The sequence below is a fragment of the Mytilus californianus genome, unplaced genomic scaffold (assembly GCF_021869535.1).
Source record: "Mytilus californianus isolate M0D057914Y unplaced genomic scaffold, xbMytCali1.0.p SCAF_12, whole genome shotgun sequence".
NCBI classification, from domain to species: domain Eukaryota; kingdom Metazoa; phylum Mollusca; class Bivalvia; order Mytilida; family Mytilidae; genus Mytilus; species Mytilus californianus.
This window is the reverse complement of record NW_026262604.1, coordinates 28,966,997-29,099,557: the sequence shown is the minus strand read 5'-3', so window position 1 is coordinate 29,099,557 and position 132,561 is coordinate 28,966,997. Positions and strand designations below refer to the sequence as shown.

The window sequence follows — 132,561 nt, the reverse complement described above, 5'->3', positions numbered from 1 at the left end:
ATGCAACTGGACAGTGTAGTTGGCAGAGTTGCTAAAAGCAAAGTGAATACCGTAAATGAGTTCAATCTTTATGAGTGTATGAATTCAGATACGAATTATATCATTAAATATTTTAGATAGGAAATTTAATAAATGCATTCCGTAATTCTCAAACTAAAAGTATTGTATATATGTTAAGATTTATCCAATAATTTCCTACTGTTTTAAAATAACTATTCTTTCTCAAATTGTGTTACACATGTTCACATATAAAGCACAGGGTTTAAGTTAAGTCACAATGTTAATAGCGAAAGTACGAATATATGTGTAAGAGTCAAAACTATGTCCAGCTTCAAATCTGTGTCTTTCCTTCAGAAATGTGTCCCATGACGCTCAAATCTGTGGGCTTATGTGCGGCCTCTAATCTGTGTCCTTTCCGCAGATAAGTGTCCTCTGTATAAAATAGACATTCAGTAATGTGACGTGAATTTGGCCAGGCACATATGGAATGCGGCGGGTTAAATCGCTCCCCTAATATGGAACCGTTGTGTAACAACAAACTGCAAAAAATCAGTTGAAAAAGACTTGACTCATCAGATCTGCACAAAGCGGAAAACTCAACGAACAAAAGGACATAAAGACGAAGACACAAAGTATATAAAATAACTCGAATCCATTGTCTTCAAAGGTTCATTTATGACTAGTGTGTCTATATTAAGAGATTAACAAGTTTTTTTATTCTGATATTTTAAAAAGTATAAATTAGTTTTTTTCACAATTGTTTTATTGTGAGAAACATAGCCCCTATGTTCATTGTGCAACATACATAACTTTTCAATGGACTAATATCGATTTATGTCGCATAAAAAAAGTCGTATTGATGTCTTTGACAATCCTCGATGAAGTCTTGGTAAATTTGACGTCAACGCATATGCCATTGTTGAAAGAGACATAGATTTGAGGATTTGTAACGTCTTTGAATATGACTCAAATTTATGAAAATCACACAGCTTTGAGGCTGGACATAGATTTGAGGCATGCATACAGAAAAGCATCATTTTCAATTGCTTTTAAAAATGTTTAATCATCATGGAAACACTTCTCATCGTTCGCCATTTTGTGAAGTAATCATGTGCTGTTGTCATAGCTGTTACATGACGTCAGTTTCAAACGGAATTACTGGTAAACCAATGCGCAAAAATTGTGCTTTTCAGTATTCTATGATATTGATAGCCGATATTCGAAAGAAATTAAACATGCATAAGTATAGGATTTTTTTATGACTATGACTTAATTTTTTTTACGTGAGACTAGTATTTATTGATATGGAAACATGAACTGAATTTTCAGCTAATTGGATTTGTTCCCCTTAAAAATACAAAAAGGATGTTTTAATGTATTTGTTTGTGCGCATTGTTGATTGAATGACAGCAAACGATTTATGTTGCAAAATCAGCAATTTACAGTCGTATCCAACGCCTACAAAATGAGCACCAATATAAGTTCATCCATAAGAGTAATTTGAAACATTCAGTGATATTAATAGCCGATATTCGAAAGAAATTAAACATGCATAAGTATAGAAATTTGTGTATGACTAGGACTCATTCATGAAACTAGTATTAAGTGATATGGAAACATGAACTGCATTTTAGCTATCCACTTTTGATCCCTTTCAATATACATGAAAGATGGTTTTAAGTATTTGTTTTTATGCATTGTTGATTAAATGACTGCAAACGCTTTATGTTACATAATCAGTAATGCTATTAATCTCTCAGAATTTTTTATAACCGCCAATTATACTTGTACTTTAATAAGTGATAGAATGACAATAGATTGAATTGTTTGCAAACACCTGTTGTAGCTATTATGCCTGCAGCAAATACATGTAACAACTAAATGCTTAATCATTATGATATAATATAATATTTAAAATTAATGTTTCTTTTTTTCATCACGTTATACCAATGCGATGAGACATGTCGACGTATTTATTTTACTACCAGTTCAAAATGAGATTTGAAAATATTATTACCGTCAAACACATATTCCTTGAAAAGGCAAAATGTGTCTACCAGCGTATTATAAATATATCATATGTGAAATTTAATAATCTCACGGATGCTGTCACAATGTTTGGAACAACGATATGAAATTAATCATGTTAATATTATTCGTTCAATTTCTACAGAAGACCTTAATCCTCGGTAATGTTGGTCCCTTAGCAAGTCCGTTTTAGAGTTATTCCCCCTTGAAAGAAAACAAAAATTTTATATTTGATGATCTTGAAAAGGCAGAACTCCTTAATTGTTATTTTACTGCTTAGATGGATTTAGGTCAACATGATAACGACCTGCCCGCTTTATATCACTTATTTTTTTTTACTGTAGACCGACTTCCGGAGAAAACGCCGTTGAATTAGATGTTCTTCAATATTTACGCCAATAAGACCCACGTTAATAATGTGACCCAGATTGTATATCTAACTATATTCTAAAGCACTGTGATCAATCTCTGTATCAGCCACTCACCAAACCAATTTCTCACTTCGTTCTGAAGTAAACTTTCTCTATTGAAGGTATCTAATGTGTATCCAGTGTACAAAAATAAAGGCCATAAAATATGATGTCTAATGATCGACATATTGCTCTACTATCATCTGTGTCAAAGATCCTTGAGAAAATAATCTATAAGGTTGTATAAAGGCATTAGTAGTATACTGCTGTTCAATAGCCATAAATCGATTTAACTGAACCAAATACGGGTCACAAACCAAAACCGAGGAAACACATCACATACAAGAGGAAAACATCTGAACAACATACACACTGAACTGCTACAAAAACAAACGCAATCATACATAGAAACGGACTATTTGAAAATAACTGACATATTCCTGACTTGGTATATGAGTTTTGCGAATTTTATGATTTACTGATCACTTAGAATCCTGGTTTTAAGATCAACGATTTCACAGTGAACCAACTAATTACTATTACTCATGAAATATACAAGTCATTATATAACGGTAAAGATGTCTATGTTATCTTGTTAGAAGTGTCTAAGGCCTTTGATAAAGTTTGGAACAAAGGCATTGTTTTCAAACTTTAAAAGTTACAAAAGAGAACAATTTGGCAAAGGGGGTTCTCTTTTGTAATGTTTTGAAAATTACCTTTCGGGTCGTACTCATAGAGTCTTTACTAATTGCAAGATATCATCGAGTCAAAACAGTTATGCTGACATCCTTTTTATTATTTATGTTAATGATATTAAAGAAGGCATTTTCAACAATACATTAATTTCTGATGATACTTCCCTCATCAAACAAATTGATGACATTTCAGATTGTTTTTAAAATCTGAACAGTGATCTCGACACGTTGAACACATGGTCCAAGTTATGGTGATTAAGGTAGATAGGGTGTCTTCCTCCATCTTGGATTTTGAAATACCAGAAAATAATCGGTCTAGACCTTTAATAAAATGTGCAAATTTTGAGAGTAGTGGGTAATTCATGTGTAAGAGTTTTCATTCTAATATAGAAAATGACATGTTTTATTATATTTATGGTTGTATTTTACAAAAAACAAAATACTTTTGTTTGATTCAATTTTTTCCAACTTTGCCACATAAGTGGAGGTAACTCAAATGTAAGGGCAGATAATTCAGATAAAGTTACTTTTACAATTGAATGTGTTAGGAATTTATCTATTTTATTATGTAGCAAGAAAACGGGCCCGGTGACCCCATTTGTTCTTTTTCTTATCTGAAAGTATAATATTAGAGCTATCTACTCATATTTTATCTCAAATATCTATGGTGTAGTTTTCGTTTTATGGCAGAAAATTGCGTTTTCCATGCATAATCTTTACAAAATCTGTCAATTTTGCACAACCTGTAGCGTGAAAATAAGCCCCGTGACCCATTCTTTTAATTATTTTTTTCAAATAAGCATGATATAAACTACATTTTGGCAAATTATTAAAAAATTCTATGGATTATAATTTAGACACCCCATCTACCTTAACTGTAACTTTCATTGCACAAAAACTGTGTATCTTATAATTTCTTAAAAGAAGAGAATATCCTCCGTTGATCCTAAATAATGTTAATATAAAGACATAAATATTAAGGTCTGATTTTGAATGATATTTCTTTGAACGATCGTATTGCTGATATTTGTAAGAAATGTCACAGTAAACTACTATCCTGAGGATGGGACATTTATTACCTAGATTATCCATTGACAAAAATATATATGAAACATTTGAATGTTCAATACTAGACCATGCAGATGTTATCTAGCTTTCATCCTGGAAACATTGAACATGTACAGAGACGTGCCTTCATTATATCTACTGGGGAAATCAGGGTAACAAAATATGACACTTTATTGAAAGAGGTTGGACTTGAGCTTCTTAAAACACGCCGTAAAGTTCACACATCTGTACCAAATTAAACTCATCTTGTTTTAGATTATCTCTGTAATGTTCATTCATTATTCCATCATAACACTGAACAAAATCACTTAAGACGCCATGCCAACTTGATATCCATCAGGTCAGGAACGGGGTGGATTCTACAATCATTTTCCTCTAGCTACGATTAGAGACTGATATAGCTTGTCTGCTGAACTAATTTCAGCAATATCTTTGGCGTGTTTTAAAAGGTTGTTAAAGAGGTATCTGAATTTGTGTATTAACAAAATATATGTTCACACGGACATGGTTATGAGAAAAAGATTCGTACTAGATTCGCTTAGGGCGTAGTGTCCTTAATGACCATTTTACGAAAAAAGTAAAATAACAAAAATACCGAAGTTCAAGGAAAATATACGCGGGAAAGTCCATTATCAAATGGCAAAATCAAAAGCTCAAACACATAAAATGAATGGAAAACAGCTCTCATATTCCTGACTTGGTACAGGCACTTCTTTATGTAGAAAATTGTGGGTTAAACCTGGTTGTATAGCTAGCTTAACCTCTCCCGTGTATGACAGTCGCATACCATTCCATTATATTGACAACAATGTGTGAGCAAAACAAACAGATATATAGGTAAAAATGTAAAAATAATTGGGGTATTGCAGTCAACATTGTTATATTATCTTAGTAACTATAAAACAAATAACTATTTCAACAAAGAAAAAAACAAAATGGCGTATAGACACTCTATAGACAAAGTATATAGAAAAATTGAAAGACAAGAATACAAAATTGACCATAGCACAATAACACAATGGCGGGATGTATAAGTAACTAGCCATGCCTAAAAAAAAAACAAAAAAAAAAAAACGGACTAAACAGTAAAGGTTTAAAATATACAAAGAAAAATAAAAAGAACACTATAACACGTAATTAAGATGATAAACAACTTCAGTAGGTAGAATCTATACTGCAAGACCATCATTAATTATTTGTTAAATTGATACGGATAATCTTTATATGTTTATGTTGATGAGACCCACACGAACCTCTGGCTATTGGAAATCCTCTTTAGATAAATAAAGAATTAAATAAAATAAATTTATGTTTGGACATCAAGATTAATTCTGCGTATAATAAACCAGTCAAATGCACCCTCCCCCCATAAAAAAACCTTGACTCTTCAATTCCTGGTGGTCCGGTGTAATGTACTTTAATAAATCACTATGTAAGTCATATTTATTTCACCAGAAACGATATTGTACATCTGGTATAGTTTTGAACAATACAGTTGTAGAACATATACATTAAAATTCAAATGATTGTCTGATACCAAATGCACTTTTAAAAGTTATTTTACTCTAGAAATATTTTTCAAATGTCATACGATACTTATAAATCACAAATTTGTCAATCATTACAGTGTATGGCGTTCCCAACTTATAATGGATGTTAAGGTTTGTTGTATATCACATACGATCACTATCAACGATCAATTTCCATGCATTTGAAGCGTTAGAAAGCAGATTTAATATCCTACAATTTCGTCTATCCATCTGTCATGTCGTCAGTCTGTCTACACAACTACAAAGGGTGTACCTATTTTTGTCATGCCATAATATTTCGTCAACATAATTCAAATTTTTCTCACAAAGTGCACACATATCGCCGACATGTAATTCATATTTCATACAGATTTGTATCATTTTTATGTCTTCCAAGAGTAAAACTTAGTCATTTCTGTCATGCAATACTATATAGGGAACTGTTTCCTGTCTTGATTAATTTTACATCACACTTCATTCATGTCAAATGTATTTGATACTGACGGCTGTTTTTCAAAACGTAAAGGCTCGACTTAGGTTCAGACACGGTATTTGTCTGGAATTATCAGTTTCATAGCGCACGGACACTTGCTACTGGATGTGACATTGAACTAATATATCAACTGATGCTAAAAGGAGATCCTGATCTCACTTCAATATGGGTGCATACGGTTGAGTTTGTTTTAATTTATATTTTTTTCTGTTTTCCCTTTATACGTCATTTTAAGATACATTTGTATATTAGTTGACCTTTTTTTTGACTGCTTATGACGTCTTTATACTAAATCCATTGGACGTGTAATGCTTGTTTTAATCATGGAAAACATGGTCTATTTGGAGTTGGTTTTGAACTTGATTTCAAAACTGCTAGTTAGATCAGTACCATATGCTGGTTTGTTTTCAATGGATAATCATTTAATTCTATTGCTGCCTAGCAAATTTAATGAGGTCAGAATATTTATTTCTAACTTAAAAAGCGGCCTAATTATTTATTTTCTCAGACCAGGGCCAGAAGGTTTTTGCACGTCCCAAAAGTGGCACAAAAACCATCTCCTTGAAAATTAAATGGTCGTCCTATAAAGTAATTCAACATTTTTTATACCGATCACCGTTTTGGAAGTACACACAGTCAATGTGAAAGAAATTAATCGTCAAAATAATGTTATTTTCTTTCAATATCAAAATAGGAGCGTATCAATGTTCCACGGAAAGTCAACGTAATTGTCCAAAATAGTAAAAAATGATGACGAGCCTAGAGATGGAAACACTTTTTCAGTGTCAAGCAAAAATATTGATTTTTTTCCGATCAGATGTTAGAGGTCTACGCCCCTTGAATCTACAAAGGACAATACTTCTGTAACTATAGTTAGTATCCCAAGTACCTTTCTATAATTGGTGATCGAACCCAGCAAAACAATTGATTTTTAACATTTTGAAGACTTTAGGGGCCAGGATAATTATTAATATGTGTGTTTAAGCAAGACTATTTTTTCCAACTGATGGGGACAAGGATAATGATTGCCAAAATCTGCCAGCTCTCCCCTTTCAAATAAAAAGATCATGCACTTAAAATGAGTTGGTACTTGTTGTTGATCTGATAAGTCAAACTTCTCCAATCTATTTTGATAGTTCATTCTTATGTTGTGCTGCTACATAACTGTTCCAGAATAGTGTGAGGGTTTAGTGCTCACAAAACAAAATGATGAGATGTGGTATGATTGTTAGGTGGACAGTACATTAATGGAGAACTAGCAAGCATATGTATAACATTTAGAGACAGAAAATGGACGGAATTATTGTAAAAGTACATTGGAAATTGAATGCTCAACATTTGAAATTTATGTCCTTTCATGTTGATTAAAATATACTAATGTCAGTTGTTGTCATTTACATTCTCATAATGATATACCGCCTGATAACACAACAATACTGAGGAGGTTGAAAAGTCTCAGTTACAACGTTATAAATGTTTTGATGGAAAACGTTTATATTAGTTTGACTAAATCCTTTCCGCTGATGATTTTTTCAGTTGGATATTTACCTGCATTAATATATTTTGACAATATACTTTCCGCTGAGGATTTTTTCAGAGGACTTTTCCGCATAAACATTAATAAACACTTTCTATAAGATAAGGGCGATGTGGAAATCAACAATGAATAAAGCCATACGGTGTTGTAAGCTAAGAAAATCCTCTGCCTGAAAAATTTCAAACAAAACTAAACAATTAACGAAAAATAAATATACCAGACAGCAATCAACATTATTGCAACATATATACGGGTGGCATTGCCTGTTTGAATCAAATTGTATGAATTGAACAATATTTGCCCAAACCTTCAACCAATTCGGCAATGAGGTCAGGAAAATTGTTAGTAAACTTTCTGTTGTTATATAAAAAATAATAATAATAATCTAAGAAAATGAGACAGCAATCCAAAGAAACAATCAGATATAAATGATATATAGAAGTCAACAAGCACTAATCCAGCTTCTATATAATATGTCAAATATCAACTGAAATGATCGATCCAGAAATTTGGTATTGATAATTCACTTGAAAACCAACGATATACTCCTGTTCATTATTTATTTTGATATTCGCCATTTTCATTCCGACATTGCAAATATTCGTTCAGTTATTCACCATATCCAAACCGAAAATACAAATAATTAAGAAAATAAGCATGGTTATGTCGAAAAATTTCAATTTCTGCAACCAAATGACATATGTGAAAATGAATACAAAAGAGGAAATAAATATCAAAATTGCATTTCTCAATAAGGATACAATTTGCGAATTTTCTTAACATGCTTAAGGCGAAGTGTACGTAATTTTCTACTCCATAGATGTTTTTTTATTTCTCATATGGATTCTTCTTGTAAAAATAAACCTAAAAATAAATAGAAAAGAGGATGACCGTTTTCGTTTTCGAGGTACGAGCTGTTGAAATTACAAACATGACATGTCAAAATTACATAGACTATATATTTATAAATATAGAGAAAATCATGACATTTGGCAAGAATTTTTACATGATAAAAATATTCTTTTTTATAAGTCCACGGAATTTTTTCCAAAATTAATATATGATTTAAAAATGATCGACAAATCGATTGATGTAAAGAAAGTCTTTAGCAACAGCTAGTTTTCAAGATATATCCTGTGGAAGATTAATCATGAGCGGACGTTTTTGATGTCTGCATTGACGTCGCTATGCAGACCGTCTACGCTATAACATTGAGAATGGAAATAGGGAATGTGTCGGAGAGACAACAACTCGACCAAAAAGCAGAAAACAACCGAAGGCCACCAATGGGTCTTCAACACAGCGAGAAAATCCCGCACCCAGAGGCGGGATTCAGCTGGTCCCTAAACAAAAATGTGTACTAGTTCAATAAAAATGGACGACACACTAAACTCCAAAACATATAAATGAACTAAAATTAAGAAAACATACTAGACTAACAAAGGGCAGAGGCTCCTGACTTGGGACAGGCGCAAAAATGCTGCGGGGTTAAACATGTTTTGTGAGATCTGAATCGTTAATCATAAATAACCGTAAACAATCTGAAAGACGGTTTAATAAACAACCTACTTCGGAAAACCTTAGCGATTTTCGTAATTTTCATGCAAAGGCAGGACGGACATGCAAACAAGCTCGACGTTCTTCATAGCAAAAATTTGTCTCGGAAATAACATCTCGCACTCCGATGACAAAAGTATTGAACATATTCAAAAGATCAAAGGTAAAACTTCAAAATCAACGGTCAAACATTTAAAGGAAGGCAATATTTTATTAACATCAGAAAAGGATATTGCCAACAAGCTATGTGAAACTTTTACGAAATCTTCTTCTTCTGACAATAACAAAGAAGATTCCAAGAAATTTAAAAAAGAAAAAATAAATCAAATTGAACTTTAAATCGAAAATAGGAGAAAGTTACAATAAACTTTTTTTATTGGAAGAACTTAAAACATCTTTATCTAAGGCCCATGACACAGCTTGTGGTCCTGATAATATCCATTATCAACTGTTGAAACACTATCCCGATTCCTCGATAGAAGCTCTTCTAGAGCTCATAAATAACATCTGGGAATCTGTTGATTTACCATCTATCTGGAAGCTTGCAACCGTCGTGCCTATTCCAAAACCTAATAAAAATCATATGGATCCTATAAACTATCAACCAATTGCTCTTACTAGTTGTGTCTGCAAAACGCTCGAACGGATGGTCAACGATCGCCTTGTATGGTTCCTGGAATCTAATGGACTTTTAGCCATTATCCAGTGCGGATTTTAACAGGGCCGTAGTGTTTCTTGATCATCTTGTTCGATTTAAATCATTCATCCGTAATGGTTTTGCAAAAAATGAGCATGTAGTTCCCGTCTTTTTCGACCTTGAAAAGGCCTATGACACTACTTGGAAGTATGGTATTTTGAAACATCTTTTTGATATGGGGTTGAAAGGCAATATGCCAAATTTCATTTCAAATTTTCTCTCTAACAGGCAATTTAATGTTAGAGTTAACTCAATCATGTCTGATCTTTATGATCAGGAGATGGGTGTCCCTCAGGGGAGTATTTGGTCTGTTACATTGTTCAGTTTAAAAATTTCTAGTCTTCTTGAAGTTTTAAAAAGCAATATGGAAGGTTCTTTGTACGTTGATGATTTCTTCATCTGTTACAGAGGCCACAATATGAGTATTGTAGAACGTCAATTACAATTATGTCTTGGTAGAATTAAAAAATGGGCTTCTGAAAATGGTTTTAAGTTTTCTGCTTCAAAAACCGTCGGGATGCATTTCTGAACAAACGGAAATTACATATTTGATCCTGAACTTTACTTATACGGAAACCAGATTATGATGGTTGATGAAACCAAATCTCGTAGTCTTATTTTTGATAGAAAGTTAGAATTTCTTCTCCATATCAAAATGTCAAAATCAAAGTGTCTAAAAGCTTTAGATATTCTAAAAGTTGTGGCTAGCACTGACTGGGGTGCTGATCGAAACATTTCATTAACGTTATATAGATCATTCGTTCGGTCTAAAGAGATTATGGCTCCATTGTCTATGGCTCCGCAAGGAAGTCATACATAGAAATTATCGATGCTATGGATAACCAAGGTCTTCGTCTTTGTCTTGATGCATTTAAAACCTCGCCAGTTGAGAGCTTATATGTAGAGGCCGACGAGCCTTCGCTCTCTTATGCTGTCAAGCTTACGGAATTTCCAGACAACCCTGCCTACAACTGTGTTTTCAATCCCATTTATGAAGATATTTTTGAAAAACATGAACTAGTTTGTGATATCGAAAACCCTGGTGTAATAATGTATATATAAAGTAATTCTTATAAATTGTTATGCCTTGCCGTATTAAAAGCGCCAGTGTGTATCAGTCATTTTGCTATTTATTACTAATGCTTATATAAAAGCGTTAACTGTTCAATTGATTAGAAAATACGCTGACTATTTTCCTGGATAATGTTTCCACCGCACAAAAATGCAAATCAGCATAATAAATGTACTGCGAGTGATGAAAGACAGTTACTGTAAGCTTCCAATAGTCAATTGCAATCATTCTTACACTTTCATCTTTACTAAGTTAAACAGTTGTCCATACCTTTTTTGAAATGCTTGTTTTGTATTGATTTTTTCGAATCAAATATTAAAAGTTACTGATCGAGTTTGATTGTCCCGATGACAGAATAACGAACCCACATATTTTAATCAGTAATAACACATAATTAGATTGAAAAACTAAGACTCATTTTCTGCATCTTTTAATTCTCACCATTTTCAATGCTTTACATTCGAGATATTGATCGCACTCTGGTCTTCATCTAAACAATTTTTGACTGGTTCACACACGTACATGGGACACAACTCGGCCATTTCAATTCACCAAAGTTTCTGTCTCGATCGCTTGCTCTTTTCTTTAACTTCATGGCAAGGCACGATATATTGTGTGCTGGATGAAAGGAGTTGCAGTGTTAAACGAAAATATTTATAGAACCATTATTTGTTCCACATGCACGACTGAAAAACTTAATATTATTTTGAATTTGTATATGTGTAATATGGTCAAATATAGAACCCGCATCTAAAACTTTAACAAAATAGAACCGATTTGACTTTTATTGTTTAACTTCCCGTGGCACATATTTTATTCAAATTCAACAGGAAAACATAGACCTAATGGAATACTTTATGATCGACCGTGGCTTACTTAGTATAAATGCAAGGGGACTATTTATAATAGTTTAATATGCTATACCATTTAACCTAGTACATTGCTATATGAATTGTGCCTATAATGAAAATAGATTGATTAAAATTCTAGTTTAATTTTTACATAGGCGATAGCGAAGAGTATGTTGAATTTTGCAGTAGCATTTTTGTAGAGTTTATGAAAATTGAATAAACATTGGTTTTAAAATTGAGAAAGAATAAGTCTTTAAAAATCTTTAAAAATGCAAATGTCTGAACTCATTTGACCTCTCATTCCACCAAATATTTATTGAATAACTCAAGATTTACCATGAATATAGGCAACAGTAGTATACCGCTGATCGAAACTCATAAATCGATAGAGATAAAAAAAAAAATCCGGGTTACAAACTAAAACTGAGGGAAACGCATCAAATATGAGAGGAGAACAACGACACAACAAAAAACAACATTAAAATGTAACACACACAAAAACGAACTATAATATAACAATGGCCATTTTCCTGACTTGGTACAGAACATTTAAAAAAAAATGGTGGGTTGAAACTGGTTTTGTGGCATGCCAAACCTCCCGCTTTTATGGCAACGTCAAACACAACACCAAAACGACAACATCACATGACAGGACCACAATACAAATAAATGGGAGAACATATAGGACAAAGAAACACACGAATTATAGCTAACAAAATGTACTAGGCTTTATCAGTGCTTCGGTACTGACATGATTTATAACAAACCTTTCTAAAATTGTCTGTTGATAATTTTTTAAATTATCAGCAACTGAGGATTAAACACCCTTATAAATGATTATAAATTTAGATTTTACTTTCACAAGAAATTGCGGACGGAATATAAGACACCTGTTATTTTTTTGTTCTTTTGAATAAAGTATAATGGTCAGGTTGAATGACATAGGTTTTTTTTCAATCTGAAATAAATGTTAGGGTGTTCGTGCTCAATTTTAATTGTCTATGTAGAGGACGGACTCTGATGGTTCTTTTTTGTCGTCTTCGTTCTTCGGCTTGTAAATGTTGCACTACTGTTCGGTAATACCCTTAGTATCTTCTTACTTTTTATAGAGATAAACAATATGTCCTAAAACTTTCAATTGAATTCATATACTTTATACTCAGCCTTGTGTCGATGTAAAAACGAACATACCAACATCCTTCTAGATCAACACATTCACTCACTGAGTATCATAATTATTAAAAACAATTATTGCGGGGTCATTGCTGGTTGGATTTTAACTTTTAATTTGGTACCAATTAAAACAGAATGCCACAGATTTGTGTATTTGGTTATATTTTTGTTGGGAAGCGTTTTCATTTTCTGATGATATAAACAAACGTTTTATTTTCTACCCTCTGTAGTGTGTCTGAAACGGTAACAAAGGTTTAACTAAAATAGATTTCGGATTGGAGTCATTCTGATCATTTCTTTGAAGTCTTCAGATAGCACAGACATCAACACGAAGTCATTTCTCGGTTGTATGCCTACTTTTCCTTTTTTGGAGTAAGGGAGATAACTTGGTAACTAACGAAGCACGTTTTCTTATCCCTAATTCTGCTAGAGGCTTATATTTCGACTTAACAAATAAATATCAGGAAATAAAAATGTTAAATTTAGGAATGAATTAGAACTTCCAATGTAATTTTCAAAATAACGAATGTAAAAATTTATATCGAAAAGTGAAATCATTCCCAAATAGCATTTTTGATATAACAAAATCAACATACATGTGTAGTTAATGTCTGAAGGAGAATTTCCAATGAAATATGGAAATAACGAATATCAAAATGTATATCGAAATCGGAAATAATTATTCTATGCATGTTTTAATAAACAATTGACACTGGTTAATGTCTGAATGAAAATTTACAATGGCAGAATCAAAATGGCAAATGTCAAAATTAATATGAGAGAGAGAAAAGACAATAATTGATTTTCAAAATTGTCCATTGTGTATACATTTTGTGTACGTATTATTACTGACTTGTTAAATTTGATGGACAGAAAGGAAAAAGGAAAGTTGTATCCAGTGATGATCTTGATGATGCGCACATTAACATATTGTATTGTACGCTTATAAATTAATATACATTTCCGATTTTGAATGGGAGGGATGTGTGTAAACTGAACTTATAATAATGCTATATTTGTAAAATCTACCTTTTTACAATCAGCTATCGTGTATGGTAAGTCTTTACTTATTAATGAAATTTAGTACCACATTAAGCTGGTTTGTTCTTTTTAAGATCTAAACGAAAGAGTAAAATGTATTTACAAAAATATTGTATAACGGGATTTCATACCAAATTTCTTATACGCGGACGATGGATAAGTATTCTTAACACTTGCAAAAGGCGTGCGTGTTGCTCATTAACTGTTTGATAATGCAATGATCGATAGAAAAATGAGGAGGTTGAGTATACACGAAAACAATGGCATATTCTTGTACAAGTACATCAACAAGGTCAGCATTTGTTTCTTTTTATATGTTACAATTTATTTGTATACAAGAAATTGTATGTTTAAGGACATTTTTGATAGTCTCACTACTATTTGTTTTTCAACTTGTCTCGTTCCGGTTATGTTGTATATCAAATATATATCCGAACATCGGCATCCTGATTTTTTTCTTTAGGATTCCTAAGTGTTTGACCTTGATTGACGTGCAACCATATTAGCTACACGATGTATATCATAAATTTCTTTTTTTTTAAAGTTTTCATCGACTTGTGGTACTTAATTACCAGTTTTTTTTTCTTTTTGTATGAACTGTCCAAATGTTTTATTTTAAAATCTTTAGGATCAAGATGAATACAATAGACTGTCCACCTTGGACACCAAAGAAAAGTGCAGCATATGGATCAGTAGTATTTTAGACATGATCCAAGTATATTCTTACAGGTAAGGATGAATGATAATATTTTGTCTTAAAAGGAGGAGCATAATTGGTCCAAAAGCTACTAAAAAACAAACATATATTTCTTCAAGCCAAAACCACTATTTCACTTAAAAACAAACTAGTGAATACCATATCGTATACGTTTATTGGAAAATTTAACCGAAATATAGAAAATACATGAGATTGAAATAGTCTCCAAAATCTGCTTAATTTTTCTATAATCATAGAGCAAAAATGACAGCCAATAAGATTAAATGCTGTCAAAAGATATGTTTAAAACATGATTTCGTAATGCTTTACTTGGCAAGTATGTCATGTATGTATATTAAACGAAAATAACCCTTTTATAAAAGTATTGCGTTCGAAGCGCTATCCTGCATTTACCTTCATCAAGAACGGTCAAACATAATAAATGCTAATTTTTATTATATCGTATTCCCGCTTGGAAGCGGAAGTATATTCATGCACATGTAAACAATTAAAACATGTTAAAACCTATAACGTAGAAAGGTATTTAAAACTTTGTTGTATCATGAATTTTTGGTCAAGTTCAATCCTTCTTATACCAAAGTCAAAACGATGAATAATTGATAGGAGTCAACATTTTCCAATGATAGTATGGCAACAAAATGTTCGTCAATAATTCTGATTGTAATTGTGAATACAAAATAACGACAGACATTTTTTTCTCATATTTAGTATCCATGATGGAATATTGAGCCATAACCTATGTGGATTTCAAGTCAAATTCCAAGTAAGTAAGGTCTTATTAGGCGGTTTAACTGGTGAATAAAGGAAAACTGTCACTGTAAGGTAAGTACAATAGGATTTTACACTTTAGTGTCTTTAAAGGTAGTGTAACTTACATGAGTAAATATTTCAATAACTGTTTTAATACGATTTTCGAAGTTTGAGGATTAAAGCTGTAAGATACCAACGTCATGTTGTTTTCTTTTCTGCATTCATCTGATCATTGTATGGTGTACCGTTTCAGTTATCGAATATAAAATATATTAACAATTGATAAATATGTAAATCTGACTATCAATTAGGCCATGATGGCATTTTTGAATTATGTTATAAAAACAATTAACACCATGGAAACATTTCTCATTCGTCGGCAATGTTAAGTAATCATGTCGTCAAAACTGATACATGATGTAATTTTTTCATGGGATTGCAGGTATATCAATGCACACACATATTGTTTTTAAATGTTAGATTGTAATTTATCTGAAGCAGATATTCGGAAGGAAATGTTCATGCGAAAGTACATGGTGTTTATGACTATAATGGTCTAAAAACTAGTGTTATTGATAGAAACAAATACTGAATTTTAGCTTATTGTTTTTTGTTTTTACCCTTTGAAATAAATTGAAGATGTTTCAATATATTTTCTTTGTAACGTCATTGTTGATTGAAGGCAGCAAACGCTGTTGAGAAACTGGCACTTTACAGTCATAGCAAACGATTACAATACAAAGCGCCAAAACATGATTATCCCTAAGGGTAATTTGAAAAATAGAATAATAATCTTGAGATTTTCTTATTTCTGCAAATTAGTTATGTCCTTTAGTCAGAATTTATTAATCTTTTTTTTAACGAGTTTATTCATAACCTCAGACAAATACAGGTGTGCAAGAGAACAATATAATTAAAAACATAAAATAATACAGGGCGTGACAGGACAGACAAAACACAAATACATAGTATGTTATAAAAGACATTTGATGTAATTAATTAAAGCTAATTAGACTAGTAATACTGAATTGATTGAAAACACCTGCTTTAGCTATGATGCCTGCAGCAAATACGTGTAATATATAAAAGCTAAATCATTATATGACATAATAAAATATTAATTAAAGTTTTGTTTATACATTGTATATTACTAATGCAAAGAGAAATTTTATGTCGACAACTTTATTTTACTTCCATGCAGTCCAAAATGAGATTTTAAAAAAATATTTCCGTCCAAAAACATGTTCTCTTTAATAGCTAAAATGTTTTACCAGCGTATACTAAATATATCATATATGAAATTTAACAATCTCTCGGAAGTCATCACAATGTTCGGACCTCAAGATTATTTCCTTGTATAATAAACCTGTTAAGTGCAACCCTCTCCCCAATCAATGCATTGCCTCTTCAATAATAGGCGAAAGGATGTAATACTACAATGATCAACAATGTGTAAATCATATTTATTTCACAAACAATGACATTGTGAATCTGCTATTATAATGAAAAACACAGTTACAATACACATACATGTATATAATAAACCAAATGATTGTTTGATACAAAATGCACTTGAGAAGATATCCTACTCCCTGAAATAACTTTTCGAATGTCATACGATACTTATATACTTATTGCAAATTGGTCGATCATAACAGTGTATGGTGTTCCCAGCTAACTACCGATGTTAACGTGTAATGACAATTGTTTTATTAGTTATACAGTAGGTTTTGAACTTAAATTCAGACACTGCTAGAAGTCTTAGATCAGAACCATATGTTGATTTTAGTGGAAAATCATTTTATTCCCAGAGGGCCCGGCAAATATGTTTATTTTCGTTTGAATGTCCTTTTGGTATCTTTCAACTCTATTTTGAAAAGAGCAGTTTACCTTTTAATTCTCAATTATCCCCGTTCTGCATGGGTAACTGTTCTATATTGTACGTGGACTAATCTGTACTTGTTCATATGAGAATCACGTCTTTTCTAGTGGTTTAATTAAACTTATATTTGAAATAACATAGACGCTTTTGAAAGCAGAAAATCGTGTCCCCTCTAAATATATGTGTTTTCTTCCATTTGTAACGATTTGTTTTGTACTTAATATTGTTATTTTTGTTATTTTTCTTAACATTATTTTATTGTTTGAAATTAGTTCTTGAACTAGTACTATAATGTGTAATATTCATTAATAACAGATTCGCTTTCTCAAAACAAAATTAACAAAACAAAAAAAAAAACAACAAAAAATAACAAAAATACCAAACTCCAAGGAAAATTCAAAACGGAAAATCCCTTAAGAAATGGCAAAATTAAAAACTCACACACATCAAACGGATGGAAAAAAACTGTCATATTCCTGACTTGGTATAGGCATTTCCTTATGTAGAATATGGTGGATTAAACTTGATTTTATAGCTATCTAAACCTCTCTCTTGTACGATAGTCGAATAAAACTGAACTATATTGAATACAATGTGTGAGCAAACCAAACAGACATAATAGATAAAAATGTAAAAAATTGGGGTACAGCAGTCAGCAATGTGTTATAATCTTAATCACTATAAAACAAACAACTATGTCAACAATGAAAAACAAAACAGCATACAAACCATAAGATACGGATGCTTATTTGATCTGAAAACAACACCTTGGTTCCGTTTAAAAAGGTATCGCATGTATCAGTTGACTTCAAATGGATATATTAAGAGTATTGAACATTTAAACGTTTGTGTCAGACATTATGAGTTCTAAAGTTTTTTAGGCCAAAAAAGTTCCAATAAACAGAGTTGTAATGTACATCAAGTTTTGAAAACTTTATATTATTTTTATCCGAATTGTCGAAAAACCTGTAGATCAGATTCGAATAAACCTTTAAAATTTGCTCAGTGCTGTAATAAGTGGCAATTACCAATATCTAGATTACAACCGGTAGATTTAGAAAACAAAAACCACTCACAAAATAATTGTTGTACGTAATATAACCGATTCTAAAATGTCAACAAGATCAATTAAGGACTTTTATTCTAATTACATATCTTTACATGATACATTTACGTAATTGCTCAATTTTGTATCTTATTATAGTTAAGTATGCCAAAATAGCTGAACAAAATAGTATATATATATATAGACAGATGCAAACTTGTTTGGCAATACAAAATTCAATCGGACCAACACATAACAGGTAAATAATTGTTTTCTTATTTCCTTACATTTTTGCCGTTTTGAAGATAGAAATTATTCTGTGAAATACGTTTCTGTTGCATTTCAAATGTAAAGATTGCACTTTTTCGGGTTAGAAATTCTGATGCTGTTTACGACCTCTTTATGGACAGCAACTACATTCGCCTTCAGATTACCTTGATTCCTGATGCATAAACATCTGTAGTATATTGCAATTTGATTTGCTTTTTTCATGTTACACATGTAATTTGTACAAAGTGGAACTTACGATTTTATTCCTTACATATTCCGTTTTCCTTTTTGTCATGAATTATCTTATATTATCTTTGTGAATTTTTATATGTGTCCCAAATTTAATGATATACTGACCATGTTCCTTTATCTTTGTATATGCTTGTTATTTTTGGGGGAGGGGAGTTTTTATGTCGATAAGTTGTGTGGTGTCTGTTAAACTGTTTAATGCATGTGTAATTTCTGTTATCGATTGTATATACATTAATTTTGTGGTATGAGAAGTGTTTATCTTCAATTTTTCGTCCCATCCTATTTTTTGAAGTAGCATTATGATAAACAATACTTCAAGATAGAATATGCAAAATATGTAAATTATAAACTGTTTGAAACATCTGCATGTATGAAGTTTTTGTAAGTGTGTTTTATGTCTACAATATCTGCTTAAAATTATTTAGAAGGCCTTCCAAATATATTTCAACATATACGCTTTTCCACCCTAATTCTAAAATTCTAATTCCATATGAATGATAATTTTTTCCAAGATTTTTAACATAGTTTTCATTCATTATAAATCTACAATTTTGGCATTAAATGAACGCTTAAATATCACATTGTTGTAAGTTTCTTATTAACAATGAATAAAAAGATATAAGAAATTAAAATAGGAGAGCATATGTGAAATATTGTTCAGATCAGCGGTACATGTGTTGGTACAACTAAACTTCCAGAAACCAGTGCGCTCGTATATGATGTTAAAATTATTTTGAGTTTTCAGTGCAAGTCTAGGTAAGGTATAGTTTTTACATGAAATAATTTTCACTTTATTTTAACTGCAGACAAAATAACTATGAATGCTTGACATACCAGGATATAATGTAAAAAGCCATGGGCTATGAATAAGTAGGATAACTAGGTATTCATATACCTAATTTCGTTTTTAGGCTTTGATATACATGTATGTCAATTTTCTACATTCAATTATTAAACCTTTTATTTTTTGCCAGTTCAACGGCCTCGATATTTACAAAATGAGAACCAGGATGATGTGTTCAAGTTTTCTGTTGATCTGTGTATTCGCAATGTCAGAGCAATGTTCATGTCCAATCCCGTACACACAGCGAATAATTTGTTACGACCCGATAGGTAAGAGAGTATTGTAAACAAATCTACAAGACTAATTTTTTCGCGTTTAGTCTTTCTAACCAATTTCGCTGTTAATTTCTTTTCTGGATATTTGTACTTTGTTGATGTAGAAACGATGATTTTGGTTCGTCTCGCAAAATTTGTTGGTTTTACATTATCTTATTTTATGGTATGTATGCTTTCTGTATAGTTTGAAAATGAAACCATGATATTAAATAGCTTGAAAATAAGTCTATAAATATTATTCATGTTCACTGTCTGAAATACACCATTCCTTTGTTTATCATGTCTATGGCCTCTGAAACATCTGAAATCGTCTAGCTTGTCTTTCATGTTCTGTTTATTTTGGTCTTTAAACTTGAAATTTCAAAAGATATATATGTATTATCTTCATCCGGCATTTCAACTATCATTACTTTTGAATTAATTTCAATCATCATGATCAAATCCCGAAATGTGTAACATCTACTTGAATTTTAAAACCCAAGCGTTTATAATAATACACATTAAAAATAAATTTCGCACATACCCATGTGATAACAATATTATTATGCGCTTTACATCCTTGCTGGAAACTTTATGTAATTGTACAGTAAATCAAAATTTTATTTCCAGAATATTGTTTCAGTTTGGTTAAGCAATTCAAAATGTGTCCAATTTACCTTCATTCCAGTAACGACGGATCTTAAGCTTAATATAATTTGCTTTAATTGATCAGAAATACGCCAAAGTACATCACTCACATGAAGCTATCAAACTAAGAACTCAATTGAACATGTTGACGATAAGAAGATCTATTCACAATTTGGATTGAAATAAAGAGTAAATGTAATAGTGCACACAATTTAGAAAGCACGGTCAAATTTTGCTGGCTACTACAAGAAGCTAGCTATCGCAGCTAAGTCAAACAAAAACAATTCGAAATCTTAAAGGAGAAGGTCCGGTAGGGCTAATTTTGGCCTAAAGTTTGAAGTACATCTGATTAAGTATTTTTGACACTTAAATGTCTATTTCAGTCGAATCAATTAGTTTATATGAACCATTTGAACTGATTTGGTTAAAATAAACGAAATTCAAGCTTAAGTATGCAAAATCTAACAAATATGGCATAAAACATCACTTTTCAGGTGTTTTTTTTGTCTAAAATGTAAGTGGCTGCATTCGTGTTTATATATCATATGTATTATTATAAAATACAACATATATTTAAATATCAAGAATGAACACAAGTGTACAATGTAGCCACTTCCATTTTAGACAAAAACCGTCTGAAATTTAGCCCAAATGGTAAAATTGTGACGTTTTCAGTAATTTTGCATCAATTAATGATGCTAGTATATAATGCATGTGCATTGTATTATAAAAAAAACAACCCATATTTATGAAACAAAAGTATTCCAATTCCCAGTAAATAGCTGAGAGTTTACATCTTTATCAAATTTGTAAAAATGCTATATTTTGGGTCTAGCAGGACCTACTCATTTGTGTGCTTTTTAAAATCGTGCTCAATATATTATTAACGTAACGCGTGTTATTTCATTTTACAAGGACTGATTATACTTTATATATGTCCGACTTGAATTTGAAAAAAAGGAAAAAATAATAACAATAAAGATATAACATAAAAGAGTAACATTCGCAATAAAAATGTTATTTAAGTTTCATTTCGTTTCTCTATAGATTAATTATACTAATGTTACTAACACTGTGAAATGTAGTTTTACGTATGGAGCATATGAAAAACACAACTTTTTTAAATCTTCGACGAAATGTTGACAAATGTAACCACATTTAAAATATCAAATATATTTACAAAAAAAAAAAAAGAGATGTAACTTAATTTGTTTATTGTTACTTGTTGAATTAAATGCGTATTCAGTTATATCGAGGTGTAAACACTCATCAAAGATACCAGGTTGAAAGTGTGGTACGTTGGACATGCTCGTAGTCTACAAGAGACTAGAGACTCGAGTCAAATCAATGCGAAGTTGAAGATAAAATTGAGAATGGAAATGGGGAATGTGTCAAAGAGGCAACAACCCGATCATAGAACAGACAACAGCAGAAGGTCACCAACAGGTCTTCAATGCAGCGAGAAATTCCCGCACCCGGAGGCGTCCTTCAGCTGGCCCCTAAACAAATATATATACTAGTTCAGTGATAATGAACGCCATACTAAACTCCAAATTGTACACAAGAAACTAAAATTAAAAATAATACAAGACTAACAAAGGCTAGAGGCTCCTGATTTGGGACAGGCGCAAAAATGCGGCGGGGTTAAACATGACCAGACTTCAATTAAACTGATTGAAAGATTATGTCTTCATCGTATGAATATCAGGCACAATCCTTCCCGTTAGGGGTTTAGTATCATACCATCATAACATATTTGAGAAGAACATAACCCGTGTCATGCCAACAACTGGTTTTTAAATAAATGTGTTTAGTGCCGATGCAAAGACCCTATAAGTGAATCAATATTAACGCCAAAATATGCAATCTTTAATGACCTGACAACAGTATCGTAACTATATCCCTTCTTAATAAGTCTATTTAAAGATTTTGTTAGCTGCAGAGGTGAATACTGACATTTTTGTGCTTTATAAAGAATATTTCCATAAAAAATTGGATGTGAAATACCTGAACGTGTAAGAAGTCTGCATGTTGAGCTATATTTACGAATGATGTCCTTATACCGAAGTTGAAGAGCATTAAAACACGAAATTCCAAACCGTTGTACCAAACACGGCTAAGACAATCTTTAAAAGGTTTACGTTGTTTTTGAGATAAAAGCAGTCATTGATGTTGCGTTTATTGAAAAAAAACAAATGACTTTTTAAATCACCTGATACTGTTGTCTTCCAATCAAAAAGATTGAAAATTTATAATACAGGGGAAATATCTAATTACATGAATAATAATGTTAACATGGAGTGGCAGAGCGGAAGGCACAATTATTATACTTCAGAAGCACAATGTGTTTTAGCAGATATGGAATTCGTTTTAATAGGGGGTTAAAGTAATTACGATTACAACTGAGAAAGTCACTTCGGATATTTACGTCCTTCTGTTTATTTGTCTTCATATTGATCAAACGATCTAAGCAGGTACAATCGCATGAATAAAAGATAACTTTTGCTTCTATTTCAGTTGTTGAGGCTAAAATTGAATCGTTTTCAGACGATGATTATGACACCTACTACCAAATATCCGTGACAAAATTCTATAACGTAAGTATATACTTAAGAAGTTATTTTTATCGTCATATACTTGTAAATGTGGAGGTCAATTGAAAGTATAGTTTTTTTAAAGTATTATTGCGGTTCATTTTTTTATTGGTTTTTGGTTATTGTTTATATTTTGGTGGGGTTGCTACGATATATCCAATTTCAGATTTTTCAGCATTCATTTTGTAGACATGGTCGTGGTAATTATATCCATTTACATTTGAACAGTTCCAATTATATTCCTCACTGGAAACTTGTCTTTCAAATCGCGATTTCTGATATTAAAAATGGCATTATAAAAGTTTCCATGAGAGTGAAAGGTTACACTCACTATTTGTAAGGACCAAGTTTACATTCATCAATTACTGCAGCCGAAAACCTAACAGATTACACCTTAGTACAAATACTGTGTTTAATGAAAACAAATCTGACATGTATTAAAAAACCGCTTTTTCTGTTTGTTGCCGAAAACAAAACAACGAAATTCAGAAGTTTAGTATAAATAGAAACTATTGGCTATCAGCAAATATAATGTATTAGGTATACAATAACATTTTATGAAATATAAATCCAGAATTAAAATATATGAATGACTATTTTACAAATATTACATCCAATAGAAATTATGATTTAAGAAAATATAGAAACTTCAGAGATGACGACGGATATGTTCCAATTGTCGTAACTACAATGCAGTCCTAATTATTTTCGAATAGCATCATTCTATTTGACTTATCATCAAATTTCTACGATTGGTGCATTGTGTGTAACAGAATCACTTCTGGTTTAATTGGGATAACTTCCGCCTCTCTTCTTTTTCTCGAACATATAACCTTTATACTTGATTGATATATATTGTATTGCAACTTCAAAAACTGCAAAAACCTTAAAAAAGGAAAAAACTGATAAAAGACCAAATGGCTTTACTGATAGGAATATTAAAATCAATGTTTAGGGGGAAGTTTGTAAAAACCAAGTAAATGAATTTATAATAAAGACAAACGTTAGTATATTAGAAAAAAAAACCTTCATTAAAAGTTTGATTTAAAAAAAGGTAACATTGATAAGGGGTATTCAAACTAGTATGTCGATGACAAACTGGGAACGGTTTGGTAAATAACTTAAACAAACTAAAACAACTAAAGACAAACACCAGTATACAAAATATAACATAGAAACGGACAATGAGGAGCATAAACCACTTCAAAAATCGTCGGTGATCTTAGGTGCTCCGGAAGGGTAAGAAGATCGATAAGAAAACCTAGTATATAGAATATTTATTAGAATCAAGGCAAAAATAGTACAAACATCAAGCTTCATACTATTTGAAACAAAATTCATCAGAGGGAGTTATGAAAGTCTGGCTGGGGGTCACAGAATAGAGAATAATTAAAATAGAGAGTAGAGAATAACGGGTATAAACAATAAAGTATTAAAACAGTGTGGTGTTTTCGTATAATAAAATAATGCATGATGAGCTAAAACAATAACAACTAGAAAAATGGTAAAATGATTTAAGGTGGTACCAAAGACTGGATATATAGCAGTTTGACAAACACTTCTGTTGATCATTGAGAAGCTTAGTTTTTCCTGAACAATAGGACATGATTAAAACGTTCAGCTGATATTTACAGAGTTATCTCCCTGTAGTGTTATGTACCACCTTACGAATACAGAATTGAAGATTCCACCCAATTGAGGCCTTCGGTAATTACCCTAATAAAAATTTTATTATTCAGCATAAATGTAGAAAATACAGCATATCATTTTAATCTTTTGTGTAAATATACAAACAAGGATACCTACCCTTTGTCTTTCTGAGAAAAGAAATTACATCTTTTAAGAAAATTAACAACTTATTAATAGATTTTTTTTAAATAGGAACATTTCACTTTTATTTCTTTCTACAACTTATTTTACGTTCGAAACTTGACTACTAGTACTTCAATCGGGTTAGTTCAGGTAATTGTATTAAATTTTGAATAAGAGAGACTCTCAAAAATCAACTGAACATTTGTCTATAAAACATGTAAAAAATTTATGATAATCCCTGTTAAACAGGGATAAGGGGTAGTCATAGATGTGAGATTATATAATCTTTAAAATTATTCCATAATTATTTTTATAATTTTTGTTCAACAGGGGAAAGGGGAGTATGATACATTGACCAACAAAACGACACTGAAGACACCAAAACAATCTTCAGCATGTGGACCCGTAATTTTGAAAGTAGGATCAAGCTATATTCTCTCAGGTAAATGTATTCTCTCAGGTATATGTACTGTCAATGTTGAGGCATGATTTGCCATATCACGATGTTGAGCAGGCTATGTAATGTTTTAATAAAGCGTTTACTAAAACTGATTTTCGTTAAAAGCATTCAAAACATTGAAGGTTCAAGCAAATTATAGCGACGTTATTTCGGTTTGTTATTAGAATGAAATCTCCACAATTCTTTAGGTGCAGGAACGGCACATTTGTTGTTGGATATATTTTATACTTTAAAGCCTGGATTCACTTACATATTTTTAGAACATGGTATATAGGTTTGGTAGGTTTTTATACGATTTTTGCAGGTGTTTAGGCTACTCAATTTTGAAATCTTGATTGGTTTTCTTTTTTCTGAACTTTGGGTTCTATTATGTTATAATAATACAAATGCATAGACCTGTTTAAATTGTAACCATCTATTAATTTTCTTAGAGTATTACTTTCGGTACACGGCCTATTGTCACCAGATTAGGATAAAATTTAAACAACGATGACAAGGGTTCTGATTCGCTCGTCCTAACATACTAAGCTATATTGATTGTTTCGCAAAATACTGGATAGCATATTTATCTACAAATTTTACAGTGTCTTTCTATATGTTCTATCTATTTTAATTTAAGTATATCAAGTTCAACTAAAATAATGGAGAAACACGCTAAAATGAGTTTTACATCGTAGTTTTAGGGTTTTACTCCTTCTAATAAGTTTTCTAATTGCTTTTCCTGTACTTTGAAATTGATATTTTCTGCTTTTTTCAAACAAGGAAGATAAGTTCAACGTTGAAAGTTCATTCTGTATAAAAGAAGGAAATGAAGTATGATTGCAAATTAGACAACTATCCACAAAAGACCAAATAAGTGGATGTAAGCAGTTAAAGGTAACTCTACCGCCTTCGACAATGAAAACACACATAACGTATAGTCGGCTATAAACCGCCACGACGTGAAAAATGTTAAACAATTCAATAGGGAAAACAACCCCAAGGGTGACTTGGGAATAGAAGTATGGTCACCATTGGTGTTCCTACGACCGCAGTAAAACCCTCGCCAAAGTGGGGCGTCCGTTTGGCTGTGCGGGATGTAAACATTTGCAGCAACGTCCGTTCAGAATGGGGACATTAAATCCGATGCCTCGTTTAAAGAGAGCGTCACGCTCTTTGCATGTTAAGAACCCTCGCAACAACTCTTTGACGGGTCCGTAGGGGACCTGTTGCAAGGCTAAATTTCTGTCCCTATCCAATATACCCTCTTTTCCCGGACGGCCTCATTACAACACCTACCAATTGTATTTATTGTTGAGTTGATCTCGTCCTGAACATGCATGAAATATTTGCCACTGGACCTTAAGCGACCAACAATCAATCAATCAATCGTATCTGAATATACGGGCATTATAAATACCATCGCCGTAAAAATTAGGATGAGATATTCCGCTTTTAATAAGAACTCTACAGGTATACCTAAATTTTCTAACCAAATCTTTTTATCTATGAACATGATGAAAACAAATAGTTAAGGTTTTAATTAATTTGTGGTAACGAAATCCCTGACTTACTAATTGGTCAGTTAGACATAAATAACGTTTAAGGAAATCTAAACCTCGATTACATACAAGGACATAGTGATCAATTTGTGAAATATGAAGGGGTTAAAGGCACATCACCGTCAAAAAAAGGAAAAATAAAAAATCTGGAACGATAAATCGTCTCTTTTGTCTTAAATTTAGGTATAGCGTTTCCCGTGTGAAACTTAAATACCTTAATCTAGAAAAGGACAAGTATTAATGTATGTCTTAGATTTACTTAAAGAAAGTTCCTTTGGGTAAATTTTAGATTTACTTTAAGAAAGTACCTTTGGGTAAATTTTCGCAGTAGAATTCAAAATGTCTTGATTATTTAAAAAGCAAAAATATTATCAAGGTAACGGTCAGTGTTTTTGGATTTATCAATTAAATGCAATTTGGACGGATCTTTACTTAGTTTGACCATAAACTTTGATTCATAACAATACAGGAACAAGTCTGCTATTAAAGGGGCGCAATTGGTGCATTCATTATTTCAATGTTTTTTTTTGTAATACTAGTTTCCACCTTGACATAAATATTGGTTACTGTTATCCATAATTCATGTACAGTTGTGCTTAAAGGTAGGAACAGTCGTCAGGCGAACATATACATAGTGATTTTTCGTTTTATTAAGGTATTCATTTGGATTACCAGTTAAAGGTTATCATAATCAATTGATTTTTTTCATTTTTTGTACTAATACGATGGCATTGTCTATTTTTACACTTTATAGTCGCTGTATATGCTGTATACGGTAACATAATGCATCATAACTTATGTGAACTCCAAGTTGATGCTGCAAGTGCAACGAGCACCTTGTTAGAAGGCATTGCTGGAAAATATCAAGAGAACTGCGATTGTGAGGTATGCTTCTTTTATTTAAAATTGAGAATGGAAATGGGGAATGTGTCAAAGAGACAACAACCCGACCATAGAACAGACAACAGCCGAAGGCCACCAATGGGTCCTCAATGCAGCGAGAAACACCCGCACCCGGAGGCGTCCTTGTTATTGATAAATCTCTCCAACAACTCTTTGAGGGGTCCGTAGATGGCATGTTGCAAAACTACATTCTATTCCTTATGCAATATAAACTTAAGTCCAAATTCTCCGCCTCTTATTCCGGTCGACCCGTATTAATGTACTTACCTATTGTATGTTTTGTAATTAGTTCTCGTCCGTAACATGCATGCAATATTTGCCACGGGACATAAATCAAATATCAATTATTCAATCAAATCTTACAATACCAGAACATTTGAATGATTATCAATTATTTTAAATTCCCTTTTGTGGCATTTCAACTGAGTCTTGATTTAAATGACGGGTAACTATTTCATAGGAGTAGACGCTTAGGTGCATAGTTCATACAATTCTATTAGTTTTCTTTCTTTTTTATATTAATCTGTACAATAAAACGAGATTTCGGAGTTATGAACATCACTATACTATTGTTGTTGTCTTTTATTTGTTACTTTCAGTTATGTATTTTTAGAAAAAGAATTATATGTTTATTTCCTAATTTTTCAACGGTTTCTTTTGAAATAACTCAATCTGTAAGAACAAATATAGGATAAATTATTACAACTACTAGTCGATACCATTGCTGGTGGACATGTCCATCCCAAATTTACAATAAACATGTATCAGTTTCGTATTTAATAAGCTAGTGCTCACTTGAAATAGCATTGATGTGCTCAAGTGTTGCAACTTTACTGTTCTTAGATATTAAAAGTGTTCACTAAAGTTGTTTGATAGATTTTGCACACAATTTTTGGAATAATGATTATAACAACACTTGTGCATTGTTCTTCAACTTCTTTGTTTATTTTATCTTCCAACTTTTATTGTTAATGAACACAAACAAGTTTTGTGGACATTTATATCACTGGAGTTTCCATTTTGTTTTCGATCTAAGCATCAAACTGAGATAGTTGAAATAAATAGCACATGAGGTCATGTCAATGATATGTGTTTTAGGGAGCGAGAACAGATACTTTATGTGTTAATATCTTCAGAATTCCTATACAACATTTAAAATTTAAAGATATTTGCAACTTTGAACAGCACTGTTTGAAACAAATTAGTAATTTGTGCTTTGTCATAATGATTTTAATCTAATAATCAATATCATGGCATTTCAAATTCAATATAAAACATTAAGAAACGCATGACTTTTATGTTGTATCACAATGTAATAAATTAGAGATGCCGGGATTGTAATTTAACAGTTACGGTCAAATGAAAACACTTGGCAGATCAAATTAGTAACAAAAATGAGGAGCATTGAAAACAAAACGGTTGTGCAACAGTTGGCTATGGCCATCTTTGCTTGGGATAGAATATTAAAGTGGTTTCGAATGCTTTCGACATTAAATGAACGTCATTTAAGCAATAGCTTATTCTAATATGACGTTTTTCAAACGCTTTGAGTATACACCTGTGGTAAAATATGGACATATTGATATGTCAGCTGATCGTCAATGTCATGGACTGTTCCAATCTTACTCCAACGTCGTTTGCTTATTATGAATGGGTTATCCGAGGTCAGAAGGTGTAAATGACGTCGTGGAACGATGACATAAGAATATAAGCATTCTACGGTAAAATGCACGAATTTGAATCTGAAAGTCGTCAAAACACAAAAATATAAATAAACGATGATACGATTTAATTTATTGAAAGCCCATTTTCCTAAATAAAAGTAAGATAATCAATCAACTTTGTCCAAACCTGTCTTTGATGTAATTTTAAATCATTTAAGCATGTCACTTATTTAGTTTCCTTCGTATTTAACGTCAATATTAATAGTGTGTTCAATTATGGGAACAGCAAACATTTTCTTTCACCTAGAGCGCGTCAAAACAAAATAATTGCTTGTCCTATTAGATCAGAAATAATTCATGGGGCTTGAATTTATATTTTACCACGGTTCGGCCCTTTATGCCGATATTTTACCCATAACTATCCCTCGTGGTAAAATATCTAGCATAAAGGGCCAACCCGTGGTAATTCACAATAAATTCAAGCCCTCAAGAATTATTTCTTAAATATAAATTCTTACGTCCTTTAGCACAAAAAGCAACATAAATTTTACAGACATACTAAACATCCATAAAAAATCAGACGTGGTCATACGTTATAACGAACGTTTTACAGAAGAAAAACATACGTTGAGTGTACAAATAACGTATGTTCCACGAACGAAAACATGGTGACCAAAATAAACATAATATTAATATACTGGTAAATAAGGTATCCAATTACTTTTCACTCGGGAAAATCGATATTATAAGTTTACCATGCGTACAACATCCGCGTAGTAACAAATTTTATGCATCCATGGAAATAAACATACGTTTATCGTACTTGAAACAACCCTGTAGGATTGATTGATTTCTGTTTGCTTAATGTGCAGTTGCAAATATATCATGAATGTTCAGGACGAAAAAAAAAATTAAAAAAATACAAGAGGTAGGTTCTTTAATAGATCGACTTGGATGATTGGGGTTCTTGTGTAGAAGGTTTAATTATAATTGTTGTGCGGATTATATGACGGTCAAATCAACAGTTCAGGTGTAATACCACCATTGATTTTCCTCTATTAGTCTTTGTTAAGTTTGCACTTTTCAAAAAAAAGTGCAGGATTTATCTTTGTTTCAAATAAAGTAATACTTAGCATGAGTAAAGTTTTATCCTGTCGAATACTATAGACAAAATTTAACATGACATTTCATTGCATATAAGAAAATAACTATCACTGGAAGTTAACCAATCAAATTTTCACCTCTTTTCTATCTGTGTTCAAGCTTTAGTAACCATGTAGCCTCAAGTTTCCAAAATATTTTATAGAAACACCAAATAAAAATATAATGGTGCTTAGAAACACCCAAGATATATGTTTATCACCCAGAAATTTCTTACTGCAATGAAATGTAGGATTTATTTCCTACAACCGTCAAATTTTTTTTCGACCCTTTTTCGTATGCAACCGGATGCTACGTACTATGATTTGGTGGTATTACACCTAAAGAAGACTTTTTTGTTGAATAAACTGAATGTGACTTTTTTCCTTTGAAATACTGGTTATTTCAAGCAGTTCTGTAAAGTTTTGACATAATCAGTTCAATAGTTTGAGAAAAATCTAGCAAAACGACATCTACAGCGATTCGAGCAAAATTTCTTCTAAAAATCCAAATCAAGCCGCATCATGATAGAATATAGTATGGACCAATACATGATCAAATATTTATCTCATCTGGCTACAAACAGTTGAATATGATACAAAACATGACTTTAGGATGATAAATACCACTAATGGACCTGTTTGTCTTCATTATAAGGTCTCTTTTGGTCCATTTATACCTCTCATTTCCTTAAAATGTCAACTTTTAAGGCCAAGAAATAAAAATTTAGGGGTAACTTTCACTCATTTGTGATAGAAATGTTATAATAAACGAGAAATGGAAGTACTCAAGCTGAATGAACTATCCATATAAAAGTTTACTGACTCCAAGGAGGTTTCAGTAAGTCCTTATGGAAAACTTTAATTTACGCCGCGTTCCAGAGAGGGACATATAAAGCTTCCCTTTTAGTGAATAATTTGTTGTTTCTGCTAACATTTCGTTTACTTATAACTATATATTTATTAAAGTATTAGTTAGGAAAAAGTTTTCTATTATAGCAGAATATAAGAAATAAGGACAAAAAGTCAGAAAAAGCTCCCCAAAACACTGTCTATGACTTGCTTTGTCTACTAATATTCATGGTAGAGTCATATTTCAAGGCAATTTTCTCATAAAATGTGTTTCTGAGACTCAATCCACTCATTTTTGTAATATTTCACTTAAATAGCATTACATTTTAACAAATTGGAGTACTCACAAGGTCAAAGGTGCATGAGCAGCTTTCAATATTAGGTGTAATACCCCCATATGATTTGGTGGTATAACACCTTCAGAGGAAAAGGAATTTACTAAGACAACCAAATGATTTTGATATCTTGATAATGAAATATAAAATTAATGTTCCAGACAACATAACTCAGACATAAAGCAAGCTGTTTTGTTTTTCATTTTTAGATTCCAAATATGTATCAACCTCCACAATCGGGACCACGGACCAAAAACCAATGTGGAGGCTTTCCTCGATCATGTCATTCCTATCATACCATATGTGCCAGAGATGGTAATGGTCAGTGCAATTGGCAAAATTGCTAAAGAAAAGTGACTCAAAAGATCTTCGTTTTTATAATACACTGAATTATTCTACTATGAAATAAACAAACATCACAATAATAGTATTTAAATCTAAGATTGGAAATATATTCATAAATGTATCCTTATTTTTTATGAGCGGTACTGAGGATGATTTTCTGTATTTCATTTCTGAAGTTTTTATTGATAATTCTATCCTCCATTCAGATAATTGCTTTCATAGATAGAGAGAAACTTTAAACAGTAAAACTGATCAACACAGTATGCTCTTCTCATAAGTCAACAATAGACTCCTTATTGTAGTAGCTGTCTTTGAATGGCGAATTGTCAGAAAAATATGAGCCATAAGTTATTTGGGCTAATCGTCAGTTGACTTTTTATAAGCGTTAACCCCCCTTTTTGAGGGGTCTGTTGTTTTCCATGTTGTATTTTGTTTACTGTTGTTTGTCTTTTGGTCATTTCTTTTTTTTTTGCCATGGCGTTGTACGTTTATTTTCGATTAATGAGTTTGAATATGCCTTTGGAATTTTTCGCCTTTTTTTTAATCGAACTTAAATATAAAACAAATAATAAGTATACTTGCCATCGAGACAACTACTTGTTTGAACAGGAAACAACAATTATCAGCCAGACAAAATCTACAAAATTATCAGTCTACTCATCATAGGAGTTACTGTTCTTGATTTTATAACAAAAACAACAGTAGATAGTGAGAGAGAGCTGTAAATAACAAAATGGTCAACAAACTTAATTTTACATACTAGTACAAGTGACAGTGATTGAAGTCGTCAGTTATTCGTCAAAGGCGTCATTGTCCTTACTCTTACTTTTTTGTCATTTTGACCTTATATATTGAAACTGATTAGCAACATAAGATCTATACATGTGTTAATCTGAATAAATGTGTTCTTCATCACTATGTGTACCCATTTGGTGTTTTTCCTTTTGTTTTTCAATATAAATTGGATACACAAAAACTTAGTATAACAACTTTTATCAGCAAAACAAAATTTTGACAAACAATTTCCAGTAGTAACATAATAAAATATTATGCATATCAATCAGCACACATCTAAAATCCTATGATTTAGTGTAAAGACGTCATACACAGTGAGAGAACACAACCTCATGGAATGCCAAAATATAGGTATCGACAGATTGTAGAACCGGTATGTACATATTTGTATAACACTGATATTTATTTTGCTTTAATTTCTCATAAAAAAATCGAAATTCATACCGGTACAAACAATATTCAAAGTTCTCATTGCATTCAATTTGTAAAAGAGGGACGAAAGATACCAGACGGACAGTCAAACTCATAGATCGAAAACAAACTGACAACGCCATGGCCAAAAATAAAAAGACAAACAGACAAATATTAGTACAGATGACACAACATAGAAAACTAAAGACTAAGCAACAAGAACCCACCAAAAACTGGGGGTGATCTCAGGTGCTCTGGAAGGGTAAGCAAATCCTATTCCACATGTGGTATCCGTCGTGTTGCTTATGTTATTACAAATCCAGTAAATAGTCTAATTCGGTAAGCCACATTCGTGAAAAGGGAAGGGTATTGTAGTTACGACATAAGGAACATATCCGATATCATCTGTGAAACGGTTATTCCATAACGGTTAACCAACTCGTGATGGCGTTGTAACCTTTTTAAGAGAAGTTTATTTAAAGGATCGATAAGTTTACAAGAATCGTATATAAATTTACGGGCTCGGTAAACAACATCACCGTAAAAATTAGGATGTGCTACCCCGTTTGTAATAAATCTTTTACAGGTACACTCAAATTTCCAAACCATATAGAACCGGTATGTACATATGTGTATAACAATGATATTTATTTTGCTTTAATTTCTCATAAAAAAATCGAAATTTATACCCATAAAAACAATGTTCAAAGTTCTCATTGCATTGAATTTGTAACGTTTTAGGAGAGGTTTATTTACAGGATCGATAAGTTTACCAGAATCGTATATAAATTTACGGGCTTGATAAACAACATCGCCGTAAAAATTAGGATGTGATATCCCGTTTGTAATAAGTCTTCCAAACCATATTTTTATATCTATGGAATAATTTATTAAAGTTTTAGGTAATGTGTGGTAACGAAACCCTTGACTTAATAATTTACCAGTAATACATACATTACGTTCATTGTAATCCAAAACGTCATTACAGACATGAGTATAGCGAATGAGTTTTGATATATAAACACCATAAAATGGTGCCAAAGGAACATCACCGTTCAAAAAAGGAAAATTAACAATAGGGAACGAAAAATCGTCCTTTAGTCATAAAAATTTGTGTAGAGTTTCCCGTGTACATCTGAAGTATCTAAATTTTGGAAAGGACAGTTATTACCGTTTATATTTGATTTATTCAAAGTAAGTTCTTTTGGGTAAATTTCTGCAGTAAAATTAGGAAATTCCTAGTTGAAGAAAAAAATATAATCAAGATAACGGTAAGTGTTGTTCAATAAATGAATTAAATGACGGGTTTGCATTTGTCTGTCTGATAATGTTTGCTGTATGTTCATAGTGGCTGTCCATCTGTCATATTGTCAAGGTTATAGCAAAAACAAAAAACAAAACAAACAAACAAAAAAAAAGAGTAAAAATAGTCGTTGAATAGTTATCTCAATTGCAATCATACTTCCAATTTTATTACTCAAGGGTATTCCCCGCAGATAAAGCCCCAAAAACAACATCGTGTGTGTGTGTGTGTGTGTGTGTGTATAAATCACATTACATACACTGCTTGATAAGTGAATTAAGTTTTAACTTTTCACTTGAAAACTTAACATATACCCCCATGACACTTGAGGAAATCCTGGATAATCATAGGTCTGTTCTATGTTCCTTTGGAATTTCAACCTAAGATGAAGAACTGGATCTGCCTTCTCTAAAATCGATACATAAATTACATAAGTCTGCCTACACACAGCGTTATAGTGTTGGGTGTTCCAAGTGCTCCACGAAACCTCTATATAAATTATTAACATCAATTGTATCAGTAATCAAAGGCAGAATTTAAAAGTTATTGTGAAACTACCTATGCTAGCAGCGGCGTGAATCAGATGTGGATACTAAAAAAATCCAAAGATCTTTTAAAGTTCATACAATCTAAGACTATTTCATCTTTCAATAGAATTAAAAGATATGACTTTTCTACACTTAACACAAGTATTCCCTATCCCAAACCAAGAGACAAATTGAAAGAGTTGGTCCTGCTTTGTTTAATAAAAAAAAAATGGCCAACGTATTTACAAGTATCAAAGGTACCAGGATTATATTTTTAATACGCCAGACGCGCGTTTCGTCTACATAAGACTCATCAGTGACGCTCAAATCAAAATAGCTATAAAACCAAACAAGTACAAAGTTGAAGAGCATTGAGGACCCAAAATTCCAAAAAGTTGTGCCAAATACGGCTAAGGTAATCTACTCCTGGGATAAGAAAATCCTTAATTTTTCGAAATATTCAAAGTTTTGTAACAGGAAATTTATAAAAATGATCATATAATTGATATTCATGTCAACACCGAAGTGCTGACTACTGAGCTGGTGATACCCTCGGGGACGAAACGTCCACCAGCAGTGGCATCAACCCAGTGGTATAAATAGTTATCAAAGGTACCAGGAATATAATTTAATACGCCAGACGCGCGTTTCGTCTACATAAGACTCATCAGTGACGCTCAGATCAAAATAGTTATAAAGCCAAACAAGTAAGGGAGGGATACTTTCGGTTTTGGTTTGTGACCCTGATTTGTTTTTCGCTTAATCGATTTATGACTATTGAACAGCGGTTTACTACTGTTACCTTTCTTTTTACATCGTTTTTTTGTAAAAATAATAACTCTGATTCGAACAAAAAATTCTGCAAAACTGACATTATCAAGAAGCTTGCTTTCTTGATTGAAAACATATTTATTACTTTTGGAGGACGTGTTTTTTAACAAACTATCGGCATTCCAATGGGAACCAACTTCTCTTCTTTTTTCCAACTTGTTCCTTAATTCATATGATGCTGACGTCATACTGTTACTTCTTAGGAAGAAAGAAAAGAAGTGAGTATTGTGTAAAATAACAAAAATACAGAACTCCAAAGAAAATTCAAAACGTCCCTTATCAAATTACAAAATCAAAAGCTCACACATATCGAAAGAATTGAAAACAATTGTCATATTCCTGAATTGGTACAGACATTTCCTTATGTAGAAAAATGGTGAATAAAACCTGGTTTATAGCTAGCTAAACCTCTCACTTTTATGCTTTATACTATATACTTTAACTTCAGTTTCAGCTATATGAGGATAAGGGATACATCAGATAAGTTAAGTCTGCCTCATATCTTGACGTATATCTAGAAAAATTGACAAGGAGGGTCGGTTGAAAACAAAACTTTACAACAAAAGAGATGATTTCAGCTTCCCAATTTTGAATTTTCTATGTAGCAAAATTCCAGCAGCTCCTGTATTTGAAGTATAGATCTTCGAGTTTAAGCAATATTCCATGGGTTGAATTTCCTATCATGATTTCCTTAAAGGAGTGTTGCTAGTCTCAAAAAAGCTATTAAACCAAGAGTTCGAAGTGGTGAAGTTGAAATTACCCTTTGTTAATTTTCCGGACGCCATCACGAGTTGATTGACCGTTATGAAATACATGTATCTGTTTCCCAGATGACGACGGATACGTTCCAACTGTCTTTATCAGAATCCCGTTTTCTTTTCTCCGAATGCAAACTATCGAATTTGACTTATCACCGAGTATGTACTTACATAAGAAACACGACGGGTGCCACATGTGGAGCAGGTATGCTTACCATTCCAGAGCACATGATATCACCCATATTTATTTAGCGGGGTTCGTGTTGCTCGGTCTTTGGTTTTCTATGTTGTATTTGTGTATTGTTGTTTATCTTTTGTTTGTTGTTTTTTTTGCCATTGAGTTGTCAGTTTATTTTCGACTTATGAGTTTGAATGTGGCTTTGGTATTTTTCGCTTCTCTATAACAATCTCATAAAATATTTAGCTGATGGCTCTTTTTTGTCTGACTTTTTTTTTATTTTTCTTTGTGTGTGATTATAGTTTAGAAGAAATCATATATATATAAGTTGTCAAGATTACCGCTTAAAGGGCAGCTACTCTAATGAATAATTTATTGAAATGGTCATGTAGACTTATTTGTAGAGCTTTTGTTATCTACATTTATAAAAGTATCTATTTGAGAATAATACACAATTTGTAGCACTAACAGCCGTGAATTCAACTGCAGAAATAAAATACAGAAAATTTGTATCATTACCGCTACAAATTATAACCAAAATATTTCTAAAAATAAATATCTCAATGGCAATAAGTTCAAAACGGCTGATCATAATTTTTGTAACAAACGCACAGTAGATAGACATTGACCTGTTCAATATTTTTCTTGGTAAGTTATGCTCTAACTGCTTACACATTTGCGATATAATCTAAAACTGCAATTCTACAACTCAAACAATTTCAACAAACAGCCGCCTTGTTTGTTGATTGATTTAGTCCTCAATCGTTTTCCCCCAAGATTCCACAAAGAAAATTAATTTATGAAAATTTGGTCAAGAAGTTTTAGAAAACATTTTTAATTTCAAGTCCGGTCAAAGTGAACGTAGAGTAATACCTGTTCATATTGTACAGTATATCAACTACAGTAAAAGTTAATGTATGAATCTATATAATACAGTACAGACATATATTACCGTATTAAAACTTATTTTGCTCAACTGATTTTCACAGTTTGTTCTTATGTTGTGCTGTAGGTAAGATATTTTGAGATCTTACAGGGTTTTTAATTTGCTGACTTCTGATTTGACTTTTGACGCCACATCTTTCCTTATTGCTTTTTGGTGTTTCAGATAATTGTTCGAATACCTCAGTGACAATCTCTACCAGGTCAGATTTTTTAGGTACGCTTTTCAATGAATCTTTAATTTCACCAAGTTCCTTTTTCATACAGAAACTATGGTCCGAAAGAACTGGAGAAACCAGAATGAAGGCGTTTGGCTGGATTTGTGATATTTTGTCTATCACGAGTTTGCTCTTTAAATGTTGATTCCTTGGCATCACCTGTTTGTTGTTTTGGCTGATAGTATATCGACTTTAGAAGTATAAATAAAACTGGTTATTTGTTGTTGTTAACACATAATCGACTAGATGAAATAAACTATTTCTCTGATAATAAAAGGTCACTTTATTTGCACATGTGAATATTTACTAATTACTATTCACTCGATTATCAATTGTATAACTCTTGATCACATTTACCAGGCTATAGGAAGGAAAAGATAGTATACCTTTACTATCAATTGTGTTATTACAACCATATGATTAAAGTGCACATCATTTGGTAGCAACATCGATGTAACACAGAAAAGTCAAACATATCTCTTGATGCATAAAACACAAACCTCTTTGCGACAACTTACGTCAATTCTTCATCGGCACCATATTTGGTTAAACGGAATGGCAGAAGGTCATTAATAGAGACATCATAGAATGTAGGTGATGTATAACGACGATGACATGACTGCGTCGATGAGCAGAGATAAAAATATCAATCACATTTTCCAGGCTATAGAAAGGAAAAGATAGTATACCTTTACTATCAATTTTGTTATTACAGCCATATGGTTAAAGTGCACATCATTTGGTAGCAACATCGATGTAACACAGAAAAGTCAAAAAAATATATCTTGATGCATAAAAATACAAACCTCTTTGCGACAACTTACGTCAAACCTTCATCGGCACCATATTTGGTTAAACGGAATGGCAGAAGGTCATTGATAGAGACATCATAGAATGTAGGTGATGTATAACGACGATGACATGACTGCGTCGATGAGCAGAGATAAAAATATCAATCACATTTTCAAGGCTATAGAAAGAAATAGATAGAATACCTTTACTCTCAATTTTGTTATTACAGCCATAGGGTAAAGTGCACATCATTTGGTAGCAACATCGATGTAACACAGAAAAGTCAAAAAAATATATCTTGATGCATAAAAATACAAACCTCTTTGCGACAACTTACGTCAAACCTTCATGGGCACAATATTTGGTTAAACGGAATGGCAGAAGGTCATTAATAGAGACATCATAGAATTTATGTGATGTATACCGACGATGACATGACTGCGTCAATGAGCAGAGATGAAAATATTAATCACATTTATCAGGCTATAGGAAGGAATAGATAGAATACCTTTACTATCAATTGCGTTTTTAAAACCATATGGTGTAGCAGTTTCCAATTCTCTTATCATTCTTTGTCTACGGAGAGATGTTGCAAGATGATGATTGTTAGCACAGTAGTATATATTTTTGGATGATGCAAATGTTTATTCAATGCTTTCCGTACTTCAGGTCTTGAAGGTACTTGATATATGTAATTAATCAGTACGGCTTATTATTTTATCAATTTCTTCGCATCACACTCTCTTTCATTTACATATAATTTATCTATATAAAGATAAGGACATGTGGTATGATTACCAATGAGACAACTATGCAATTAAGTTCAAATGAAATGGATGAAAACAATTATCGGCAACAGTACGGCATTCAACAATAGGACAAACTCATATCGTATAGTCGGATATAAAAGACCCTACTATAAAAAATGTGAAACATTTCAATTGAAAAAAACTAACGCCCTCAATGAAAACAAAACAATATACCAAGAATTTATGATAGACATGAACCGACGAAAACCACTGAACTACAGCCTCCTGAATTGGCACAGGGGTTAAACATGTTTGTGAGCACTGAACCCTCCCCTAACCAGTACAACATAAGAACACACTTTAAAAATCAGTTGCAATTGGCTTAACTCAAAATACAGAAACGAGACAAAAAAGAAAGTTACATTAAAATAATTACAATATAGCCAAAAAAAATGAGTACCCACATTTACTGATAGCTAGTTCAAAGCTAATTACAACTAATAAATAAATCATTATCTTCCAAATTTAGTATTAATCATTTCACATCCAATTTTCTTTGTATCGTCATTGTTTGTTGGAAGGCAGCAAATGCTGTTACAAGATCATCGATGTACATTCGTAGCAAATAATTACAATACTGAGCACCAGAATAGGATTATTCGTAAGAGTAATTTGAAAAATAGAATTAATCTCTCAAATTTTCTTATTACCGCAAGCTATTTATATCCTTTAATAAGACTTAAATAGACTTGTAATATTGATCGGTTTGCAAACACCTGTTTTATGTATGATACCTGCAGCAATTACGTGTGATATATACAGCAGCTATATCATTTAGACATAATAAAATATTTAGTTAATGATTCGTTTATTCATCACGTTATACTTTTGCGAAGAGACAGAGCATGTCGATGTACTTATTTACCTCTAGTTCCAATTGAGATTTGAAAATATTATAAACGTCAATCACATCCCCTTTAATAGATGAAATGTTTTACAAACGTATGATAAATATATCATATATGAAATTTAACAATCTCACGAATGCTGTCAATGTTCGGATATCAAGATTAATTCCTCGTATAATAGACCAATCAAGTGCAACCCTCTCCCCCATGAAAACATTGACTGTTCAATACGCTGCGATCGGGTGTAATATACTACACTAATTAAAAATATGTAAGTCATATTTATTTCACAAGAAACGAAATTGTACATCTGGTATAGTATTGTAAAATACAGTACAGTACATGTACATTTATTTCATTAATCAAAGAATTGTTTGATATAACATGCACTTGCAAAGTAATCCTACCGCCTGACATAATTTTCAAATGTCATACAATTCTTATATACTTATCGCAAATTAGTCGATCATTACAGAGTATGGCGTTCCCAGCATACTGCCGATATTTACGTGTAATGATAATTCTTTTGATAATCGGAAACAGGATCTATTTATTAGTTAGTTGGTTTTGAACTTGAAATTCAGAAACTGCTTGTAGTCTTATATAAGAACCATATGTTTTTTTGGGGGGAACATCATTTACATCTGAGGGGACCTGGCAAATTTCATGAAGTCAGATTATTTATATCCAATTGTAAGGCATTCTGATTATTTGTTTTATCTAAACACAGGACCAGAATATTTATGTTCTGCTAGTACAAAAAGTTACTCAAAAAGTATACCCTCTCAGAATCAAATGGTCGTCCCCTAGTGCAATTAGGATTTTACCGATCTCCTTTTTGGTAGTGCACACAATCAACTTCAAACCGAAAGAGCAGTCAAAATGAAGTCTTTAATTTGATTCTATTGAAATGTAAATATAGAGGCAAATTAATGGTCTGAGGCAGGACTATTTATTTTAAACGAAATGAGCAGCAGAATTTTTAGTTACAAGATCTGCCAAATATATGTTTACCATTTGGAGATTTAGAATAAAAAGATTGATCGTTAAAGGACATGTGACATTATGAAGTACGCAACAACTGAAATTTGCATGAATTATCCTTTCATGAGATGAAAGTTTATTACTGTGACGGATGTCATTAAGATTATCATAACGATATACAGACTAATAACACAAAAGTATGGCGACGGCTGAGAAGCCTGACATAGTCACAACGAAATAAATAATTATAGCAAGAAATGTGTTGATGGAATATTCATATATTAATTTTACAATTATCTTTCCGGTGTTGGTAAAAAAAGAGATGTAGTATAGTTGTCAATCAGACAGCTATCCAACATAGTCAAAATCACGTGCGTTGAAGTAACTATAGCGCACCATACGATCTTAAACATGAACAAAATCCACACCATATTGTCAGTTATAAAAAGCCTCGATATCACACAATTTACAACAAACGGCCTAATTTAAGACAAATCAATAAACGAAAAACAGATATAATAATCAGCAAACATCTTCCTTTCAACAGATATATCGCTGTCATTGCCTATTTGAAACAAATTATAGTTTCTGCACAATATTTGCCAAAATCTGCTACCAAACCTAGCAAGGGGAACAGGCAAACGTTAATTAAAACTTCTTTTGTAATACAAAAAATAAGGAGATTTGGTATAATTGCCCATGAGATTAGACAACTAACCAACAGAGACCAGAGGACGCGGAAGTAATGCTGTAACAAAAATCAAAAACCTATACCGTATATGAAGCTACCTCCCTGGCTAAGTGTTTACTCATTACCTAATATTGTAACTAAACTTTTCTGCAAATTGTGTTAACTAAATGGATGATGTACTGTGCGACTTAAATTGAACTGTAGAATACTAATAATAAATTCAGTCGAGAATAATGCATGGCAATGGTTAATCGTGAAAAAGAAAACGAAGATTCAAAATGACGAATGTGAAAATGAATAAAAAAAAAGGAGGAAATGAATATGAAATGAATGTCGATATGCACAACAAAATCGCTGACTTTCAAAATGGCATTGTCCGTCATGTATATGTTCAATGATTAACACCTAGTAATTTGTAGATTTGAAAAAATACTGTTTGAAAAACTGAGTATCAATAATAATATTGTAACATTGAAAAAATTAAAATGAGGTTATATATTAAATGATGAGCAATACTATGAAATTATTTGATTACAATAATAATGTTGTTTATATAGGTGTAATACCACCATTGATTTTCCCCTATTAGTCTTTGTTAAATTTGCACTTTTCAAAAAATTGTGCAGAATTTATCTTTGTTTCAAATAAAGAAATACTTGGCATGAGTAAAGTTTGATCCTGTCCAGTACTATAGAAAAAATTTCACATAACATTTCATTGCATATAAGAAAATAACCATCACTGGAAGTTAACCAATCAAATTTCCCCCCTTTTTTAACCTGTATACAAGCTTTAGTAACCATGTAACCTCAAGTTTCCAAAATATTCTATAGAAACCCCAAATAAAAAAATAATGGTGCTTTGAAATACCCAAGATATATGTTTATGACCCAGAAATGTTTTACTGCAATGAAATGTAGGATCAATTACCTACAACTGTCAAATTCAAGGGAATATTTTTTTTCGACCTATTTTCGTATGCAACCGGATGTGACGTACTATGATTTGGTGGTATTACACCTAAAGAGGACTTTTTTGTTAAATAAACTGAATGTGACTTTTTTCCTTTGTTATACTGGTTATTTCAAGCATTCCTGTCAAGTTTTGTCATAATCAGTTCAATAGTTTGAGAAAAATCTAGTATAATGTAAGACGACATCTGCAGCGATTCGAGCTAAATTTCTTCGAAAAATCCAAACCAAGCCGCATCATGATAGAATATAGTGTGGACCAATAAATGATCAAATATTTATCTCATCTGCCTACAAACAGTTGAATATGATACAAAAGATGACTTTAGGATGATAAATACTACCAATGGACCTCTTTGTCTTCCTTATAAGGTCTCTTTTGGTCCATTTATACCTCTCATTTCCTCAAAATTTCTACTTTATAGGCCAATAAATAAAAATTTTGGGGTAACTTTCACTCATTTATGATAGAAATGTTATAATAAATGATTAATTGAAGTATTCAAGCTGAATGAACTATCCGTATAAAAGTTTACTGTCTCCAAGGAGGTTTCAATAAGTCCTTACGTAAAACTTAAATTTACGCCGCGTTCCAGAGAGGGACATAAAAAGCTTCTCTTTTGGTGAATAATTTGTTATTACTGCTTTAAAAATAATTTCATTTACTTAAAACTATATATTTATTAAAGTATTTCTTAGGAAAAATTTTCTAGTATAGCAGAATATAAGAAAAAAGGAGAAAAAGCTCTCAAAACTCTAAGTATGGCTTATTCTTTCAACTAATATTCATGGTAAAGTCCTATTTCAAGGAAATTTTCTCATAAAATGTGTTTTGGAGACTCAATCCACTCAGAATATTTCATTATTAGTAATATTTCACTTAAATAGCAAGAAATTTTAACACATGAGAGTACTCACAAGGTCAAAGGTGCATGTACAGCTTCCCATATTAGGTGTAATACCACCATTGATTTTCCCCTATTAGTCTTTGTTAAATTTGCACTTTTCAAAAAATTGTGCAGAATTTATCTTTGTTTCAAATAAAGAAATACTTGGCATGAGTAAAGTTTGATCCTGTCCAGTACTATAGAAAAAATTTCACATAACATTTCATTGCATATAAGAAAATAACCATCACTGGAAGTTAACCAATCAAATTTCCCCCCTTTTTTAACCTGTATACAAGCTTTAGTAACCATGTAACCTCAAGTTTCCAAAATATTCTATAGAAACCCCAAATAAAAAAATAATGGTGCTTTGAAATACCCAAGATATATGTTTATGACCCAGAAATGTTTTACTGCAATGAAATGTAGGATCAATTACCTACAACTGTCAAATTCAAGGGAATATTTTTTTTCGACCTATTTTCGTATGCAACCGGATGTGACGTACTATGATTTGGTGGTATTACACCTAAAGAGGACTTTTTTGTTAAATAAACTGAATGTGACTTTTTTCCTTTGTTATACTGGTTATTTCAAGCATTCCTGTCAAGTTTTGTCATAATCAGTTCAATAGTTTGAGAAAAATCTAGTATAATGTAAGACGACATCTGCAGCGATTCGAGCTAAATTTCTTCGAAAAATCCAAACCAAGCCGCATCATGATAGAATATAGTGTGGACCAATAAATGATCAAATATTTATCTCATCTGCCTACAAACAGTTGAATATGATACAAAAGATGACTTTAGGATGATAAATACTACCAATGGACCTCTTTGTCTTCCTTATAAGGTCTCTTTTGGTCCATTTATACCTCTCATTTCCTCAAAATTTCTACTTTATAGGCCAATAAATAAAAATTTTGGGGTAACTTTCACTCATTTATGATAGAAATGTTATAATAAATGATTAATTGAAGTATTCAAGCTGAATGAACTATCCGTATAAAAGTTTACTGTCTCCAAGGAGGTTTCAATAAGTCCTTACGTAAAACTTAAATTTACGCCGCGTTCCAGAGAGGGACATAAAAAGCTTCTCTTTTGGTGAATAATTTGTTGTTACTGCTTTAAAAATAATTTCATTTACTTAAAACTATATATTTATTAAAGTATTTCTTAGGAAAAATTTTCTAGTATAGCAGAATATAAGAAAAAAGGAGAAAAAGCTCTCAAAACTCTAAGTATGGCTTATTCTTTCAACTAATATTCATGGTAAAGTCCTATTTCAAGGAAATTTTCTCATAAAATGTGTTTTGGAGACTCAATCCACTCAGAATATTTCATTATTAGTAATATTTCACTTAAATAGCAAGAAATTTTAACACATGAGAGTACTCACAAGGTCAAAGGTGCATGTACAGCTTCCCATATTAGGTGTAATACCACCATTGATTTTCCCCTATTAGTCTTTGTTAAATTTGCACTTTTCAAAAAATTGTGCAGAATTTATCTTTGTTTCAAATAAAGAAATACTTGGCATGAGTAAAGTTTGATCCTGTCCAGTACTATAGAAAAAATTTCACATAACATTTCATTGCATATAAGAAAATAACCATCACTGGAAGTTAACCAATCAAATTTTCCCCCTTTTTTAACCTGTATACAAGCTTTAGTAACCATGTAACCTCAAGTTTCCAAAATATTCTATAGAAACCCCAAATAAAAAAATAATGGTGCTTTGAAATACCCAAGATATATGTTTATGACCCAGAAATGTTTTACTGCAATGAAATGTAGGATCAATTACCTACAACTGTCAAATTCAAGGGAATATTTTTTTTCGACCTATTTTCGTATGCAACCGGATGTGACGTACTATGATTTGGTGGTATTACACCTATATGTTCCGGACCATATGAGTATTTGGACCATATGCGTAAATACACATATGGTCCGACCATACGCGTATAGTCAGAGTAATTAAATGGGGATTAACGTTGGAAAGGTGTGCCAAAAATTAAAAGTGTCTAAAAATGGAATTTTGACTAATTCAATCATATGTATGCCATAATATGGTGATCAGTGTTACATGATTAATGAAATGAAGAAAATTTTCTCACACGTAAGAACTATAGTAAAATCGTTGTCACTATTCATTTCGACGCGGGACGTTTGCGCAACGAGTTGTCCTTACGAAACACAACATGTCCACTTTTTAACACAACTTCAAGAAATTCTAAATAAACTGTTAAACAAGTAGGCAATAGCTTAACTCACAAGGATTTTAGTCATTTAACCCTCTTTCTATCTTTTTTAAATCTATTTTGGTGTTTAAATTTGTTTTTATGAAATTATAATTTCCTATGTATTCCTTTTTTTCTTTAGTTATTTAATGTATTCTTGCTTCTGCTCATACGATCTTACAATAACAGTAATTTTGTATAGTTAAGAGCAAGAATACATCAATTAAATGAATATAAGGAAAATAAGAAGAAATTTTGTTTCTGAAATAGTACTTTAAACATTAAGAAAAAAGAAAACAAGTTCCATGTCCCAAACTCCTGTTGTTTCACTTGGGGATGAAAAAGTCTTCAGGATGAAGGCGCTTTAAATTGAGTCTAGCGAAGGCAAAATAAAATATACACCAAGATTCAGACAATATGTATCAAATAAAGGAATTCAGCTAGTAACTTGTTCTAGTTTTTGTTCAGAGAGTGAGCTGTTTGTTTCTGCGAAAGATATTAGAATTTATTCGAAAATTACCTAAATGGTCTAAATACTCATATGGTCCGGCCCGTTGATAACCAAACGAGTATAATACTCATATGGTCCAAATACTCATATGGTCCGGAACATATACAAAGCAAATTATATGTCTGAACAGAAAACAAAATCTTTAGATGTATATTCTGTATTTGAAGCAGAATTCATGCACAACCTGTCGATACCTTTATCTTGGCATTGCACAAGGTCATGTTTTTTTCTGACTGTTTATGACGCCTTTACACTAAATCTATTGAATGTTGGATGTGTACTGATTTATATTTTAGTCTTAAATGCATGATGTTTTTATTAGTTGATATTGGCTTTGAACTAGCTGTCAGTAATTGCGAGTACTCTCAGATCTGTACTTAGTGTCTTTTTGTTGTGGGGACGTATAAGTAACCGTCCACGTCCACTCTGTGTTTTTGTTAGATGTATTTCTATTTTTATCCATCTGATGAGTTCAGCCCTTTTCAACTGATTTTTATAGTTTGTTCTTATGTTGTACTGTTACACCACTGTCCCAAGTTAGGTGAGGGTTAGTGCCTTCAATATAGTTTAACCCCGCTACATTCTATATGTGCCTGTCCCAAGTCAGGAGCCTTTAATTGAGTGGTAGTTGTTGTTTGTTGCTGTTCATCATATTTGTTTTTCGATTATCGTTTTATATAGTGTGTTCTTGTGTTGTGGTGTTGTGCTGTTGCACCACTGACCAGGTTAGGGGGAGTGTTTTGTGCCATCTAACTAGTTTAACCCCCGCCACATTCTGTATGTGCCTGTCCCAAGTCAGGAGCCTGTAATACAGCGGTTGTCGTTTGTTGCTGTGTTACATTTTTATTTTTCGTTCATTATTTTGTACATAAATTTTCTCGTTTGAATTGTTTTACATTTGTCATTTTGGGGCCTTTTATAGCTGACTATGTGGAATGAGCTTTGCTCATTGTTGAAAGCAGTACGCGGTAACCTATAGTTGTTAATTTCTGTGTCATTTGGTCTCTTGAGGAGAGTTGTCTCATTGACAATCATACCACATTTTCTTTGTACAGTTACAAAATACAGACAACTAGTAAACCTAAAATGTATAAAGGTCTACTTGATAAAGCTGCCAATTTATTGTGATATCTTTTATGTTTGAAAAGTATGATCTAGAAAAAGAGAAAAAAATAGAAAAAAAAAATAATAAATTAATCATCCGGAACTGATTTAAAGGCATATTTTTACCTATCACCGAGAAGAGCGAAGATTGATAACGGTACTCTTCATCGTTAAAAAAAGAGGATAGAGGACATACTATTATTATTAAAGAATTTGAATTACTATATTGCATTTCTAATCAATACATACCTGTGAACAACGCATAGTTATATTTTTAATTCAATCAGAGCTGGTATGATTTTTGAAGCAGGAAGAGATTTCAAAGCGATACTAGTAAATTGATAACGGAAAGCTAGAATTATTTCTGGAAACAATTTTTACCAAACATGCTAGATGATACATACCGATAAATGATTATTTTCATATGTATTTGTTTATTTCATGGTTGATAATGATAAAATATGATATAATTTAGATGTAACTTACTAATGTCGAATATAATGATGCATACCAGAGAGTAACGCTGGATTTCTGGTAATAAAAAGCAGGGATCTTTCACTAGATAATGAACTAGTGAAGTAAATTGTTAAAAACAGTAGTGCTTTATGTTGTTGAATAATAAAAAAAGATATCTAGCTTGACATATTTCGTAGACAGCTGTATATTGTGAAAGATCATGTGTTGCTTTAAGCCTCATTTTATTTATCTAGATTCTGGGTGATTTATAGCAGACACTTGTACATTGTAAAAGATCATGTGTTGCTCTAAGCCTCATCTCTCATTGATATATACCAATCATATTTTGTAATTAAAAAGAATACATAATTGATTACATAACATTAATCATGACCTTTCTTAATAATTAAAATTACCGAAGCATCATATGCATACCACAATTGTTCCTATATTGGTGTATTGTGTCCTATTATACATTATCGAAACTGTTTAAAACTTTTATGTTTACATTGATGAAGACATTTAAATATAATTTCTTAGGGGCCATCTCAAAGTGTACAATGCTGATAAATTAATAAGCGAATAACGCAAAAGATGTGTTTTAAATTAACAAAGCATGTAGCGACGCCTGCATACAAAAGCAGCACAAATATTTACAATTTCACAGAATTTACTGTTGGAATGTTTGCAAAGACTTTCCATTACTCTTATAATTCTTCAATTTTCCAATTTATTATTCAAAGTAACTCTGTATTATTTGAAGAAATCATTAATTTTTCGACACCTCCCTTCTCAATTGTCCAGTTTTCGCTGTATTAGTTGTCGTTTATAGGGTACCATCATAGGATATCTATAAGGACAAATGTTATCAGCCAGTAAAATTATCCCTTCAGGAAAGTCAAGCTCAGTATTTCTACCAGTTGACCTTTTCATTGCAAACTGTTGTAGTTCAATATGATGTCCCATTAACTCTGAATCAATATAAAACTTTTGCCAAAATTATCGATAACGACCTGAGTATGGATGCAATGAAAAAGGCTATGTCCCGAAAAATAAAGCTTCTGGGGTTCAACTAGTGACCTGTAAATTTCTGTTGAGGTATCGTCAATAGCGTCCACTGCCATTAGGATTTGTTTTCCCAATTTTGCTCTCCATTCATTTAGAGATGGCCACCGTACAAGATTATGAAAATGCTGGTAAAACACGTATGCAACATTTAATTTCATCATGTATTGTGGTAACGCTTACCTAAAAAATTACGGTAATCATATGAAATCACGGATATGATCTTAGCTAAAGCATAAACAACGTTACTTTATGTCTAGGATAAATTTGTGTGGCCTGCCAGTGTAACGCTAGAAAACATCATTTCCAATTTGTTTAAATATGTCTAAAAGGGTTTCGGCTGTTTCTCCAGTTGTTTGATGAAAGTAGTATCTATGGCTGGAAAACATTTGAGAATATCGTTTCCCTCCCAAGTGTCTACGGCGTCGCCTACAATTCTATATCTAAGGTCAAGTATTGGTTCAGTGAGAAAATCACTTGTTGGAACTGTTATCTGGGAATAAAAAAAAAAATACAAACAAAAACGTCCTGCATTGTTTAAAGAGGGCAGGCAACAAAAAACGTCCTACAGTGGAAGAGGAGGGCAGATAACTATCTGACAAGCAGCAGCGCGGACCTATTGCTCCAACAACAAAGAAAGATAATCCAAAAAAAGCATATCAATGATGCAGCTAGTTAAAAAGAAACAGCTGAGCTATGAAAAATTCACGGCTAAGAAAATTCCTAAAAGATTGAAAGCCTTGAGAGTCATTTCTTCTTCAGAATCAGACGATTAAAACAGATTAAATACTGTTAATAAATTGCTGATTTCATTTAAAATTAAAATATCTTCTCTCATTGTTTTCGCTTATAAGGCATGTATCCACATCCTTTGAGACATTGTGTATTGTGAGATGACCCACGGGTAAGTTATTGTGAAGTTTAGTTTCCGAAAATAATGTCTATTATTAAGATGTGCAACAGATGTGTCAATTATCTTAAATGAAAATGTAAAGAAGACTTAAATAATTAAACTTTTATATTAACATAACTATGTTGATAATCAAACGTACTAAATCATCCTACTCATACCACAATTGTATATATGTTGATGTATTACCGACTGTTATTAACACGATATATGCAACAGATGTGTCAATTATATTAAATGAAATGTTCAGTAAACTTATATAAGACTATTTTAAAAGTAAAAATAAAATAATAAAAAAATTAAATTTGAATGCCGAAAAAGAAAACAGGTTGTGTCCGATGATAATTTTCATAATGCACGAATATATTGACTTATTATATTGTACGCTTATAGATTAATAAACATTTCGGTCCATAGGCGAACGAGGTGTATGTAAACTTAACTTATAATACTGCTGTATTTGTGCAATTATCGTGTTTACAATAACTACTAACCAGCCAACTTCGCTTGTTTGGTACGTCTTCCCTCGTACATAAACTTTAAGTGTGACATTAAAATTGTTTTTCTTTTAACGATATACTATAATAAACAGTGAATATTAAAGTGAATATTATTTGAATAATATTAATTTCATTTAAATTGTACAAACACTATAAGAATTTTATACCTTCCAGATTTTATGTAGAAAATGAAGGACCAGTTATAGTAAGTTATTTTTCAGACGTACACAAAGCGTGTGCTATTCTCAGTATCATTTGACAATGCTATGATCGACAGAAAAAAGAATAATGTTGATTTTACATATGACTATTTCATCCCGCAACATTGAACTGTGTCTTTCCATGTACAGGAACATGAACCATGTCAGAATTTGTCTGGTTATATGTTATATATTTTTTTGGAGACATTGTATGTAAAAGAAAAAATTTTGATATGCTGACTGCTATTTTTTTACTTGTCCATTCTATGGACTTCTTACTATTTGAAACCTCATAAACATGCTGGCTTGTTATTTGTTATATAAAAATAAGAAGGTGTGGTGTGATTGTCAATGAGACAACTCTTCACCAGAGACCAACTGACATAGAAGTCAACAACTATGGGTCGTCGTACGGCCTTCAATAATGAGCGAATACCATACCACATATTGAGTAATAAGAGGCCCCGAAATGACAAATGTAAAAAAAAACATAACCTCTGTATGTCATCTTTATTTTATCGTTTTCTAGGAATGCTGTCTCATTGGCGTAGGTCTCTTTACACTTGGCACCTCTTCCTATACTTGGAGATTTTTTAGAAAACCTATTTAACGGCCAATGAAAATATCAGTTAAAATCGAATGTGACCTGTGTTTTATGTATCGTAACAATGTGTTAACATCTAAAGAGATGTTATAAAATTATTTTTCAGTAACACCTAAAAAAATAAGAAGTCAACATGTTATGGTAACTAAAAAAATAACTCGTTTACAGTGAAAGTCAAAATAATGAAAATCAAACTTAACTTGTAATTCATGATCTACATATGATACAAAATGATCTATATATTTTAGTTAACGTTAATAACATTTGATCGACAGATACGTCATTTATCATCATCAAATTACAAAAAAATTCAATTTTTAAAGCAAAAAGGGACTTACTCTTGATTGGTAAATATCAAAATCATCAAAAACTAAATAACCTGTAGTAAATGATCCCTGACATTATGTCCAATGCTCATCAAATTTGGTTGAGTGGTACTTTAGTTATCAACCAAATAATACATAAAACAATTCTTAGGGTAAGTAAGGCATACGTATTAAACGGTAAACTCAAAACCATTAATTCACGCTTCACCTGTATTTTATAGTCCGTGACATTGTGATAATGTTTCAACAGATTTGGTCAATCGGTATTAGCATTATCGTCTTGAAACTGACGAAACCCAACTTTCAAGCTAAGTAAGAAGCATACATCTTAAACGATACATGTCAAAACAATCAATATCGAATGTAAGCTGTACTTTATGGTTCATGACACTGTATTAACAATCACCAATAATCTAAACTAGTGACAAACATATGGACGGACGGGCGAGTGCATCACTTTGTTATACTCTTTGAGCCATGTATATAAATACATAATGAGACTAGACAATCGGAAAAAACTTTGCCTATGGTTATGGTTATGGTACCAATACCCTCTTACTCTTTTCCTGTTACAAACTGTTTTTGAGGCGTTCATGTTACAGCATTAAAAACTAAAAAAAACATGAATAAATAGTTACACATTTTAAGGGCCGTCTAAACCCCTGTTAATATTTCCGATTAGACTCTTGCCAGTAGAGTTTGTCTCTTCCTCGTTTCCTCCCTTATTCTCTTCTACAATTTTCCGAATTACACGAATACAAAAAAGAAATGTGTTTTTATTTTTTATTTTAATATGTGAACCGTTTTCAAAGAAATATAAAAATATTATTATCGAAAATGACAAACATTAATGTCAAACTATGCAAAAGATTTTTTTTCAGTTAAATATTTATGATTCGGTTATAAATGTTCTGTATGCTGGTAGAAAAATAATAATAATGTTTTTGCGGAAAAAAGTGACTAATTTTAAGTTTATTTAATTCATTGATAAACGTTGAAGTTGGACAGATGTTGCATGGAAGTAACAAACTAGAAGTTGACATTCTCAGTTCCAAGTTGATATTGCTCAGTTTTAGCTTGATATTTATCAGTCTCATATTGGAACTGAGAAAAGTGAACCCAAAACTGTGAAATGTCAAGTTTGAATTTATAGATATAAAATAAGAATACGTGGTATGATTTCAAATGAAACAACTATCCACTCGAAACAAAATGACGTACATGTAGATGTTAGCAATTACAGATCCCCGTTAGGCATTTGACATGAATGAAAACCCATATCGCATAGTTTGCTATACAACGCCTCCGACATGACAAAATGAAAAACAATTCAAACGGAAAAAACAAACAAGCAAATAGAAAACAAAAGTAATATATAGCAACAAACGACATCCACTGAATGGCAGGCTATGCAAAAGAGGGGCGAAAGATAACAAAAGGACATTCAAACTCATAAGTCGGAAATAAACTGAAAACGCAATGGCTAAAAAAGAGAAGACAAACAGACAAACAATAGTACACAAAACACAACATAAAAAATTAAAGACCGAGCAACACGAACCCCACTAAAAACTGGGGGTGATCTAATGTGCTCCGGAAGGTTAAGCAGATTCTGCTCCACATGTGGCAAATGTCAACATGATAGTAACAAATATCAACTTGGAATACAAATTTGTAATATTGTCATACGATTATCTTTCTTTACGTTTATAAATGTATACATATACGAACATCTCCACTCGGATAGATTGATTTTTTTTATTTAAGAAATGACGGTTTTGCTAAGAGAAGTATACCTATTGATTGTTAAAGTTTGTTTAAGAAATGACTTTTTGCAAATGGTAGTATACCTATTGATTGTTAAAGTTTGTTTAAGAAATGACGTTTTGCAAAGGGTAGTATACCTATTTATTGTTAAAACTGTATTCATTCTAATGGATAATTGTTCTATATCTAATACGGACACATCTTTTCTAGTGGTCCAGTTTACCCTACATTTGAACTAACGTAAACGCTTTTGATAGCAGAAAATCGTGTTACCACAACTTACATTTGTTCCTCTTCCATTTGTTATGATTGGTTTATGTCTTTTTTATGTTGTTATTTTTCTTTACATAACTCAATTGTTTGAAATTATATCTTGAACTAGGACTTGATTTTATAATTTTCATAAGTTACAGATTCGCTTTCTGGATTACAAATCATAAAATACGGATGCTTATTTGATCTTGAAACTAGACCCAAGTTCCGTTAAAACAAAAATGTCAGTTGACTTCTAAACGATATATCAAAAGTATATAACATATACAAGCTTGCGTCAGACGTTGTTCGTCTTCAAAGGCCAACATAGGTTTCAGTCAACAGAGTTTCAATGTGCAACACGATTTTAAAGTTTTAAAATGTTTATTTGAATTGTTAAAAAACCTGTAGATAAGAATCGAATAAACATTAAAAATTTGATAAAAGCTGTAATAAGTGGCAATTACAATTATCAAGATTATAAACGGTAAATTAAGAAAAAAAAAAAAACCCAAGTAATTGTTGTTATGTATCCGATTCTAAAATGTCAGCTAGACTTTTATTTAAATGACATGTATTTACATAATATAGTTACGTAATTGGCCAATTTAGTACCTTATCAGAGTTAATTATATTTAAATAATACACAAAATGGTATATATACACATATGCAAACTTGGTTCGCAATACAAAATTTCAATCGAACCAATACAGACAAGGTAAGTAATTATTTTCGTATTCCTTTACATTTTTCCTGTTTTGAATATAGACTTCAAGACATAAGAAATAATTCTTTGAAATATGTTTCTGTTGCATTTCATATTTGAAGATTGAAATTTTTCTGGTTAGTTATTATAATGCTGTTTGCAACCTCGTTATGGACAGCAACTACATTCCCCTGCAGATTACTATGTTCCTGATGGCGTTAAAAACTGTAGTCTATTGCAATTTGAATTGCTTTTTTAATGTAACAAGTAACTGGCACAAAGAGGAACTTACAGTTTAATTCCATATATATACCATTTTCTTTATGTCATGAATTATCTTATATCATCTTTGAGGATTATTATATGTGTCCCGAATTTACCAAATCAGGCTATATTGGTGATGTTTTTTTTTTCTCTTTGTTATACTTTTTTCGAGGGATGGGGTATGTCGGTAGGTAGTGTGGTGTCTATTAAACTGGTCCAATGCATTTGTAATCGTGTCATCCTATTTTTGAAGAAACAATATGATAAACTATACTTTAAGATAATACATGCAAAATATATCAATTATAAACTGTTTGCAACATCTGCATGTATGGAATGTTTAATACGTGTGTTTTATATCTACACTATCTGCTTAAATTATCCAAAATGTCTTCCACATAATTTTTAACAAATACTCTTTTCCTTCCTAATTCTTCAATTTGTTTGAGCAATCATTATTTCCAAGATCTTTAATTTAGTTTTTTTTATTCATTATAAATCTACCATAATAATATCATGTCTAAAAAAATAATGCATTCTAAATAAATGCATGTAGTTGTATCAATCGACAAAACATACATTCCGCAGAAATAATCTGATAATAAAAAGAAAATTATATTTAGTCTTTTCATATATAATCCTAATAATTTCTGAACATCGCTTGTGGTTATCCCATTTCAATATAAAACTTGTTGACGTGAAGTATTTAATAATACTAGAATAGAGCCACTAATTCAGGCCAAATCTGAAAGAACACACCAGAAAGTAATATATATTTACACAAATTAGTGCCTACGCATAGCTGTAACTGTGTAATGTAATAATTAATTTAGTTGGGTAATTTTGGTTTGAAATGAAGGCTTACGGACTTTGGATCACATTGTTGAAAGTTTCTTATAAATAATAAAAAGATGTATGAAATTAAAATAGGAACAGTTTTGTTCACATCGGAAGTACCTGTTTTGGTACAACCAAACTTCCAGGAACCAGTGTGCCCTTATATGGAATTAAAGGTATGTTGATTTTTTTCAGCACAAGTCAGAGTAAGGTATAGTTTGTACATGAAATGATATTCACTTAATTTTGACTTAAAACAAAATAGCTATGAAAGCTTGAAATTGCAGGATTTATTGTAGAGGGAAATGGGGCTTTGAATAGTTGGTTTAATTCCTACTAGAGGAATTTGAGACTGTTTCCCGAGAGCAACTGGGTATTCATGAACCTAATTTCGTATCTTAGGCTTTCATATAAATTTATATCAATTTGCACCATTCAAGTAACGAAGCTTTTTTTTTGCCAGATCATCCGCCTCGATATTTACAAAATGAGAACTATGAGGATATATTCAATTTTTCTGTTGATCTGTTTATTCGCAATGTCAGAGCAATGTGGATGTCCAGCACCATACACGCAGCAAATTGTTTGTTACGACCCGATAGGTAAGACAGTATTGTTTTCTAACCAACTCCGCTGTTAATTTCTTTTGGGGATATTTTTACTTTGTTGAAGAAGTCATATAAGACAATATGATCGTTTTTTTTTTCGACTCGAGAAATTGGTTGGTTTACAATATTTTATCTTATGGTATTAAAAGCTTTCTGTATGGTTTTAAAATGAAACCGTGGCATAAACTAGCTTGAAAATAAGAAACTAATACGTCTTTAACTACAATTTATGTACGCTATGGAATATATCATTCATTTATCTATGGCCTCAAGAAACGTTTGAAATCGCCTACATTCCTTTCTTGTTCTGTTTGTTTTGGTTGAACTTAACATTTTCATGTATTATTTTCATCCTGCATTTCATCTATTTTTTCTTCTGATTTAATTTTAATCATGATGATCAAACTCCGAAATATTTAAAACCAGTTATTGCACATACCCATACACACAAAATATTAATAAGCGATGGGAACCGTTTATTATGATACAGTAAAGCATAATTCAATTTTCAGAATACTGTTTTATTTTGGTTAAGCACTTTATGTAGTTGCGCTTATAACTGAACATGAGTTCAATTAACCTATATTGCAGTAATGACGGATCTTAAGCCCAATACAGTTTGCTTAAATTGTTCAGAAATACGCCTAATTACATGACCGTACACACATGTTGCTGTCATACTAAAAATTCAATGGAAGAAAGGAAAATCTTTTAAAAATTGGGTTTGAAATACAGAGGAAATTGGCCCTTCCGACTATTTCTGACAGGGATCATTGTCCCATGAGCCAAGACAAGAGCTAAAGTTCCAAAATCAAACTGAACAAACAACAACAATATGAAAATCAGAAGATGTGGTATGAATGCCGATTAGCCAACTCTCCACAAGAGACCAAATGACATAGAACTTAACATACTTTAAAAATAAGAAGATGTGGTATGATTGCCGATTAGACAACTCTCCACAAAAGACCAAATTACATAGAACTTAACAATTATAAGTCACCGTATGGCCTTCAACAATGAGCAAAACCCATACCGCACAGTCAGCTATAAAATTGAATTATTTCAGTATATATACTCAAATAATTGAATCTATTTTTACATGAAATCCAAAACCAAAGTAGAATCAGGTGAGCGACACAGGTTCTTCGGAGCCTCTAGTTAAAATTGTTTTGATGAAACGTAGACAAAGGCAACAACGTTCAAAATATCTTATATGTTTACAAAGAAAAAAGAAAGAAAACTTAACGTTAGACGTGCGTTTAGTCTACATGAGACTTATTAGAGAAACTCGAATCAAAAGAGTTCGAAGGTCATATCAATGCGAAGGCGAAGAGCAAAAAAAAAAAACAGAAATTACAAACCGTTGTACCAAACACGTAGTTTAACGTTGTTATTGAGATCACATGCGGAAATCACCGTTCAAATCACCTGACTGTTTGAAATGATTGAAAATTTATGAAACACGCGAACCATCTTATTACATAAATAATAATTCAAACATAGTGTGGCAGAGTGAAAGGAATAATTATTACATGTTAGAACCACAATAGGTTTCAGTAGATACTCGTTTTATTAGGGGGTTAAAGTATTTGCAAAAGCAACTAAGAAAATCAATTAGATTTTATGTCTATCTGTTAATTTGTCATCATATTGATCGAACGATCTAAGCAGGGACAATCGCAAGAATGAAAGTCAACTTTTGCTTCTATTTCAGTCGTTGAGGCTAAAATTGAATCATTCTCAGAAAGAGGTTATGACAAAAATTACCAAATTACCGTGACAAAATTCTATAAAGTAAGTACTAACTTTATACTAATGAAATTATTATTATCATCATATAGTTTTGTTGATAGTTTTATTGAGGTTGGGGTTGGGGTTGATTTTTTATTGATTATTGGTTATTGTTTGTATACTGTTAAAGTTGTTATGCAAATACTGCTCTTATCCCCTTGTTCTATTTAAAGACGATGCTATTTTAATATTACGTTGCTATGTTCACCTGGAAGTTATATACACTGACATAGAGACAACGTCTGCTACGATATATCCAATTTTCAATTTTCAAATTTCGTTTTGTAGACATGTTCGTGTTAATAATATATATTTGCATTTAAACGAAGATAATTTATTTATACAACTGAATTCCCCACTGAAAACTTTGCCAATCGAATCGCGATTTCTGATATTATTAAAAATGGCAAAAGAGGGACGAAAGATACCAGAGGGACAGTCAAACTCATTGATCGAAAACAAACTGACAACGCCATGGCCAAAAATAAAAAGACAAAGAGACAATTAATAGTACAGATGACACAACATAGAAAACCAAAGACTAGGCAACACGAACCCCACCAAAACTGGGGGTGATCTCAGGTGCTCCGGAAGGGTAAGCAGATTAGATGTTTCCATGAGAGTTAAGAGTTATACTCATTATTTGTAAGGACCAAGTTTCATTCATCAACTATTCCTGCCGAAAGGCTAACAAACTAAACTTAAGTGCAAATAAAGAAAAGAAAAAAAAGAAAGAAAAATGATCGGACAAGGATTTAACAACCTCTTTTTCTATTCGTTGCCTAAAAAAGTTATTGCCTCACACTGGCAATAGTATTCAGAAGTTAAATATAAATATGATTTATATGCTATCACAAGTATGTTTTATTAAGAATACAATAACATTTTATTAAATATAAATCTATATTTATTATTTTTAATGACTATTATATAATTATTACCACCATTAGAAGTTAGGATTTGATAAAATATAGAAACTTCACAGCTGACGATGGATATGTTCTTATTGTGGTAACCACAATGCAGTCCTCTCTTCTTCGAAAACGACATCATACAATTTGATTTATCATCTAATTTCAACTTACATGAGCCTCACGATAAGTGCATAATGTGGAACAGGATCACCCATGGTTTTTTGTGAGCTTCTTCTTGATCAGTCGTTGGTTTCTATGTTGTGTTTTGTAGATTTTCGTTTGTCGTAGGATGTTTTTTTGCCATGACTTTGTCAATTTGTTTTTGATTTATGAGTTTGAATATCAATTTTGTGTCTTTCGTCTCTTTTCTATTTCGCAAACAGATTAACCTTATACTTGAAAGATATAAGCTATAGAATATGAAATATAAAAATTTACAACGATTTATTAATTATGTTTATAATTATCTTTGTTTAGCAGGGGGAAAGGATAGTAATAGATGTTATAGAATATAATCTTTAAACAAACGTTTTTCATAATCTTTGTTTCATAGGGAAAAGGGGAGTATGATACATTGTCCGATAAAACGACACTGAAGACACCAAAAGAAGCTTCAGCATGTGGACCCGTAGTTTTGAAAGTAGGATCAACCTATATTCTTTCAGGTAAATGTACAGTCGATGTTGAAGCACACTTTGGCGTATCAGACTTGAGCAGGCTATGCAATGATTTAAAAAAGCGTATACCTGAAAAATGATTTTCGTTACCAAACATTCTAAACAATGTTAGTTCAAACTAAAGTGCCGTTAATTTCGTTTGTGATTAAACAAAAATATATTACTACAACCCTTTTAAGTTCGGAAACATAACATTTGTTGTTGTAGATAATTGTGCATTAAAACTTGGCTACTCTTCAATTTTTTTTTAGAACATTGCATTTAGGTTTGATAGTTTTTCAATCGATTTTTATAGGTTTTTAGAATATTCAGTTTATATCTCGATTAGGGGTATTTATGTATACTCTTGGTATTGTTATGTGAGTATCATTAACAGGCTAATTGTTATATCATTAAAAACCAGGTTCATATATAGTTGTGCTTATCGGTAGGAACAGTCGTCAGGCAAACATATACATAGTGATCGTTCGTGTTATTAAGGTATTCATATAAATAACCAGACAAAGTTTATCATCATCAAATGATTGTGTCATTTTATGTACTAGTACAATGATTGCATTGTCTATTTATACACTTTATAGTTTCTGTATATGATGGCAAAATGCAACATAACTTATGTGGACTCCAAGTTGATGCTTCAAGTGCAACGAATACCTTGTTAGAAGGTATTGCTGGAAAATATCAAGAGAACTGTGATTGTGGGGTATGTTTTATTCTATAAGTTTTTATCAATAAGTCTCACCTCACATCTCTTGAATTATGGTCACTCTTGGGAGTCCCCTGCCCGGCAGATAAACACTTGACATATTGGGGTGTCCGTTTGACTGTGCGGGATGTATGAATTAGTTCATAGTCACGTTCGGTCAGAATGGGGACGTTAAATCCGATGCCTCGTGTAAAGAGTTCTCTGCACATAATGAACCCTTGCAACGACCCTTGGCGTGTCCGTATGAGGTCAGTTGCAAGGCTAAATTCCATTCCTTATCCAATATAACCTCATTTTCTTGTAGCAGTCCAAATAATCCTCTTTTCTATCCGGTCGACCCCTATTAAAGGACCTACTTATTGTATATCTTGTTCATTTGTTTTTGCCCTGAAGACACATGATTTTTTTTCCATTGAATGAAATCAAGCTTCAATAAATCAATAACATTTTAAAATATTTAGAATTTAAAGATATCTGGAAGTTTGAACTGCACTACTTGGAACAAATTTGAAATTGGTGTTTTTTCGTTAATCTTATAACTAATATCATGGCATTTCAAATTTATTAAACGCCGATGAGTAAAGATTGACTTGATGTTGTATTAACTAATGAAAAATATCAGGATTATAAAGTAAAAGTTGCGCTCAAATCAAAACATTTAAATGGTCAAAATAGTAACAAAGATGAGATCAATTGAAAACCAAAAACGGTTGTGTCATAGCTGGCTAGGAAAACATATAAAAGGTTTCGAATTATTAATATGTTATGTACGTCATTAAAGCAACAACTTAATATAATTCTTCCGTCTATTAGTACACACGAAAAAAAGTAACATGATTTTACAGACGTTCGTATTAAACATCCGTAAAATGACGTATAGTACGTCGCATAGAATACACATGTATCAAATAAGACGTTTTACATACGTTATTGCGAACGTTTTACAGACGTAAAGCATATGTTGATTTCATAAAAAAATGTATTGCGGTTTATATAAGCGACAAACCATAAGTTCAGAGGTAATGAAATTTTACTGATACAACCAAATAATGTTAATACCTAAATAATATGTAAGATAAATATTCCAGACAAAAACGAAAACATAACTCAGACGTTTAACAAACTCTTTTGTTTTTTTTCATTTTTAGATTCCTTCTATGTATGAGCCTCCACAAAGGGGACCACGGACCAACAAACAATGTGGACACTCACCTCTAGCATGTGATAATTACGATACAATATGTGCCAAAGATGGTAATGATCAATGCAATTGGCAAAATTGCTAAAGAGCAGTGACTTAAAAGATCTTCGTTTTTGTAATACATTGTATTATTCTACAATGAAATAAACAAACATCACAATTGTAGTATTTAAATCTAACGATAGGATTGGAAAACATGTGTTCATAAAAGTATCCATGTTTTCTATGAGCGGAACTGATGATGATTTTCTGTATTTCATTTTTGCAGTTGAATTTACAGTTTGTAGTGCTACAGATATTGCTAATAAACTTCCATCCAGATAAATCTATCATAGATAGAGGGAAACTTTAAACAGTAAAACTGACCAACAAAATATACTTTTCTAATAGGTCAACATGACCAAAGTCGATAATAGACTCCTTACTGGAAAAGCTGCCTTCGAATGAAAATGTTTAATCTTTTTATATGATTTCTCCGAAAACTGTAAATGCAGAGAAAAATTGTAAATGAAGAATTGTCATCGAAATATTAGCCATAAGTTAATTGGGCTAATCGTCAGTTTACAACTTATAAGAGTTAACCCCTTTTTTAAGGGGTCTTTAGTTTTCTATGTTATATTTTGTGTACTGTTGTTTGTCTTATGGGCCTTTTCTTTTTTACAATGGCGTTGTCAGTTTATTTTCGACTGTAACTTCGGTAACGTTCGCCTCTTCTTATCGGCCTTGAATATAAAACAAATATTAGGTATAATTGCCATTGACAAAACTATCTAACGACTATTTTTACCCTTTTTAGCGATTATCTAAAAAATATATGATAGAAAGAGAGATACTTTGAACAGGTAGCAAAAATTAAAAGCCAGACAAAATCTAAAATACGTCCATATAGCAAAAATTATCAGTCTACTCATCATAGTTGTTACTGTTCTTGCTTTTATAACAAAAACAGCAGTAGATAGTAAGGGAAGAGATGTAAATAGCAAAATTAACAAAAACAAACTAAATTCTACATACCAGTGAAAGTGGTTGTAGTCGTCAGTCGACTCGTTAAAGGCGTTATTGTCCTTACTCTGACTTTTTTAGGCGTTTTAACCTTATATATTGAAATTATAATAAATATAAAACTGAAACTCATTAGCAACACAGGATCTCTACAACGTTGATGTGAATGAATTTGTTCTTAATCACTATGTTTACCCATTTTGGTGTTTTTATTCTTTATTTTTCAATATATGATGGGTACACACACATAAACTTTGTCCACCAACATTTTATCAGCAATACAAATTTTTTACCAAACAGTTTCCCATAGCAACTAATAAAAAATCATGTGTCTAAGACTAAATAACCAATCAGTACAAATTTAACATCCTCTTGATTAAGTGTAAAGACGTCATATACAGTGAGAGAAAACCAAATCTTTGTATCTATGGAATAAATTAGTAAAAGTTTTAGATAATGTGGGTTTTTTTTGTTACAAAAATTCATTGAAATTCAAAACGTCACTACAGACATGGGCAGAGCGAACGAGTTGTGATATATAAACACCGTAAGATGGTTACAAAGGAACATCATCGTCCAAAAGGACGAAAATTAACAATAGGGAACGACAAATCGTGCCTTTTGTCGTAAAAATATGTGAAGAGTTTCCCGTTCTCTAAATCTAGGAAAAGACAGTTATTACCCGTATGCAGGTTTATGCATTGATTTATGATGATTGCATCGAAATCTAAATCTGACTTCATTTTCTAAACTATGCGACACGTGATTGGCCAGAACGTTTCGATTGAGCTGTCACGAATAGCTGATCGGGTACCTTGTTATGATAGAAGTCATTGTCAACCGTCCAACGAAAACACGTTAAAATGGAAGGATGTTGCTTGCATTTTGAGGTAAGTTTGTTTCAAATCATTTTAGCCTTCTACTGCCTTGGTTCGTCGATATTCATTTCATTGATGATTGAGTAGGACTGTAGATAAAGCTGCATTGTTTACTTTTAAAGGGGCCTTATTTGTTACACGTTTCGCTGTCAAGATGAATAGAGCAGTCTGTTTAGACAAACTTTCTATTAATAATTTATGCAAGTCAACACTACTTTTATCGCTTATAAACAATCCTATTTATTGACCATTGACTAAGTAACTCTATGTCGACATTTTGCAGACTGACCTGCCAAGAGAGATGTGGGTCCAAGATTTGTAAATAGGGGCCCATGATGGTAATCAACAATGCAACGTAAGGAGTAGAATTTGTTAAAAGTCCGAGCACCATGATTAATCGTTTTTTCATTCCACTATGTGTTTATTCCGGTCAACTATTATTTACTAGAGACTATTGTATGTAAATAGTGTGAAAACCGTTGTTACGTTTTATGTTAGACTAGTTTATTGTTTACAAAAATGAATAGGTTAAAATGAAATTAATTTTCAGGGTATCAATCCTGCAGCATTTTTGTTTGTGGATATAAAACACCAGGAGTTGTCATCCTTCGGATATAAATTACACAGGCGAAAAAATACATAAATCACCTATGCAAGTTTTGGTAACATCAAATACCCCAAAAACCAAGCCGCATTTTGTTTTATATCTTCCCTTCAAGAAAACCCTCTTCTAAATCTTATGGCGAGTGCTGGATATTTTACACTAGAAAAAACCTTGAATGCATATCATTATTCGAATTATACGTTGGAGGCAAACACTTGTCCTATTAAGATCTATTAAGTATATTTTGAGCATGAATCTCCAGACTGCTCTGATTGCACATGCAATTGGTGTATATTCCAATGTATAGCATATACTAGTCAACAAAAGTAACGATACACAAGTTTGAACTCCAATTTATCATAAATAGGAAATACTGTTAAATTATCCAATGAAAAACATTCATTTGCAAAGCAAATGCATATGAATAAAAGAATCTGACCAAATTTGAAAGTGAGAAAATACCGTGTTATTAAATACAGGGGTCAAATTTATTTTGCGGAAAATGATGACAAAAGTCGGCACTTAATTTCGAAGATGAGAATTGAGTATTCAAATATCTGCAAAGGCATTCAAAATTTTAAACAGCCAATGTTTAAGTTTAAGGTTTTAAGTTCTAATATCGATTTTTGAATTTTTGGGTGAAAATACGATTTTTGAAATCAATGGTTTTAATAAGAAAATAACACTCTGTAAATATTGAACCAATTGAGCAATTATTTACCTTGGTCCAGTGCATCCAATTTCATTATATATGGAATGTGACCTACCGAATTAGACTATTTACCGACTGTGTAATAACATGAGCAACACGACGGGTGCCACATGTGGAGCAGGATCTGCTTACCCTTCCGGAGCACCTAAAATCACCCCCAGTTTTTGGTGGGGTTCGTGTTGCTGTTGTACCCCTATTTGTGACATTTTTACCTATTGTGTTTGTTTTGTTCCCACATCGTTGGTGGCATTTGATGCAACTGTCATTCAAGTGAGAGGTTTGGCTAGCTTTAAAACCAGGTTTAATCCACCATTTTCTACATAAGAAAATACCTGTACCAAGTCAAGAATATGACAGTTGTTATCCATTCGTTTGATGTCTTTGAGCTTTTGATTTTGCCATTTGATTAAGGACTTTCCTTTTTGAATTTTCCTTGGAGTTCAGTATTTTTGTGATTTTGCTTTTTTCTTATCAGGAGAAACATTTCATTTTAGGACTTTATTACCGTTCGTCATCTTAAAGTTTTTAAAAACTACGGTAAGTAAAGTTAAGTATGTAAACAAGTTAATCTTATTTACAGTCGTCACATATGTGGAGCTGGAAATGAACATGAGGGTACAAAAGCTCTTCACAAGGTATATGTTTGCTAACGCTAGAGTGCCACCCCTCTTTTTTCCTTCATATCATTCGTATTCACTGATTCTTTCAAGATACATGAACCCATTCAAGTATAAAAAAATAAATAAAAAAACATTGTTTTACATCTTTAATGTGTCCATTTCAAGTTAAAAAAAAAAATATCGAAATGTCGTTTATTTCATTCCGGGAATTTCACACCATTAACATGATAAAAAGGAATAATTGAATCTGAATCATTTTAGCGTTTAAATGTCGCTGCGAAAGGACTTGTGTATCATTCATTTATCAAGATTGCATTGGCACACCCCGTGAATATTTATTGATCTATTTAAAACTTGACATATTTATTCTTGGAAAGCTCATGAATACCGAGATTGCTGTTTTTTGTTTTAAAAATTAACACAACACTTCTGAAATTGACAAGGAATTTGGTTTTTGGTGTAGACATGGTTGGATTTTATGTCACTTTTGTTATTTTTTTATTAGAAAAAAGGCATATTTTAAGAAAGAAACAGCTGTTACGGGAAAGATAACATCTTTGTCAACCAAATACAACGTTATTTTCATTCATTAGAGTAATTACATTAGGGGTTTGCCGGGCTCTTGAAGTTGAAGATTCACACACCGTCTTTGAATGTCGCCTGTTACCATGGTAACCAAGTGGGCGGTTCTGAGACACCAGAAATTGAATGTTTTGATGATAGAAATTAGTTCTGGGTATGAAAGTTTCTTGAGAAAAATTCAAAATAATTTCAAATTCAAATGATTTTTTATGAATAAAAAACCAATTTACCGTAGAACAGACCATTTACCTACCTGCGCCTTTTATTTTTGATTTTTTAAAGTAAGTTTTTTTTAGGTAAACTTCGGCAGTACAATTAGGGAATTATTAATTATTTAAGGAAAAAAATATCATCAAGATAGCAATAAGTGTTTTTGAATTAATGAATTAGATGGAAAATAGACGAGCTTTTATTTATCTGGCAGATAATTTTTGCTGCATGTTCATAGTGTCTCTATATCTATCATAGTTTTCAAGATTATATCCCAAAAACAAACCGAAAGAGTAAAAATAGTCGTTGGATAGTTGTCTCAACAGGCAATTATACCTCATATTTTTCTATTTAAGGGTGACATAGGATCAACTGACAATTACACCATTAAACTTATGGCTTTTATTTTGCTGACATCCATCCCTTATCCCTAATAACAAACAAAAAAGACACTAAGTACAGACATGATAGTACTCGCAATTACTGACAGCTAGTTCAAGGCCAATAACAACTGATAAAACAATCATGTATCTAAGACTAAAAGAATGTGTTGGCTTTTAAATGTCTGGTAACTTTTTTGTTTGTTGAGTAATTCTTTCATTGATGTATACAAATCATATTTTTTTTATTAAAAAGAATACACAATTGGTTACATAACATTAGACGTTAACTTTTCATAATAATTAAAATTACTGACGCATCATATGCATGCAACAATTGTATCTATATTGGTGTATTTTGTTCTATTATTTACACAATATGTGCAACAGATGTGTCTATTTTATTAAACGATATGTAAAAAAGATTTAAATAATCAAACTTTTATGTTAATATAACTTTGTTGATTATCAAACGTACTAAATCATCTTACTCATACCACAATTGAATATATGTTGGCGTATTATGGTCTATTATTAACACGAAATGTGCAACAGCTGGATCAATTATATTAAATGAAAATGTTACTTAATATATTGTACAATGTTGTGGGCTGATAGATTACTAATATTTCCGTTCATCGACGGAAGAGGTGTATGTAAACTTTACTTATAATACTGCTGTAGTTGTGCAATTATCGTGTTTGCAATAACTAGTAACCAACCAACTTCGCTTGCTTGGTAAGTCTTTACTCGTAAATTAATATTTAGTCTGATACTTGTTTTGTTTTGTTTTTACTATACTATAATAATGAGTTCTTATAAGTTGAAGAACAATAATTTCATTTAAATGATACGTACAATATTGGGATTCTATACCTTCTTTATTTTAAGCCAAAAAATAGGAGACAATTATAGTAAGTTATCTTTTAGACGTGCACAAAGCGTGCGTTATTCCCCATAACTTTTGACATTGCAATGATCGGCACAAAAAGGATGAAGGTTGAGTAAACATATGACTTTTTTACCCCGAAACATTAAACAGTGTCTTTCCAAGTACAGGAACTTAACTATGTCAGCATTTGTCTGGTTTTATGTTATACAATTTTTTAAGATACTAATTAGCTTTTTATGTGTATTCATTATCACAAATGAAATCCTACTAGAATTATGTGTTCTAGTGATAATAGTTAGACTCGCTTGCAGATATCGTCGTTAACGGCCAATACTAAAACAAAAGTTAAAAACGAAAGGTTTTACATCTGAAAAGATTTCATCAACTATTATTTTCATTAGCACCTGCTAATTTTTTTTAGGTAACTACGGGAATAGTAACATTAACGGTACCAATTGCTATGCACCAGATGCGCATTTTGACATTTAATGTCTCTTCAGTGATGCTCGAGGCCGAAAGTCCAATCACTCTTAAACAGTTAATGTCAAAATAATAAAAATCAAACTTGAATTGTATTTCACGGTCTTTGAAAATTCAGTTAAAACACAAAAAAAATGGAAGACTTCTACCTCAATTTTTAACCGGAAATTACAAAACAAAATAGGTAGTTTATGATCCATGACATTGTGTCCAATGTGCATTTGATTTAGTAGAGTGGTGCTTTGATTATCAACCAGAAACCACACAAAACCAATTCTTAATGTAACTAAGGGCTTTTATTAAATGGTAAATGTCAAAACCATCAAATTCACACTTGACCTGTATTTTTTGGTCGACGACATTGTGGTAACGTTTCAACAGATTTGGTCAATCGGTATTATCATTATCATCTGGAAACTGAAGAAACCCCAACTTTTGTATGATTAAGAAGCATAACTTTTGAACGGTACATACATGACATATCAAACAATTAATATCGAATTTAAACGTATACTTTATGGTTCATGACATTGTGTTAACAAGTCTTAAGTGATGTTTTAATTATCACCCGATAACTAAACTAATGACAAACGTATGGATGGACGGGCGTGTGCATCACTTTGTAACCCCTTCTTCGAGGTAAGTGTATTAAAACATGATGTGGCTAAACAGTCGGAAAAAAGTTAAACCATTGGTTATGATTACGGTACCAATACCATTTTTTTCCTTTCCTGTTACAAACCGTTAATTATTTATTGAAGGGTTCATGGTACATCTTAAAAAAGGATAAAAAGTTACACATTTGAAGGACCGTCTCAACCCCTTTTAATTTTTCTGAATAGACTCCTACTCGTTTTCTTCCTCGTTCTCTTCTACAATTTTCCGAACTACACGAACAAAAATGAAATTGTGTTTTGATTATTGATATTAAAATGTTAACCGTCGTTCAGAGAAGTATAAAAATATTTTTATTGAAAATGACAAATACTAAAGTCAAACTATGTTTACGATTTTCTTTTTTTTTTTTTTATTTATGTTTTTTTCAGTTAAGTATTTTTAATTTCGTTATAAGTGTTCTGTATGCTGGTAAAAAATCTGAACACATAATTTTTATTTTGTTTTCCCAGAAAAGAGTGATAAGAGTTCAAGTTGGACAGATGTTTCATGGATGTTATAAACTAGAAGTTGATTCAAGTTCCAAGTTGATATTGTTCAGTTTCAACTTGATACTTTTCAGTTTTATATTATAACTGAGAAAAGTGAAAGGCAGTCTGATTATTTATTTTCTCTCAGACCAGGACCAGAACATTTATTTTCTGCTAGTCCAAAAAGTAAATTCAAAATTACCCCCCCCCCCCCCTTCCGTATCATATGGTCCTCTTTTCTGGTAGAACACAAGTTCAACTTCAACCGAAAAGAGCTGCCAAAAAGAAGTCTAAACATTGATTCTATTGAAATATAAAAATAGGGGCGAATCAATGGTCTGAGGCAAGACTATTAATTTTCAACGAAATGGGCACCAGAATATTAAGTTACAACTTTACCAGCCACTCCCAACAGAATACTTCGCTTAGGATAAGTGGTCATCCACTTAGAACGAGAAGTCATCTACTAAGGATGAGTGGGTACTAATTGTCGATCTGATAAGTCAAACCTTTCAAAACGTATTTCGATAGTTTGTTCTTATGTTGTGCTGTTACATGACTGTCAGAGGATACTGTGGGGGTAAATTGCGCACAAAATAAAATGAGAAGATGTTGTATGATTGTTAAGCGGAAAAAACATGAATGGAGAACTAGCAAAAAATATGTATACCATTTGAGATATCCAATGAACACATTTATTGTAAAACGACATGTGTTATTATAAAAATCAAAACAATTGAAATTTACAGGAATTTTCTATTCATGTTAATAAAAGTATATCACTGTAACGGATGTCATTAAGATTATCATAGTGATATACAGACTATCAACACAGCATCATAATGCGAAGGCTAGGCAGCCAGACAAAATATCTATGTAATAAATAGTTATGGTCAGACATGTGTTGATGGAACATTTATATATTAATTTTACAATATTCTTTCTGGCGTTGATATAAAATAAAGAGATGTGGTATAGTTGCCAATGAGACAGTTATCCACATAGTCCATTGACGTGCGTTGACGCAAATATAGCTCAACATACAGTCTTAAAGTAGAACAAAATCCACACTATACTGTATATAATTGCTTCGAAAATTTAAAGCAATTCAAGTAAAGACAACCAACGGCTTGATTTATAACAAATCAATAAACAAAAAAAAAAACAGATATTGGTAATCTTGAAAAAGAAGACGAAGATACTCATTCCGAATTAGTTGATGATGCGAGGTATAAACAAAACAGAAGTTGAAATATACGGTTCTATGTAAACTCCTGCTACATATATCGTCAAAGACCCATATCTTGATTATAACCTGTCCTACCTTCTTGACAAATAATATGTTATCTACACAGACAAATTTAACTGCATTAACAAATTCAAAATTGCATTTTTAAATAAGAAAATGAAAATGGTGCCTGTATGAGTGAACATTTCCAATACCAAAATTGAAATGGCGAATGTCCCAATAGGTATCGAAAAGGGAAATCAATCTCAAAAATTCGTTTTTTTTTTTTAAATGAAAATGAAAATGGCGAATGTCTGAGTTAGAATTTCTAACTAAATTTTTGAAATTAAGGTTGTTAAAATGCATATTGAATTAGGAATTAAAATGAAAATGAATATCAAATAGCAAAATAAAATCGCAGAATATGTATATGTTCGATGATTAACACGAGTATTGTTTAAATTTGAAAGCAGAAAAGGAAATAGGAAACAGCTTGTGTCCGGTGATAATTTTGATAATGCACAAATATATTGACTTATTATATTGTAAGCTGATAGAAATTTTGTTTAAGATACTATAAACAGCGAATAATAAGTAAATATCAGTTAATTTCATTTTAAGTGTACAAAAGGGGGGACAGCCTTGACTACCAATGAGGTTCTTGCACGGTCGGCCCTGACCTACGCCTTTGTGGGCATTTTAATAATTTATTTTTATCTGATGGCAATTGATATAATTTTGAGTGACAAAAAAATAACATGAATAACAAGTAAAATTACCAGTAGTTTGCTAAAAAAAAATAATTACATGTAAATAAATAAATTGATGAATAAATATAAAGATACAAATAAATAGAACTTAAAGAAAAAAATAAAAATGAAAAAAAAATTGTTAAGAACAAAACAATAAATAAAATAAACATGTCAGGGCCTTTTATAGCCGACTATACGGTATAGGTCTTCTCATTGTTGAAGGCCGTACGGTTGCCTATAATTGCTTACATTCACTTTATTTGAACTTTGGTGTATAGTTTTCTCGTTTGCAATCATACCTCGTGTCCTAATTTTTTTTTTCTAAATATGTGTTTGTATATTTTAGGAAAGTTTTATGTACATAAAATAGTAAATGAGAAAAAATCAAATGAAATAAAATCAAATGATGTATGTATAATGTTGACTGCTTTGTGCTAGCCTACTGTTATTGTACGTCTTTAAATTGTTAGAACATGTGTTTTTTGTCTACAATACCTGCTTAAATTATTAAAAATACCTTCCAAAAATGTTTTAACAAAAACGCTTTTCCTCCCTAATTTTTAAATTTATCTGATTGATAATTGTTTCCAAGATTTTTAACTTAGTTCTTATAAAAATGAGAAGATGAAGTATGATTGCCTATGAGCAAACTCTCCACACGAGACCAAATGACACAGAAATTATTAGCTATTGGTCACCGTACGGCCTTCAACAACGAGCAAAGCCCATACCGCAAAGTCAGCTATAAAAGGCCCCGAAATGACAAGGTCTCGTAAAACAATTCAAACGAGAAAAACTAACTAATAATGAACGAAAAAAAAAACCAAAACAAATATGTTACACAGCAACAAACGACAACCAATGATTTACAGGCTCCTGACTATTTATTATTAATCTTCCATAATGATATCATGTCTAAAAATAATAATGCATTTTGAATAAACACATGTAGTATCAATGGACAAAACAGTCATCATACATAAGCATAGATAATATAATAATAGAAAGGAAAATACATTTAGTCATTTCATATACTAGTATACTATGAATAATTTCTGACCATCACAGGTGTATATCCTATTTCATTATAAAACTTGTTGACGAGAAGCGTTTTGTAATACAGGAATAGAACCACTATTTCAGGCCCAATTTGAAAGAACATACAAGAAAGTAGTACACAAAACCATTCCTACGCCTAATTGTAACTTTGTCAATAGATAAAAAAATATTTTTGTTATGAAGAGAAAGCTTACGGACTATGGGTCATATGTGAACTGTTGTTTAGATCAGAAGTACCTGTTTTGGTATAACCAAACTTTTAGAAACCAGTGCGCTCTAATATGGAAATCTAATATGACATTCCTCAAACGCTTTGAGTACACACTCGTGGTAAACTATGAATATATTGTTTGGACTGTTCCAATCATACTCCAACGTCATATGTTTTTTATTTTATGAATGAGCTACCCGACGTCATCGAACGATGACATAAGAATAAAAGCATATTACGAGAAACTGCACGATTGTGAAACCGAAAGTCTTCAAAACAAGGAAACATTAACAAACGATGATAAAATGTGTTATAAGCCAATTTTTATTTTTACATATAAGTAAAATTATCATTCAAATTTATCCAAACCTATTCAAATACGTGTTTGTAAATGGTTTAAGCATGACACTGGCTCAGTTTGTTCCGTTCATTTACATCAATATAATAGTGTGTTTATTTACGGGAACGACAAATATTTGCCTTCATCTAGAGCGCTTTGATCCAAAAGAATTGCCGTATTTGTCCTATTAGAATAGAAATAATTCAGGAGGGGGGGGGGGGTCTGAATTTATACTGAATTTACCAAGGGTTAGCCCTTTTTGTCGATATTTTACCCCTAGCTATCGCGCGTCGTAAAATATCTAGCATAAAGGGCCAACTTCTGGTAAAATCAATATAAAATCATGCCCCGAAGGTATGTTGAATTTTTCAGCACAAATCAGGGTCAGGTAAAGTTTTTACATGAAAAGATTTCACTTTATTTGAACTTAAGACAAAATAGGTATGAAAGGTTCAAATTGCAGGAAATAATGTTGAAAGCAAGGGAGCAATGAATTAGTGGTTTAATTCCTACAAGAGGAATTTCAGACTGTCCGCCTAGAACAACTGGGTATTCAGAAACTTAATTTCGTTTTTATGCATTGATAGCAATTCATGTCAATTTAGGCTTTGAACGTTTCTGATGAAGGTAAATCCAGAAAAGCGCTTGGGACGAATTTAATTTATAACCTGTTTGTTTTAATTTTTTAAAACATTCAATTAACGAAGCTTTTAATTTTTGCCAGATCAATTGCCTCAATATTTACAAAATGAGAACCAGGATGATACATTCAAGTTTTCTGTTGATCTGTTTATTCGCAATGTCAGAGCAATGTGCATGTCCAGTCCAAATTACACAGGCAATTGTGTGTTTCGACCCAATAGGTAAGACAGTATTGGTTAAAAAAAAAAATGACCAATTTTTGCGTCTAGCCTTTCTAGTTAACTTCGCTGTTCATTTCTTTTCTGGAAATTTTTACTGTGTTGATAAAGGCATATAGAAACGGAATGTCTATTTATTTTCGTCTCGCGAAATAATTTGGTTTACTATATTTTATCAATAGCTTTCTGTACGGTTTAAAAATGATACCGAGGTATAAACTAGCTTGGAAATAAGAAACTTCTAAGTTTATAACTACAATTTATTTACACTCTGAAATATATCATTCATTTGTCTATGGCCTCAAGAACGTTTGGAACTGGATATCTTTTCTTTCATGTTTTGTTCGGTTTGGTTGTAAAAACTTAAAATTTAACATATATACATTAATTATTTTTGTCCTGCGTTTCAACTATTATTTCTTCTGAATTTATTTCAATCATAATGATCAAAGTCAAAAATGTGTAAAACCAGTTTATCACATACCCATACACAGAAAATTGTATTCAGCGATGGAAACTGTTTGATATGATAGAGTAAAACATAATTTTATTTTTAGAATATTGTTTTAGTTTGGTTAAGCACTTCTCATAGTTTCGCTGATAACTCAAAATGTTTTCAATTTACCTACAAAACAGTATTGACGAATCTTAAGTCCAATACTATTTGGTTAAATACGCCAAAGTACATCAACGTACTCACATGAAGCTGTCAAACTAAGAATTCAATTAAAGAAAGAAAAATCTTTTAACAATTGGGTTTGAAAAACAGAGGAAATTGCCCCTACCATGAATACGACTATTTCTGACAAGAATCGATGTCCTTTTAGACAAGACCTCAAATTCAATATCACTGAACAACAACAGACATTGTTGAATTTAAAAACAAGAAGATGTGGTATAATTGCAAATGAGACATCTCTCCATAAGAGATCAAATGACATAGAAGTTCATAACCATATGTGACCGTAAGGCCTTCAACAAAAACCCATACCGCAGATTCATCTAGACAATTGCATTCTTTCAGTATATATACTCATATTTCAAAAATGATATGGGAAATGGAAGTTCTATCACGTTTTAGGCACACGGACCTTTGGCCTTAATTTCGTTTACAAACGAGAACATGCTAACATGGATTAAAATTATAAAGGAAAGTATAATGTACCCTACTAACCACAAACGTATGACTCGTCCATCAAAAACGGTGTTTAAACACAGACAAACATCAACAAACAATACATGATTCGGATATCCTGACTCGGCAGGGTCACACAATGTGGTTTTTTACAGGTTTTACGTGTACACAAACACTCGCTTTGTTTGTCTATACCAAATGTCGTAAAAATAAAACAAAGCATAGAAACATAGTCTAACTACCCAAAGGATGATCACTAACTTAAAGAAATATAATAAACACTGTGAAATATGCTCCTCTGTATGGAAAAGCAAACTATTTATTTTTTTTATTTTTAGGATGAAATGTTCACAAATGCAACAACATTTAAAATTTTAAATATTTTTGCCAAAAACAAAAGAAAGAAACTAAACGTCAGACGTGCGTTTAGTCTACATGAGACTTATTAGAGAGACTCGAATCAAGAGAGTTGGAAGGTCACATCAATGCGAAAGCGAAGAGCATAAAAGCAGAAAATTCCGAACAGTTGTACCAAACACCAAACACGAATAAGACAATCATTGAATAGTTTAACATTGTTATCGAGATCACATACAGATATGGATGTTGCGTTTATAGGAATACAATTCACACTTTAAATCACATTACTGTTGTCATCCAATCAAAATGATTGAATATTTATGAAACATGGGAAACATTTAAGTACATAAATAATAATAATATTAACATCGTACGAGAGAGCAAAAGGCACAGTTATTACACATCAGAAGAACAATGGGTTTCAGCAGATATTGAACTCGTTTTATTAGGAGGTTAAAGTAATTGCGAAAACAACTAAGACAGTAATTTCGGATATTTATATATAAGAAGATGTGGTATGAGCGCCAATGAGACAACTCTCTGTCTATCTGTTTTTTTTTGTCATCATATTGATCAAACGATCAATGCAGGTACAATCGCATGAATAAAGGATAATTTGTGCTTCGATTTCAGTCGTTGAGGCTAAAATTGAATCAGTCGCAGAAAAGAGTTATTACACCAACTACCAAATATCCGTGACAAAATTCTATAAAGTAAGTATATATCATTTTTAATTTTAGTTTCCTTTGTATAATTTGGAGTTTAGTATGACGTCCATTATCACTGAACTAGTATACATATTTGTTTAGGGGCCAGCATTAGGACGCCTCCGGGTGCGGGAGTTTCTCGCTGCATTGAAGACCCATTGGTGGCCTTCGGCTGTTGTCGGCTCTATGGTCGGGTTGTTGTCTCTTTGACGCATTCCCCATTTCCATTCTCAATTTTACTGAAATTGTCATCATCATCATAAAGTTTTGTTTATAGTATTATTGGCGTTGGGCCTGATTTTTTTTTGGAAAGGGGGGGGGGGGGGGGGGGTGGGGTTATTGTTTTTTTTTGTTAATTCCTATTAAAAATTTTGCCTTTCGAATCATGATTTCTGATATATTTTAAAAAATGGCAGAACATGAGATGTTTTTATGAGAGATAATAGTTATACTCACTTTTTGTAAGGACCAAGTTTTCATTCATCAATTATTTCTGCCGAAAACCTAACAAACCAAACTTTAGTGCAAACACTTTGTTAAAGAAGAACAAATATCGGACAAGGATTTAATAACCGCTTTTTCTGTTTGTTGCCGAAAAAAGTAACTGACTGACACTGGCAACAAAATTTCGGAGGTTAAATGTAAAGATGATATATTATGTTATCACAAGTATGTTTTATTGAGTATACAATACGATATTTTTTTATTTTAATGACTACTATATAAATATTACAACTATTGCAAATAAAGATTTGATAAGATATAGAAACTTTAGTTTCTTTGTTGTATTTGTAGATTTTCGTTAGTCCTGAGATCTGTTTTGCCATGACCTTGTCAATTTGCCGTCAACTTATGAGTTTGAATATCCATTTTTGTCTTTCGCCTCTATTCTATTTCTCAAACAAATTAACTTTATATTTGATAGATATATGTTATAAAATACGAATGTATAATAATGTTTATAATTATCTTTGTTTAACAGAGGAAATGGATAGTAATAGTAATAGATGTGATAGAATAACCTTACAAATAAATGTTTTCAAAATCTTTGTTTAACAGGGAAAAAGGGAGTATGATACATTGTCCAATAAAACGACACTGAAGACACCAAAACATTCTGCAGCATGTGGACCCGTAGTTTTGAAAGTAGGAACAAGCTATATTCTCTCAGGTAAATGTACAGTCGATGTTGAAGCATACTTTGCCGTTTCAGGGTCTTGGGCAGGCTAGGTAATGTTTTAAAAAAGCGTATACTAGTACAATGCTTTTCGTTACCGCATTCTAAACAATGAATGTTCAAGCAAACTATAGTAGCGTTATTTTTGTTTGTGATTAGAAAACAAAGAATTACCACAACTAGGTTTGGAAACGGAACATTTGTTGTTGTAGATAACTTGTTAGTCTAGTTTCACCTACACTTTTTTTAGAACATTGTTTGATTGATTTTTATTCGATCACTAGTTGGTTATTGAATATCTGTTTCACGGATGACGACAAATATGTTGCAATTGTATGACCTACCGAATTGAAATTATCACCGGGTTTGTACTCACGTAAGCAACACGACGGGTGCCACATGTAGATCAGGATCTGCTATAACTTCCGGAGCACCTGAGATCACCCCCAGAGTTTGGTGGGGTTCGTGTTGCTCAGTCTTTAGTTTTCTATGTTGTGTTTTGTGCACTGTTGTTTGTGTGTTTTCCTGTTTAGTCATGGCGTTGTCGGTTTATTTTATCAGTTTGAATGTCCCTTTATTATCTTTTGCCTCTCTTGTACAAGTTTTTAGAATTTTCAGTTTATATCTCGATTGGGGTATTTTTGACTACTCTTGGTATTGTTATGTGAGGAAGTATCATTAATTGGCTAATCCTAATTTTATCAAAAACCAAGAACATAATTCATATACAGTTGTTCTTTCCGGTACGAACAGTCATCAGGCAAACACATACATAGTAATCGTTCGTGTTATTAAGGTATTCCTTTGGATTAGCAGATAAAGGTTATCATAATCAAATGATTGTGTCATTTTATGTACTAATACGATGATGGCAATGTCTTTTTTTTACACTTTATAGTCTCTGCATATGCTGGCATAATGCAACATAACTTATGTGAACTCCAAGTTGAAGCTTCCAGTGCAACGAACACATTGTTAAATGGCATTGCTGGAAAATATCAAGAGAACTGTGATTGTAAGGTATGCCATATTTTTTTATTTTGTATCGAAAAGTCTCACCTCAAATTTCTTAAGTTATGGGTCATCTCCTGACCGGCAGTTTAACTCTTGCCATAGTGGGGCGTCCGTTTGATTGCGCGGGATGTATGATTTCGTTTGCAGCCATGTTCGGTCAGAATGGGGACATTATATCCGATGCCAAGTGTAATGCGCTCATTGCACGTAATGAACCCTTGCAACAAACCTTGAAGGGTCCGTAGGTAATCTGTTTCAAGGTTAAATTCCATTTCCTATCCAATATAACCTCATTTTCCTGTAGCGGTCCAATTTAGCCGACTTTTATTCTATGCAACCCCTAATAAAAGACCTACTTTTCGTATGTTTTGTTAATTTGTTCTCGTCCTGAACATAAATGAATTATTTTCTACTGGACACTAATCGATCAATTCTTTAAATATTTTGAATTTAAAGATATTTGGACCTTTGAACAGTACTGCTTGGAACAAATTAGAAATTGGTGTGTTTTCGTTAATCTGATAATTAATAGCATGTCATTTCAAATTCATTAAACACTAATGAGAAAAAGCATGACTTTATGTTTTATTAACTGATTAAAAATATCAGGGTTATCATTTATTAGTTGTGCTCGAATTAAAACATTTAAATGGTCGAAACATATAGTAACAAAGCTGAAGAGAGTTGAAATCCCAAACGGTTGTCCAATAGCTGTCTAAGGCCATCTATGCATGGGATAGAAAAAATATAAGAGGTTTCGACTTATTTTTGTTTTATGAACCTCATTAAGGCCACAACTAAATATATTTTTTTAAGTCCATTAGAACACCCGAAAAATAGAAACGTTATGTTTACAGGCGTCCTTACTAAAGATCGAAAAAACGAACGTATAGTACCTCGCATGGAATACACATGTATAAAATCAGACGTTTTGCCTTTTATTCCAGGCAACACGTATAAAGGACCTACCTATTGCATGTTTTGTTAATTTGTTCTGGTCCTGAACATACATGAATTATTTTCCACTGGACACTATTCAATCAAATCTTAATATATTTATTACTTTAAGATATTTGGACCTTTGGTAACCAAAACAAACATCATACAAATAGACTCGTAAATAAGGTATCCAATTAATTTTTCATTCTGGAAAAAAGCGATATTATAAGTCAAACGACTTATCATAAGAACGTTTTGCGGATGTTTACCATGCGTAAAACATTCGCGTAGTATCATAAGTTATGCATCCATAGAAAGACACATACGTTTTTTGTATTTAAAACAGACGTTGCTCTTTTCCTTGTCTTGGATTGATTAATTGATTTTTGTTTGCTTAATGTCCTGTTGAAAATGTTTCATGAATGTTCAGGGCTTAAACAAAATAAAGATAATACAATATGCAAGTCTTTTAATTGGGATTCCCTATGATGGTTAGCGAAAAATTTAAAAGGGGAATGAGGGTATAATGCATAGGAATAGTAATTGCGAATTGCAGCACGACACCTGCAGACCGCTTAGAGAGTTGTTGCAAGGGTTCCTAACATAATACTCTTTCTTCACGAGGCATTTGATTTAACGTCTCCGATTAGAATTGACCGCGCACAGACTAAACGACGATCAACTTGTGCATGAGTTTTACAGAAGAACACGGGATTTCCATATCTGTATACCCAAGTCAAACTTGCAGTGCATGTTGTGAAAGTTTCATAATAAATGTACTGTGATTTATATGACGGACAAGCCATAAGGTTAGAGGTAAAGGGGAATTTTAAAGAAACAACCAAATGATTGCACTTGTAACTCGAATTTAACTTGAAAGGACAAAAACGCATTAACGGCATTCAAAAAAGATTAATGAAAATTGAATAAAGATTGACAAAAATTAAAAATTATTTTTAATGCATTTCAATCCATATAAAATCATTTTAATACCAGTCAAATAGTTTCCCTTGCGGTCATTCAAGTTGATTTGAGATGTGGTTAAACTGCGTCAAACTAATTAGCCACGTCCCCGTTAAACGGAATTAAACTGATGTTAAGTCCTTCTAAACTTTAAAGTGTCCGCCTTTTTGTAAGGTAAATCACTCAAGCAGAACAGCATCCTCGTGTATCTATCATTAATCCGCTCCGAGCGTTATCGATTTAAGATATTTTACTGGTGGTTAGTTTTATATATGTTTTCCAATATTGATGTTATACGTAATGTTTTATATGTATATTGGAATGTATAATGTTATACAAGTCGAAGCAAATAATCAATTAATGTGTCGATAAAAAGAACGAATTCTACAATATATAAAATTCTGTCAAAAATCATTTCCTGGGTCAATATTATAAAGTTCATCTGAAAAAGTGATAAAACTGATAATAACATACTAATTCAATTTCATGCAATTAGGTTTTAATGCTAAAAGTTTTAGAAGAAAGAGAGATAAAACAAAAATGCATGCAACCAATTGAATAAAATGGAGAATGGAAATAGAAAATGTGTCCGACAACAATCCGACCAGAGAGCAAAAAGGTATATAAGGCACAAAATTTGCACCATAATTGAGTTACCTTGTTTTGTAATCCCCATTGACATAATGGTTACATTGGTTACAATGGTTACACTCATACAAACTATCATAAATCATATTATTCAGAAATTCTTTTTAGGGATCATTAATGTACGTCCAGTGGCATATAAAAACATGCATGTCGGAACAGGAAAATTGACATAAGGTACTATTAGAACCATGTTCACATTATTATACATTTGACATTTGTCTCTGATTATATCCAACAATTGTGATGATGACGAATTTCTTAAACTGTTCGAAATAATCTAACCGAAAGATAAATCTGTAATTTTCGAGCCTCCGGGCTCATGGTTTCTTTTTCAAGAATCAACGCTTATTCATTGTATCTATACTACAGAATATATACATGTATATACATATTGAATATACGAGAGAAACATTCAAAACCAATCTGATTTAAAAACAGGTCGAAGTATTACTCGCTTTAATTTGGTTCGTCGAAGTTATGAACAAAGTTGTATCTATAAATTAAACTATTGTGTTAATGTCTTTTCAAAATTAAAGCCTTTTCTTAATTATAAGGTATTGTTAGTAAATAACCATGGTAACATGTTAAACGATGCATTACTAAATATAAGATCACAACTAACTGTTTAGAAAAATACAAATATAACACAACACGTCTGCCTTTAAATTATCAGGCATCTGAATATTATCTGTGTTTACAAAATAAGACATATTCGAACTTATTTCTAATTGAGTTGGAAATGGGGAATGTGTCAAAGAGAAAACAACCTGACCAAAGAGCATATATAAAGTATAAGTATGTTACCGAAATTTTTAGCAAGATGCCTAATTCTAGGCACATCACGATTTACTCGCATAGGAATTTGCGAATAAACATTTGTAAAATTATGTAGTAAAACAGATGAAATCTTACTATATTTATAAAACAAAAATGAACAAATTGAATGTAATCATTTTCGTTTCAAATATGTGAAATAGCCAATAATAATCCAAAAAAAAAAACGGCTAAACTCGCTATTATTACAAAAATATCCACAATTACATACAAAATAAGAAAAAAACAGAAAAACTGAAAAATAGGGACAACAAAGAGAATACAGGGATTCGAACCTAAACCGACAAGTCTCTACCTTTAACTTGACTCTTTAATTCATTGATTTTAACCATGCTAACCTCGCGGCTACCAACTTATACTATACGATTGCTAATTATGTATATATAAAGGTACATGCTCTGTGTGTCCGTTATATGTGATGAGTTCATTTATATATATAAAATAGACATTCAAATTGTAACCAATTGGTAGCCGAGAGGTTACGTCGATATGTTGATGTCAGTCACTCATAACAGATTTCAAGGACTGGTTCGATTCCCAGTGGAGGCATATACAAATTACAAAAATTAAAGGTAAGTTTTTAAATTAATTCCATAAGTGAATAGAAATCAGTAAATTAGCTAATTCAAAAATGAAATTAGGCACACAAAGGAAATAATTGAATATAATTTGGTGAATCCATTTCAGCGACAGATTTAGAAAGCGTTGATTCTAGAAAAAGAATCCACGGTAAATGAATAGGCTGACGTCACGACAATGGTTTAACAATTGAGACTATCTATTATTATTATAGTTCCATAACATTCTTTCAAGGCGTATAAACCAATGGTCGCCAAGTGCGTACATTTTGTGAAATCATTTATAATGTGTATGTTTCAAATGTCCATATCTATTGACAACGAGTATATACCCTTGGAAAATATATAAATAGATTTTTATTTTATCAGATCTTTTTTGGGGAATTATTAAGATTTTCATAAATATCATTCTTAACACCAGAAACGTTATTTATAAACAAGCGTATAAGTAATGACTATAGTATATCACTATCGGACACGCAAGACAAAGATGTATATTACACCTGATATTTTCAAAATGGAAAGTTACAAGTTATCGGCCGTGAACACTGATCAATACCCTCAGAGGACAAGTGATGCACCAACTTGCTTTATGTAATTGTGTAATAAGAGTTTTAAAGTCCGACAGGAAATCGCTTGAATACCTGGACGTGTCACCTCACAATACATCTGGGAACAATTTCTTCAGCCATGCTGGTGATCAGATTAGGGAAGATCCGAATTTATTTAAAGAAGTTTACAAAACCGTTTTACATAGAGAAATTATGAACAAACTAGACTTTCGAAAACATTTCTACACGGAACACTTCTTTATGACTTTGAACTTTGACTTTTTAACTAATTTCCATTAATATGACTTTTTTTTCAAAAACTTAATAAAAAATTAGTTTCAGAACGATTCCTTATTTAAAATTTAAAAAAATATGTTATTATTTTAATGTGGCACGCGCTCTTCTTGTGTAATGTCTAATCACCTTGTTTATTGATCCAATAAATCTTTAAGAAATAACTTCAAACTAAAAAAAAAAAAATCTTGTGTTTTCGTAATTAGAAGAGATAAAGAGGTATTGATCTTAAAGTCATGTGAAACCTCAAATAAAACATATGCATATGTTTTTTATAACAAAATGGATAGTTGTCATTATTGAACTTATGTACAAGTGTTATACAAGTGCTCAATATCCATGCTTCTTTGTTGATTGATTTGTTTGACAAACATCATCAGATAATATAATATCGTGTGGAAAAACTACATTTGACAATACGTTTATTATTTATTGATAACACTATCCCATCATGGGCTTGGCCCAGTTAAAGGAGCTTAGTGCACAAAGGCGGCCTAGGTGGTGTTTAGAAGCTCTTGTTAATTCAGTCTCCTGATATAAAGGCTCCAAGGCAGCACATTCGTAGAAATACCGCAAAAGGACCTCCTTCGTACACTAAGAAGAAAAATGTGCACTAAGGGCCTAATGGAATGATAAAACTTTCACAAAGGACATGGCATATAGAAATAGACTTTGTAAAAATGCATTATTTCAAATTTTATGATCATATCTTTTGTGAGGGGGGGGGGGGGGGGGGTCCTGATCCCGAAATCCCGGGCTTAAAAACATGAAATCCCGAAGTCCCGAATTTAAAAAAAAGTTAAATCCCGACATCCCGAAATTCGAAAAACTTTTGACCGTTTAGAATCCACTTTGTATACTGATTAAACATGTAAAATTGAAGATGAGAAATATATTATATTAGACTGTCCTTTATATGCAGATTTACGTGAAAGTTTATTTTATGAAGTTAAAAGAAGTAATGGTGATTTTAATATTACATCTGATGATGATAAGTTTATGCATCTTTTTAAAAGTACTGTTTTTGGTGTGGTTGACAAGACCTGCTGTAATATTCTAAGTAGAAGAAATTGTTTTTTATATGCTTGATTGATAGTGATGTTTTTGCAGACCTGAAATATTTTATAAACATGATAAATGCAGTTATATGGTGCTTTTTGTATTTCTGTCTGTTATATTTTTTACTTCTATGTAATATCGTATTTTCTATTCTTATTTTAGCTCATCTTGCGTCCGTCGTCGTTGGCTTTTACAAAAAAATCCTCTCCTCTGAAATCACTGGGCCAAATTTTAGTTATAGAACGATAATTTTGTTCAACCGAAATACTTTTAATGGGTACACATACTAGATTTACTAAGGATAAGATTATAAGAGTTTTATTTAGGAGCAAGAATATATGGTTTACATTATTTTTTAAATGCATCAGTGTTATATTAATAACCTAATTGAATTTTATAATTATACAAGATACACATATGGCGGAGAATGACAATAAAAAAAAACAATGACATCCGTAATAAAGGTAACTTTGATAGAAGACAATTTAATATGATTATTATCTTTTTGAAAATAATATTAACCTCTTGAAGTCTTTCTATATCACTTCTATAATCGGGTCTTGAAGAATATGTTTTACTCTAAAATGTCTTTCAAGGTATAATGATAGTATGTAAACTATAGAGTTGTAAATGTGGAAATGAAATCTAGTAAATGCCAAATTTGTTGGTAATTCGTATACTAGTAAAATTAGAAGAAACGGGGATGTTGTGTGACTCGTGTCTGTGGATTGGATATTAGGAAATGATAATGAAATGATATCCTCCTGGGCCTATGCCATGTTTAATACACGTGATTTGCGTTATCGTTATATACGAGACAGTCCATGCAAAACGGTACAAAAAGTCTTGTTGAACTTTACAGATTACGATATTTAAGTTCGATATAATATTTTCAAAGAAACAGCTGCGCCATGAGCGCATGATACGCCCGTCGTCTTGTGTGTGAATTGTTATTCAATGATCATAAATAGTTTCTGACATACGGCCTGACATGTGAAAACCCCCTTTTTTTTAACAAAAAACTCAATATCTCTAAAATAAAATTTTGAATCAAAACCAAAAAGTATACAGATCTTTAGATAAATATAACTAAGAAGTGTGTAAAATTATAAGCAATAATCATAAATCGTTTTTGAGATACGGCGCGACATGTGAAAACCCCCCTTTAAAAAAAAAATCAATATCTCAAAAATAAACTTTTGAATCAAAACCAAAAAGTATACAGATCTTTAGATAAATATAACTAAGAAGTGTGTAAAATTTAGTTTCCCCATAATTCTCAAATCTGTTAACCCCATTCACATACTTATAAATGGTGGTCCCATTTATAGCCTCATACATGTAAATGATAATTATAACAACTTGAAACAAAACACACACAAATATTAGTGTATGCATGGGCTTTAAGAGAAATATTAGTCCCCGAATCTGTTAAAATGTAGATCTTAATAAGAATATAATAGCAGTTTATCTATGATTTTGCATTTATTCTTAATAAAATGTCAATTCATTGTTTTCTGGATTTAAGGGGGGGAGGGTGAAGAGAAGGATGGGCGGAGTTTTTTTGTTGTTTTTTTTTTTACAAATTGTTTATTTCCTTTGAATATAAGGGACGAAAAATACTTCATTTCGGTAAAAAAAATTTGGTTTCATTGTATTAAAAATAAATAGATTAATTTGTTGCTGAATAATTTCACAAAAAAAAGACAATTCGAAACAAAATATGATTATGTTTAACCTCGCCGCATTTTTGCACCTGTCACAATTCAGGAGCCTCTGGCCTTTGTTAGTCTTGTATAATTTTAATTTTAGTTTCTTTTATATATTTCGGAGTTGAGTATGACGTCCATTATCCCTATATTCATTCCCAATTTCATGTACAAGAAAATTAAATGTGAGTACTCTACTTTAGTAGAAGACATGTTTCATATATTATTACAGCATCAACATTCTTAAAACTTAAAACTAATGTTTGGGCACTTGCTGATTTTCTTTGATTTTGCCGAAAATCGGTGACCCGTAAGACACGTGTCAAAGAGCATATCTGATAACACTATTATCTTGAAAAAATGAAAAAATAATTATTTTGCATGAGAAAATAACCCATTAGATATGTTTGCCATAAAAATACATTGGAACTTATTATTGTTTTTTTTAATTCAACATCTATAGTTGAAAATCTTAGGTGTTCATCGGTTAATTGAATGATAGAATATAGAAATTGTTTTAGTTTTTTTTTAATAAAATAAAATGTTTCCCCTTTCGAGATTGGTCATTACATAAGTGTGTGCTAAAGTTTGGAGACCGAGGACTAACAGACTACGAACAGCAAAAAGTGGATACAACATTTGATATGCATGAAAGAACGTTGGACACACAATACTGATTTCACTGAAAAATTTCAACTAGCACATGATACCCTATGAATTTATTCACATACTTGAACTCTTTTAAGGAATATAATTATGGACAAAAACGAATTCAGTATATGTTAAATGGACAAACAAAGAACATCACTCATTGATGGATACACTTGCGGCTTAATTCATTTTTAAAGCACAATTTGAATGATTGATTAATGGTTGTTTAACGTCCAGTGGCAAACATTTCATACATGTTCAAGGCGAGAAGTCGTTTCAGAAATATATTAGGAATTATAAGGTATACCAAAATGTTAAAATGTTATCATCGTTTAGCAAAAGGAAATTTTCTTAGCTATTAGAATTGGTACGTCAATATTTTTCTTACAAACTTATACCTTTGCTTTAAAATTAACACATATAAGGTTCTGATCTTATTAAAACAATGTCACTTAAGTCTCGAGAATTATTTGTGTATTTGGGCTTTTGAACTCCGTTGCATTTGTTTGCATCTGCCCTAACCTGCTGTTTAGTGGTTGTTGTTTGATTATGTATTTCAAAAGTCGAATATATAGACCGTTAGTTTTTCCGTTTGAATGGTTCTACACTGGTCATTTTGGGGCACCTTATAGCTTGCTGTTCGGTGTTAGCCAAGAATTTGTGTTGAAAGCAGATGAGTAAAATTGTATAGTTCTACACGTATGAATTTAGTATTACACGTATGAATTTAGTAATGACTAGCAGAGCACTATCAGACTCAAGACAAACAGTGTTCATGTATATATGGTATCCGGTATACGAGTACGGGCGCATTTAAAACTGTTTAAGCTAAACGAAATTTTTATTTTCCAGGCGAATTAGACCATAAAAAAAAAGATATGTTTTAATGTGAATTTTTAAAAGTTAGGGACGGAATTGGTTCAATTAAATTTGCTTTACGTACCGTGGCAAATACTATTGCATATTCTCGACGAAATTACATTTTTGATCAGACGATACCTTCATATAGATTAATGTTTGCGTACAATATCTATTGGCACTCATCAAACATGCTCATTTTGGTCCCTTTATTGGCTATTAAATAACTACCAGCTTTCTCGTTTTATTTCAAGCAAAATATTTTTTTTTGTCACAGTCACTTTTTTTTTTATCTCAAGAGCTGCTGCGTGTTTACAAATAAAAAAAGAACTAATTATACTTTTCGCTGCATTTTAAAAATCTGGCATCATTAACTATAAAAAACTTAGTTTACACATGTATTTGTCATTATTTAATTTTAATGTGAATATTTGTAAGAGGTACATTTTTACTTTTCTGACTAAATCGATAACGCTCGGAACGGTTAAACGATAGATACACGCGGATGCTGTACCGCTTGAGTGATTTTCCGTACAAAAAGGCGGACACTTTAAAGTTTAAAAGGACTTAACATCAGTTTGATTCCTTTTATCGGGGTCGTTGCTAATTAGTTTGACGCAGTTTAACCACATCTCAAATAAACTTGAATGACCGCAAGGGAATCTTTTTGACTGGTATTAAAATGATTTTATATGGATTAAAATGCATTAAAAATAATTTTTAATTTTTGTCAATCTTTATTCAATTTTCATTAATCTTTTTTAAATGCCGTTAATGCGTTTTTGTCCGTTCAAACTAAATTCGAGTTACTAGTGTTGTGATACCTAAATAAAATATAAGATTAATATTCCAGACAAAAACGAAAACATAACTCAGACGTTTAACAAACTCTTTTGGTTTTTTTTCATTTTTAGATTCCTTCTATGTATGAAGTTCCACATATGGGACCACGGACCAACAACCAATGTGGACACTCAACTCAAGGATGTGATGGTGTGGATTCCATATGTGCTAGAGATCGTAATGGTCAATGCAATTGGCAAAATTGCTAAAGAAAAGTGACACAAAAGATCTTTGTTTTTGTAATACACTGTATTATTCTACTATGAAATAAACAAACATCACAATTATAGTATTTAAATCTAAAGATAGGATTGGATATATATATCAACGTATCCATGTTTTCTATGAGCGTTAATGAAGATGATTATCTGTGTTTCATTTATGAGTTCAATTTACAGTTTGTGGAGCGATAGATTGTTTATTAACCTCCATTCAGATAAATGATTTAATAGCTAGGGAGAAACTGTAAACAGTAAAACTGCCCAACACAATATGCTCTCCACATAAGGCAACATAAACAAAGTCAACAATAGACTCCGTATTGTAGTAGCTGCCTTCAAATGACAACTTGTACTCTTTTTATATGTTTTCTCCGAAAACTGTAAAGGCAGAAAGACAGAAATTGTAAAATGAAGAATTGTCATCAAAATTTAGGCCATATGTTATTGGACTAATCGTCGGTTGACTCTTTGTTAGAGGTAACCCCCGCCCCTTTTCAAGATTTACATGTTGTATTTTGTTTACTGTTGTTTGTCTTTTGTCCTTTTTTGTCATGGCGTTGACTTATGAGTTTGAATGTGCCTTTGGTAGTTTTCGCCTCTTTTTATCGACCGTGAATATAAATTGAATATAAACAGCAGTAGATAATAAGGGAAAGCTATAAATAGCAAAATTGTCAAAACACTAAATTCTACATACAAGTGAAAGTGATTGCACTCTTCAGTCGGCTCGTAAAAGGCGTCGTTGCCCTTACTCTGACTTTTTTGGGGGGATTTTAACCTTATATATTGAAAGCTATAATAAATAGACTGATACTGATTAGTAACACAAGATCTATACATACGTTAATATGAAGGATTTTTTTTCAACTCACTATGTTTATCCATTTGGTCTTTTTTTTACCTTATCTTTTAATATATAATGGGTAAACAGAAAAATTGCTCCAGCAACATTTATCAGCAAAACAAAATTTTGACCAAACAATTTTCAAGTACAACTAACAAAAAATCATGTGTCGAAGACTAAAATATCAAGTAGTACACATTCAACATCCTATGAATTTAGTATAAAGACGTCATATGCAGTGAGAGATAAAGAATGATCTTCGGGAATGACAAACTTTAAGTATTGACAGGTTGTAAAACTGTGAATGTACATATGTGTATAACAATGATATTTTTGTTTAATTTATTGATAACAAAATCAATAGTTATACCGATAAAACAATATTCAAAGATCTTATTGCAGTGTTGAATTAGAAACCTTTTAGAATAGGTTTATTCAAAGATCGAGAAGTTTACGCGGATCGTATCTTAGTTTACGGGCTCAGTAAACAACATCACCGTAAAAAACTAGGATGTGCTTGTTATACGTCTTGTACACCTAAACTTCTAAATTAAATCTTTGTATCTTTGGCATAAGTTAGTAAAAGGCTAAGGTAATATTTGGAAACGAAATTTTTGACTCAATGATTTTTGTGTATGGTTTCCCGTCTAAATCTGAAGTGTCTAGGAAAGGACAGTTATTACCGTTTATGTTTGATTTATTTAAAGTAAGTTTTTTTTAAGTAAATTTCGGCAAATCAATTCAAAAATTCTTGATTATTAAAGGAAAAAAATCATCATGATAACCGTAAGTGTTTGTGAATAAATAAATTAAATGGAAATGAGACGGGTTTTTATTTGTCTGACTGATAATGTTTGCTGCATGTACATAGTGTCTTTCTAGCTTTAATATTTTTCAAGATTAAAGCCAACAAAAAAAAAAACAAACGACAAAGAATAAAAATAGTCGTTGGATAGTTGTCTTATTTGCAATCATACCTCATATTATTTTATTCAAGGGTAACAACTCTCAAAGGAATAACTAATTTATTTGTTGGCTCCTATTTTGCTGGCATGTCTTCTTTTCACAATTTCTCTCTTTTTGTTATTATAGGTTAGAAGGAATCATATACAAAGGGTCAAGATCACAATTCAAAGGGCAGCTACTCCAATAAGGACTCTATTGCCAATTGCCATGTTGACTTCTTTGTAGGGCTTATTATGATGGTCTGTTTTACTATTTTACGTTTTTCTCAATCTCTTTAACATTTTCGGTCCCTATACATCCTTGACTTTCATATATTTGGCTTTGAGTGTTCCTGATGAAGGTAAATCCAGAAAAGCGCTTCGGACGCATGAAATTTATAACGTGTTGTTTTCATTTTTTTTTAAACATTTATTTGTATGGAGGATAATACACAATCCGTATCACTTACAGCCGTACAGTCAACTGCAGAAATGAAAAACAGAACTTACCTCATTACCGATCTCAATTATCATGATTATAACCAAAAACTTAAAAAATTTCTGAAAACGAACATTCAGTGGCAAAGAGTCAAAACGGGTGATCGAAATTTTTAACAAGTGCATGACCTGTTTAATGTTTTTCTTGGTAGGTTATGCTTTGACTGCTTACACTTTTACGATATAATCCAAACACTGCAAATTCTACAATTCAAACCAGTTCATCAAACATCCGCCATGTTTGTTGATTGATCAATAGATATAAGAAGATGTGGTATGAGTGCCAATAAGTTAACTCTCCATCCAAGTAACAATTTGTAAAAGTAAACCATTATAGGTCAAAATACGGCCTACAACACGGAGCCATGGCTCACACCGAACAGCAAGCTATATAGGGCCCCACAAATGACTAGTGTAAAAACATCCAAACAGGAAAACCAACGGTCTAATCTATATAAAAACCAGAAAAGAGAAACACTTATGAACCACATCAACAAACGACAACCATTGAACATTAGTTTCCTGATATAATTTGGTCAAGAATTTTTGAGAACATTATGAAAACCACGTGATATCATACGATCGCATGGCCCTCCGACTTGGTTGAGCTTAGACCGATACTTGTTTATATTTTACAGTGGATCAAATATAGCAAAAGTTAACGTTGTATACATACATGTCATTCAGTACGGAATGTATTACCACATAAAAACTTCTTTGCTCAACTGATTTTTACTATTTGTAACATGTGTAATGCTTCAGATAAGATATTTTGAAATCTTAATGGGTTTTTAGTTTACCGACTTCTGACTTGCCTTTTGACGTTATATCTTTCTTCATTGCTTTTTGCGGTTTTCGGCTAATTGTTTATATACCTCTGTAACAATTTCTGTCAGATCCATTTTTATTGGTACGCTAAAGGATTTTATGATCATCAAATTGATTTTCTATACAAATACTATGGTCCGATAAACCAGAGAGACTAAAATGAAGGCGTTTTGCTGGATTTGTGATATTTTGTTTATCATCAGTTTTCTCCGTAAATGTTGATTCCTCGGCATACCTGTTTTATTTTTTATTTTGCTGATAGTTTATCGACTTTATTTGCTGTTATTGCTGAGACATATTTGATTAGGCGAATTAAACTATATCTGTGATATTGAAAGTTCATTTTATATGTACATGAAAACATTTCCTAATTACTATTCACTGGATTATCAATTGTATAGCTCTAAATTTAAACTGCTACATGAATAATTAAAGTTCTATCATTTTGTTGTTGGTAATTATCAATTCACAGCATTGGTAGCAACATCGATGTAACACTGAAACGTCAAAAATATCTCTTTATGCATAACAAAACACTAATTTCAATAACTTCACCTCAAACCTTTATGTGCGCCACCTTTTTGGAAAGAAGAATGACAAAATGTCATTAATAGAGACATCATTTAAAGTACTAGTAGGTAATGTATAACGACGATGACATGACTGCGTAGTGAAACAGAGTTTAAAATATTCATCACATTCGCCAAGCTACAGGAAGGACTAAATACAATACCTAAACCGTCAATTGCTTTATTTCAGCCATATGTGGTAACAGTTCCAAATTCTCTAATCTATCAATATTCCTGCTGAAAACACCTATATATCTTACCCCAGTGATTTTGACATGTTTCAATGTTTAACAAGTGACTGCTTAACAAAGTATGTTGATTTGGAGAGCAGAGCAGAGGACCATCAAATAAAGGTGTAAAAGCTATGGAGTTATTGAATGTTAACAAAGAATTAAATTTTCAAAGAACTTATTGTTTGAAAAGAGGATTTTTGTTCCCTCGAGAATCCGCATCACAAAAGGCTTCTCAGGATGTGCTAAATTACTGCTTTCTCATTCGTCGGCAATGATCTTAAGTAATCATGTGTTGTTGTCATAGCTGTTACATAACGTCAGTTTCAAATGGGATTGATGGTAAATCAATGCACACTAATAGTGCTTTTTAATATAATATTGTACTTTATAGCATACATTCAATAGACAATATTCATATGCGAGTATAAAGTTTTTATGACTATTAGTTGTCTATAAAACTAGTGTTTAGTGAGTTTTAGCTTATTGTTTTTTGTCTGTAACCTTTAGAATAGAAGAACGCCAGAATAGATCATCCTTTTGGATTTTGAAAAATGAAATAAATGTCACAAATTGTTTTTATTACCACGAATTATTTATGTTCCTTAATAAGACTTAACTAATCAAATATTAAATTAATGATTCGTCTATTTATTGTGTAATATGAATGCAAAGCGACAAATCATGCCGACGGTTTTATTTTACTTCCAGTCCAAATGAGATTTAAAAAAGAGATGTCCTTTTCAATAGAGAAAATGATTTTCCAGGGTATAATAAATATATACTAAATGAAATTTAACAATCTCACGGATGGTATCACAATTTTTAGACATCAAGAGTATTTCCTCGTATAATAAACAAGCCAAATGCACCCCCAATCAAAACATTCACTCTTCAATACATGGTGATCTGGTGTAATGTACTACAATAATAAACCATGTAAGTCAAATCTATTTCACAAGAAATGACGTTGTGCATCTGGTATAGTTTTGAACAATACAGTTGCAGTACATATAAATTTAAATCCATATGAAGGTCTGATACAAAATGCACTTTAAAAGCTATGTCACTCCTGAAATGATTTTCAAATGTCTAACGATACTTCTCACAAATTGGACGATCATTACAGTGTATGGCGCCCCATCTTATTAATGGTTTTTAAGGTCTGTTGTTTATATCATATGATCACTATCACCATTCAATTTCACTGTTTTTCAAAAGTAGAAAGCAGATTTGATATCCACTAATTTGTCCGTCCGTCTGTCATTCCACCAGTCCTTCTACCTAAGCACATAGGGTGTACCTATTTTGTGTCATGCCATGTTTTTTTGTCAAAATCACTGTTTGTGTCTTGAGTAAATCTATTGAATGTCCTTCAACACTACACTTCATACATGTCCAATCTCTTTGATCCTAACGGTTGTTCTTCAGAACGTAAATGCTCGACGCAGGTCTAGACACGGTATCTGTCTTTAAAGGCAGTTTGCGTAGACACTTGCTACTGGTAAAAACATTAGAATTTTGAGCTGATGCTTACAGTAGATCCTAAATTCACTCCGATTGAGGTTCAAACGGTGTTATGGTTTTCATTCCTATCTTTGTTTTTTGTAGTACCCTAGTTTTCTGAAAGACATAATGGTACCAATTTTATTTGCACCAGGTGCGCATTTCGACAATGAATGTCTCTCTAGCGAGGCAAAACTATTTAAAAATCCAAAGCTTATTAAAACAATTAAAAACTTTTTTAGAAACCAACAAAAGTATAGACAAAGTCGGATATTTGTATATAAAACATTTTCTCAGACTGTTTATGACGTCTTGATACTAAATTCATTAGACGTGTAACGATTTTTTTTTAATCATAAAAACAGGGTCTATTTATTAGGAATCCTCGGTGGGATTGACTAGGATTGTCAGTTTTCCAATCGAAGGTCGGTGGTTCTCTCCGGGCACTCCGGTTTCCTCCACCAATAAAAACTGACCGCAACGAAATAACACAATAGTTTTGAAAGTGGCTTTAAAAACCAATCAATCAATCTATTTATTTGTTGGAAATTGATCTTGATTTCAGGAACTGCTAGTTATCTTAGATCAGTATACGATGTTTTGTTTGTTTTAGTTAAGGGACAACCATTTAATTCTTAAGACCGTCAGAATATTGTTTCAAACTTGAATGCGGTCTGATTATTTATTTTCTCTTTTAGACCAGGGCCGGAATATTAATTTTCTATTTGTCCAAATCATAAAATGACTCAAAAACTACCCCTCAAAATCAAGCCAAACTGTATTGTTCTAATCTTTTATGATACCGACCACCTTCTTGGTAGAACACAAATTCAACTTCAAACAAAGTAATGAAGTATGTAATGTTATTCCGTTAAAATATAAACACCCCCCTTTTCCCCGAATAAAATGATCGTCTAATAAGAATATTGGGGTATAAAGTGTAGATTGATAAAATCAAATCTTGTTCAACTTATTTTGAATGTTAATTTTTCTTTGTTGTGCTGTTACATCACTTTCCGATGAAATTGTTAGGGTTGAGTTCTTACAACATAAGATAAGAGGATGCGATATTCTTGTTTGGCGGAAAGTACATGAATGGCAAACTAGAAAATATATGTATACCATTTGTAGACATAAAAAGAAAGAGGTTTATTGTAAAAGTACAATGTGTGAAATTATGAAAAAACAAAACAACCGACATTCACATGTATTTTCCTCTCATGTTGAGTAAAGTACTATATAAATGTAAACGTTTATTAACATTATTATAACAATATACAGACTAATACCACAAAATTCATGCAAAGGCTGAAAACATGGAGAAGGCTGACATAGTTGCTACGTAATAAATAATTGTGTCCCGAAATGTTTTGACGGAACATTTATAAATCAAATTGGTAATATCCTTTTCGCTGATGATTTTTCAGACTTTTTCCAGATAAACATTACTTAACATATGATATTTGATAAATGTGATGTAGTATAGTTGCCAATGAGAAAAAATATTACGGTCTTCAACAATGAATAAAACCAATACGTCATTGTCATCTTTAAAATGTATCTACAAGACAAATCTAAAACAATTCAAACGAAACAAACCAACGGCTTGACTAATGACCAAACAATAAATGAGAGAAAAAGAAAAAAAAACAAGCAACCAACATTCTTTCAATAAGTATACCGCTATCATTGCCTGTTTTCATTCAAATTAAATTACTAGACACTATTTGCCAAAACCTCCAACAAACTTGCCAAGAGAGCAGGCAAATTATTTTGTTATAATATAAAAATAGCGGCAAATCGCTTGCAGTCAATTCAGTACTGTTATTTAGCACATACTTACAACTTCTCGTCCAATTAAATTGCTTGAATTTGCCTTCTAATTTTCATAGTACATACTTTTTCCGTGTACTAAGTAACTATGCATGAATGACCACAAGGGTAAGATTTCATTGTATCGTAATCAAGATATTAAAACAAAAAATGCCACTGGCTATTTTGAATTAAATAGTTTGTAATTAGTTTTTACATTGATTTTTAAATATCCTGCTATTAAAATATTTGGATCTAAAAATGTTTTTGACGATTGCAAGTTTTTTTTACTTAAATAAAAAGTAACAGGTATAGTTCTTTATACCTTCTTTAGAGTACAACGCCATATTAAATTGCGTTATAATTTATCATCCATGCAATTACTCGTACACAAAAAAGCGGGTGCTATGAAACCTTGTGAAGGGAAATTAAGGCAACTTGATCTATTTCGTCATGAATTGATTGATAGATTGATTATTGGTTAAATCACATATTCTACATTGATACTAGTGAGTAGATTTACAAAACTTCGTTAATGAGCTATGTTTTAAAAACACCTGTGATACAAGTAGTCAGCCAAAATAAACTATCAATAGACCAATTAAAAGATTACTCGAGTTGTAAATATGTGCTAAATTGGATAGTCTATGAAAAGGTATGTACTATGAAATTTAGAGCTCGGGGCAAGCCCCTCGCTCTAAATTTCATAGTATATACCTTTCCATAGACTAAGCTAGACGTAGATTTTTAGACTAGTCAGTATGTTGTTTATGTATACAGTTAAATAACAGCTCATAAACAGTATATTGATACTGTAAACTGAACAGATCTTAATTGACTGGAAGCGGTTTGTCTGAACTATATTGACGTGAACACAGATTTAAATTTATCAACTCCAACTTGACATTCATTTGTTTTTGTTTAACTATAATGTGGTGTGTAAATTAAGTTTGAAACCTTACATTAATTATTGTAACCTCTTTTGCAGAATGATTTACCCCACTCATTAAACTTAGACATGTTAGAGCATGTAGTTTCCGTAGTATAGAACAAGAGGTCTACACAATTACTATTATAATGTATCAGAGTCTTGTATACTAAATATAGATTAATGAGTTATGAACATACTGGTGTCACTTAATAGCAGCAGGTGTTACCTATGATATAGGGCGAAGTCCGTTATATCAGTTATCTAAATACTAATTTTCTTAAAAATTAGTACGATAGTAAAATGTACTAAATAGATATAAGAAGATGTGGTATGAGTGCCAATGAGACAACTCTCCATCCAAGTCAATATTTATAAAAGTAAACCATCATAGGTCAAAGTACGGTCTTCAACACGGAGCCTTGGCTCACATCGAACAGCAAGCTATAAAAGGCGCCAAAAATTATTAGTGTAAAACCATTCAAACGGGAAAACCAACGGTCTAATCTATATAAAAAACGAGAAACGAGAAACACTTATGAACCACATCAACAAACGACAACTACTGAACATCAGATAAGGCCATCAGTTATTTTTACAATTTACAAATAATGTCATTAAACAAAGACCTATACTAAATTACTATAATTTTAAAACAATCCATAAATTGTGAATACTCTACATTGTTGGTTCATAACTGAGGGATGAACAATATCATACTGGAATAAACCAATATTTACCAAATTGCCAAAGAAATTATTTCTCAGCATAATTTCTGGTAAATCCGGAAATGCATTCGCTGTTGGCCCTGTTGTTAGTAATTTTATTTATCAAACTTAAAACTACAACATTATAAAAATCATCATCATCATCATCATCATCATCATCATCATCATCATCATCATCATCATCATCATCATCATCATCATCATCATCATCATCATCATCATCATCATCATCATCATCATCATCATCATCATCATCATCATCATCATCATCATCATCATCATCATCATCATCATCATCATCATCATCATCATCATCATCATCATCATCATCATCATCATCATCATCATCATCATCATCATCATCATCATCATCATCATCATCATCATCATCATCATCATCATCATCATCATCATCATCATCATCATCATCATCATCATCATCATCATCATCATCATCATCATCATCATCAATAGGGTCGACTGGGATAATGGAGGAGAAATTTGAAATGTCATTAGGAAACGAGGGTAAATATTGGATAGGGACAGAAATCTAGCCTTGCAACATATCACGTATGGACTACTCAAAGAACAAAACCAAGGCGTTCCTTACGTACCCTCAAAGACTAATTGCAAGACGTCCCTTACGTGTCTCAAAAGTAATAACAAGGCGTTCCTTACGTACTCTCAAAGAATAATTGCAAGGCGTTCCTTACGTACCTTCAAAAATAATTACAAGGCGTTCCTTACGTACCCTCAAAGAATAATTTCAAGGCGTTCCTTACGTTCCCTCAAAGAAAAAATACAATGCGTTCCTTACGTACCCTCAACAAATAATTGCAAGGCGGTCTTTACGCACCCTCAACGAATAATTGCAAGGCTTTCCTTACGTACCCTCAAAAATAATTGCAAGGCGTTCCTTACGTACCCTCATCGAATAATTACAAGGCGTTCCCTGCGTACCCTCAAAAATAATTGCAAGGCGTTCCTAACGTACCCACGAGGAATAATTGCAAGGCAATAGCAAGGCGATAGCAAGGCGTTCCTTACGTACTCTCAAAGAACAGTTGCAAGGTGTTCCTCTCGAACCATCAAAGAATAATTGCTAGGCCTTCCTTACGTACCCTCAACGAATAATTGCAAGGGGTTCCTTACGTACCCTTAAAATAATTGAAAGGCGTTCTTTACGTACCCTCAAGGAATAATTGCAAAGCGTTCCTTACGTACCCTCAAAGAATAATTATGAGGCGTTCCTTATGCAACCTCAAGGAATAATTGCAAGGCGTTTCTTTCGTACCCTCAAAGAATAATTGCAAGGCGTTCCTTACGTACCTTCAAAAATAATTGCAAAGCGTTCCTTACGTACCCTCAAAGAATAATTGCAAAGCGTTCCTTACGTACCCTCAAAGAATAACTGCAATGCGTTCCTTACGTACCCTCAGCGAATAATTGCAAGGCGTTCCTTACGTACCCTCAAAGAATAATTGCAAAGCGTTCCTTACGTACCCTCAAAGAATAACTGCAATGCGTTCCTTACGTACCCTCAGCGAATAATTGCAAGGCGTTCCTTACGTACCCTCAAGGAATAATTGCAAGGCGTTCCTTACGTACCCTCAAAGAATAATTATAAGGCGTTCCTTACGCACCCTAAAGAAATAATTTCAAGGTGTTTCTTTCGTGCCCTCAAGGAATAATTACAAGGCGTTCCTTATGTACCGTCAAAGAACAATACAAGGCGTTCCTTACGTACCCTAAACAATAATTGCAAGGCGTTCCTTACGTATCATCATAAATAATTGCTTGGCGTTCCTTACTTACCCTCAATGACTAACTGCAAGACGTTCCTTACGTACCCTAAAAAATAATTGCAAGGCGTTCCTTACGTATCCTCAACGAATGATTGCAAGACGTTCCTTACGTATCCTCAAAGAAAAATTGCCATGCGTTCCTTACGTACCCTCAACGATTAAATGCAAGGCGTTCTTACGTATCCTCAACGAATAATTGCAAGGCGTTCCTTAATACCCTCAAAGAATATTTGCAAGTCGTTCCTTACGTACCCTCAAAGAATAACTGCAAGGCGTTTTTTACGTGCCCTCAAAGATTATTTGTAGGGCGTTTCTTACGTACCCTCAAGGAATAATTGCAAGGCATTCCTTACATGCCATCAAAGAATAATTGCAAGGCATTCCTTACGTAAAGGGAGTGTTGTACTCTCTTTACACGAAACATTGGATTTAATGTCCCTGTTCTGACCGGACTTGGCCGTACTGGCAAGGGATTGCAATATATCTATAACCCTGCCAACACTTTGGATTCTTGTGGAGGTTATATTAAATGTATTGTGATCTTCAATGACAGACAAGACCAAAAATCATAGGTACAAGAAACTTAAAAAATAGTTTTTACTGGAAATACAAACTGCTTTTAATACCTGAATAAAATATAAGCTTAATATTCTAGACAAAAAACGAATACATACCACAGATGTTTACCAATATTTTTTTTATCAATTTTAGATTCCTTTTATGTATGAGAGATACATAGAACCATGGACCAACAACCAACATAAAAAACCACCTCGAAGATGTAATTACATGTTCTACCGGTACATGTGGCAGAGCTGATAATGGTCAGTGCAATTGGCAAAATTGCTAAAGAATAATGACTCAATAGATGATCGTTTTTGTAATATATTGTAGTGTTCTATTATGAAATAAACATTACAATTATTCTTTTTTAAATCAAAGGATACGATTGAAATACTTATATTCATAAACGTATCCTTATTTTTTATGAGCGGTAATGAGAATGCTTATCTGTATTTCCTTTCTGCATTTATATTTACCATTGGTAGTGCTATCCCCCATTCAAATAGATGCTTTCATTGATAGAGAGAAACTTTAAACAGTTATATTAACCAACAACATAAGCTCTATAAATAAATCAACATGATCAACATTGACAATAGACTCTTTAGTAGAGTAGCTGCCCTTGAATGGCGAATTCTACGCTTTTCATAAGATTTTTCTAAAAAAACTATAAGAGCAGAAAGAGAGAAATTATGAAAAGAAGAATTGTCATTTGGAATGTTGTGAATTTGTAACTTCCTTTTGCAGAACCTCATTATAAAATTTACGTCAAACAATAACGATATTATTTGAAGCCTTATCAGCCGGGACAAAAACAAATTTCTTACCGAGTTCTGTTAGCTATGTTTGATACGAGAAATAGGGATATTATAGTTGTTGTTAGGAGTAAAATGTTCTATAAAATGTTTAAAACGATTATCAACTATTTTCATTACTGAATTAAAAGACAGAATGTAAGGACTTTTTGTAAGCTTTTTATCGTTTTTATCTATTTATGCAGTATGTAGTGAGTCGACATTCGTTCAACTTAATAATTGACGATATTTAGGTCCTTTTCCAAGGAATGATTTCAACTCTCGGTCCTGGACGATGTTAAGGTATCCAGTTATAACAAGGAAACTGAGTTCATGATAAACCCTTCCATTCCTTCTATAGCAAATACACAGTTTATCTTTGTTAAATGTTTTACATAAAATATTCAATTTCATTGCAATATTCTGAAAATAATCTCTGCCAAAAAGATGCTTGTTTTGTTTTTAACTTACTGCTGTCGCATTTTATATCATTTAAACCCTTCCGGAGCACCTGAGATCACCCCAAGTTTTTGGTGGAGTTCGTGTTGCTAAGTCTTTAGTTTTTTCTATGTAGTGTTTTGTTTACTATTGTTTGTCTGTTTGTCTTTTTGTCTTTTTTAACCATGGCGTTGTCCGTTTATTTTCGACTTATGTGTTTGAATGTCTCTCTGGTAACTTTCGCGTCTCTTTTAAAGTTATATATTTTATCTTTTATTTCATGAACATTCTTGTGTTATGTCTTTCTTCCTAAATAACAAGTACACAAGTAGGACAAATGAGCATAGAGCATTGGTTAACGTATCTTGTTCATATTGGTAAGAAAATACCTTCATGGTCAAAATTATTATATGGTCCGGCCTAGTAATAACCTCACGAGTAACTACTAATATGATCATGTCCAAACGCGTATGGTCCAAATACTAAAAGGTACGAAATAGCTATATCATTAGATTGCATCAACTTTCTGTCTTTACTACAAACTAAGAATGGTACACCACGTGACAAAATGTCATTGATAGTTATTTATCCGATTAAATTTTGTACATTCTTGACCATTCGCTCCATAAATGATATTGAACGAATTTCTATTGGTCAAAATTGAATGACAGATTGGGTGCTTTAGAACATTTATGAATTAGTTGTGATGAAAATACTGTTGTTACCCGGATATGGTCCTCTTGTCTTTATCACAATCCTTTCATTTGCTATTCGATTGCGAGATCACCAGATACGACTTACCACCGAAACTAGCAATTAAAGACCAAACAGCCTATTGTTGATGCGCATCAACTAACGCAACTTGGTAGTGACATAAAAGCTCTATGACGTTGTTTCTAGCCATGAAAAAAAACCCATCAAATTATAACGTCCTATTTCGCGTTTTTCACGGATTCCAACATGGTGTACGCTTAAAACTACGTCTTCCAAAAGTGGAATTAAGCGTCGCACTGATACCTAGTGGAAATTAAACACAAATGGACACAAAAGATACTACACTATCTGTTACCTCGGTTCTAATAAAAATAATAATAAAAATATAAATTTTGAACTCGGCTTTTTGCATTTGCGCTGATCTGCATTTCACTTTTTTTTCTTTCGCTTGCGCCGATTTTGTCTTTCATTTGCGCCGATTGTGTACAGGTAAATTATAGGTGAAAGTTATTTTTTTATTTATCATATAAACCTCTTCCGTTAGCCAGTTGTACATATATATGTTATGAATTGTCAATTATAACATGTATATAACTGTTGTCCCCTGCTCACAAAGGCCGGGGAGGTGGGAGTAGAATTTCGAACAGGATAAGTCAATTTAAAAGATATGTGTGCACTCTGTTTACTTCCACTAAAATTACGGAGTAAAATTCTATTTACAGCATTTCAAAGCACCACAATAAAATCCATAAAAATGTGATACTAGTACAATGAACTATTATCTTGCCGAGAATTTATATGCCACACATCTGATATATTCCTTTCTTGTCATTTTATCTTTTCTATACGTGTTGTACTTGCCAATAACGAAGTCCATCTTTTCTTTCTCGTGTCAAAACGAAGTTCTCGAATAATATGACCAAAATTATCTTAAACATAAGGGAACACTATTTATATCCATATATTACCATGCAATATACATTCAAGGTTTACTACATGTACATGTATTTACTCGTAAAGCAAATAAAGTATCGGGCTAGTGATAAAAAAAATAAAATAGGCGCTCATGAAAGAATCAAATCGGCGCAAATTAAAGATCGAAATTTTTTTAAATCGGCGCAAATATCGTACGCCCGTGTAACTTTACACTGGTAAATTGATATGACTTACGCTTAGAATTTTAACTTAATATGTGATTTTCGAAACTTAGTTTTCAGAAGGTTAGGCCGATAAACAATACTTTCTAGAGGTTTCGATATACTGGCAACGTATGCATGTTGAGATTAACTTATTTCTTTAAGATTCTCGTAAAATAATGGTGATCTTGCAATGAAGTTAAATTTTATCTATACTGCTTAATTGACAAAATCTTATAGTAAAAATAAAAATGATAAAGGTTCATTGTCTTTTGTCATTTGTTTCATTTCAAATTGTCTCAAGGAAAAATGATAAAGATTTCGCCTGATCTCACAGAAGCTTAAGGCAAACATATAAGAAATTAATATACTCAGTGAATGTGAATTAAAATAAAGATTTACGGTTTTAAAAACTAAACTTGTTGTAAATTTAACTTATGACAAAAACAATTGCTTCAAGAATAAGATCCAACATAAAATTTCTCACTTTCAAAAAGCTACAATGACCGGAAAGATTGAAAACAAATTTCGATTTTCAATGCCGGCAATCTATACATACAACCTTGTCTTTGTTTTAATTTCCAAAATGAGCTATTTAGATTCATAATATTTCATCCTGTTTTGAGAAATACTTTATAGTTTTCAACGGAAAATTATTTCTTAGATTCTAAATCAAATTTTGAATTAAAAACTTATTTGTATTTTATATTTACTGTCTCGTTTGTTCAAAACACGTGAGGTAGTAATAACGGGGATCGTATTTTATGATAGGTTAAATGGATGTAAAACGTTTTAGAATCAAAAACTTTAATTCATATATTATACCTATAATTTTAAATATTCAGAAAAAATGAATCCACAAACTAGTCTTAGTCGGGACACATAATGGTATAAAGAAGTCCGTCCGTGCTAATGTCTGTCCGTCTGTCAACAATATCGAAAGAGTGCGCTAGGGCGAAGTTCTGAAACTGACGCGACAAAAAAACCAACACATTTAGTCTAATATAGTCAAATAGTCTGTAAGTTAGCCAGTGTCATCTTTCATTTCTCTTTTTATTTTCAATGATTTTGCTAATGAGAGGGAGAGGACAAAAACAGACTTTCCTTTTTAAAGCGTCGTGAAAGATTATTTCGAACAATTTTTCATTCCGACGGATGGTGTTTCTGAAGGTTAATTTTGTGCGGCAAAAACATCATGAGATCTGATACTGGAGTCTGTTTCACAAAAAAACTTACGACTAAGATTGATCGTAAGTATACTGAATTGTTCATGACTTACGATCAATCTTAGTCGTAAGTTTTTTGTGAAACCGACTCCTGATACATACATGTGATCTCTTGTATTACCGGATAATAAAGTAGGTGAGTATAGTTGTTATTCTTAATTCTTGAAAATTTAAATTTCGGTTTCAAACGTCCAATTTGCAATTTTTTTCAAACAGTACGTCAGCAAGGAAAACTTGAACTATGACGTCAGATTCAATGTTCCGAAGAAAGACAACTCTTTTCTTCAAAACGAACGAGAAAAAAACATGAAAGTTAATCATAACTTTTTTGAAAGGTCGGTGACATATATAATTTTTTGCTTTATTTTGAAGAGTACATATGGCACTTTCCTTCTTGAAATTTTTATGAAAAAATCACTGGTAGATATTTTTTAATACTTGAAACGTTATTCATTCTTGCGTTTTATTTTTGGCGGGAATGAAATAAATCATATGTTTTAAGATCAAAACAATAAGAGTCTTAAACTCTTAAACCTGTATTTGATAGACACAAATCTACTATTTAACATGAAACAAGAATTATGCTTGTAGGTTTGATATAATGGGATTTTTTGAGAGTTTAAATAACAAGCAAATATCATGTTAATATTCGGGAAAACACGAAACTGAGGTTGCTATAGTGACAAAACTAAGTCGGTGACCCCCAATTTTTTTTTTATCATATTTTGTTCCTCAAATCATGAAATACCTTCACACAAAATTTTAAGGAAAAATCACTGGTAGAACTGAATAGGCTGTTTGTTCTTTAACCTGGTGGGTTCCATTAGTTGATCAGAAACGATTTACCATTCCGGAGTGTCTGAGTTCACCCATGGTTTTATTTTGGGGTTCTTGTTACCCTATATTTAATACTCTTCAATTTTGTATTTTATTTGGTCTTTTTTACCTTTTTGTTTCGAGCGTCACTGATGCGTCTTTTTTTTTTAGACGAAACGCGCGTCTTGCGTACACAATGTTAAGCTTGGTATGATGAGTTCATTTTTTTTGTTGACTGTTGTTTGTCGTTTGGTCGTTTTTCTTTTTGGTTACGCTATCGCTCGTTTCAATTCGACTTATGATTTTTTATTTCCCCCTTGGTATCGTGTCTCTCTCCTAATTCTACCAATTACTAGTCTGTTATTAAATTACTAACAAGTAATTGTATATGCATGTTAAGAATGTTCGCTACTCTTGTTTTTTTACTTTAATGTAAGATATTAGGAATCCTCTAGTTTTATTCATGTAGTGCCAATACAAATTTTGCCCGCTAACCCCTTTTTTTCTTTTGATAATTTTATTACAAATTGTTTAAAGCCGTTTTTTAAAATCTTTTATTACATTGGTTGCAATGAATTACATTGATTTCCCAGTGAAATAAAAACCGATAATTTCACATGTGAAATAAACGTGGTTATTTCACTCCTCTGACGTCATACAACAATAGGCGTTGTCAAGACGTCGATAACGTCGGATCAAAACAAATTGTGAATGCATAGAAAAAGATATAGTTCCTTACGTTTTCTACTTTAATTTCACAAAAAAGACATTTGCCAATGTAATAAAAAGAATAACTAATCAAAGAATTCAAATATCGAAAAATATTCAACTCGTGACCGAACAACACTGATAATGAACTCATGCGCTACGCGCATTCGTGAATTAATGTGTTGTTCGGTCACTCGTTTAATATTTTTCTCTATTTGAATTCTTCGATTAGTTATTCTATAAATAAAATCCTTGTTATTTTTTCATGGTTTTTGAAAGAAAAAAGGTGACAATGTTAAATGTATGAAACATCTACAGAGAATCATTTCCCGCTAAATTTTCAATTGATTATATCTCAAAAACAAGGACACGAACCTGTCATTTTTTTCTTCTCTTTAAGTTCCGTTATCTATATACTTTAAATTTATAACAGTCTTTTAAAAAGCTTGTTATTTTGAAACAGAGGAGTGAACATCCTTAAAGTAAATTAGTGTAATCTTAAATTATTTAATAATAGATCACGTACAGTAATAAAAAAATTCAAGTGCCCGTACCATGGACACTTTTGGAAACACAATATATATTGAATTAAACGCACTATAACTAAACATTTTAAAGTAGTGATAAATTGAACCGACACAAAATCAAGATACTTGCGTCACACTCTGTAATTTACTGAAACTTTTCTTTTCTAAAAATATATTATCGGTTCAAAAGTACAAAAATAATAACAATTGCCATTAATAATGCAAAGTACAGATAGTAAACAATAACATTCATTAAAACGAATTATAAACATAGATCTAAACTGACATAAAAATTGCACGCTTTTAGAATCTTTGCAATTTCTTAATTAGTCTAAAGCGTAGAAGCGAAATGGAATCATAATCTAACTATTATTGAAACTGACAAGACGTGATTAAGAACCAGTTACATAGCTCATTTATTTATCAATCATTCTCATTTGCCAAATGGATTATTACGCCGTAAGATGATTTAAAGTCATAAATAATTGGCAATATCGGAAATTGCTCGAATACTTTATTTAACATCAAGTTAGTATTGTTGAGGGGTAAACATTGAGCGAGATATCATGAAGTTCGCTATATTTTTATGTTTAATTCTATCTACTTTTAAATACACTTTACAATGTGGATGTCCTGCAGTTTATACACAGCAGTTAGTTTGTTATTCTGACATTGGTAAGTAGTTTTCTGGAATCTTTGTTTTCTTGCTTTCTTTGCAAAAGTTTTTTACCGACTGTCCATGTGTACATGGTGTACGTGTTGCATTAAGGATGTTCGCTCCTCTTGTTTTTGTATTTTTGCCAGATATTCGAAATTCTCTGGTTTTATCGATGTAGTGCCATTAAAAAATTTTGCCCACTAACCCCTACTTTTCTTTTCATAATTTGATTAAATATAGTTTAAAAATGCCATCTTTGAAAATCTTATCAAATCCTTGTTATTTTTTCATACTTTTAGACAGAAAAAAAGGTGTCAATGTTAAATGCATGGAAAATCTAGAGAGAATCATTTCCCGCCAAATTTTCAATGGCTTATATCTCGAAAACAAGCACACGCACCCTTCATTTTTATCTGCTTTTTTAGTTCCTTTATTTATATACTATCAAATGATAACAGTCTTTTAAAAAGCTTATTATTTTGAAACAGAGTAGCGAACATCCTTAAAGAGAATGGTTTGACAAATAACGATATTGCAGTTTCAAAGTCCTATTCATATGAATTAGAAAATAAAAATATAATAAGAGCATGTATAAAAATTAAAAGTTACACAAAGTTTAAAAATATCATCGATAGTGTATTGTTTTATCACAGGAAGTGGACAATCTTAGAGGTTTTAAGGATGCTATGCCGAAATGTGCCAACATAAAAAGTTGATTTTGCGTCCGCATCTCATTCCCATTTTCTGTTTAATTTATTTGAGGGTCCGGGTATGTTTTACAGAAAAGAGAATATTGGCCAATACAAATAGTGAATAGAAAAAAATATCAAAAATGTATAAATAATAGAGAATAATTGGGTGCAAAAGTATAAAGAATAACTGTGGAAAATGGAAGAATTTAGTAAAACTATACTGATTACAGAAAAGAACGATGTACAGAATAAAGAAATCTCTTTCTTACAAAAAAGTAAATAATTATTATAGTAAAATCATATACATGAGAATTTTTACGGAATAAGCGTTATTTTTTTTAAAGATAAAGAAAAATTCCCTAAAGATTAGAAGAATACAGAAATTAAGGATCAAATCCAGACCCTCTTACATTTGTTATATTAAGCACGATTTCACATACAATGCTAATTAAAAAATAAGTAATCCCGTCCTCCAATACTACAAGTAGTCGATATATCGCGTTTACTGATCATTATCTGTTTTCTTCTTTCGACTCTGTGATCCTTTTTATATATCATACCTATATCAGGAAAATATCATAAGTTATTCACCGAGTTTTTTTGTGTAGTTTTTATTATGGAAATATTTGTGTTTACTTGAAGAAAACCTAATAAGTTCTAGTTCAAGTGATCAATTTCTGATAAATATTATGATGTCGGAGATAAGTCTTAGTTTAGTTGATAATACAAATCAATCTATTATGGATTTAACGAAGAGCTCAACAGCTTAATACAGACATAGTGAAGACCGACACACGTTTGTGGCTATTATGATCAATAGATAGGTGTATGTACCTTTAAGTGGATAGGGTCTGGATGGGTGGGGGGCATTCATTTCTGTACTCTTTAATTTTTTAGGCCATTTTATCCATTTTTTATAGTTTTTGCCCACTATTTTCTATTCCTTATATTTTAGCACCTCATTATTCTCTATTCTTAATTTTTTGGTCCATTTTTTCTCTATTCTTTATACTATATGTCCATTATTCTCTATTCTGTAAACCCCTATCCACACCCTCATATATCTGACATTTAATTAATTTACATTTGTTTTACATTGTACTTTTTTTGTTTCGATTGTGTCGGTTATTGCTCAACAGATGATGTACTTGTAATACGTGCTAAAACAACTCCACTGGGTATGGGACCAGAAAAAAGAACCTGTAAAATAAAATAGAACAACACAAAAAACGTGTCAAAGTACTAAGTATATATTCTGTTTGTAAGATGTTTCCATTTTTATATTTAACTTATGTTTATCTTCAATAGCATTATTCTCGCTGTGTTGAAGACCCGTTGGTGGACTTCGGCTGTTTTTTGCTCTTCGGTCGGGTTGTTGTCTCTTTGACATATTCACCATTTCCATTCTCAATTTTACTATCCATCATATTTAATGGAAAGATTTTTTTGGCTAGGGTGTCTTAATTAAAATTGATAGAATTTTTTAATAATTTGTCAAAATGAAGTATTTATCATGCTTTTTTCAAAAATATGATAAAAAGTATGGGTCACCGGACTTTTTTCATGCTACAGGTAGTGCAAAATTGTCAGATTTTGTATAGATAATGCATGGAAAATCAAATTTTGTGTGATAAAAAGAAAACTACCTGATAGAACTTTCGGATATAATGTGAGAAGATAGCTCTTATAACATGCTTTCAGATAAGAAAAATAATATGGGGTCACCGAACTTGTTTTCTTGCTACAGATTAAAATAGTTAAATTCACAACACTTTCTACTATAAAAATGACTTTATCGGAGTTATCACCCCTTATTTGGCAAAGTTGAAAACAAATTAAAAAACACAAATAAGGTGTTTCTGAGAAATTACAGCAATAATTATGATAAAACATACAATTTTCTATAATTATATCAAAAGTCTTACACATAAATTGCATACTACTCTAAAAATTTGCTCATTTAATCAAAAATCTAGACCAACGTTATCTGCTACTTCAGAATCCAAGATGGAAGAAGACACCCGAGCCACCTGAAACAAATGATGATAAAACAAAAGAGTAAACAAGATGTTTTATTTAGAAAGTGTAAAGCAATGCTGGGTGATAGAAATTAAAACCTGATCTTACATGAGGGTCCGGATGGAGTTTGAAGAATATAGAGAATAATGAGCAAAATGTGCAGAATAAATGGCAAAAAAAAATAGGGCTAAAATATAAAGAATAGAGAATAATGGGGTGCTAAAATATAAAGAATAGAGAATAACGGGCAAAAAAATATAACAATACAGAATAATGGGGAAAAAATATAAAGAATACAGAAAAATGACCTAGAAAATTAAATAATATACAGAAATGAAGGACCCCATCCAGATCCTCTTACATAATCTTGCATGTTTTAAAATAAATCATATTCCATGTACATTCTTTTGCAATTCCAAAATACATATCTTATAAAACTACAAATATATTGAAATATTGTCTCTATTTAAGTTAGTATGTGGTAGAGAGTTTTACATTAATTTGTTTTCTTCAGAATAATTAATATTAATAAGTAAATTTATTATATGTATTTTAAGAGTTCATCAATTCTTCTATTCTCTTATGCAATCTTATTTTCTTGGTATGTTATATCTTCTTAGTACTGTAGTTCTACTCTATTTTTCTGGTTCATTAGTCAGTCAGTCATGTGTCATATTATCTTGAATTCTATTGGTCATAGTCACTGAGTTCAAAGTTTTACCACACTTTTTGAATACCTTGAGAGAGAAAGATATATATTACAGCAGCCATATTTAAGTTATTTATATTAGTTATATTCTGGACACTAATTTCATATTAATCAGGACCAGAATATCTTGATGTAATTATGATCTGGTGATGTTTCCAAATAAGAGATAGACCTTTGTACCATATACATGGGTTATCTATTTATTTATGTCGTATAAATAAAATATCTTTAAACTTGACGAATCCTTTTATTCCGTCCAAGAACCCTGTTACAAGTATTTTACATAAGTATAATGGACAATTAAACAAGTTGTATTAACTTGAAATTTAAGGCCATAATTTCATGAAAATGTGTTAATAACAAGATCAAAGGTTCCTTCGTTTCTTGATTCTCTAATTTTTAGACCATTTTTCTCTATGCTTCATTTATTTTGCCCCTTATTGTCTACTCTATATATTTTTGGCACACCATCTAATAGGGTTTGCTTGTAAAAAATGTAAAAACAATTATTTCTAGACCATATGGGTCAATATCCCCAATGCGCCTCCAATTGAGGAACACAAAAGTTGTGTGTAAACAAAAAATCTCTGTGTAGTGATATTGGACATGTTTCAATTTTTAACAAGTGGCTGAGCTTAACCATTTGTGTTGATCTGGAAAGTAGAGGACCATAGAATAAATGTGTAAAAACTATGGAGTTATTAAATGTATTCAAAGTATTAAATTTTCAAAGAAATTATTGTGTGAAAAAAGGGATTTTTTACCATGAAGAGCCGCATCACGAAAGGATTTTCGGGGTATGCTAATTTACGGAAAAATGAATCACACTTCGTACCCCGAAAATTTAACCACATATGTGAAAATGTCTCAGCTTTGAAACGAGCCATCATACATATCCAAGTTTACGATATGGACTGAGCTAGAGAAGAAAACGTTACCATTACCGCCTATGTAGAAACAATTGCGCATATTGCCCCATATGTCATATCAGTTCCCTAAAAACACAGTACAAACCCTGCACTTCCAACAGAACAACAACTAACCAGAACAAGGCAATAAACAAAAAACGGCACATATTTGGATGAAAGGATCAAAATGAGCTCGCTACTACAGAAAGATAGCTAAACAAATGTTATTAGGTCTTCTTCATGTTGGCTAGTAGAAGATGTAAATAAAAAATTGATGATAAGGATCACAGGAATCATAAAAATAACATCAACCAACAACTACCCTACCCCGACAAAAAAAGTACAAACAACAGCGAACAACACATTGTCCAGATAGGATGAATTTGTATAGACACACAATGTTGTACAAACAAATACAAACAATAGCGAACAATACACTGTCCTGATAGGATGAATTTGTATAGACACACAATGTTGTACAAACAAATACAAACAATAGCGAACAATACACTGTCCAGATAGGATGAGTTTGTATAGACACACAATGTTGTACAAACAAAGATAAACAACAGCGAACAACACATGGTCCAGATAGGATGAATTTATATAAACACACAATGTTGTGGGGTTTAACTCGTTTTACGTGGGGACATAACTCCCCATTTGTTTATTTAGATTGATTGTTGCCGAACGTCCAGTGGCAAGTATTTCATGCATGTTCAGGCCGAATAGTCTTTAGACATAATGTCATTAAACTAAAACACACAATAAAAAACGTGCACAGTGCAGCTTCGAACAGAAGGAAACTAATTAAAAGAAACGACACATAATTTTGAAAAAAGGATCAAAATGTGCTCGCTAATCGCTACTACTAGAAAAAAAAATGTGCTCTGTAAACTCATCAAAGATAATATAAGCTGTTGGTTGAACACTTTCGTGCAACAATCAAAATATTAGATACTTGACACGATCTGAAGATTTGTTTAGCTCGTTCGCTACGCTCACTCATATTGTGAATTGCAGGTGATATAGTCCTTTAATATATAGTCGGTTAATAAGTTAAATAAAATTTTAGAGGATTGCAACACAATTTCATATATATATATATATATTTCATATAGCAGTCCTAAGTATGAAATCGTTCAAATTATAATGGCATATTGTTATTCTAAACTGTTTCCTAAAATTGATCGCCCTGAAGATCATAAAAAACAGTTTATTAAAATTAAATATGTCAATAAAGGTTTTGATTTTGTAAATATTGCCGGTATTTTTAACGACCATTCTGTTAAAGAACAAATTCCGGGATATTTTGATAATACTGAGCTCCCTCTTATTTGTTATATTTACAAGAAATCTATCCGGAAATTTGTGTTTAATTATAGCCAATTGTGTAAAGATGTTAATATCAGTGAAAATACACCTACTTCATGTAATTGCAGTAATTCCGAATACATTTATGGACCCATTTCCCATGTTATAACAGGAGATCTTAACATCGTTCAAGACCAAGAGTTAAAATCATTCCTCAGAAAAGGACCTAAATATCGTCCCCCGTCAATTATTAATTGGAATGAGTGTCGTAATATCATCCACGACTCACTCCATACTTACTGTTTGAAATGGATAAAACGGGAAAAAGCTGACAAAAAATCTTTGGACTCTTTTTTTTAAATCAGTAATGAACATAGTTGATATACGTATTAAACATTTTAAAGAACATTTTACTCTTAACAATAACCACAATAAACCTATTTCTCGTATCAAACATAAACTAAAAGAACTAGCCAAGGAATTTGTTTTTGTCCCGGCCGATAAAGCTGCTAATAATATTATTATTGTTTGACGTAAATTTTACATTGAGGTTCTGAAAAAAGAAATCACCAATTCACCAACATTCCAACTGACTCCATTTTCAGAAAACGACATCTGTAACAAACATAAACTTTTAGCTACCGCTTTACAAGCAGAACCAAATACAATGAAAGTCCCAACTATGTATTGGCTTCCGAAGCTACACAAAATACCTTACAAATATAGATTCATTTCGTCTTCAAGCCATTGTTCCACTACTAAATTGTCTATTCTTCTTACCAGTACACTTGGTACAATCAAAAACCTGATAATAAATTGTTCAAATAAGGCCTTCGAAAATAGTGGAATTAATTACTTTTGGAGTGTCAAGAACTCGTTGGAAGTACTTGATAAATTGCATGCATATATTGGTGATTTGGAATCTGTTCAAAGTTTTGATTTTTCTACCCTATATACCACATTGCCTCACATTCTCATTAAGAAAAAATTCACACACCTAATTAAATGGGCATTTAAAAAGTCAGAATGTGAATATATATGTTCAAACTCTTTTAGGTCATTTTTTAGTAGCAATAAACAAAAAAACTATGTCAATTGGACATGCTTTGATACTATATATGCCCTTGAATTTTTACTAGATAACATTTTTGTTCGCTTTGGAGATTCCGTATATCGTCAGGTTATCGGAATTCCAATGGGGACTAACTGTGCACCACTTATTGCGGACCTTTTTTTGTATTGCTATGAGTTACAATTTATGACAAAAATCAGTAAAGACCCATCGAAACAACATCTGATACACAAATTTAATAATACTTTTAGATATGTGGATGATATTTTGGCTCTCAATAATGACGACTTCAGTATGTATACTAAAGAAATTTATCCTGTTAAACTTACTTTAAATAAAGCTAATACTAACAATGACCACTGCCCTTTCCTCGATCTTGATATCTATATCATTAACGGAAAGCTTAATACTAAAATATATGATAAAAGAGATGATTTTTCATTTCCTATCGTTAATTATCCATTTTTAGATGGTGACGTTCCCTTGTCACCATCTTACGGTGTTTATATATCTCAACTTGTACGATTCGCTCGTGTATGTAACAATGTTTTAGATTTTAACGAGAGAAATTTATGTATTACTGAAAAATTATTACACCAGGGTTTTCGATATCACAAACTAGTCAAAACATTTACTAAATTTTATCATCGGTATAAGGACATCATTCGTAAATATAGCTCAACATGCAGACTTCTTATACGTTCAGGTATTTCACATCCAATTTTTTATGGAAATATTCTTTATAAAGCACAAAAATGTCAGTATTCACCTCTGAAACTAACAAAACCTTTAAATAGACTTATCAAGAAGGGATATAGTTACGATACTGTTGTCAAGGCATTAAAGATTGCATATTTTGGCGTTAATATTGATTCACTTATAGGGTCTTTGCATCGGCACTAAACACATTTATTTAAAAACCAGTTGTTGGCATGACACGGGTTATGTTCTTCTCATATATGTTATGATGGTATGATACTAAACCCCTAACGGGAAGGATTGTGCCTGATATTCATATGATGAAGACATAATCTTTCAATCAGTTTAATTGAAGTCTGGAGCTGGCATGTCAGTTAACTGCTAGTAGTCTGTTGTTGTTTATGTATTATTGTCATTTTGTTTATTTTCTTTGGTTACATCTTCTGACATCAGACTCGGACTTCTCTTGAACTGAATTTTAATGTGCGTATTGTTATGCGTTTACTTTTCTACATTGGCTAGAGGTATAGGGGGAGGGTTGAGATCTCATAAACATGTTTAACCCCGCCGCATTTTTGCGCCTGTCCCAAGTCAGGAGCCTCTAGCCTTTGTTAGTCTTGTATTATTTTTAATTTTAGTTTCTTGTGTACAATTTGGAGTTTAGTATGGCGTTCATTATCACTGAACTAGTATATATATTTGTTTAGGGGCCAGCTGAAGGACGCCTCCGGGTGCGGGAATTTCTCGCTGCTTTGAAGACCTGTTGGTGACCTTCTGCTGTTGTCTGTTCTATGGTCGGGTTGTTGTCTCTTTGACACATTCCCCATTTCCATTCTCAATTTTACTTGATGTAGATCTGAGAAATGATATGTATGTGATGGATGAAACAGTAAATAGGTTAAAAAAAATCGAAATAATTCTAATATTATATCATCGTTTTGTTTTCAGTACAATAACTACTTCCTATGTGGTCAAAAAGACATGTTTCGATAGTTTCATGTTACTGTTCATAAACGTTGTTTGACTTTCTCGTAATCAGACGATTATTGAGGGGCTGAATGAGGTTAATAAAATGTAGAATAATGGCCGAAAAAAAAATTAGAGAAAAAATGGATCTCGAAATAAAGAACAGGAAATATCATGAATAATGACTAACAATATAAAGAAAAGAGAACAATGGCAAATAAACTAACGAACAAGGAAATGAATACCCCCACCAGACCCTCAACATTGTTTAGTTTAATCATTAAATGTAAATGATTATATTCTTACACCTGATCACCCCTTACTTGTTATCGTAAGATATCGATAAAATCCTTTTTAGAGGTAGAATATTTCCTTTTTTTAGCTAGGATAACTTCCAAAAAGCAATTTTCACGTTTTATTTGGCATGTCTGCATGTTAGGCACACACTAAAAAATATATATACTACTGTGGCTCAGGTATAGGATAACTGGAGTTCAACTGTGGTATTCTGAATGTATGTATATGCATTCATGTTTGTTTAGAAAAGGATATTAAATCAACCGTCATGCGTGTTGTCCTCCTCATGTACGGTCTTGTACGCGCTCTCATGTGTGAAATTCTTGCCAGCTTTTTTATAAAAATTTATATCAAAGGTTAAATCAGCAATGTCTCAAACGAGTTCGAAAATCAGGGCAGATCAATTATTTTTGTCCCTTAGAAATGTCAATTCTAAAGTAACTTACAATGTAAGCGCGCTGTACAAATGCTGCAAGATATTTATAAAATTCATATCAAAAGTTTATATAAGTAATATCTAGGACAATAAATATAAGTGAAAATAAGTGCCAAACAACTATTTTTAAAAGAATAATGCCGCTTTGAAATCTTAATTTTATAGAAAATTGCATCGTAAGCACTCTCCCACCCTGATTTTGTAGGATTGTTATGAAAATTATATCATATCATAGATTTATCTAAGCAATGTCTGGTGTGAGTTCGAAAATCAGTGCTGCATGCTGTATTATTTTTAGAGGAGGTATGTCTCTTTGAAATGCAATGTATATTGAACTTTTTTTTAAAGTTTATATCTCAAAAGCTGATATGCCTCTTTGAAATAAAAATGTTTGATCAATAATATTGTTAGCATTAATATAACAGAAAAACAAAGGATCATATGCCTACATATTTTGCAAGATATTTATTAAAAAGTTAAAATAAGAAAATTTGTTATTGCCCATTGGCCGATAACATATGCAGCTGACTAAAGTCGTCGTCAATTTATTTTGATGGGAAACCATATATGAAATATTTCTATGGGAAACTATAAGATGTCTGTCGCAAAATATCGGAAATACTTGCGCATAAAATAGTACCATCTTTCTTTCTATTTTCATTTCCATGGGCAATTTTGCAAGAATACCGCTTGAATTTATTATACTTCACGTAAAAATGCAATATTTTGATTGGCTTATACGAGGGTGTTAATTTACTCTATTCTATGGTAAATACTCTATTACCCTGAACGGAGACGCTTGATCAAGTGTGCTCTTTATTAAATACGACTCTGTCATATGGCAAATACTCTATTACCCTTCACGGAGACGCTTGATCAAGTGTGCGCTTTATTAAATACGGATGGTTGTTATGTACAAGACGTCATAGTTTATTACTTTGAATTTGAAATTTAATCGACAGTAATAACAGAACATTTAGTATAATAAATTAAATAACACATATCTGAGAGGATGAAAGCAGATTGTTACCCCTCGAAAAGACATTGTCAACCTTGGCTTCCGAAATTAAACTTGTAAAGTTAACACACAATTGTGGCGTGATAATCAGATTGCAAAGAATTCCACTCAAAGCGGTGCTAGGGGACGTCTGAAACTTCAGTGAAGTGAGAGTGTTTTTGCTCCATATCAAAGGCCTCACTGTGACTTTGACATAGAGAACAGCAATATTTGCGCGACATAAAATATGTGCAGCGCGGTTTGTGGTCAAAACCACATTGATAACGAATCATGATAACCTTCTGTTTTATATTTTACAGTTATGAAAGCGAGAATAGAGGATCAAGATGAACATATTGGAGAATTCAACATTTCTATTGATACAATCTATAAGGTAAAAATATTTACAGTATGTCTTCACTTTATTAGGGCCTGGAATGGGAAGGGGGTCCTTCATTTTTGCATTCTTTAACATTTTAGGCCATTTTTCTCTATTCTTAATACTTTTTGCCAATTATTCTCTCTTTTTATATTTTAGCACCCCATTATTGAGGGGCCTGATGGGTTATTTTCGTTCTTCGTGATCGGCGCTTTTTCGCTATCGTGATCTATTTTTCTGTAGATTTTTTTTTTTATATTTTCGTGATCCGTGATCATGGAAATTTATTTTCTGTGAATCGTGATTGACAAAAAAATCAACTCGTGAATCGTGATGAGACACCCCCTCATCAGGCCCCTCATTATTCTCTATTCTTTATTTTTTCGGTACATTTTTCGCCCATTTATCTCTATCCTGTAGACCCCAATCCACATCCTCCTTTATGCAGTCTGTACTGTTTTATTACAGTTGCTTAATATAGCATACCAGTACTTCGGTACTGGCATGAAAAAACGGGTATTGTTCTATTTAAATTTGTTGTCATAAAATATCGAAATCATTTTAGATTAAGGAATGTATATCACGCATGCTAAGTGCTGATTCTTTGATGGAGTTCTGATTCACTTTTGGTCCATTTTGGTCTTATTGGCTCTTCAACATTTGTATAAGGTTTTTTTTAATTTCAAATATATTTGCCTCAACCATCGCTGAAGAGACATTACTTATCGAAATGCGCATCGGATGCAATAAAATTGGCACCCTTAATGTTATTAAAATTGAAAACAAAATAAAGCATTCATTCCAACAATATAATTCTACACATGCGTTCAGAAGCGGATCAGTCATCTTTTAAAAAAGGTTAGATTTAAAGGGGGTTAGGAGGGGTCCTGATCCCGAAATCCCGGGCTTAAAAACATAGAATCCCGAGGTCCCGAATTTAAAAACATGGAATCCCGAGGTCCCGAATTTAAAAAAAATTAAATCCGGACATCCCGAAATTCGAAAAAAGAATTCCCGGATCCCGAAAGGATCAATCCCGAAATCCCGAGCTTAAAAACACCCGATCCCGGAGTCCCGATAAAGGTCCTACCCCCCACCCCCAATTTAAGCGTTGCGTTGTGTAACACAAACGGGAGTCCGGCCTTATTATCACCTATTTCTTAAGAAATATCCGTTTTTCTTATTGCTGCATGTGATACTTTTGTAAAACTTAATTCGTTGAAGGTGTACGAACAAATAAGTGAGTCTGGTAAACATGGTTCATTTTTTGAAATAGGGCTATATGATAATACTATGGCTTTTAACAAGCTTTCACTTATATCAATTACTCTTAGTTCGTTTTAATGTGTTATTTTGTTTGTTGCTTTTGTTCTTAACACTGATCTAAGGAGTCAAATCAACTGATTTTGACAGTTTGTTTTGATTTTGATCTAGACTTCGTCGTTTGAATCTTCATGATGTATTTCCCATTTGGTAATAGTGGTAGAATTTTTAATTTAAGTTTAAAAGCGCAATATCCTAAATATTTGACTGAGACATAAAAAGTTATATAGGAATCGAATTTACGCACATGAAGAATAAGTTTTGTTCGATTTGTTGTTTTTTTTGTTGTTGTTTTTTTTTTTTTTTTTAAATAGACAAGCATTTTAGATAAATAAAGCATTATCAAAAGAGGACACTACAAGATTCACACGACGATTTGTTAAACCAGATTAGGGGAAGGTTGAACGCTTACTGCGTACACAAATGTCAAACCCGGCAACTTATTAATGCGCCTAGTTCAATCCGGAAACCAGCGACTCTTTTCACAAAAATTCTTACAATTAGAATTGATCGCAAGTTATACTGAAATGTGTATAACTTACGAGTATTTTTACTCTTAAGTCTTTTTTTGTGTGTGTGAAAAGAACCGCTGATGTGTATGTAGTTATTGTCTTTGTTTGCCGTCAGTCATACTTGTTTTTTTTTCCATAATCAGGCGGTTAATTTTCTCTACTAATTGATTTACAATAGTTAAGATCCTTTCATAGATATCTATATATCAAAGGATCAATATTGACTTATATTCAAGTTTATCCTTGTTCTTTGGTGTTTGTTGAATTGAAAACCATACAAACATCTTTTTATTTTATATTGACGTATAATATGGCAAACAAAAAAACATATTGGATGTGTATTGTTTTATTCTCTACTGTTTTTAAGCTTGTTCCACTCAGAGACTTTGCCAATTGTTGTCTTAATGTATATCTTACTATTTGACAAGTGTTTGTTAAAAATCATTGTATGCATCGCACCTTCTCCAGACAAGGTGAATTTAGAACTTTATATATATAACAGATAGATTGTTGTTTATCATTAATGACCTCCACATTTCTTTTTTTTTTTTTTTGGGGGGGGGGGATTGTTTTGTGTTGTTGAGTTACTGTCTCATTGATGTTTACTATATATCGCTATAAGTAAATGCAGGTATCACGTTATTCAAAACATTACGGTATTTGTGTCTTCTATTGTTATAATCTAATATCAGTTGGGGAGACTAGGTACCTCAACTCTAAATGGAGTGAAGATATTTTATAACAGTTTATTTTAAACAGAAAGATACAAAAGTGAATACATCAAGTCATTGCTCTTCTTTAGATTTCTGTTAATTCAACAGTTTTCACTGAATGATGTAACTAAATGAATTCTACATTAGGCACCGACCACTGATGTGTTGTGTGTGTGTAATGAGGGGGAGGGGGTAAATAAATTATTTTATTCTAAAATTTAATGAGAAAAAAATTTCTTTCAGAAGAGAAGTGAAAATACAATTTGTGTCCATTAAATATTTACTGTACGCGGGGGTGGGGGGTTCAGTCAGATTGCTGTCTCTCTATTTCATTTGATTGATTAAAAATAACACTTGTTATACAATGTACTCTGCCAATAGTTTGTACCGCCTCGGTCGTCTCGTAGTAGCATGTTCGCCTTGAGTGCAAGAGGTCGTGGATTCGAACCCGACCGGGTCAACCGAAGACTTTAAAATTGGTATTTGCTGCTTCTCCGCTAAGCACGCAGCATTAAGGAGTAAGATCAAATACTGTTCGGCTCGAAGTCACAACAATGTGTCCGGGTAAGGTGACATGTCTTCCTGCGGATTATTACCTTGTGAACTAGCACGTTATAAATCCGGTTCAGCGTGTCGATCTAATACAAAACAAGGCTAATATTCATATTACATTAACATATTCCCCAATCCTGAACATGCATATCAATTTGTCAATGGACGTTTTGCAGCCATCCATCCATCAATAGTTTGGAAATAAGTTGATTTATTTTAAACACTCAAATATTACTGACGAAGGAATATCCTCGGTCTTCATTTTGTAGCAACATAACTGAAAATCAATTCAAAATTATATCGGTGTACATCTCCTCCGTATTTTTGCAGCTGATTACATTGACGAAAAATTTAAGCTACTTAGGATATATACTCCCTATGGAGGAAGCTACTTTCTTTCTTCATTCATTACATTATTATTCATTACATGCTTAGATTAAGGAATCATTTTGTCACAATACAGTAAATATTTGATTCAGTACTACTTAAATAGACGAGGGTCTGGATGGGAATAACAGAATAGAGAATACTCGACAAAACTTGCAGAATAAAGGGGTAAAAAGTATAGAATAGAGAAAAACAGGCAAACAAAACATAAAGAATAGAGAATAATGGAGTGCTGAAATGTAAATAATAGAGAATAATGGAGTGCTGAAATGTAAATAATAGAGAATAATGGAGTGCTGAAATGTAAATAATAGAGAATAACGGACAAAAAGTAAGAATATAGAAAAGTGACATATCACATTAAACTGAAGAATTATACATAAACGAGAGACCTTCTCATCAAGACCCTCATATATACCCCTCATATCTTTTTACCTTACCTCCTATACTTTTCTAGGAATATCATTTGTTAAAAGCTACCGCGTTGAAACCGTGTATATTTCATATGGGGTTAGTAGGCCGGGCTTATTCTAATACGTGTAACGTCCGTTTATAAAAACAACACGGCGTTGAAAAAAAATCTGAAAGGTTTTTATAAAAAAGAAATTGATGATGAACGATTGAAATAAATGCAGATAACACATTAGAAGCAAACAAGCTGTTATTGTTGGCATTTGTTTTTGTATATACCAATGGAAGTAAGTTCTTTATATTGAAGACTTGATCACTTTGATAGGCCACTAGTCTAAATTCCACATGTTAAGATAGTCGGTAAGATAATTCGTTACACAGTGTGGTAGTGACCTAATACGATATATATATGGGGTCAATAAATTCCATATGGGGTTCGACCATTCATATTTTATTTTATTTAATCGTGTGTTTCTAAATTACTTGAAAACAAAAAATTGCTTCAGAAGATAAATAAAAAAAAATGAAATGTAAAGGAAAAATGACTTCGACATATAATATGTATGTTATTGAAAACAAAAGTTTTGTTTTAAAGATGTTCACAAGTCTTGTTTTTGACTTTTTGTCAGTTATTCATGTTCTAGTTTTATAACATATACGTTTCCGGAGCACCTGAAATTACCCCTGGTTTTTGGTGGGGATCATGTTACTCTTAAATTTACGTTGTTGGGATTTTGGTACTGTTTGTTTTTTCATCGTTTTCGTTTTTAGCCATGGCATTGTCAGTTTATTTTCGACTAATGAGTTTAAATTTCCCTTTGGTATTTTCGCCTCTTTTCTTCAAAAAGCCATTTTGATTTTTTTCAATTCTCTTATATATATATATAATTGTTTTCAATTTAGACTTGTATATATATATATATATATATATATATATATATATATAAACCGCAATTTTTATACGTGTGCATGCAAAACAAATTTCTTGGTAGAGGGGTCTAAATACAGCACAAACAACATTTTCCAAAAGACCAAAAAAGTGAAAAAGTATATTTTAACAAAACGCATTTGACTAACAGGTCGAACAACTGATGTTCTTAAACCCTGCTGACTGCCATTGGCGATTGCCAAATAAACGGATCACAAGATGTAACAAAATGGATATTTAAAGATTAATATCTAATACCAAACAGAAAACAATAAACTTGCGGAAAAGATGGTATACCGCAAACAAAAGGTGCAAAAATTAGTACACCATATCCGGATTTCGACAATTAATGTCTCTTCAGTGATGTTAGGGATCGAAACAGTATTTGGAAGGCCATAAAATTTACCTCAATTTAGGATAGACTCTTGAATTTTAAAGAGTCGAAATAGGATGAACGGATCATATAAACCCGAAGGAAAATATAATACAAGCCCAAACGAAAAAATATAAACAAGTCTAAATTGAAAACGACGTTCAAACCTATGATTGCGTTAGATAAAAACCGCAATTTTTATACGTGTGCATGCAAAACAAATTTCTTGATAGAGGGGTCTAAATACAGCACAAACAACATTTTCCAAAAGACCAAAAAAGTGAAAAAGTATATTTTAACAAAACGCATTTGACTATATATATAGACTCTATAAGAATCTACCAACCAGTAAACTTAATAGGTATTGGATCATCAAAGTTGACAATACTACACAAACAGGGAAAATTATATGAGTCTAAAAGATTGTGTAACAATACCGATAAATAGATGGAAAACAAAACACTAAAAGTGTTGAATATCATCCCACAAAGATGGAAAAACTGAACAGATGATTAATTTATATCATCTGTTCAGTTTTTCCATCTTTGTGCGATGATATTCAACACTTTTTAGTGTTTTGTTTTCAATCTATTTATCGGTATTGTTACACAATCTTTTAGACTCATATATATATATATATATATATATGTATACTATCAATGTTTAACAGTCTTTTAAAAAACTTGTTATTTTGAAACAGAGTAGCAAACATCCTTAATTAAATTGAAAAAGTGTTCGTCTAACGAAAAATAATGCACCCCCTCCCCCACCACCGCACAAACAATGAATGATCTGTGCCTTTAATCTTTTACCGACATTGTAGTCATTGATGGTAAACCCTTAAGAGCTCATCCGATTTTATAGTTTTTTTTTATTTTGTACATCTGTGCAAACCATTATCTAATTGATTACTTACTTCCTTACTTTATGACTAATCTCAAAAGAACCAAGTCAAGTTTCCCGCCCTTCTTCAAGATCGACTCACCGTTCAAAACTCACCTATTGTATTAATTGTTCATTTGTTTTTTCATGAATATGCATGAAATATTTGCCACTGAACGTCAAACGAATAACAATTAATCAATCAAATTATAATATATCCAATAAATTTTAATGGCTGATTGTTGGCATATTTAATTACAGGGAGAGGATGTACTAGATAGTTTGTCAAACAACCGAATACTTACAACACCAATGGAGTCTTCGAAGTGTGGGCCAATAACTCTTGACACTGGGAAAATATATATAATGACAGGTTAGTTTAGAAAATTGATAAAGAGGTTTATTTTGAAAATTGAAGTGCTAGTTCGAGTTCGAAAAAATTAATATCCTGAAATTGTAAACTTTAAAGGAATGTAAAAAAAAAAAACGTCAAACAAATATACAACCACTTAAAAGACTTATTCCTTTTGTAAAAAAAATGTCATGGAGTACAGTTCGAACAATATTAAGGAATGGTAACGGTTAAATGATCCTCTGCTCCACGTATACGACATACGATTAACTTTATAACCAAGGAAAAGACATTTCATACCGTCATTGTTTTTTTAAAGAATTTGTAAAGGTTATCCGTACCCTTAAGCTTGATCCACATGTGAACTGGTTCCTGTCCTTCACAAAACCCTGATATCATTATTAACAATATATTCTAAATAGAACAGTATGGATTTTTCTCATTGTTCAAGGCCTTATGGTGACCTATTATTGCTTATGTCTTCGTCATTTGAACTCTGATTGACAGTTGCATCATTGACAATCATATCACATCTCCTTACTTTGATATTATTTGAATATGGAAAGCATCTTTAAAAAAGGATTTACTAAAATACAAAGAAGCATTATTATTTTTTTTTATGAAAAAGATTCATCTAGAAATGCCAATTTCAAAGATGAGTACTTTTTCGGTGATCCTTTGGCAATTAGAATTTAAATACTGTCGATTTTTGATTTTTTTTTTTCAAAATTATAACGGATATTTCCTTAAGACAGGCTGAAGAACAACAGTTTTGTTTGAATATTACATAATCAGTATGCATCGTCTTTTATTTGAATAAACACATCTTGCTTTCTACCTTTCTACTCGATGAAAACTTTTACATGTTTTGTTAATGTTACAGCGAACTCCTTTGATGGTGCACCGATGAATATAAACTTTTGCGACCTTGTTGCCGAAGAAAACGAAATAAGCTTAACATTGATGAGAGGCCTCTCAGGGGGATATTTCAGTAACTGTGACTGCAAGGTAATATACTAGAAAATGTTAATTATATTAAGGATGTTCGCTACTCTTCTTTTTGACTTTTTTTAGATATATACGGAATCCACTAGTTTATCCATGTAGTACCAAAACAAATTTGGCACTGCAAACCCTCTAATTTTTTTCCATCAATTTATTACTTATAGCTTAAAAATTTCTTTTTATAACTGCTAAAATCCTTGTTTTTTTCCCCATAGTTATCGAAAAAAAAAAGATTCTGTTGTTTAGAGGTATTACCGATTTAGAGAGCATCATTTTCCATCCAACTTTCAACTGATTTATAAATAAAAAAAAAAACAACAACAACAACAAAAAAAAAAAAAAAACAAAACACAAAGACACGATCCTGTCCTGTTTGTTTCTGCTTTTTAAGTTCCGTTACATACATACTATTAATGTATAGCAGTCTTTTAAAAAGCTTGTTGTTTTGAAACTGAGAAACGAACATCATTAAGGTTTTTACACTTAATACGCCAATGAAAATAACATTATTTGACAACAAAAATATGTAAACATAAAAATTATCAATTAAAACAAGGTTCAAATACATTTAAACAGAAATCTAACTTACAAACTGGAATCTTCAACTACAGAGATCACAAATACAACTCAGATATTCCTGGCGTGGTGCATGCATTTTCGAAAGAAATTGGCGTGAACAATTTTTTTTTCAAATGAATATACACTGTAGATGTGTCCCAAGTTTTATAAATTCAATGCCTGCTTTGCAACACATTTCCTTACTTTTAGAAAGGAAATAAAGTTGCGTGTATGTTTATAAGTATATCAAAAACCAGATTTTTAGGAGAATAAAATTCATATTTGTACAGCATATTAAGGTTTGAAATTGTATTGCTCTTACAACCATTGATGAAAATAACCAAAACAAAAAATAAAAATAATACAATCAATTTACATTGAGTTGGCGACTTGACCACTACATTCACAGTACAAAACTGTATTATAATAAGATACTAACAAATGATTTAAAATGACCTTTTCAATATCATCTCCGTATTAAAAAATAGAACTAATAGATTTCCCAAGAGCTCTGCTCGTAGGATTGTATTGGTTAAAGGTTGTTGCAGTTTGTGATATTTGAAATATCATATAATACACTCTTTATTATATACTAGTAAATGTACCTTAAACACAGGTTTTAATATTAGAGCTTAACTAACTGATATTAATATCATTACGGTTGTTTTCTGTTAGGGTTGATAAATTCTCAGCAACCTTGACTGATATCGATATCGTCACAGATGGCTGATAATATATTATAAATGACTTTATCTTTACTTTTCAAGTCAAGGTCAGGAAGTCACATAAATATTGACGCGACATATGTTCCTATATATGATAATATATTAGAACACACCCACGACATCGCGTGCCCGCGTTTGAATCAAAGTACCTATGTCTTTATTTTTTAGCCTGAATTTATAGTATTCGTATTGTCATCTCATAAAGTCATGCTGATTATAAGGTGAACAGATTTCTCTGCTTTCAAAATCTCTCTGTTTGAACCCGTCCTGTTTTTTTACTACAATACACGTACTACAAACTAAATACAATTTGTTTTCTAAAATTAATCTTGGTATTGAGGTGGAAGAAAACCGACTTGTTAAATAGTGTACTTTAGTGTAACTTAGATATAAAACAACTATTTGAAGAATACCAGGTTCTCTTGATAGAGGAGGGATTTACAGAAGGTAACATGAAAACAACAACCGGAAACTACATGGTATATATTCTATTGGTATCGGTATCGGATTCGACCCGGAACTTGTTAATTATTGGTATAATTTTTAAACAACACCACTGTCCTATATTAGTTATATATAAAGTTGAATTCTTTGATTCGTCGTTTTTACGTCATGCCGGCTAACAATTAGACCTCGTTATTTTTGTAGTATAGATATACACATGTATGCATTGTGTGGCCATTGTAAAGATTCGGGTGGTAGATATTATTTAAAGTGATATGAAAATAAAATGAAGTATCTTTCCTGAAGACTCTATCATAAAATATGACATTGCAGATTGTAAACCGTGTTAGCTCTATGTAACATCTAATTTTGTTTTTCTGTACAGATACCTTACATGTGGGACGATGACACACGAAGAGGACGACTGCGTTGTGGGCGTGCCACTCGGGGATGCTCAACAAATGCTATTTGTTCAAAGAACACACGTGGGAGATGTAAATGGCAGTCCTGTCGTTGAATGATTTAACGCAATAGATTAACATAGTTATTGTTAGTGATAAAAAAAATATGATGACATGTTGCTTAATTTTTTTTTATCGGATTGGTAACAATATATTAAAAAATGAATATTGAGGTCACCGCTTTGTTATTTTTGAAGGTTATTTAACATATCTTGTGTTCACTGTTTATGTATTTTTGTAACATATCTTCTATTTGATTTACCTTTTTTTCTAAATGATAAAGCAGTAAACTGTATTATGCTAAGAATTTGCTTTTCAATATGTTTAGCAAATAAAGTTCTTGTTGAATAAAACTATTCACATTTCCACACGAACTTGTTGTTTGACATTAAGATGTGAATGGTGAGAGATTTAGCTAGCTATAAAATAAGGTTTAATTCACCATGTTATACGTAAGGAAATGCGTGTACCAAGTCAGGAATATGACAGTTATTTTTCCTTCGTTTTATGTGTTTAAGCTTTTGATTTTGGCATTTGAAAAAAGACTTCCATTTCGAATTTTTCATGGAAGTCTTTAATCTATTTCTATTAGTTGACATTTTTATTTTTTGACATAGGCATTCGAAGTTCCGTTTTATAGCTAGATACGATCTCGCTTTGACGTTGCGCACGATGTTGGTACTACTTAGCGTTAAACGACGTTCCGCATAATGAAGCGATTTCGACGATTTCAAAGAACGTTTCAAGCGTTCAAGCTTATAATAGATGATGTCAATTTACTGTTGTGAATTTGGTAACCGATTTCGGTTTGTATGAAAATGCATAGTTTAACAAATAAAACTCAAAGTGTTCGTACACATATTTTTTAATGAATATTCATTTATAGGAGTTGTCAGTCTTTCCAGGCCATAATTGATCATTTTACTTTTGGCAGCAGTTCGCATTAATGAATCATACATTAATTTCCAAATCTATACAGATTTCTTTTTATATAAATTAGATTTTGATTTTATTTTCCCTTTTAATGCATGTTTATACATACTCCTTTTGTTGCATTTCTTTCCGTTTCCGTTTCCTTTCTATATTTTATCATTTCCCGGTGCTTTCTTTGTCGCAAAATTTCTAGGTAGTTGAACATTTTAGATTCATGTTTTTCTCATTTACGTATTTTTGTGGCATTATGCATATCCTTTGTTTTGTTATAATAGCCAGCAATGGTTTTTCTCTATTTTATTGTATTAACAAAAAAATTATGCATTTTGCTTTTGATGATTCAAAACTTGCAGATAGACAACGTTCCTTGAATAAAACGAATGTCATGAATGTGCTGAAAAAAAACTAAGATCCCGATATTTTTTATATCAATCTCATTTGGTTAACATTTGAATTTAAACTTAAACTTTTCCTTTATCCTACATTTGTTATATTATAACTTATATTTTTATTTTCATTCGAATTAAACTGGAAACAAATAATTATGATATAAAAGTAAAAACCCGAGCATGACATCAATTACGTTTTGCGAACGTTGGGACAAAACGGCTATACTTTTTGAAACGATATAAACATCTTGCTATCTATCGAAAAAATGTTAAACACTATATTGTTTAAAAAGAAAAAGAAAAAAACTTTTACCGCCAAGTTTTATTTTCTTGGATCTAACTGTGCTTATTTAAGGATGTTCGCTACTCTATTTCAAAATAACAAGCTTTTAAAAAAACTATTATAAATTGATAGTATATAAATAAAGGAACTATAAAAGCATAAAAAAATGAAGGGTCCATGTGCTTGTTTTCGAGATATAAGGCATTGAAAATTTGGCGGGAAATGATTCTCTCTAGATTTTTCATACATTTAACATTGGCACCTTTTATCTGTCAAAAAGTATGAAAAAATAACAAGGATTTAATAAGATTTTCAAAGATGGCATTTTAGACTATATTTAATTAAATTATGAAAAGAAAAGTAGGGGTTAGTGGACAAAATTTTTTAATGGTACCACATGGATGAAACCAGAGGATTCCGAATATCTGGCAAAAACTCAAAAACAAGAGGAGCGAACATCCTTAATATACAGCCGGTAAAAACATCAATTGTAAAGAAAAACAGCGTGTATTTCGTTGGGAAAAGATGGCTATACTTTTTGAAGTCATAGCAATAAAAACAATACGCATGGTTTCCGGCAAAAAATATCATGAACCAGGAGAAAAGTAAAAAAACATTCAAAATATCATAAATATTTTTCCTCTTAGCTTTTCCAATTTCACGGTATAAATGCACAAACCCGATATATGCTTACCTTGCATATGCTTGGACATTTTTCAGACCGTTTTCAAAAATAACATTTTCCGGTTTACGGTTTCAGTGATATTGATTTTGCTTTAACACGTGAATAACCAGAACGATAGCAATACTCTTGTGAAGTTTTACGATGGTCAGAAAAAATACTGTAGGAAAGAAACGGAACTCCGATCTTTTGCACACAAAATGTAACGTTGGACATTACGTTTTTGCGTAAAAATGGGATAATTAAGTGTTATAATTCTTGATATTTTAAATTTCGGTTCCTTTTTTTTAAGTCTAATGTAATAATTTCAACCAAAAATCACTATATTTTTATCAAACTGACCATTCTACGTATTTATTTTCATGCTAATCTATAGCAAAATGGAATTCGTACCAACATCGTGCGCAACGTCTCTGTTAAATACGGGGATGTGGCGTATCCGTAAATAAGTCAGCGACCCATCATCATTTATGAAAGTCTTAACTACAATGCAATGAGTGACAAACGATATTCAAAGACTCCACACTCATTATAGCAAATCCTGTATCAATAATTGTTTCAAAAGACAGTTGGATTTTTAGCGATTCTAAGAATTAAAAAAAAACAATATTAAAAGAAAAAATCAGACAGATGCCCTTCCAAGATGAATTTAATGTTAGACAATATAAGGTCGTGCAATCTTTTAATGTGAGTAAGTCATTAACAAAACTATTAATGATCATCTTTGAACATATTTATTCAGATGATAAAATTAGATTTTTCTGTTTTCGTAATAAATTGATAAGTTTTTATCCTCTAGCACTAATTGAACCAATAAGGTCTGACATATTGGATGGACAATATGATAAGACGTATGTTTACCTAAAATATCTTTTTGTTTTGTTTCCATGATGTGTTCTATAAATATTCACGAACACCCGCCATTTCTTTTGTTCATATTTTTAAAACAAAGATCTTCAATCACCTGTTTATTAGCTCTGAAGTGAAACAGCTTACTCCAGGGACTATAAACTACTTTTAGGAACAAAACCAACTGATTAAACGATTCTACAGATTCAACTTAACGGTGTCTGCAACACCTACATTTTTAATATAATAACCATTCCTGCTTCTAAAATATTCATAGTATCGTAATATCTGTAATCAACAACCCCCATACATTGGTTTCCCAATGCCAAACATAATGATGTTAGATCTTCAATAGTATATCAATGCATTAAAATTATATACCCGGTAATTTTTGTAAAGATTACCCTAACGGGTATGATATATTTGAATACACAGACAAGAAATGTTGCAAACTACTGTTATCTATAGTATTTCAAAGTCTTATTATAATGATATGTATTTTGTATATCCATTACTATCTTTCTTGCTTAAGGATGTTCGCTCCTCTTGTTTTTGAATTTTTGCCAGATATTCGGAATCCTCTAGTTTTATCCATGAAGTGCCATTAAAAATTTTGCCCACTTACCCCTACTTTTCTTTCCATAATTTGATAACGTATAGTTTGAAATGTCATCTTTGAAAATCTTTTAAAATCCTTGTTATTTTTTCATTGTTTTTGAAAGAAAAAAGGTGCCAATGTTAAATGTATGAAAAATCTAGAGAGAATTATTTCCCGCCAAATTTTCAATGGCTTATATCTCGAAAACAAGCACACGGACCCTTCATTTTTTTCTGCTTTTTTAGTTTCTTTATTTATATACTATCAATTTATAACAGTCTTTTAAAAAGCTTGTTATTTTGAAACAGGGTAGCGAACATCCTTAATCAAGTAAAAGTAATGTCTATCCAAGTCCTTATTTAATACGATGGATACAAAAAACCAATAAAAGAACCGATAATCATCACCAAATTTCAATTATCTCAGCAAAGTACAATCTATATTTAACAGATAAAGGTTTTATTTATAGTTTTTTTCACACATATGATATAGTATTTATATATTTGAGGAAAGAATTTAAGTGTTTCGAATTATAATTGACCCGTACAATTACTAATATGTATGTATGGTGTTCATTACAAATAATGCACAAAATGAATAAATCTGTTGCAAACGCAACTAAGGCGAAATATAAATTACTCTATGTATAGCACTCCAATTAAAAGTAAAAAAAAAGTTTTAAAACACTAGACTGTGTTGCTTATTTAACATAGACACATTATCCTTCGAGATCAATTACATGTCAGACATGCCAATAATAAAAAGTAGTTCAATCTGTCTATGTGAACAAATAAAAAATGAAACAAATGTATGCTGTTAATCCTATAAATTTAGAGGCAAAAACGTGTTGTATTCTGAGAAATTTAGTTTGCTAGCCCCGAATGAGAAATAAATATCTTAACATATGTTATTGACTCGTGACAAATCTTTGAAACTGATTTAACATGAAAATGTCATTTCTGTATTTGATATCTCGATTTCTGTACATATAATTTAATTCGTGCCTTTCAAACGAAGATCTTCAACAACATGTTTATTAGCTCTGAAGCCAAACAGCTACATTTCAGAGACGTCGGCAAATACATTTTTCCATTTCCATTCTCCATTTTAGTAACAATTTAGTTGACAACCATCTTGGCAGTTATTAAATCATAATTGTCTTAATAGCTACCTAGCAAACTATTTTGTACAAACACAAAGTATTCATACATATACATTACTGAAATAACCGACTAAATGACTAAATAACTACTGTCGTAGTTAAACATATAATATGCACATAATTATTTTATATACATAACTAAAACTACCTTTGCTGTCTACTAATCTGTATTACTATCACTCATCCATTTCGTGATTGTTCAAGTCAAAGACAAGAACAGTCCCACAGCATTGGTGCTTCAATACCAAACATAATGATTCAAGATTTTCAATACCTTACTCGAAGTCCATTGAATTTGTTCTTATTGAATCATACATGAAGAAATGTCTATTCTTATGTCCTAATTTGAAACAAGTTTCATTTACCTGAGCCAATGGTTAGCTATATGAAGCAGATATATATATTTATTTTTAATAGGTTATCTCATAATTAATATTTCAAGTTGGCGTTTACATTATGCTATAAATCAGTACATATATTGACGGATATTTATAGATGTAAGAATATAAGAGCTTCTAAATATAATTTTTACCTTTAATTACTTATACTCAAGTCTGGTCTCCATTTTGTATTTCATTTAGAATTATTATATTGGAAAAAGGAAATTGTTCCGAGGTATGCTGTCCATACAACAATTTAGACAAAAAGAGACATCACTACTTGCATAGCACATTAAACAAACTAAATATTGAGCAAGATTCCGAATGCTTTTGTGCATTTTACTCATCGTATT

General features: G+C 31.8%; 2 protein-coding genes across 7 annotated transcripts; both read left to right on the top strand.

The window, feature by feature from the left end:
* The first annotated feature begins 18,727 nt into the window (after positions 1 to 18,727).
* Positions 18,728 to 88,609, top strand: LOC127721650 (metalloproteinase inhibitor 3-like). 6 transcript variants are annotated; one of them, XM_052228429.1, is made up of 6 exons: positions 18,728 to 18,805; positions 20,043 to 20,181; positions 23,332 to 23,411; positions 25,551 to 25,662; positions 27,976 to 28,106; positions 88,396 to 88,609. In XM_052228429.1, exons 2-6 carry the CDS (start codon positions 20,067 to 20,069, stop codon positions 88,531 to 88,533), a joined length of 576 nt encoding a protein of 191 aa, XP_052084389.1. In that variant the 5' UTR covers positions 18,728 to 18,805; positions 20,043 to 20,066; the 3' UTR covers positions 88,534 to 88,609. The 6 variants fall into 6 exon arrangements, with proteins under 6 accessions (XP_052084389.1, XP_052084388.1, XP_052084390.1 ...); XM_052228428.1 differs by lacking the exon at positions 88,396 to 88,609 and adding an exon at positions 32,324 to 32,539; XM_052228430.1 differs by lacking the exons at positions 20,043 to 20,181; positions 23,332 to 23,411; positions 25,551 to 25,662; positions 27,976 to 28,106; positions 88,396 to 88,609 and adding exons at positions 56,613 to 56,751; positions 58,475 to 58,554; positions 60,019 to 60,130; positions 60,724 to 60,845; positions 61,997 to 62,214 and having other exon boundaries at positions 18,765 to 18,805.
* An 18,091-nt stretch (positions 88,610 to 106,700) lies between these two features.
* LOC127721651 (metalloproteinase inhibitor 2-like) lies at positions 106,701 to 127,147 on the top strand. The gene is made up of 5 exons (XM_052228433.1): positions 106,701 to 106,835; positions 117,248 to 117,321; positions 123,649 to 123,760; positions 124,623 to 124,747; positions 126,857 to 127,147. The coding sequence occupies exons 1-5, from the start codon at positions 106,727 to 106,729 to the stop codon at positions 126,986 to 126,988; spliced, it is 552 nt and encodes a 183-aa protein (XP_052084393.1). The 5' UTR covers positions 106,701 to 106,726; the 3' UTR covers positions 126,989 to 127,147.
* Positions 127,148 to 132,561: the final 5,414 nt, after the last annotated feature.

What these genes read in the sequence shown, in the direction of transcription:
- LOC127721650 (XM_052228429.1), top strand. Translation starts at nt 20,067, where the DNA reads ATGAGAACCAGGATGATGTGTTCAAGTTTTCTGTTGATCTGTGTATTC. An exon ending in CCGTGACAAAATTCTATAAC is followed by an intron (nt 23,412 to 25,550) that starts GTAAGTATATAC and finishes TTTGTTCAACAG; the next exon opens with GGGAAAGGGGAGTATGATAC. An exon ending in ATCAAGCTATATTCTCTCAG is followed by an intron (nt 25,663 to 27,975) that starts GTAAATGTATTC and finishes TACACTTTATAG; the next exon opens with TCGCTGTATATGCTGTATAC.
- LOC127721651 (XM_052228433.1), top strand. Translation starts at nt 106,727, where the DNA reads ATGAAGTTCGCTATATTTTTATGTTTAATTCTATCTACTTTTAAATAC. An exon ending in AGTTTGTTATTCTGACATTG is followed by an intron (nt 106,836 to 117,247) that starts GTAAGTAGTTTT and finishes TATATTTTACAG; the next exon opens with TTATGAAAGCGAGAATAGAG. An exon ending in CTATTGATACAATCTATAAG is followed by an intron (nt 117,322 to 123,648) that starts GTAAAAATATTT and finishes ATTTAATTACAG; the next exon opens with GGAGAGGATGTACTAGATAG.